We start from the raw sequence: 110,395 nt of genomic DNA on the forward strand, positions 1-110,395 counted from the left end.
TCTCCCATCCGGCTCATATAATTAGGAGAATTGGCTGAAATATAATCTCTTGGCTGAGGCCAGAAATTTCTCCCTTATAGGTTCTTGCTGATTGTTTCAGCTGAATTCCCATTAATAGTAGAAAAACTTCATTATCAACATCCTCAGTAATGTTACCACTTGACCTGGGAGCCTAGGATAGTGATTACTGCTTGATTTTGACCCCATCCTTAACTAGTTGTGAAGGATGAGTGAACCCTTTGTCACTAGCTCTGACTATACACTGATGGTGACAGGTGTACAGGATCTAGTGTAAGAGGTACCTCTTGGCTCTGGCCAAGGAGAAAGGGCTTTACAAAGAACCAGAGGGACAGATGCCCTTAACAGAGCTACCTGTTCCTAGAATGAACTTCCTAGACTGTGATGGGGCTTTGTGAGTATTATCTCACCACTACAGAAGGTGAACAGTGTCCTTAACGGTGTGATATAGGGGAAAGACTGTTGGATTGGGTGAGAGTTGATATGGTTTTAGCCCTGCCTCTGCCATAATTCGCTGTGTTGCTTCTGCAACTTGCCTTACCTCTCTGGGCCTCAAATTCCTCCTTTGTAGAATGGAGATGAAACTGTCTATTTCTCAGGGTTTTTGAAAGGCTTAATCAGAATAGTGCTGCGATAGTGTTTTGAAAAGCATAAAGAGTTATAAAATAGAATAGAATATTATTTTATCCATCTTTTCCCTTAATCATTCTTTTCTATTTTAAATGTATGAATAGGTCCCTCATCCCAGATACTTACTACTGGGAGAACAAAGTTGAACTGAGTGATTTCAGAAGTTACCAAGCATGGACCGAAATGGATTTGAAGATATGTGGATCATTGGACCATGATTTAGCAGGTTCCCTGAGGGTCTGTGTTCGCTCATTCACACAACAAGTGAGGCAGAAGTGAAGGTGTCCTTTTCTGCTGCCACAACAGCCTGTAAAAGCCTCTGGCCAACTATTTTATCTAACTGCCATGCTGAACAGTCAGCTGGTACTAGGGCAGGAGAAAAGCAGTTGCTGCTCTGCTCTTTGTGCAGATTTTAGGATGCTGGTTTGGAAGATTTTTTAAAATATCTCCAGCTGCCTGGAAAGCACCATTCACAAGGCTAAAATGTAGCAATTAGCTGCTTTTTTCAGACTAGCAAATATTTTAAAAATTGATAATACTGAGTGTTGGCTGGGATGTGGGAAAATAGACACTTTCATAAGGAAAGTGTAAATAGCAGAATCTTTGGAGGATGATGTGGCCTTTCTACTCTACCCCAAATTTCACAACACAATCAGGCTATGGAAAGGAAGAAGGATTCCCTAGATCCTGAAAGTCCGCTTTATAATAATTCTTAACATGTTTAAAGCATTTTATAATTTATATATGTGATTTTATGTGATCCACAGTATAAGTCAATACATGTATGTAATCATACATCAATTTGACAAATAAGGAAAAAAAGGTTCAGATGTATTCCCTTAATTTGTTCAGTCTTACTGTTAGGAAGTGGTGGAGGTATGATTAAGAACCCTAAATTCCAGTTGGTGCTCCTTTTCCTACACAGCAAAATGGACAGAACACAAAGGAGGGATCTTCTTACTAGGAGGGACCAACAATACTTTCTGGAATAGGAAGGAACATAAGTCAATTTTTTAAAAAGAAACATCTGGGTAGGCATAACATCTGCCAAAGTGTCACTTAGATGCTTTTGATATGCCCTGTGGATTGTCAAGACTTGTTTGGTCGCAAGTGACAGAAACTCTACTTAAACTGCAGCAGGTTCCCAGACAAAGTCATCAGGCTTAGCTTTTATCTCTTGGTTCTGTTTTCCTCAATGTTGACTTTATTTTTAGTTAGCCTTCCCCCATGGCAAACTGAACCCAGCAGCTCCAGCCTTATACTCTTCTAGTGTAGTAACCCTGACATTATGAAAGTCTTTTTCCCAATACCTCCAGCTTTGACCAGAACTGGATTACATATGCAATCCTAGGGTCAAATGACTGGGTCAGCCCCAGGCCAAACCCCATGACCTGAAACTGAAAGTAAAAACAGGATTCTGTTACCAAAAGCATGGATACTGAGAAGACCAAAACAATACTTACAATACTCTGTAAAGTAACATAGAGAAGTTAGACATTTTGATTGGAAAAGGGGAACATAAGGCTTTTGTGATTCCCACATTGAAGACTTCCTCAAAACACCCTTTTATGGAAAAAGAGAAAGCTTCCCAGGAAAAATACGGTTCCTCTATTCCCTACAAATCAATTTGTACAAAGAAAGCAATACCCTCTGCCCACTGTGATCAAGAAGACGTCCTGTCCACTGCTTGTCCAGATGCCTACTGCCTCACTGTGCTCTGTGGGGAGCCTCTGAGGAAGGAAATGGTTTCCGTACTTAGAGCTGTTTCACTGGTGGGTAGATTAAGCAGGAAGAACATAGAAGATGTGAATCTGTTGATATGTCTAGAGCTAAAAATCTGGAACCAAGGGGATATGGAAGAGCAAATGTGTGTGTATATGTGTGTTTGTGTGTGTATATACATTTATGCATAACTGTAGGAAACAAAGGATAGATTAGAAGAGGGGAAGGGAAGGAAAAAAAAGAAAGAAGAAAGGAAAAAGTAAGAGTTTGTCTTTCTAAGTATGTTCCATATCCTCATTGCCTTTCTTCTCTTCTTCCTGCTTTTATTAGTTAGGATATTGACTAGATGGAGACAAAAATATCCATGGCTTAATCAAGGTAGAAGTTCTGTTTCTCTCCCAGGTAAAACTCTGAACTAGTAGACTGTGCAGGGCTGATCACAAGCACTCTTCCCCAAGGTCATCCTGGGACTCAGTTCTAGCCATCTTGCTACTCCACCCATGGTAATACTCTCATCCACGGGGTCAATGTTGATTCACCATTATTATATCCCAAAGAGAGGATGAGAAAGGCATGCAGCTTCCTGTTAAAAGTGTGACCTGGGGGTTGCCAGCATCGCTTTGGCTGACTTCCCTTTTGGCCAGAATGTAGTCACATTGTCATAGCCAGCTGTAAGAGAGGTTAAAAATGTATTATAGCTGACTGCCAAGCACCCAGCTAAACTTAGGGAGAATTCATTACTAACTGAAAGATGGGGGTATTGGGGAACAATTAGCAGTCACTCTCCTTCACCCCTCCAAACAAAGCAAACTTCTACCCATCTGTCTCCCTTGAAACACTCTACAGCCTTCAAGAATTAGCTTATATGACCCGTTTTAAGAAACCATTCCTGTTCCTCTCCCTCCGTTGAGCTCCCATGGTCCCGTTTCACACATCATACGGCCCTTAGACTGTCTGGCATTTTAGGTAGATGGATTCCTCTACTAGTCTATGAGTTCTTGGAGGACAGGGATGAAGTCCAAGTCAGATCTCTGCTATCCACCACACCCATCACACAGAAGGGCCTAAGAAATGATTACTAAATTAGCAAACCTGCTTCTCTTTTCTGAACCTCTTGAGAGTAAGTTGGAAATATCATTAGAGTGTTGGAAAGTTAGAAACCCCTAAGTACTTGAGTGTTTATTTTCTAAAAGCGAGTAACTTCTCCTACGTAACCATATTTCTTTATTGTGGTTTACAGGGAGATATCCTTACATTCTTAGAGGAAAAGAAAGAAGGAAGAAAAAACACAGCAGAAAAGGAAAAAAAAATATCTCCAAGTCTTTGCAGTGATCTATGTTGGATCACTCCCATGCTTAGCCAGGTTGTTTGCAACCCCAGCTTAACCTCCACTTTCTGCTTGCCCTGAGCCTAAAGAACAGCCAGAGGTGAATGTGTACGGTCATCTCAGTTCTTCTCTAAGCATGTGTCCTTCCCTTTGCATGTATATGGCTTTCTAGATTCTCCAATATACACAGGAAACTTTCAAAGCCCTTATTCCCTCCCCTCCCCAAATATCACCTCCGGGATTTTCCTCCCAGGATTTTGGTGTGTCTGTTGTTTGCCCCAACTATTATTTTTTACCCAGGCAGGTGCTAGTTTGTTCATTTGCCTTTCAATGTTTTTAGGGAAAGTCCTCTCTGTGGCTTCTCTGCCCTGATAGAGTTCCAGGTTAAGTGAAACAAAAGAAAGCCCTTTGCATCAGTCCTTTGGGGAAAACCCAGTCAAGACAAAAAGACAAACTCTATTCCTTTGGAACAAGGTCCACTCTGCTTCTTCCAGAAGCAGGCACCCACACCAGGAACATTGCCTGCCATCTTTAAGACTGCCACTGTACCAGTGAGCAGGGAGGATGGTGGGGCTAGGGTAAGATAAAACATCACAAAGATCACCTGCTGTGTTTCAGTGGCCTTCCTCCTGGGTTAGCATTTATTTGCTAAACTTTTAGCATTTAGTTGCTTTAAACTTTTGAATATCTCCCATTTAGTTGCTTTAAACTTTTGACTATCTCCCAAAGTTCTGGTGAGATTGAGACAGTTTTTGCCAAGTCTTTTCAGAGTTTCTGGAGACAGAACCCATACTTTGCCATTTTTTCACTGATGCCCCTTCTATCCTCCATGTCTTTTTACTATACCTTATCTTTTTGTGCCATCCTCTAGGTGAATTCCTCAGAACAATATTCCAATTCACTAAGTCTCCTTTGACTGTGTCTATTTAAATTGTGTATCTTGTTTATTGAGGGTTCCCCCCACCTCCATAACTGTACTTTTCCATTTAAGGAAATCCTTTTAAGGATTTCTAATTGATTCATTTGTTTATATTTTTTAAACTTTCCATTTTGAAATAATTTTATATTTACAGAAGAATTATGAGATCATATAGAGATTTCCTGTGTATTCTTCACCGCGCTCCCCCTAATGGTAACACCTCACATAACCATGATACATTTATCATGTCAGAATATGAGAAAAAAATATTGATACAATGTTATTAACTTTATTCAGATTTCCTCAAGTTTTTCACTAATGTCCTTTATATGTTCAGAGTCCACTCCAAGATACCACATTACATCCAATATTCAGGTCCTCTTAGTCTCCTCCAGTCTGTGACAGTTTCTCAGTCTTTCCTTGTCTCTCATAACCTCGGCGCTTTTGAAGAGTACTGGACAGATGTGTAGTAGAATGTCCTTTAACTTAGTTTTTTCTGATGTTTTCTCATTATTAAACTAGGGTTATAGATTTTGGGGAAGAATACCATAGGCGTTGAAGTGCTCATCTCATCACATCACATCAGAGAGTTTATAATATCAGTCTGTCAATATTATTGAATTTAACCTTGATCGCTTGGCTAAGGTGGTATCTGCCAAGTCCTTCTACTGTAAAGTTACTATTTTTCCCTTTCCATACTATGTGCCTCAGAAGTGAGCCACTAAGCCCAGCCTACACTCAAGAAGAAGGAAATTAAGCTCTACCTCCTGGAGGGAGAAGTGTCAAATAAGTTGTGGACATTATTAAAACCACCACAGTACTTATTAATTAAATTGATTGATTTTATATATACCTGCTCATGTTTTATTTTGGCCTGTTTTAATTTAACAATACTTTTTTCTTCTTTATGCTTTATTCAATTTCTTATTCTTTCTTTATTCGTTTGAGGATCCAAGGCATACTTATGGATCTTAAAGCATAGTTAAAGTCTTTTCAAGATTGTTCTTGGGGCTTCCCTGGTGGCTTAGTGGTTAAGAATCCACCTGCCAAATCAGGGGACACGGGTTTGAGCCCTGGTCCGGGAAGACCCCACAAGCCACGGAGCAACTAAGCCTGTGCACTGCAACTACTGAGCCTACGCTCTAGAGCCCGTGCTCTAGAGCCCGCGAAGCCACAACTACTGAGCCAGCGTGCCACAACTACTGAAGCCTGCTTGCCTAGAGCCCATGCTCTGCAACAAGAGAAGCCACCGCAATGAGAAGCTCATGCACCGCAACGAAGATTAGCCCCCACTCACTGCAACTAGAGAAAGCTATGTGCAGCAACGAAGACCCAATGCAGCCAAAAAATAATAAATTAATTAATTTTTTAAAAATTGTTCTTTTTACTTTTTTGGGAGAAAAAAACAGATGAATTTACTTGTTCCAAATTACAGGTCCTCCACATTGGATCAAAAACTTATTAGGATATTTTCTTTTAAAGATAAGGTAACTCAAGATAATGGTGGTACAATTTCAACTAGTTACTGTCATGATTTAGGGCTCCTTGGAAGCCTCTAGGCTGGTAGAGAGGTGTTGTGATACAGCCAGAAAGCAACAGCTTCTTTGTTGTATGTGTGTGTTATATTTGTGTGTGTGTGTATTGTGTGTACATATGTAATGTGTGTCCTGTGTGTTGAGTGATGTGCTGTATGTCTTGTGTGTATTGTGTGTGGTGTGTATGTGTGTATGTGTTTCTTGTGTGTGTTGTGGGTATGTGGTGTGTGTCTTATGTGCTGTGTTTGTGTGTTGCTGTCTTGTGTGTTGGGTGTGTATGGTGAGTGTCTTGCGTCTTCTGTGTGTGTCTTTTTTAAGTACAATTGACTTACAATAATACATTAATTTCAGGTGTACAGCATGGTGATTCGATATTTTTATACATTATGAAATGATCACCATGAGAAATCATTACTATCTGTCACCATACAAAGTTATTACAATATTACTGACTATATTCTGTATGCTGTATGTTACATCCCCATGACTTATTTTATAACTGAAAGATTGTATCTCTTAATCTCCCTCACCTATTTCACTCATTCCCCAACCCTCCTCCCCTCTGTCAACCACCTGTTTGTTCTCTGTATCTATGAGTCTGTTCCTGTATTGTTATGTTTGTTCACTGTTTTGTTTTCTAGATTCCACATGTAAGTGAAATCATACAATATTTTTATTTGTCTGACTTATTTCACTTAGCGTAATACCCTCTATGTCCATCCATGTTGTCACAAATGGCAAGATTTTATTCTTTTTTATGGCTGAATACTATTCCAGTGTGTGTGTGTGTATGTGTGTGTGTCTGTGTGTACATACATCACATCTCTTTATCCGTTCATCCATTGATGGATACCTAGGTTACTTCCATATCTTGGCTATTGTAAATAATGCTGCAATGAACGTAAGATGCTAATATCTTTTAGAGTTAGTGTTTTTATATTCTTTGGGAAAATACCCAAGTGGAATTCCTGGAATATATGGTGTTTCTATTTTTAAGTTTTTGAGGTACCTCCATACTATTTTCCATAGTGGCTGTACCAATTTACATTCCCACTAACAGCACATGAGGGTTCTCTTTTCTCCACATCCTCACCAACACTTACAATTTATTATCTTTTTGACAATGTCCATCTGACACACGTGAGGTAGTATCTCATTGTGGTTTTGATTTTCATTTCCCTGATGATTAGTGATGTTGACAATATTTTTATGTATCTGTTGACCATCCATATGTCTTCTTTGGAAAAAAAATGCCTATTCAGGTCCTCTGCCCATTTTTTAATCAGATTGTTTTTGTGATGTTGAGTGGTATGAATTCTTTGTATATTTTGGATATTAAACTCTTATCAGATATATTGTTTACAAATATATTTTCCCATTTAGTTGGCTGCCTTTTTGCTTTGTTGATAGTTTCTTTCACTGGGCAAAAACTTTTTAGCTTGATGTAGTCCAGTTTGTTTATTTTTTATTTTATTTCCCTTGCCTGAGGAGACATATCCAAAACAACATTACTAAGACTGTTGTCAAAGAGCATACTGCCTATGTTTTCCTGTAGAAGTTTTATGGTTTCAGGTCTTACATTTGTCTTTAATCCACTTTGAATTTATTTTTGTTCACAGTGTGAGAGTAGTCCAGTTTGATTTTTTCCACATAACTGTACAGTTTTCCCAACAATATTTACTGAAGAGGCTCTCTTTTTCCCATTGTACATTCCTGTCTCCTTTGTCATAGATTAATTGCCCATATAAGTATGGGTTCATTTCTGGGCTCTCTATTCTGTTCCATTGATCTATCTGTCTTTGTGTCAGTATCATACTGTTTTGATTACTGTGTGTTTGTTGTATAGTCTGAAGTCAGGAAGCATGATTCCTCTAGCTCTGTTCTTTCTCAAGATTGTTTGGCTATCTGGAATCTTTTGTGTTTCCAAACAAATTTTAGAATTACTTGTTCTAGTTCTGTGAAAAATGCCATCAGTATTTCAATAAGGATTGCACTGAATCTGTAGATTGCCTTTGGTAATATGGTCATTATAACAATATTAATTCTTCCAATCCATGAGCACAGTGTATTTTTCCATTTGTTTGTGTCTTCTTTAATTTCCTTCATTAATGTCCTATCATTTTCTGAGTACAGGTCTTTTACTTCCTTAGTTAGATTTATTCCTAGGTGCTTTATTCTTTTTGATGTGATAGTAAATGGAATTATTTTCTTTATTTCTCTTTCTGATAGTTTGTTGTTAGTGTATAGAAATGCAACTGATTTCTGTATATTAATTTTGTATGCTGCAACTTTGAATTCATTTATTCGTTCTGATAGTTTTTTGGTGGTGTCTTTAGGATTTTCTATATAGAGTATCACATCATCTACAAGTAGTGACAATTTTACTTCTTCATTTCCATTTGGATTTATTTTATTTCTTTGTCTTGTCCAGTTTGGATTCTTTCTGTTTCTTTCTCTTCTCTGATTGCTGTGGCTAGGACATCCAATATTAAGTTAAATGAAAGAGGCAAAAGTAGGCACTCTTGTCTTGTTTGTGACCTTAGAGGAAATGTTTTCAGCTTTTCACAATTGAGTATGCTACAAGCTGTAGGTTTGTCATATATGACCTTTATTATGTTGTGGTATATTCCCTCTATACCCCCTCTGTTAAGAGTTATTATCATAAATGGATGTTGAATTTTGTCAAAATCTTTTTCTGCCTCTATTGAGATAATCATATGATTTTGATTCTTCAGTTAGTTAATGTGATATATCATATTGACTGATTTGCAGATATTGACTGATTTGCAGATATCACATCCCTGGGATAAATCTCACTTGATTATGGTGTATGATCCTTTCAGTGTATTGTTGAATTCAATTTGCCAATTTTTTTTTCAATTTGCCGATTTTTATTGAGGATTTTTGCGTCTATGTTCATGAGTGACATTAGCCTGAAATTATCTTTTTGTGTAGTGTCTTTAATTTTGACACCAGGTGATGCTGGCCTCATAGAATGAGTTCAGAAGCGTTCTTTCATCTTCAGTTTTTTAGAATAATTTGAGAAGAATAGGTGTTAACTCTTCTTTAAATGTTTGGTAGAATTCACTTGTGAAGCCATCTGGTCCTGTTCTTTTGTTTGTTGGGAGGGTTTTTTCTTTTTTTTCTGATTCAGTTTCATTACTGGTAATCGGTCTGTTCATATTTTGTATTTCTTCCTGATTAAATCTTTTTTTTTTATAAATTTATTTATTTATTTACTTTTGGCTGCCTTGGGTCTTTGTTGCTGCATGCAGCTCTTCTCTAGTTGCGGCAAGCGGGGGCTACTCTTTGTTGTGGTGCGTGGGCTTCTCATTGTGGTGGCTTCTCTTGTTGCAGAGCATGGGCTCTAGGCACACGGGCTTCAGTAGCTATGGCACGAGGACTCAGTAGTTGTGGCTCACAGGCTCTAGAGTGCAGGCTCAGTAGTTGTGGTGCACGGGCTTAGTTGCTCCGCAGCATGTGGGATCTTCCCGGATCAGAGCTCGAACCCGTGTCCCCTGCATTGGTAGGCGGATTCTTAACCACTGCGCCACCAGGGAAGCCCCGATTCAATCTGGGAAGATTGTTTCTAGGAATTTATCAATTTCTTCTAGGTTGTCCATTTTATTGGCTTATAATTGTAGTAATCTCTTATGATCCTTTGTATTTATATGGTGTCAGTTGTAACTTCTCTATCATTTCAGTTTTACTGATTTGGGTCCAGTCTGGCTAGAGGTTTATCAATTTTGTTTATCTCTTCAAAGAACCAGTTCCTAGCTTTTTAATCTTTTCTATTATTTTTTTGGTCTTTATTTCATTTATTTCTGCTCTGATATTTATGGTTTCTTTCATTCTACTTTGGGTTTTATTTGTTCTTCTCTTTCTAGTTCCTTTAGGTGTAAGGTTATATTATTTATTTGAGATTTTTCTTGTTTCCTGAGGTAGGCTTGTATCACTATAAACTTCCCTCTTAGAATTGCTTTTGCTGCCTCCCATAGATTTTGGGTCATCCATTTTCATTTGTTTCCAGGTATTTTTAAATTTCTTCTTTGATTTCTTCAGTGAACTATTGGTTGTTTAGTAGTATATTGTTTATCCTCCATGTTATTGTGTTTTTTGCAGTTTCTTAATTACAGTTGATTTCTATTTTCATACTATTGGGTCAGAAAAGATCCTTGATATGATTTCTATCTTTTTAAATTTATTGAGACTTGTTTTGTGGCTTGGCATGTGATCAATTCTGGAAAATGTTCCATGTTCACTTGAAAAGAGTGTGTTGTGCTTTCTGCTGCTTTTGGATGGAATGGTCTATATATAGGTCTATATAATATATTAAGTCCATCTGGTTTAATGTGTCATTTAAGGCCAAAAAATCTTATTGATTTTCTGTCTGGATAATTTGTCCATTGGTATAAGTGGAGTGTCAAAGTCCCCTACTTTTTGGATTTCCCTGGTGGCTCAGTGGATAAGAATCCATGCTCCCAATGCAGGGGATCCAGGTTTGATCCCTGGTCAGGGAACTAGCTCCCACATGCATGCCACAACTAAGGAGCCTGTGTGTCACAACTAGGGAGCCTGTGAGCCGCAAGTAAGGAGCCCTGGAGCCTCAACTAAGGAGGCTGCCTGCCATAACTAAGACCCAGTGCAACCAAATAAATAAATACTTTTTAAAAAATTATTTATTTTATTTATTTATTTTTGGTTGCATTGGGTCTTCATTGCTGCATGCATGCTTTCTCTAGTTGCAGAGAGCAGGGGCTACTCTTTGTTGTGGTGTGTGGGCTTCTCATTGCAGTAGCTTCTCTTGTTGCAGAACACGGGCTCTAGGCGTGTGGGCTTCAGTAGTCGTGGCACGCAAGCTCAATAGTTGTGTCTCGCGGGCTCTAGAGCACAGGCTCAGTAGTTGTGGCACACAGGCTTAGTTGCTCCGCAGCATGTGGCATCTTCCCAGACCAGGGCTCGAACCTGTGTCCTCTGCATTGGCAGGTGGATTCTTAACCACTGCGCCACAGCAAAGCCCAATAAATACTTTTTTTAAAAAGTCCCCTACTATTATTGTGTTACTGTCAATTTCTCCCTTTACTTTTGTTAATATTTGCTACTTTTGTTAATATTTGCTTTATGTATTTAGGTGAAACTATGTTAGGTGCAAAAGTTATGGCCATAGTATGTGATAAGTGCTTAGTTAAGATGGAAAAGGCATTAAATATGTACAATAAGATATTTTGAGAGAGACCACATTCACATAACTTTTATTATAGTATGTTGTTATAATTGTTCTATTTTATTATTATTCTTGTTTATCTCTTCCTGTGCCTAATTTATAAATTAAACTTTAGCATAAGTATGGATGTACAGGAAAAAAACATAGTGTATATAGGTTCAGTACTATCCACAGTTTCAGCCATCCTCTGGGGGTTTTGGAACATATACCCTGTGGATAAGGGAAGACTGCTCTATATCCATAAATGTTTTATTATCCATTTCTTTTTTTAAAAACCCAGAATACTATTATCAATAACACTTGAAAATAAAAATAAATTGTTAATATTATGAAAAATTCATACTATGTTAAAACTTTGAGTAGGGCACTTTTAATCCATGTTACCCTACATGAACAGATTTCCTAGCTGCATTTTCTGCTTCCAGACCCTTAAGTTTGGTGTTTTAAAACTCTATGATCAGAACTTTCCTGGCAATCCAGTTGTTAAACCTCTGTGCTCCCACTGCAGGGGGCAGAGATTTGATCCCTGGTCAGGGAACTAACATCCTGCATGCTGCTGTGTGATACAACAAAACAAACAAACATCAACGATCAATTAGGCAGATATATAGAAATGAGAATAGACAGAAGGATCCTTGTTCCAGTTCCAATTCCCTGTTCATTCAGTTCTGCAAGATACACTTGAACTGCCTACTTCATCGGAAACTAGTTTTTTTCACCTATAAATGGGTCTGTCCAATCACAAAGCTAGCTTTTGTATGATCATTTTTTTATTGGCCACCAGCAAACAGAATGAGTGTTGCCTACTCTAATGAGGTTGGATGTGATGATATTAAGTAGAGGGTAAGGTAGCTTCGGAAATTTCTTTATCATAATTGCATCAATTTTCCAACAAGTGCAGCAATTTTCCTGCCAGAAAGACCTTGCCGGTCTTTCTCTATCAATGTACTATACCTAAAAATATCTGGTCCATGTTGGCTATAAGATTTTTTATTTACTTCAACAGAAAGTTCTTCTGAGAACAGTTTATTCAAAGGAGTTGACAGTGATAATATGCAGTAGCAGTAATGATAACAATGCATTAAAATAGGTAATACTCATGCTGCTAAAGGGTGCAAACTCTGACATGAACTTTCTGAAGGACAATGGGACACAATCTATCAAGAGCCTTAAAAATGCTTATACCCATTGACTTAGTACTCTTACTTCTGGGAATTTATCCCATGAAATCAGAGATATGCACAAAGATTTCTCCAGGAGCCTACATATTCTCTAAATCAGCATGTAATATTTAGCGCTGTTTCTTCAATATCCAATATTCATAGGTCCAGGAATCAAGGGGTGAAAATAGGAGTGGCACCCTCACTGTTATGCCTAGTAATCTACTAGCAAAATGTTTGCTTTCTGTCCCCATGACCTAATGCTCTGCTTGTCTAGAAATCTTAGTTCCAAAGGGAAGAATGCATCTTCTGGGAGATAACAACGATTCCATTGAACCAAAGTTAAGACTGCCACCCAGCTAATTTGAGCTCCTTATGCCTCCAATCAACAGGCAAAGAAGGGAGTTACTATACTGGCTGGGGTGATTGATCCTGATTACCAAGGGAAAGTTGGACTGCTACTATACAGTGGAGTTATGGAAGATTACATCTGGAATACAGGTGATCTCTTAGGGAGTCTCTTAGTATTACCAGGCCCTGTAATTAAAGCCTATGGAAAACTACAACAACCCAATTCAGGCAGGACTACTTATGACCCAGACTCTTCAAGATCAAGGTTTAACTCCTCCTACCACAAAATACCACAACCAGCTGAGGCGCTTGCTGAGGGCAAAGGGAGTATGGAATGGGTATTGGTAGAAGCTATTAGCTATGACCACATGACCAGTTGCAGAAACAAGGAAAAGACTGTAAGTTTATGCATAATTCTTCCCTTTTTTGTTCTGAATATGTTTGTGATGTGTATCAAATATCTTTGTTTCTTCCCTCTCTTATCCTCCTACCATATAATATAAGATGCATTAATAAAGTTACCTTTACATCAAAGTATTTCAGTTACAGGATATCAAAGAGAAGAGTGAACATCACCCAGAGATTTTGTGTCCTCTTCTGGGGAAAGAGTTGGTGTATTTTTGGTTGTATGCAGGATAGTTGTATTATGTTAGGCAAAAGTATGATTTTGTTATTGTCCTCATCTGGAGGTTAAGTATAGCTTAAGGAGTTAAGTATAGGTGTCAAGTTGACAAGGGGTGGACTGGGATAATTAGTTTTATGTTTCAACTTGGCTAGGCTGTAGTACAGTTATTTAATCAAACATTAGTCTAGGTGTTGCTGTGGAGGTATTTTGTAGATATGGCCAATATTCTACTTAGTTAACAATACTGTGTTGTACAGTTGAAAGTTACTAAGATAGTAAATCTTAAAAGTTCTCATCACACATAAAGAAAGGTAACTATGTGAGGTGGTGGATGTGTTAGTTAACCTTAACTTAATTGTGGTAATCTATAAAGAAAATTGCCATCTTCCTCCTGTGTTTATTTTTCCTAACGAGCAATTAACTCAATTCTGACACTATAGTGTCAGATCCCACAGGTTAAGGGCTTAGTCCTTCAAACTGCCCCCTACTTCAGATGTGAATCACAAGTAGTAGGTCACCAGGTTACCCACAACTTCTGTTCGACTTGGATACAAACTGGAGATTCCCATGACCTCCACTGCCTTGGATTTGATTATTTGCTGGAACAGCTCACAGAACTCAGGGAAATGCTTACACTTAGAATTATTATATAACAAAGGATATGATAAAGAATACAGATAAACAGCCAGATGAAGAGATACATCAAGGTGGTATGGGAGAGGCCTGAGCACAAGAGCTTCTGTCCCTGTAGAGCTGGGAGCGTGTTGCCCTCCCAGTATATGGATGTGTTCACCAACCTGAAGTCCCCTGAACACTATATTATTGGGATTTTTATGGCAACCTCATCATGGTAAGTATGATCGATTATTAGCTTCATTCCCTCCTCTGGATAATTGGAGGTGGGAATGAGAATTCCATGCTTCTAATCATGGCTTGGTCTTTCTGGTGACTAGCCTCCCCCCAGGAGCCAACCAAGAGTCACCTTATTAAAACAAAAGACATTGCTATCACCCAGAAAGTTCCAAGGGATTTAGGAAACCTGTCAGGAAACAGGATCAAAGACTAACTATTAGAACAAAAGATGCTCCTAGTGCTCTTTATCACTTAGGAAATTACAGGGTTTTAGGAGCTCTGTGCCAGGAACTAGAGGCAGAGATCAATATATATTCTTCCTATTTTTCACATAATCATTTTGCAGTATCTATGTATATCAAGTCATCATGTTGTACACCTTAAACTCACCATAAGGTTATATGTCAATTATGTTTCAATGAAACCAGAAAAATTTTTTTTTTCAATTCTACAATCAGTTGATTTTAAGTAATGAAGCTGACCCTTGATAAAGTGGGTGGGCCTCATTCAGTCAGTTTGAAAGCCCTTAAGAGGAAAACAGATTTCCCTGAGGAAGACTGCCGTATCAACTCTTGCCTGAGCATTTCCAGCTTGCCCTGCAGATTTCAGACTTGCCAGCCTCCACAATCACGTAAGCCAATTCTCTGAAATAAATCTCTCTCTAATATCTCTCTCTCCCTCTTTCTCTCCTTCTGAGATATATATACATATATAATATTAATATCCTTATATTATATATAAATATATACATATATACTCTGGTTCTTTTTCTCTAGAGAACCCTGCCGGATACACAGCCTAAAACCTAACAGTAGGGAATTCCTTGGCCATCCAGTGGTTAGGACTCCACGCTTTCACTGCACAGGGCACAGATTTGATCCCTGGTCGAGGAACTAAGATCCTGCAAGCCACGTGGCCAAAAATAATAACAATAATAAATAAAATAAAATCCAACAATAATTAAAGAGTTAAAGTATGGTATATTCTTTCATCGAATTATTTTCCAGCATTAAAAACGATGTTGTTGGGCTTCCCTGGTGGTGCAGTTGTTGAGAATCCGCCTGCCGATGAAGGGGACGCGGGTTCGTGCCCTGGTCCAGGAGGATCCCACATGCTGCGGAGCGGCTGGGCCTGTGAGCCATGGCCGCTGAGCCTGCGTGTCCGGAGCCTGTGCTCTGCAACGGGAGAGGCCACAACAGTGAGAGGCCCGCGCACCGCAAAAAAAAAAAAAAAAAAAAAGCCCGATGTTGTCAGAAAATATATAAATAACATGGGGAAGTTCTCATAATATTATGTTAAATTTGAAGAATAGGAGATGGGACTTCCCTGGCGGTCCAGTGGTTAATACTCCTCACTTCCAGTGCAGGGGGCACAGGTTTGATCCCTGGTTGGGAACTAAGATCCCACATGCACCGTGTTGTAGCCAAAAAATTAAAAAAAAAAAAAAAAAAAAAGAAAAGAAAAAGAAGAAGAAAGAAAGAAAGAATAGGGGAAATTTATGTGTGCAATTTTATTTCAAAAAATAAACACACCCATAGATGGAAGGAAATAAAAAAATAATTCATTGCATTTATTTCTTGGTAATGATTTTTTTAAAGGTTTTTTTTAATCATTTTTATTTTTAGCTGCATTGGGTCTTCGTTTCTGTGTGCAGGCTTTCTCCAGTTGTGGCGAGTGGAGGCCTATTCTTCATTGGGGTGCGTGGGCTTCTCATTGCCGCGGCTTCTCTTGTTGCAGAGCACGGATTCTAGGCTCGTGGGCTCTAGAGTGCAGGCTCAGTAGTTGTGGCGCACGGACTTAGTTGCTCCGCGGCAGTGCGATCTTCCCAGATCAGGGTTCGAACCCGTGTCCTCTGCATTGGCAGGCGGACTCTTAACCACTGCACCACCAGGGAAGCCCTTGGTAATTATTTTTTAATTATTTTCTGGAAATTTGCTATTTTTGATATCAGAACAAAAATGTTATTATGTAATTGCCTAATGATAAGAGAATCCTTGCTCCACTTTGTAAGTCATTTTACTTTTCTTTTTTTTATTTTTATAAATTTACTTATTTTATTTATTTATTTTTGGCTGTGTTGGGTGTTCACTGCTGCATGTGGGCTTTCTCTAGTTGCAGCAAGCGGGGTCTATTCTTTGTTGCAGTGCATGGGTTTATTGTACTGGCTTCTCATTGCAGAGCACGGGCTCTAGGCACGCAGGCTTCAGTAGCTATGGCTCACAGGCTCTAGAGCACAGGCTCAGTAGTTGTGGTGCACGGGCTTAGTTGCTCCGCGGCATGTGGGATCTTCCCGGGCCAGGGCTCGAACCCACGTCCCCTGCATGGGCAAGTGGATTCTCAACCACTGTACCACCAAAGAAGCCCTACTTTTCTATCATTAACTGATGCTTATGTGTTTGTTTTTATGCCAAGATTTCCTTGCATTTGAGACAACAGATATAGCTGGTAAAAGATACTTCAATAAAATTGTACATAATATTCTTTTAAAATTCTTACATTTATATTTAATTCCCAATTAGGCATTTGGGAAAAGTATGAAGGAGGTAGAATGACACTGTGAAATGTATTTTTTAATGAGCCATTTTTTGCTTAGCATTTTCCAAATAAATTACTGAGTTTATAAGTGGAAAAGTTTCATCTCTTCTTTTGCTTTCTTATCTTATTGAGATTACACATAAAAGTGAGATTGTTTAAGGGTAAAGAGGAAGAGAAAACAAGGAACCTGGATAATTTAAACACTATTTCAATTCCTAAATGGTTAGAAATTATCTGTATTTACAAATTCTATTAGTGTGTGTCAAATTATACCTAAAATGCAGAAACAGAATTTCTGGTCTCAAAGTAGTTGATATTCTGGCTAAAATATTTCAGGTTCTGAATAAAGAGAAAACATAAGAATACTAGGAAAATGCTAAAATAAATACCAATTACAAGTTCAACTGGGCCCAGATGTTTAACATGGCAGAGTTGAAAAAATGGCAGAGATCCTGGGTTCCATTTCTCACTCATGGGCTATCTGCCTACGTGACTTGATTTTTTTGGCTTCAGTTTTCTATAAAACTATGAGTTTAATGAGATGAGCTATCTTTATAATATCTTCCACCTTTAATAATCTATGCCCTAGGATCTGAAAAAATTTCCACAGGGGTGAAATAATTACCATTCACATGCCTTGGAGACTTCTAACATTTTTACATCACAAGAGAGCAGTTATTAAGCACTTACCAACTGTGCCAGTTCATGTTCCTATGTCTTCCAGGTCTCTTTTTTTACTATGTTTTATTATGGTTTGTATGAATTAAAATTCCAAGTACTTTTCCTAACAGAAATGCTTTCCTCCTGAGCCATTTGCCAGCAAGGATAGTTAATTAGCTCGAATACATTAAGGGAAATGTGTCATAGCAACATCTGCTTTGTTTGTTCCAAGGAATCTATGCAAATAAACAAGAGGAATTAGTTACTAAGCATATATAATACAATTCAATTTGTCCAAAGTACTTTATAGTATTTCTTGCTATTTATTCTTCCTGGCAAGACCAAGACAAAGAGAAGGTAAGAGGTTAGCAGGTCCTGGGTCCCCCGCCCATTGATGGACTTCCTACAGCATATTGCATTGTGATGGAATGGTTACAAGGACTGATTTGGAGGGGTTGAAGTGAAGGAGATGGGAATTGTTTAGTTTTTAATTTAAGTATATAAAATAGTATAGTTTGAACTAATCTTTTAAAAGAACTATATATGGATATATAGACACAGATACAGTTACATACAAAAAAAGAATTGGAAGATCACACATCAAGATGTAAACAGTTGCTATCTGGAGGCTGGAATTATGGGCAATTTATTTTTTGTCTTTTTTTTTCCTTTCTTGCTTTCCAAGTTTATACTTTGAGAACATATTATTTTTTAATTAGAAAAAAAGCTACCTTAAATAAGTAAATAGATTTACCCAAGATTCTGGAAGTGAGTTATTGCAGCATTACTCTCATCACAGTTTCTTCCTTATGCCTACTATTAACACCACCATGAACATACCTAGAGCACTTTGTAAAACATACATTTGACTTACTCTTCATTCAATCATTCAACATCTAGGGAATACATCAAATATGCTAGGTGCCTTCCCACACACTAGGGATGTGGAGGTGAATAAGGGTGTCCTTTGCTTGAGTAGCTCTCAAGTTAGTGGGAGAGACAGACATAGTGGGAGAGAAAACAGACCATTACAATACAGTGTGACAAATTAACCATGAAAATTTTCTGTGAGGGCACAGCAGAAGAGTATCTTAGCCAGGTTGAAAGATGAGTGATGGTAGGAAGGGACCAGTCACGGAAAAGGTGATTCTCAAGTCCAAGAAATTATTTACTAAGAATGAATGATTCTTATTAGATGTGGGGATGAGTGGACAAACCAGAGACACTTTTCTTAATCTTGGGAGGAAGTTTCAAATTGCATTCATTCATTAATTTATCCATTTATTCAACAAATATTTGTTGAGTGCTAGCATGTGCTAGGCACTAGAGATACAATGGTAGCAAAAATAACCATAGTTCCTGTTCTTGAGGAGCTTATATTCTAGTGGAGGAGACAGACATTAATCAAATAATCATACAAATAAATGTAAAATTTTAATTGTGTTAAGTGCTACAAAGGAGAAGTGTATGGTGCTATGAAACTGATAATGGGGAAGGGAAGGATTACTAGTCAAGGAGGCCAGGGAACACTTTCCTGAGGAAGTAATGTTTAAACTGAGATCCAAGGAATGACTAAATATTACAACAGCAAAGAGGCAAAAGAGTGAACCAAATAGAGGTAAAGCTGTGCACAGGCCCTGTGGCGGGAGGGAGCATTTTGGTTAGGAAGGATTGAAAGAGGACCAGTATGGCTGGACCTGAGGAAGGGGGAAGACTATCGTATGAGATGTGGCTGGAGTCAAGTTAGGAACCAGGTCATGCAAGGTCTTATAGGCCAGATTAAGGATTTTATCTTTATCCACAGAGCAAGAGAAAGACATTGAAGAAAGTTAACCTGGAGGTGAGAATGGGGATGACTTGTTCAAATTTGCATTGAAAAAGATAAGTATCTGCAGAACAGAATAACAAAAGAGGTCAGAGTGGATGCTGGTAGTTATTCTAGGAGACCTTCACAAATGTTGGGACCAATAGGTGACAGACTTGGACTAGGGTAATGGAGAGATGTGAATTGACTCAAGATACTAATAAGGTAAAATAATTAGGACTTGGTGATGTAATAGATGTGTGAGTGTGTGAGAGAAGAGGGTACAAGAATTGGGGGAGGACTTCCCTGGTGGTGCAGTGGTTAGGAATCCACCTGCCAATGCAGAGGACACAGGTTTGAACCCTGGTCTGGGAAGATTCCACATGCCGTTGAGCAACTAAGCCCGTGCGCCACAACTACTGAGTCTGCACTCTAGAGACCGCGAGCCACAACTACTGAAGCCTTCGTGCCTAGAGCCTGTGCTCCTCAACAAGAGAAGCCACCGTAATGAGAAGACTGTGCACCACGATGAAAAGTAGCCCCCGCTCGCCTCAACTAGAGAAAGCCCGTGCACAGAAACGAAGACCCAAAAGAGCCAAAAATAAATAAATTTTAAAATAACAATAATAAAAATTTTTAAAAAAAGGAATTGGGAGAGATAAAGGTGATTCCCAGGTTTTCATATGTCTGGAGAGTATTTTTGTTTTGTTTGTAGAGCTGAGGGCAAAGTGATGAATTCAGTGTCCTCTCAGGTTCATTTCAGCCTACAGTATGGTTTTAAAATTTTTCCCCTTCCTAGCCTGATTGTCTCTTATAAAGTACAGAGGAAGGACCCAGGTGAAAGAATTTAGAATGTTTAATTTTTTTTATTAATTTATTTATTTTTAAAATTTATTTTATTTTTGGCTGCGTTGGGTCTTCATTGCTGTGAGCGGGCTTTCTCTAGTTGCGGTGAGCAGGCTTCTAATTGCGGGGGCGTCTATTGTTGTGGAGCACCGACTCTAGGTGTGCGGACTTCAGTAGTTGTGGCTCACAGGCTCTAGAGCGCAGGCTCAGTAGTTGTGGCGCACGGGCTTAGTTGCTCCATGGCATGTGGGGTCTTCCCAGACCAGGGATCGAACCTGTGTCCCTTGCATTGGCAGGCGGATTCTTAACCACTGTGCCACCAGGGAAGCCCCTAGAATGTTTGTTTGTTTGTTTCTTTTTTTTTTGGCCGTTCAGTGCGGCATGTAGGATCTTAGTTTCCCGACTAGGGATCGAACCTGTGCCCCCTACAGTGGAAGCACAGAGTCCTAACCACCGAACTACCAGGGAATTCCCATAGAATGTTTATTTCTTTATATTGAGGTATACTTACATAAACTGCACAAATCTTAAATGTACAGCTTGATGAAATTTTACATATGTATACACTAGTATAATCACCACCAAGGTCAAGATATAGAAATTTCCAGCACACCAGAAGCCTCCTTGGGTTCTCTTCCCAGCTAGTAACCACCAAGAATAATGACTATTCTGACTTCTATTACTGTGATATTGTGATATAAGAAATATATACATTTGATCATGACACAAGAGCTCCTAAAACTCTTTTCCCAAATGATAATGGTTAGAGGAGCAGCTCTTATTATTCATAATAAGTCCCTTTCAACCATACTTGAGTTTATGTTAATGGGGTGACTCAAGATGGGCCCCTAGGTAACTTTAGGATGGGGGCTATTTGCCAGGGGAAACAACCTTGTGATTAGAGCATTGGAACTTTCAGCCCCACCCTCTCAACCACCAGGAAGGGGAGAGGGACAGGGGATTGAGTTAATAAATGGCTAATGATCTAATCAATCATGCCTATATAATGGAACCTCCATATAAACCCTAAACTATAGGGTTTGGAGAGTTTCCAAGTTGGTGGACATATCCACGTGCCATGAGAGTAGCATACCCCAAACTCCATGGGGACAGAAGTTCCCATGCTCAGGACCCTTCCAGACCTCACCCTATGTACCTCTTCATCTGGCTGTTTATTTGCATCCTTTTTAAAATCCTTTATAATAAACCAGTAATAGTATTTATTTCCGAGTTCAATGACCAATTACGGCAAATTATCGCACCTGAAGAGGTCATGGGAACCCCAGTTTATCTTACCATTGATTGACATTTGAACTATTTCCAGTTTAGGGCTATTATGAATAAAGTTGCTATGAATGTTCTTGTAAATGCCTTTTGGTGGACATAAACACTCATTTCTGTTGGGTTTACAACCAGAAGTAGAACTGCTCCATCACAAGGTACATGTGTTTAGCTTTGGTAGGTACTGCCATAGATTTCTTCCAAATTGTTTGTACCAATTTACACACCCACTAGCAATATATAAGAGTTCTAGTCATTCTACCTCCTCACGAATAGTTCATGTTATCAGTCTTTTAAAAACAATTGTAAACTTTTAAACTTTCAAATAAATCTTCATTCTATTTTATTTCCACAGAAATGGTGAGCTCTGCTGGAAGGTGCATTCGGGGATAGTTCCTGGGATGTCAAAAGAAAGTGCACCAACCTCGAGGATGAACCTACAGCCTGTGACACTGGCAGAGGAGACTAAGATCCAAGCGCAGCCCAACAAAAACCTAGAGATTCTCAAAGGAATTCCAGATTCTTGTCCTAGGTCATCCAGGGCATTGTGAGGCAAGACAGAATTGGAACAACAGGCTCAAAAAAGGAAGCTGACCTACTGCTGACCCACTCACTGCGTGTATGTCTCTGAAGGGATAGGTCTGACCTAGTAAAACGGAGCTGCCTTTCCCAAGGTGGCATTAGGGGTTAGTGGCAGTGCTGACTTGGGATGGCGGAGGACACTGTCTCAATCTGGTCTTTGGCTCCACTTGGAAAACAAATCCAAATCTCCTCGTAGGCGGAACTTCAGATGGGCCAACAGAGCTCCCTGGAGGTATGAGGCTTGAAGCCTGAAGGGATCAGCGGGTAACTGGGCACTACAGCCTGAGGGCCGTCAGCCCCAAGGAAGAGCTTCCTGCTTCCTCAAAGGATTTCTTTGCCTGAGGAAAGGTGGGAGCTGGCACACAAATCCGTACAGAATCTTCTGAAAATGGAGGCAAGGGTGATCCTGAAGAAGCCCCCTTGTCTGGTGACCAATGACAGTCCTAACTGGACTGACAAGTTAAAGGCTCCTCTTTGTGGTTCAGAATTTCACCCTATCTGCCCTATGGAGACGTAACCTGGGCCCCAAGGAAGAGGCAGGCAGTAGCAGTCCCCTGTTCTAGTCCTCACCTTAGGACTGCATGGAAGACGTAGAAACATAAATTACGGAGGGAGGCCTATTTCATAGAGCACAAAAGACTGTGTGGCCGGCAGGTCACGGGACTCTAAAAGGGAGGCGAGGTACCACGCTGCAGCTAAGGAAGAGGTAACTAAGAGGCTGCTGCGATTAGGGCAGCACAGAGGGTCAGGCGGGGCAGGGAGGAGGCCAGCAGAGGGAGAAGACTGAGTGGAAAATGAAGCCTGAGAGCTCCCCAGGAGTGGGGAGAGGGTGGCCTGAGACCCTGGGTCTGGTGTTGGGGGGGACCTGGGCTGACTGTGCCCAGCGTGGATTTCGAGTCGGACACCACCTTACTGGCTGGGAAAAGGAAGTTAATGCCTCCTCTCACAGTGTCCAGCCCTTGGCGCCAGGGCTCGGTTTCATAGGTTTGGGGAAACGTGAAGCGCTTGTTTGAGATAACCAGCGGTGACTGTGGGGTAAAGGCGTGTTGGGAGGGATTCCTTCCCCGAGCGAGGGTAATCGCCCTCACTTCCGGGTGCCTGCGGATGGGAGGGTGGGGCTCCGAGGTCGGGGGCCAGAACCCAGATTCCTTTGCCCCCAGGTCGCCCACCTCCAGCAGCAGTCAAATGGCCCTTGAAAAAGGGCTGGAGGCCGCTGAGCAACTGCCGCGAACGCTACAGCGAGCCCTAAACCCAATCCTTCTGTCCGCACTGCATCTCCATGGCGACGCGCTACGAAGTGCGGCTGCGCGAGGATGACGGAGCGCGGGCGAAAGGGAGAGGGTATTTTGGTTCCAGCCGCTCGCCGTCCTTTCCAGACTTGGTCGTCGGAAAGCTTCGGGTTCCTGTCTCCCCTTCCCCTTCCCCTTCCCTTTCCCGGCCCCGGTCCTCCCTCCCTCCCTGCCTCCCTGTTTTTCTACTGCCGCCCGGGGTCCGGGCCATTTTCTGGACCGGGCGCACTAAGGTGCGCGGCCCCGGGGCCCAGTATATGACCCGCCGTCTTGCTCCCGCTCGTTTCCCCCGCCCCATGTGGCTGCGGGGCCGCGGCGGCGCTGCCCACTATGGCCCGGAAAGCAGTTAGCAGGAAGCGGAAAGCGCCCGCCTCGCCGGGAGCTGGGAGCGACGCTCAGGGCCCACAGGTGAGGGCTGAGAGGCCGGGCCCCGGGTGATAAGGCCGAGGCACCCAGAGGATAGGGTTCGCAAATCAGGGAACCGGAACGAGGTCCAAGGTCTTGGGGGGGACGAGGGGCGGGTGAAGAGCGGAGCCGTGGTCAATAGGATCCGGGCTGGGCCAGCAGGAGTTCACTGAAAAGCAGATAGGCAGCAGGGGTGAGGAACTAAAGGGGAACGTGAAAACGAGACATATTCCGGGGAGGCCTGCAGCCGGGAACGGGGCTTGAGGAGAAAACAAACTGGGTTTCTGAGGAAGGTAAACCGAGGTCGAGGAGAATCGGGAACAAAACCTCCCGTAAAATAACGGGAGAGACAGTGAAGTCCGCCTTCCTGTGGCCCGGGGAAGGGGAAATGATTGCGTCTCTCATATAGGAATGAGCCTCCCTTTGGATACCCAAGCTCTGAGCTGGGCCTTTTGGCACTTGGACCCCTAGATAAAACAGCAGGTTCCAGGTATCACTCCTGTCCTGCTCTCTGGGTCCCTTCAGACTCAGATTTCCCGTGCCTCCCACCCCGTTGGTGTTTGATTTTTGGAATTCTGTAACTGCTTGGAGCGCAGACCTGGTGACAGGAAGGCGGCCACTGATAGGGCAACCCTGAAAGACCTGGGACCCCAGTTGGGCTCCTTGGGTTGCACCGTCCATGCTTCGCGGGGAGTACAGGCTGAGAGGGAGAAGGGGGCCCATTAGAGATGCAGCCGAGGTCTGTATGTTAATCTCTCGGCCCTTCACTCCCTTCTCTATCAAGGATAACTTTAAGGTACCTGAATTCTTCACTTATAAAAGGCCTTAGTAAACCTTTCATACTCTTTTCTGCTTACATTCCTTTCCTTTTCAGCTCTTGTTTTCCATAGGTATCACTATGAGCAGCATCTTTTCAATGTTGGAAGAGTTAAACTGGACTTCTAGATTGACTTTCCTGTTCCATTGTATTTGTATTTCTGTTGTATGTAAATCCTGCAGGATGAGTTCTTAGTGATTTCTCTAATACAGTAGGATCCCTTATTCTGACAAAGGTAGCCAAAGCAGTGATTTCTAATTTTGCTTTCCACAGTTTGGCTGGGATCACTCACTTCACAAAAGGAAAAGACTCCCCCCAGTGAAGAGATCCTTAGTGTACTACCTGAAGAACCGAGAAGTCAGGCTACAGAATGAAACCAACTACTCTCGAGTGTTGCATGGTTATGCAGCACAGCAACTTCCCAGCCTCCTGAAGGAGAGAGAGTTTCACTTGGGGACACTTAATAAAGTGTTTGCATCTCAGTGGCTGAATCATAGGCAAGTGGTGTGTGGCACAAAATGCAACACGGTAAGTTTCTGGGTGGATGTGAACTATCTCCTAGTTCTGGATATATGGCTCCACATGTCCTAGAATCTCTCACTGCTGGTTTTCCCCATTAGTTCTTTGGGGGAGGAGATTGCCTTATTCTCCTTTCCATTCCCTCATATCTGTTCATGACTTCTTCCCTTTTCTATTCCTTTTCCCACTTCCACATTTCTTTTCTGGTAAATCTTCAGAGGAGTCTGTTTCTTTAGGCCTCTTGCCATATGGATATGCCACTGCTTCTTGATTTTTTTTTCCCCCCCTTTTTATGTTGTCTTTTAAGTCAGAGGCCTCAGAGGAAAGAATGATGGTCTGGGCATCATTCAGGATACAGGATAGTGAAAACCTAGGTGTTGTCTGCTAGGCTAAGGGCATATGTAGAAGTATTTAAACTCGTACTTGGCTAAAGATAGGAATAAGACAAACACTCTCTTTTTAGGGGATAGAATCTAAAGATGTATTTCCTATAAGAAAGGGCAGGGAAGTATGTTCGGTGGTATATTTCAGGATGTATTGGGTTGGCCAAAACGTTCATTTGGGTTTTTCCATAAGATTTTATGAAAGACCCGAACAAACGTTTTGGCCAACCCAATAAATGTTTGGTCTTTGCTAAGTAGCCTTCTGAAAAGAATTCAGTAGCAAGAAAAATTGAATATGACATGAGTAGGAGAGTATTTTTACGTAGAATGACTTAGAAGATAGTTATAAGTGAATGAAGGGGAAATTTTATCAGTAAATTTAACCAGAACAATTAAAGGCATGGATAAAATATCAATCCATGATTGGATATTGTGGATATGATTAGAACAGAAGAGCATAAATAGCATGATGTCAGAGGAATGGCAAGTGAGAAAAAACAGGGCCTACAGGTGGGAAGTGATTCTTTTTTTTTTTAAGTAAATTTATTTATTTATTTATTTATGGCTGTTTTGGGTCTTTGTTGCTGTGCGCAGGCTTTCTCTAGTTGCGGCGAGCAGGGGCTACTCTTTCATTGTGGTGCGCAGGCTTCTCATTGCGGTGGCTTCTCTAGTTGCGGAGCACGGGCTGTAGGCACGTGGGCTTCAGTAGTTGTGGCACATGGGCTCAGTAGTTGTGGCTCACGGAATTAGTTGCTCTGTGCCATGTGGGATCTTCCCGGACCAGGGCTTGAACCCGTGTCCCCTGTATTGGCAGGCGGATTCTTAACCACTGCACCACCAGGGAAGCCCTGGGAAGTGATTTTGATTAACACATGAGAAAAGATCAGATGTAGGTCCAGCTGCTCTCTGTTTTCACCTCACCCTGGGTGAACAGACAAGAAATGTCATAATGGCTGGGTGAATTTACCCTGGACAGAAACACATCTTGGATTAATTGAAAGAGAAGATGGCTCTAGATCAAGAAAGTCTTAAGTACTAGGAGAAGTATTTATTTATAAAGGACATAGGTAAAGGTTTAAACATGAGTTTTAAGGAACGATATAATACCACGGGGGTTGAGGCCAAGCTTTCATTTCCTCTTTTGTTGAAGGTTGCTTGTTATAAAGAAGGCTTTCAAAAGTAAATAGTGGTGGCAAGCTCCTACAAAACTTCCTTTTCCTAGTCTCTCAGGTCACTACTCTTCGTTTAAGAGAACTGTCATCGTTGTCACTTGGATTAGAAAGAGTCTTCCATTTAGAGGAATTCATTTCACACCCCATAACCATACAAACCATCATAGTGTTTTGCCCCAGCAAATGTTGCTGAATTTTAAACTGAATTAATCATCATAATCTCCTGCTTCTTGAATTTATTTACCCTCTTTTGAAGGTGAGAATAATGTTGAGTAGTAATTTAACCTACTCTTGATATGTGCCTCTTTCTGTCTTCCTGTTTCCTCATGACTTAAAGAGTTTAAGTGGAGTCTTGCTTTCTTTTCTTTTTATAATTAGTGTTTTTCTTTGCTTAGCTTTCAGAACCAAAATTGGGAACCAGGAACAGTGTTCTTCTCTGAACTTTGTAATATTTGGCAAATGATTCTCTTATCTGTGCCTTTGTTTTCCCATCTGTAAAATGCAAGTGCTGAGAAGGTAGCTGTATACATCTTGGGAAATATTTCAAGTTAGCAGTATCTTACTTGTTCAGAAATAGTAGTGGTGATAATGAATCAAAAGCCTTTTCCAATGCTCTTGGCACTCCCTGGGACTTCCCTCAGTTTAAAAGGAAAATTACTTAAATAGTTAGCACTATCTTTGGATAATATCTGAAGAGTTTGGGGAGGGAGGAGTTGATGTTGGATTCTCAATAGTAAATTAAGTTTTGATGTATTGAAATTTTACCATCAGTGAAATGATTTAAATGTATTCAGTAGGAAAGGTATACTACAACTGTTTATATTCTAAAATAATCTTTTAATATGTATCTGCGGGTTAGAAGTGCTTTTTCTCTTGGCTGCTGTGGGTATTCATGAGCGTTTAAGCGTTTAACTGTTAGCGTTAACTAACATGCTAAAAAAAGTTAGGCCATTTCCAAGTTAACTGACTTGGGGCTATAATATAGAAACATTTGCTGAGGCAGTGGGTCATCTGTGAAAAAAGCAGTAGAGGTTTTGTAAATTATTCTGTAGCTTGATTGGTGGGGTGGGAATTTCCCTGTGCTATGGGCTAACACTGAAACTAGGGGCAGTCCATTCAACCTCTCTGAATTCCCTGGGCCTAATAAGCACAGGAATAAGATTGCTAGCTTATGTTTTTTGCTTTTTTTTTTTTTTTTTTTTTTTTGCCGCACCACACAGCTTGCAGGATGTTAGTTCCCCGACCGGGGATCGAACCCACGCCCCCTGCATTGGAAGCTCGGAGTCCTAACCACTGAACTGCCAGGGAATTCCCCAGCCTATGTTTTAATCATTAACAACATTACAACACTCATATTTTTACTAAATTACTTAAAGAAGGAGAGGTAGTATAACCTTAATTGAAATGTGGGTTTGGGAACCAGGATGGGTAGGTATATTTTCCCGCTTTAGTGTTACAAACTCAGGTTATGTACAGAGCCATACAGAAAAGCTAAATAAGAGAAGCTTGCCAGAAAAACGTTTGAAACAAAAAAACATTTGAAGAGAAAATGTTTAGTTTTGTGCTTTCAATCAGTTGAAGTTTGAGAGGGGGTAAAGATTGAAGTTAGTGGTTTAGGATTCACATATGTATAAGGGATTATTAAAATTGTTCTATTACCATGGAGAGAGGGTAGAGAAGTCACTCTTGGGTTCCATAAACCTTCCCTAAAATTGCAAAAATATCATTAGATGTATATTTTCTGAGCATGATGTGGGAGGGTGGTGTAGGGGAGCAGTCCATAGATTTCATTACATTTTCGGAGGGAATATTGTGAGCCAAAAATGGGTAAGAACCATTGATATTGACAGGGGGGTTAAGAACAGAACCTTGGAGAACACCTACATTTATGGTGCAGGAAGATCTGCTACAGGGGGAGTAGGGAGGTCAGAGGAAAACCAGGAGAGTACCAAAAACAATTCAAGAAATTGGATATTTTGAGAGGGGTTGGTTTGGGAAGGATGGTGATAGGTAGAGTGATAATGTGTGCAGAGTTTGAGATTTTTAATTTTAGACATGAACTCTTATTTCCCATATTTTGACTTTCAGGGACTCACTCACCTATAATAGATAAAATTGCTCCTTGCAGCTAGGGTGAACCTCCACCGCAGGGAACCATGAAGCCACTCAGTAAGAGAGTGGTAGAAAGGATTTGCAAGGGTGATTTGGGGAAAGGCTTAAGTACATAGGATTTTCACAGGAAAATCTCCTGTGGAATTATTTTCAGCAAGACCCCAAAGCCTAAGTGATAGTACCAGGCTAACTCCTGTTGCCAGAGCTGCTTTTATCTTTCTCACCAACTCCCAAAGTAATGGTCAGAAGTATACTGCTGACTTCACAGGTAGGCTTGGTGGATCACAATGAAGCAGACAAGATGAGGCTTGGGCTGCAATTTGCTGCCAGATGAGAGGAAGAAGCACTTGGAGAAGCTTAATTTTGGGGGTGGGGTGGAATAGTAGTTACCAGGGTTGAGAAAATAGCTATAATATTATAAACTTGAGTTTACATATTCAAACTCCTGAAATCATAAAAGCAGAATATGAAACTCAATTTGAGACACATGGAAACAAACAAAGGAAAAATGTGGGAGTTTTTTTCTGACTGGATTTTGTATTCATTCCTCCTCGTGTTACTATTTTATGTTCCCAATGGGGTTACAGCCCTTTAGAAAATGCTTTAAAATGCTTGCAGAATTCCTTGGGTTTGGCCAAGTGTACATCTCAGGTTAACAGCATTCTTCTTTTTTTTTTTTTAATTTTATTTTATTTTTTATACAGCAGGTTCTTATTAGTTCTCTACTTTATACATATTGGTGTATACATGTCAATCCCAATCTCCCAACTCATCTCAGCACATCCCCCCCACCCCACCCCACCCCACTTTCCCCCCTTGCTGTCCATATGATTGTTCTCTACATCTGTGTCTCTATTTCTGCCTTGCAAACCAGTTCACCTGTACCATTTTTCTAGGTTCCACATATATGCGTTAATATACCATAATTGTTTTTCTCTTTCTGACTTACTTTACTCTGTATGACAGTCTCTAGGTCCATCCACGTCTCTACAAATGACCCAATTTCGTTCCTTTTTATGGCTGAGTAATATTCCATTGTATATATATACCACATCTTTTTTATCCATTCGTCCATCGATGGGCATTTAGGTTGCTTCCATGAGCTGGCTCTCGTAAATAGTGCTGCAATGAACTATTGCATGTGTGTGTGTGCATGCAATAGTGGGTGCATGTGTCTTTTTGAATTATTACGGTTTTCTCTGGGTATATGGCCAGTGGTGGGATTGCTGGGTCATATGGTAATTCTATTTTTAGTTCTTTAAGGAACCTCCATACAGTTCTCCATAGTGGCTGTATCAATTTACATTCCCACCAACAGTGCAAGAGGGTTCCCTTTTCTCCACACCCTCTCCAGCTTTTATTGTTTGTAGATTTTCTGATGATGCCCATTCTAACAGGTGTGAGGTGATACCTCATTGTAGTTTTGATTTGCATTTCTCTAATAATTAGTGATGTCTCGAGCAGCTTTTCATGTATTTGTTGGCCATCTGTATGTCTTCTTTGGAGAAATGTCTGTTTAAGTCTTCTGCCCTTTTTTTTTAATATAAATTTATTTTAATTTTTGGCTGTGTTGGGTCTCCGTTGCTGTGCTCCGGCTTTCTCTAGTTGCGGCGAGCAGGGGCTACTCTTCATTGTGGTGTGCGGGCTTCTCGTTGTGGTGCCTTCTCTTGTTGTGGAGCACAGGCTCAAGGCACTCGGGCTTCAGTAGTTGTGGCTTGAGGGCTCTATAGAGTGCAGGCTTAGTAGTTGTGGTGCATGGGCTTAGTTGCTCCACGGCATGTGAGATCTTCCTGGACCAGGCCTGAAACCCATGTCCCCTGTATTGGCAGGCAGATTCTTAACTCCTGTGCCACCAGGGAAGCCCTCTGCCCAGTTTTTGACAGGGTTGTTTGTTTTTTTAATATTGAGCTGCGTACGCTGTTTATATATTTTAGAGATTAATCCTTTGTAAACAGCATTCTTATCTGTATGATCCTTCTATATTTTGTAGTTAGGATATTAACCTGCTAATTAGGTTTTAGTTTTTTAAATGACATATGGTTATTCTTTGTCTAGTAAGAAATGTTCACAGTTATCCCAGAATTAGTTTTTATCTTATTTTGAGAATATTTGGCTCTTTTGAGAGGAAGATTTTAGATGTGGAAGTGATAGAATTGCTATCTTGGCAAGTTCATTCTGCTGGGCACATGTGCAGAAATGTGTGTAGATTGAAAATCATTGTGTAAATGCTTCAAAAAGTCTAAAGTACTATGTCAGGTTAATTGATGTTATAAGGCTTTTGGAAGAGGAGCAGTAGGAATAAGTTTATGCCCCTTATATGTGATGGTGCTAGAGTTGGCTGCCCTTTTCTGACTTGTCTTCATCTTGAGAAGGTCTTGCTTGGATTCACGCAGGTATGGGCTCCAGGAATCCTGTTTCATGTAGTGTGTTGCAGACTTTAGTCACCCTCTGTATGTGAGGGAATTAATGGTCAAGAATGTTAGGGTGTGACCCATGTACTTATGATCAGTTAATCTATAGCAAGAGAGACAAGAATATACAATGGACAAAAGACAGTCTCTTCAATGAAAATTGGTGCTGGGAAAACTGGACAGCTACTTGTAAAAGAGTGACATTAGAACATTTTCTCATACCGTATACAAAAATAAACTCAAAATGGATTAAAGTCCTAAGTTTAAGACTGGAAACCATAAAACACCTAGAAGAAAATATAGGCAGAAAACTCTGACATAAATCATAGCAGTATTTTTTGGGTATATCTCCTAAGGGAAAAGAAAAAAAGCATAATAAGCAAATGGGACCCAATTAAAAGCTTTTGCACAGCAAAGGAAAGCATCCACAAAATGAGAAGACAACATACTGAATTAGAAAATATTTGCAAGTGATATAAACAGTAAGGGGTTAATACCCCCCAATATGTAAACAGTTTATACAGCTCAATATCAGAAGAACAAACAACCTGATTAAAAATTGGGCAGGGGCTTCCCTGGTGGTGCAGTGGTTGAGAGTCTGCCTGCCAATGCAGGGGACACGGGTTCGTGCCGCGGTCCGGGAAGATCCCACATGCCGTGGAGCGGCTGGGCCCGTGAGCCATGGCCGCTGAGCCTGCACGTCCGGAGCCTGTGCTCCGCAACGGGAGAAGCCACGACAGTGAGAGGCCCGCGTACCGCAAAAAAAAAAAAAAATTGGGCAGGGGGCTTCTCTGGTGGCACAGTGGTTAAGAATCCGCCAGCCAATGCAGGGGACACGGGTTCAAGCCCTGGGTGGGGAAGATCCCACATGCCACAGAGTAGCTAAGCCCATACACCACAACTACTGAGCCTGCACTCTAGAGCCCACAAGCCACAACTAGTGAAGCCTGCACACCTGGAGCTCGTGCTCCACAAGAGAAGCCACCACAATGAGAAGCCCGTGCACTGCAATGAAGAGTAGCCCCCGGTCGCCACAACTAGAGAAAGCCTGCGCACAGCAATGAAGATCCAGCGCAGCCAAAAACAAAATAAATAAAATAAATAAATAAATTTACTTATTAAAAAAAAAAATTGGGCAGAAGGCCTGAATAGACATTTTTTCAAAGAAGACATACACATGACCAACAGGCACGTGAAAAAATGCTCAATATCCCTAGTCATCAGAGAAGTGCAAATCAAAACCACAGTGAGGTATCACGTCACACTTGTGAGAATGGCTTTTATCAAAAAGACCACAAACAACAAATGTTGGTGAGGGTGTGGAGAAAAGAGACCCCTTGTATGCTGTTGGTGGGAATGTAAATTGGTGCAGCCACTATGGAAAACAGCATGGAGGTTCCTCAAAAAACTAAAAGTAAAACTACTATATGATCCAGCAGTTCCACTCCTGGGTATATATCCAAAGAAAAAGAAAGCAAAAACTCTTAATTCAAAAAGATAACGTGCACCCTAATGTTCATAGCAGCATTATTTACAATTGCCAAGATATGGACGCAACCTAAATGTCTTAACAACAGATGAACAGATAAGATGTGAGATATACACACACATACATACATATATATACATACACTTGCGCACAACAATGGAATACTCCTCAACTATAAAAAATGAAATTTTGCCATTTGTGACAACATGGGTGGACCTGGAGGGTATTATGCTTAGTGTAATAAGTTAGAGAAAGACAAATACTGTATGTTATCACTTATATGTGGAATCTAAAAAATAAAATGAATGTATATACAAAACAGAAACTGACTCACAGATATAAAGAATAAACTAGTGGTTTCCAGTGGGGAGAGGGAATGGGGGAGGGGCAAGATAGAGGTTGGGGATTAAGAGATACCAACTACTATGTATAAAATAAATAAGCTACAAGGATATATTGTACGACACAGGGAATATAGCCAATATTTTATAACAACTTTAAATGGAGTATAAGCCATAAAAATTTTGAATCATTATGTTGTACACCTGAAATGAATATAATATTGTAAATTAGCTATATACTTCAATAAAAATTTAAAAATTAATAAAAAGGGTCAGGGCCTGAACAGCAGTCCTATGGAAGGATTCAAGAATTTTAGGGCAGCTTTTCTCAACAAGAATATTGATGGTGTTTTGGTGGTTTCTTCCTTCTCTGGGACTTTACCTCATATTGCTGAAGATTTCACATTCTTGGCTTCTGCTCCATAGATGCCAGCAGTCCCCCTCTGCCCTGCACCCTCAGTTATTGTGACAATCAGGCACATGCATGTGTACACGCAGGCACACATGCATGCATTTTCAAACATTGTGCCCTCAGTTGACAACCACCTCAGAGCTTGAGGCGGGCAGTTTTTCTCTTAAGTGATCTGAGCTCTTTATTTCAGGTATAGTCTGTTGGAAGCTTGGGACGTTGGAGAATGAACATAGGAGTAACATAGTGACTCTTGCACTCCAGGCTTTTTTTTTCTAGCTGGATCCTTGATAGACATTACAGTCAGAGAAAAAGGTCTTCTCAAGCTGACACATGGACGTTTTTTCTGTTGGAATGGGAGCAGTGCCCGGGTTTGGTTCAAGATGAATGAGAGTTTTTCCTGGTGATATCTAGGAGTATTGCTTTTTAGCTTGACCTTAAGCAGGATTCTTCATATATTTCCTGGTGTAGGAGATAAAAGGAAGAAACTGACCCAGAATTGGCAACTGGGTTCAATCCAGGATTATGGTTGGACTGCAACACTTGGCTGCTGCTGCTTCTTTTTTTTTTTTTTTTTTTTTATTTCTGGCTGCATTGGGTCTTCGTTGCTGCGCGGGCTTTCTCTAGTTGTAGCAAGTGGGAGCTACTCTTCATTGCGGTGCATAAGCTTCTCATTGGGGTGGCTTCTCTTGTTTCAGAGCACGGGCTCTAGGCACGCGGGCTCAGTAGCTGTGGCTCGCAGGCTCTAGAGCACAGGCTCAGTAGTTGTGGCGCACGGGGTTAGTTGCTCCACAGCATGTGGGATCTTCCTGGACCAGGGCTCGAACCCATGTCCCCTGCATTGGCAGGGAGATTCTTAACTGCTGCGCCACCAGGGAAGTCCCAACATTCAGCTTCTTAAACTGCTGATTCCACTTGAATGCCCTTATATGCCTTTGGATCCTTGGAGGCCATCAGTCCCTTTCACTTGTAGGTGGGGATGTTTTCATCAGGACAGTTTTTGAATGTGAGAAGAAATGGAGTAATATTTCTGCATTTCATTGGCTAGAATGTAGTGGGACAACTTTGTGTTTTGTGTCTGCTTTTACTAAATTTATAACCATTTATTGAGTTTTTCCCATGTATAGCAAGACACTGCTTCATGTGGGGTTGCAGTGATAAAGAAACAAATCTCAGACAGAGCTGGAAGGGACTGTAACCACTGGCCTCCACTTTTTTTTAGAGTTGAAGAAACAGACCCAAAGGGAGAAAAGTTATTTGAGATTCTATAATGAGTTAAGTTTGGGTCCTAATTTTGCTTATTCCTTGTCAGAATTCTTTATGTTATGCCAAGTACTCCTCAAACTTTCACTGCAATACCCGTAATGGCAGAGGACTGCCTGACCTCTGCTTAGCTTGGCTGGGATACGATACATAGCTGCGTGCAAAGTTAATAACAAAATAGATGCCTCATTAGACACGACAACCAGGAGTGCACCTGAGAGGAAGTCATTCCTAGCTAGGGTATTCAGAGAGGATTTCCTAGAGGAGGAAGAGTCTTCAACTATGGGAAGGAAGCAGGGATGTCCATTCCATAGCAGAGTCAGGAATATACAAGGAATGTTGAGCAACTCTGGATAGACCCATTTGGCTGATGCTGGGAAGAAACAAGGGAGAGTGACTCAAGTCGCCGGGGATTTGGTTGACAAGACTAACTGAATCTCCTGTAGGTAACTTTTTTTTTTCTTTTCCTTCTGACTCATGTCTAGCCTTTAATAATGAATAATCCTGTTCATCACCTTTCTCATCTGGAGAATTGAGTCACATGCTTCGCCGCATGGCCCCTGGTGAATTTATGGCCTGTTCCTGCAGCCCTGTAGACTTGGAGGATGGGGAAACGTGGGTAGCTGAGAGCAGAGGTTTGCTGGGAGGTGCCTGGCAGGCTAACTACCTGCTGAAAGTTAGTAATGAGGTAGTCTGGTTACTTGATTTGGTTCCTGTTTTCCTTGGGCTCTTCCTTTAGTCTTCTTTTGCCAGTCTGCCTTCTTCTAAATTGATGTATATTTGATTTCTGATTGCTTAGGCCTTTGTTTCCTAAGCATGACTCAGGAACTGTCTGCATCACAATCACTTGAGGTATGTGTTTAAAATGCAAGTTTCCTGGTCCCCACTCCAGTACTGATTCAGGATTTTTCCTTCCGTGAAACCTAGGAATTGGAATTTTAAACAAGCTCTCAGGCAATTTTTATATGAATCACTGGCTTAGACTTTATGCTGTATAGCAATAATTTTTTTGTCACCTTATTAAATCTAGACCATTCATTTGAATTCTCCTTGTATTTTCTAAACCACACTCGGGGCATAGGTGGGACATCATGTTTAATGGATCTGAAAGAATTTCCTTGTAGGCATCTTGGTTAATATCTGTTCAGCAACCAGTAGTATGTAATCAGATCTTATTTCTGCACTTTGAGGAAGCCCTTGACAAATAATTATTTTCCTTATATGCCAGTTCTGGTCTCAACAGACAAAGCAAGAAATTTGCCCATTCTTTTTTTTTGTGTGTGTGGCTGCGTTGTGTTTTCGTTGCTGCGCGTGGGCTTTCTCTAGTAGCAGCGAGCGGGGGCTACTCTTCATCGCGGTGCGTGGGCTTCTCATTGCGGTGGCTTCTCTTGTTGTGGAGCATGGGCTCTAGGCGCGCAGGTTTCAGTAGTTGTGGCACGCAGGCTTCAGTAGTTGTGGCACGCAGGCTTCAGTAGTGTGGCTTGCGGGTTCTAAAACGCAGACTCAGTAGTTGTGGCACATGGGCTTAGTTGCTCCACAGCATGTGGGATCTTCCTGGCCCAGGGCTCGAACCCCTGTCGCCCTGCATTGGCAGGCAGATTCTTAACCACTGTGCCACCAGGGAAGACCCTGCCCATTCTTTTTTTAAGTCAGATCTTAGCTTAAGTCATTACTTTCCAATTTTTTGGTCTCTTTACTAGAAGAGTTATAGTAAACAAGTCAGAAATATCAACAAGTTTAAGTCATTTTGTATTGTGTATTTGGATTCAGAGATTCATGGGTTGAATCTGGACTCCATTTCTTACTAGCTTTGTACCCTTGGACAAGCCAGGTAATTTCTCCTTAGCCTTTCTTTCACCTTTAAAATAAATGGAGTGGGGACTTCCCTGGTGGTCTAGTGGTTAAGACTCCACGCTCCCAGTGCAGGGGGCCCGGGTTTGATCCCTCGTCAGGGAGCTAGATCCCACATGCATGCCGCAACTAAGAGTCCACGTGCCACAACGAAGATCCTACATGCAGCAACGAAGATACCACATGCCTCAACTAAGACCCAGTGCAGCCAAATAAGTAAATAAATACATATTTTAAAAATAATAATAATAATGGAGTGAGTAGTATCTGCCTAGCTCAGTCATGAAGAAAATTAAATAAGATGTTGGTTAGCTCAGTGCCTAAAACATGTACTTAGTAAATTGTTGATGTAATTAATGGCAGTGGAGGAGGAAGTGGTAACAGTAGTTTGATGGTTCTAGCCTTTAGGTGTATTTCTGGCCAAATTCAGGTACATAAGATAAGAAGTGACCATTTTTCTACCCTGTAAATTGGTTATTTTCTGTATGTCAGTCACATCCCAAGGAGCTTCAACATTTAAAAATAATTCATTTAGATATAATTTATATAAGAAAAAATACAATTAGGAAATTATAGTTAATTTCATCATAAAAGGGATATAGATAAAAGCAAAATATTTTTCTGTATACAAATTAAAATGTTAACCAGTTCTGATAAGGATGTGGTGGAACAGGTCATATATTTATTGTCACTAAAACCCTTTTTTGAAAGTAATTTGGCATTGTGTTTCAAAGACCTGGGGTGTATTGTTTGTTGAATGAAGAGCCTAATAAGTATTATACCCTTTGACCTAATATTTTCATACTTTGGAAATTATCCAAAGGAAGAGAGAAGTCTTTTTTAACAAAATAATTATTGGAAGCTATTTTATCAAAATGTTAACAATAGAATACTTAAGTAATTTATGGTAAATCAAATCTGCATGATATTATGGAGGTATTGACGTAATTGTGAAGACTGTAATAACATGTAGAGCTTTTGATATGTTAAATGTAATGAGATACAGAATTCTCTCTGCTGATTATAGCTATGCACCGTTATACATGCATGTGATTAAGGACTGAACAGGAACTTGACAAATGAAAAACAGACTTGAAAAGAGGGATAGGATTTTTTTTTTTTTTTTTTTTTTGGCTGTGTCGTGTCTTGCGGCACACAAGACCTTTCGTTGTGGTGTGCGGGCTCTTTGTTGCAGCGCGTGGGCTTCTCTCTAGTTGTGGCGCAGGGGCTCCAGGGCGCGTGAGCTCTGTAGTTGTGGCACACGGGCTCAGTAGTTGCAGTGTGCGAGCTTAGTTGCCCCGTGGCATGTGGGATCTTAGTTCCCTGACCAGGGATGGAACCGGAGTCTCCTGCATTGGAAGGTGGATTCTTAATCACTGGACCACCAGGGAAGTCCCGAGAGATAGGATTCTGAGCAATCTTTCTTGCATTTTTTATTTCCAGTATTGTAGATAAAGTATTGTCAATAAACTCTATAATTTAAAAAAAAAAGTTACTTAAGCTAGATGTTTTCTCTTAGCCTAAAGCAATGGTGAAAGTGGCCTTGCCAGGTTGCCATTCAATGCTTATCTTGTTTGCTGACGAAGATTGAGCAGTCATGGAGTATACCTCCTCTCTACGGAAAGGGTGTAAAGAAAGAGCTTGGAAATACAGTGGTAGGATATACGGCAAAAGGAGTTCCCCTCTCAAGTCACAGAAGATTTTTGGAGCTCCAGATAACACCTGGAGAGAGTTCTTCCTTTTCAGTGGGCAGATACATAATCATATTATCATTAAGTCTTTGTGCTGTAAGGCTCAGGAAGTAAGAATGAAAGAATAGGGATTATGTTATTGTTTTAAACTGTTATTATTAAAAGTTTATAATCTCTTAATATACTAGATAATTAATTAGTGTGTAATGACAATCTGCTCTCCAGTAGTTTGCAGTTTAGAGATAAGGCTTCCTTTTAATTCTGAGTAGAAGATCTTATGCCTTGAAATGCTCTGGGGAACAAAAAGCTGAGAATATCTTGTTTTCTTCTGAATAATCTATACATTAACTATTAGTATCCTTCAGTACTATAGGAATTAATTTTCATCTTCCATAGGAAGAAATGAGGATCTGTGTAAAATCAGGCTAGTTGACCAATTCTTTTGTTTACCCTTCTATTCTCTGGTTGGATGGTATATCACTTGGAAGTAGGACATGGGCTTTGTATTTAGATACAGGCAACACTCAATTGAGTTCTGATTTTACAACCTAAGAGAAATTTTTTACCAAATGTTTGTCACGGTGCTTGAGGTAGCTAAACCTCTGTGGTGTACTGTCAGAGGCTCTTCACTAGGTGACTTTGGCGGATACCAGGCAAAATCTTAGGTGTCTTGCCAAAGCTGACTCTCAGGACTTACTCCATTTTCAACAGAGCCCTCCAAGATCAGGGGTTAAGAATCAGTTTACTGGACATGTTAAACGCTTGTAAAGAATTATGTTACTGGGAATTCCCTGGTGATCCAGTGGTTAGGACTCCATGCTTTCATTGCCGAGGGCCTGGGTTCAGTCGCTGGTTGGGGAACTAAGATCCTGCAAGCTGTGCGCCCCCCCACCAAAAAAAAAAAGAATTATTATGTTACTTAAATTTAGGATAATTGTAAATCCTAATTTGGTCCTCCTCCCACAAAATCATGATTCTAGTGGGAAAATATCAGAACTCAGGACCTAATACCAAGTACCATTGCTGATTTCAGCAAGCTAGCCCTATAGCCGTCTTTTGGAGGAGCAGCTTAGATTCACAATTCAAAGAGTAAGAGATCTTAGCATAGCACAGGCACCTGGATTTAGATACAAGAATGTTCACTGCAGTGTGTTTTGCATTACTGAAAATTTGGATACAGCATAAATGTTCAATTACAGGGAATGTGTTTGATAAATTCTAGCATACCCATGCAGCGAATCACCTTAAAGCCATTAAAAATTATTTAAAGGTATATAGATTAATTTGAAAAGGTGTTAAAAGATATAAAATAATATATATGAGGTCACATTTTTATAAATGGAGAAAAATATGTATGCATTTGACTGGGTATATAGTTAAGGACCTGAAAAAAATACACCAGGTGGTAGTAGTGGTGGTGTTCATTTTCTGATTTCCCCTTTTCTATGTTTTACAAGTTTATGACGTGTTACTTTTGTAATTTGGACCCCAAGCATGTTATTTTACTTTAAACAACCACATGGGTCTTTCCTTTAATAGACTTGCAATAGAAACAGTGACTCAACTTTCTAGGTGTGACAACTCTTCTAGCTCCTAAACAGTCTAAAATATTTATAGCTATAGAGTCTTGATATTGTTCAAGCAGCTTATTGATCTCGGCCATACCCCTGTCTCCTGCACAGCAGGATGCAGGTGAGTAGGCAGCAAGCTTTTAGAGATGGGCTGGACAGAATGCCCGATTCTCTTGGACATCATTGGAGTCCTGAGTAAGTGCAGCTCATTTCAGGGCCTGTGGTCCTTTTCTTTTATCTTTTAATTATGCACGTCATATGTGTTCCCTGAGGAAAAAAAAATCAACATTCCTGGATGCATTTTTATTTTTTATTTATTATTTTTTAATATTTATTTGGTTGCACTGGGTTTTAGTTGTGGCAGGTGGGCTCCTTAGTTGCGGCACATGGGCTGCTTCGTTGCAGCAAGCAGGCTCCTTAGTTGTGTCTCACGGGCTCCTTGTTGCAGCTCGCTGGCTCCGTGGCATGCAAACTCTTAGTTGAGGCATGCATTTGGGATCTAGTTCCCTGACCAGGGGTCAAACCTAGGCCCCCTGCATTGGGAATCTTCACCACTGAGCCACCAGGGAAGTCCCTGGACTCATGTTTTTAAAAGGGAGGGTATTCATTTAATAACATAGCATGACCAACTTTCCATGTTAATAAATATCCTCTACTCCATCATTCTTAAAGGCTGTATAATAATCCATTGTGTGGATATTCCCAATCCCCTGTGGTGTTTCACTGGTTTAAAATTCACTGTAATTTGGGACTTCTCTGGCAGTCCAGTAGTTAAGACTCTGTGCTTCCGTTATAGGGGGCACTGGTTCAGTCCCTGGTCAGGGAACTAAGATCCCGCATGCTGCACAGCAGGGCCAAATTAATAAATTAATTAATTAAATTGACTGTAATTAAAATTGTTCACCTGTCATTATTTCCTTATCATAAATTTCTAAAATTGAAATTGCAGAGTTTACACATTTTTCATTTTAGATACATATTGTCTAACCATTTCCTGTTGTGTTTCTGGATCTTGGCTCTCTCCTTTGCTCCTCCCCATCTCCGTTTGGGAGAGGAAATGTATTCCTCTGCTTGATTGCAGTTATCCTCCCTTTCCCATACTTAAGCTGCCCTCTTGCCTTTTACCATCTGACTTGGTATAGTCATCCTCTCTGTGCGACCTATGTGGATTTGCTTTCCTTTCTCCATTAACCTCCATCTAAAACACTGATACTTTGTGAATCTCCCCTCCCCCCATTTTATTAAGCCACCTTGACTTTCTATACACACAATTGCATATGTCTATATGCAGATACATGCATTTAGAGGTGTACTCACTAGTCATACAATCTTCCTGATTGTAAGGCCTTTGCTTTCTTTTTTCCCTCTGTCCTAACTTGTAAGTTGCAGGGAGCCATTAAGCCTCAAGCTTATCTTGCCCTGCTGCTGGTTTCTGGCAGGGATCCCAGTAGGTTAATGTGGAGCAGCCTCATTCTGGGAAATGTTACAGGAGCTGTTTGAAGCCTTGACCCTTTGTCAGACAGCTTGGGGAGATAGTCTCTGGCACTCCATCCACATCCCTGTTCCTTCCTTTGAAAAAGCAAAAAGGCTCTGTCCTTCACATGGTGCTTAGTCATTCCTCTGCAAGGATGAGGGTGAGGTTGGGGGTAAACTCTTGGTTTCCTGGGCCTCTACAGAGCCAGCTGTTTGCATTTCCCTTGTATGAAATCTTTTTCATCTAGTGTAGAAGCCATTATAACCTACTGAATGAAACAAACATTAGATTAGAATGTTACTATTAGCTAGTACTTGTTAAGTACCTATTCTGTGCTGAGCCCTGTGCTAGATACTTTACATTTTATTAGACCTCCTAGCAACCCTATTAGATAAATAATATTATTCAAGTTTTATAGATAAGAAACAAGATTCAGAAAGGTGAAAGTGACTTGATCAAGATCACATAGCTACTAAGTAACCAATGGAATTCAAACCTAGGTCTCTCCCAAGTCCAAAACTGGAGAGGTTGGGCTTAAGACTTTCTTAGACATGAATAGATGAAGCTTTTTCTCTTCACCTTTTCTGGGTGGCAGAAATGGAGCCCTGTTTTAAGACATAGGGTTGTGTCTTATCAAATGCATCGTCCTTAGTGTACAGAGTAGATTTCTCTCTACATCAGTGCTTCTCAAACTTCAGTGTACTTGGAGATCTTGAGAAACTCCAGATGCTGATTTAATAGGTCTAGGGTGAAGGCCTGAGATTCTTTGTTTCTAACAAGCTTCCAGATACTCCTTTGAATAGCAAAGCTCTAGATCAGTGATTGTTAAACATGGGCAGTCATTAGATTCACCTGGAGATCCTTGAAAAAAATTCACTTTTACTGGCCCCAAACGCAGAAATTCTAATTGGAGGAGTTTTAGGGTAGGGCCTGGGAATTGTTTTTAAATATTTATTTATTGATTGATTATTTATTTGGCTGTGCTGGCTCTTAGTTGCGGCATGCGGGCTCTTAGTTGTGACATGCAGGATCTAGTTCCCTGACCAGGGATCGAACCCAGGCCCCCTGCATTGGGAGCACGGAGTCTTAACCACTGGACCACCAGGGAAGTCCCTGGGAGTTGTGTTTGTTTTGTAGTATTTTTTAAAAAAAGAAAATTCCCCAGGTTATTGTATTATATTATATTGTATTATAATCAGTTTGAGAATCACTGATCTAGAAGCCAATATATTATGGTTGCACTGTCCCACACAACACAAAAGTGTAAGTGGGCAGTACATTTTGCTTTATTAAACATTTGAGGGGCTGTGTTGGTTAGAGATCGTTTGTTTAAAAGGGTAAGAAATCCACTCACATTTATTGGAAGGGCTAGCTTGCAAACCTGAAGAGCAGGAAGTATCCCTGGATCGCAGAAAAACAACTAGAAGTTGGAAAGCCCCTAGGAACCAGGGATGTCCATGCTTCCTGTCTTCTGTTTCCTTTTCTCTGGGGACTGGCTTTGGTAGAAAATGGCCACCGAGACAGTTTGGTTTAGTGCCACCAGCCAGTTCCATATTGCTGAGAGAATTTGAATGACCCAGTCCAGTCTAGCCTCTGCACTGGTTCTCCTTGAGCCAGGAGGCCACCCCAGGACAGTGCTGTGATCTGGAAATCTGGGCTGTATCAAACTCAGCTACAGGCCCCCACTCTGAGTGCAGGGATGTGGGGGCCCCCTAACATCATTGGGCAGGTCCCTTGAAAGGTGGTTACTGTAAGCACTTACTATGTAGCTCTGCATGGTTGGGGCAGGAGAATAGAACCAAATAGGGTAAACCCCCTGCTCTTGGAATTGGAAGGACATTATTAGCTTAATGGAGAAGAGAGACAAGTAAAGAATTTTTTTAAATTTTTTTTATTTTGGCTGTGTTGGGTCTTTGTTGCGGTGCACGGGCTTCTCATTGCGGTGGCTTTTCTTGTTGCAAAGCATGGGCTCTAGACACACAGGCTTCAGTAGTTGCAGCACTTGTGCTCAGTAGTTGTGGCTCGCAGGCTCTAGAGCACAGGCTCAGTAGTTGTAGTGCACAGGCTTAGTTGCTCCACGGCATGTGGGATCTTCCCAGATCTGGGCTCGAACCCGTGTCCCCTGCATTGGCAGACGGATTCTTAACCACTGCGCCACCGGGGAAGCCCGAAACAAGTAAAGATTTTGAAATTGTGATAATATCTAAGTACTGTGGGTAGAGGGCTGTCTTGGGAGCCTACAAGAGAGGAACTTAACCAGCCTGGACATTAAGGAATATTCATAGAGGACATGTCTGAACTGAATCATGAAAGGTAAGGACGTGATGGCCAGGTAAAGAAAAGAGTAGGAGGAAGCATTTCTGGCATTGTGAACAGCATGAGCATGAAACAAAATAATTATATTTCATTGGAGAGTCTTCATTGAAGACCCAATGCAGTCAAAAATAAAATAATTATTATTTGTGTGAATAATAATTAATAAGCAGTTCTTTCTAGAGTATAAGGTCCATGGCAGGATTTGAAGCTAGAGAGATAGGTAGGGGCCACATTGAGAAGAGTCTTGATGCCATGCTAAGGGGCTTGAATTTAGGTAAAGGGGAACCATTAGATATTTTTTAATTGACATGGGAGGATTTCCATTTTTATGAAGATGAATGATTATAGTATGGAGAATAGGTTTTGTTTGTTTGTTTGTTTTGCGGTATGCGGGCCTCTCACTGTTGTGGCCTCTCCCGTTGCGGAGCACAGGCTCCGGACGCGCAGGCTCAGCAGCCCTGGCTCACGGGCCTAGCCGCTCCGCGGCATGTGGGATCTTCCTGGACCGGGGCACGAACCCACGCATGTCCCCTGCATCAGCAGGTGGACTCTCAACCACTGCGCCACCAGGGAAGCCCCTGGAGGATAGTTTTTATGGTGACCTTGCCTGAAGGCACAAAGACCAGTTGCAGTTGTCTAGAGGAGAGAGGATGGAGAGGAAGGAGCCAATTGTAAGAATATTTAGGAGATAGTTTGGCAGGACTAGCTGGGATGGTGGGAATGAGGGAGGAGGAGTCTAGGATGAATCCCAGGCTTGTGTGACCAGGCAGATTTTGGTGGCATTAGATGAAATGAGCAATTTGGGGAGGAAGAGTATTTGTTTTAGACACATTGAGTTTAAAAATGCCTGTCAAAAAAAAAAAAAAGCCTGTCAGACACATCAGTGACTGTGACTGTTAGGCAGGAGGTCTGCCTTAAGTAGTTGTCAGGGCCTACAGACTCAGGAGTGGTTCCCCTCTCTCCACCTTCCCTTTTAAAGTTTTTCCTCAGTCTCTACCTGGCGGTCTTGTTCTAGCTACTCTTCCTTTCCTTTTTCTATTTTAAATTTAAGGCTTACCTGCTTTCTCCTTTCATAGATCTTCCTGTGCAAGCAGTAGGTTATTTTATACAACGATATAACATGATTTGGCTTCACTCTGAGAACTGCTGATAGGATTTTAAATGAACTACCTAGACTATAAGGTATATGAGGCCAGAGATCATTCCTAGTAGTTATATTTCTAGCATCTAGAACAATTATTGTCATTTAGTTGGTGCTGAATCAGTGAGTGAATAAATGAATCATTGAATCACATAAAGAGTTTAATAATAATAGACTCCAGGGACTTCCCTGGTGGCGCAGTGGTTAAGACTCTGCACTCCCAATGCAGGGGGCCCGGGTTCAATCCCTGGTAAGGGAACTAGATCCCACATGCATGCCGTAACTAAGAGTTCATGTGCCACAGCTAAGGAACCCGCCTGCCACAACTAAGGAGCCTGCGAGCCACAACTAAGACCCAGCACACCCTAAAAAGTAAATATTAAAAAAAAAAAAAGACTCCACTGGGAATGCCCTTTGTCTAAGACTGATCTTTTCCATAAAGTATTTCTCTGAATTGAATTTTGGAGAGTGAAAAGGGGTTAGTTTGGTACAGAAGTGGATAAGAGCATTTCAGGCAGAAGCAGCAGCATGAGCAAAGGCATGGTGGCACAAAACAGAATGTGTGTGTGATAGATAAGCAGTGAGATGAATATCTCTTACCTTGTCCTGTCTCAGGTCACTCTTGCAAATGTGGTAATGTTTATAGGTATGTCTAATAGTGGTTTTGACTTGTTTTGTTTATAAGCTTCTGTGCATGGTTAGATAAGAATTAGTTACATAGGGACTTCCCTGGTGGTCCAGTGGTAAAGAATCCACCTTCTCCACTGCAATGAGAAGCCCGCTCACTGCAACGAAGAGCCCCCGCTCACCGCAACTAGAGAAAGCCCGCACTCAGCAAGGAAGACCCAATGCAGTCAAAAATAAAATAAATAAAAATTTTTAAAAAATCTTTAAAAAACAAAACAGAAAAAGAATCCACCTTCTAATGCAGGGGACACAGGTTTGATCCCTGCTCGGGAAACTAAGATCCCACATGCCACAGGGCAACTAAGCCTGTATGCCACATCTAGCAAGCTCACGCGCCTCAACGAGAGAGCCCACGTGCCACAAACTACAGAGCCCATGTGCTCTGGAGCCCACTCGCCACAACTAGAGAGAAACCCAAGCAGACCATGCTCCATGACGAAAAGATCTGGCATGATTCAACAAGGATCCTGTGTCCCGCAACTAAGACCCAACACAGCCAAAAAAAAAAAAATTAAGGAAAATAAAGAAATAAAATAAATAGTAAAAAAAAAAAAAAAAAAAAAGAGTTATATAAAATATGCTTGAACTGGTAGAAAACCTTTCATCAGGTTCATTAGATCCATAATCCTCTTTGAATCCCAGGCAGAATTTACTTCTTCCTCTCTGTTTATGTAGCATATTATATCTATCTATGTTATGTTTTCTTATTTACATGTTTCATTTGACTAGTGTCGCCCTGACCATGCGTTTAATAATGCCCAGGGTCTAACGTAGTAGACATTAATTAAATGTTTGATGGGTAACTGAGTGAATGAATGGATGTTTGTACCCAGCGTTAGCCACACTGAAGAGAAACTGCGTTCAGCTTCTTTATCCCTTTTGTCTTGTAGCTGTTTGTAGTGGATGTCCAGACAAGCCAGATCACCAAGATCCCCATTCTGAAGGACCGGGAGCCCGGCGGTGTGACACAGCAGGGCTGTGGTATCCATGCTATCGAGCTGAATCCCTCTAGAACACTGTTAGCCACCGGAGGAGACAACCCCAACAGCCTTGCTGTCTACCGGCTGCCTACACTAGATCCTGTGTGTGTGGGAGATGTAAGTCTCCCCAATAATTGTAGATAGAGGTAGCCTTGTTTTTTAACAGAGCCCAGTCCTCATTCCCACAAACCCCCCAGGAAGGGACAGTTTCCTCTAGACTTCTGCGGACTTGGGTTGGGGGTGCGTAATGGTGAGGTATGGGGGTGGAGATTTCAGAGTTGGTATTCCACTCACCACAGGGAGTATCAGATATGTTGGCAGAGGGTATGTTTGATAAAGAGGCGAGCAGTACACCTCAGAGGCCATGAGCGGTGGGTTGGTGTTTGAGTCCACACCACAGTGGTTACACATCTCCTACTGCCCATAGTCAGAAGGGTTTATTAAGTTATTCATTCAGCAGCTATTTTTTGACCCTTCTATGGCCGGTCATTGTTTCAGACACTGGGGACATAGCAGTGAATAAAACAGACAAAGCCCCTACCCTCTTGAAGCCTGCACTCAAGTGAAGGGAGGCATATAAACCAACAAAAATGTACCAGCAGTATGTCAGAGTGTGATGAGTGCCGTGGAGAAGAGTAAAGGCAGGCTAAAGGGAGAGAGCATGGTGGAGAATGCTATTTCAGGGGATAGTTGGGAGGGCATCTTTGATAAGAATGACATTTGAGCAGGGAGACTTAAAGGAAATGAGGGTGCAAGACATGCTGATGTCTGGAGGAAGAGAGTACCGGACAGATGGAACAGCATAGAGGTCAGTTGTAGCTATATTCTCCCAGGAAGCAAGGGGGGAGTGCAAGGAGGTGTGTTGGAGGGATGAGAAGTGGGTAATTGTGCGTAGGAACCACAAGTAGAACATCCAGAGATAGAATGCTAGAGCTGTGTGTCCACCGGCCATGTTTATTGTCCACAAGAATGCCAGTTTTATTCCAGCTTTGAGCTTCTCAAGACAGAAGTTAAAAGTTGTGGGATCATTCCATTTGGGTTGAAATCACCAGAGATTAGAATTGAAATTTTTACAAAGATATTTTCAGTCAGACTCGTAAACTTTTCAGGGGTGTACATTGTAATCCTTATTTTACTGATTTCTTTTTTTCCTTTTTTTTTTTTCTCTCTCTGTACCTGTCACTCCCTCCTCTTGAAGGATGGACACAAGGACTGGATCTTTTCCATTGCATGGATCAGTGACACTATGGCGGTATCTGGTAAAATTGCCCTTTTGTAGGGAGTTCTGGTGTGGCAGGGAGGGAGGGAAGCTAGAAGTTGAAGAAGGAGAGTAGTGTGATTAGAAATAGCCCAGTAAACCGACCATCAGTGAGGGGCCAGGAAACCTTGTTTCTAATACTCTTTCTCCTGACTTACCATGTGACCTTGGATAAGTCATTCCCCTTGTATATTCCTGATCTGCAAAGTACTAGCACAATTGTTATTCATACTCTGCCTTGTTCCAAAGAGCCTGTGTATTAGCATGTTAGCCTCAACATTTTTGTGGGGCTTCACTGAGACAATAGTTGTGAAAGTGCTTTTGGAAAAGTTGGTGTGCTCTGCAAAGTATTAGGAGCAACTGTTACTTTCTGTACAACTATATAGTGTTGATAAAGCTATATAGGATTAGGGGAATTTCTCTCCCAGTGGTAGAACAGTCACTAAAAATACATGGAAATGAGTGTAGAGAAGATAACCTAGAGATACTCAAATGCTTTCTGAATACCCACAGCAGCCTAGAAAGTAGGCTCAGAGTGCCAACCAGTTTTGCTGGGTACGTATATGTAAAAATATTATCCCCCATTCCAGATTCCCAAATTTTAAAAAAAATTGTAAGAGTTGCTAAATTAAGTACTTCATGTGTGTTATCTCATAGAATCCTCAGAACAGTCCTAGAAGGTTTGCATTATGAGCCTTATTTCACAAATGAGAAAATGTAGATTCTGAGAAATTATAATTTGCCAAAGGCTACACAGATGGTGAGAGATAGACTCAGGATCTGAATCCAGCTCTGAGTTCCAAGCCCATGCTTAGAACTGCTACGCACAAAGCTAAGGGAACAAAAAAAAAAAAAAAAAAAAAAAAAAAGCTAAGGGAACGTAAATGTTTCTTCTTTGGATTCTTTGCAAGGCAATAGAAAGCAGCCAGGAGGGAAAATAAATCTAATGGACAAGCATACTCACAGTTCAGAATTATTCAGTATTGGTTCAGAAGCTTTTGGATTCCCTGTCATTTGTCTCCCCAAGAAATGAGAGCTCCTTGAAGGCAAAGGCTGAATCATGTCACCTCTATAGGGACTATCTGTATGACAGTAACTTGCACTAAGTGTGATTGTTAGGAGCCAGGATGTGGCTTTTTCTGGGAGCTTCCCTTCTCTTTTTTCATATAGGCTGTGAGTATTCTATGTTTTCAGGCTGATAGCTTCCAAGTCTACATTTTGTGAACAGTATAGCAGGTTTTAAGAATATTGGCTCTAAAACAGGAACAGACTCACAGACATAGAATACAAAGCTGTGGTTACCAAAGGGGAGAGGGAGGGGGGAGGGACAAATTAGGATTATGGGATTAACCAATATAAACTACTGTATGTAAAATAGATTAGCAACAAGGATATACCGTATAGCAGGGGTCCCCAACCCCCAGACTGCGGACTGCTACCGGTCCATGGCCTGTTAGGAACTGGGCCACACAGCAGGAGGTGAGCTGCGGATGAGCGAGCAAAGCTTCATCTGCCGTTCCCCATCGCTCCCCAATGCTTGCATTACTGCCTGAACCATCTCCACTCCCCCACCCCCCAACCCCCCGGTCCATGGAAAAATTGTCTTCCATGAAACCAGTCCCTAGTCCCAGCAGTTCGGGACTGCTGCACAGGGAATTATACCCAGTATCTTGTAATAACCTTGTATAACGGAATGTAATCTGCAAAAATACTGAGTCACTTTGCTGTACACCTGAAACTAATATAATATTGTAAATCAGCTATATTTCAATTTAAAAAGAAAAAAGAATATTGGCTCTGAGTGAAAGACCTATATTCTGAAAACTGTAAAACATTTATGAAGGAAATTGAAGATGATACAAAGGAATGGAAAGATATCCCATGTTCTTGGATTGGAGGAATTAATATTGTTAAAATGTCTCTATTTCCCTAAGCAATCTACAGATTTAATGCCATCCTTATCAAAATACCCATGATGTTTTTCATAGAAGTAGAACAAACAATCCTAAAATCTATATGGAATCACAAAAGACCCCAAATTGCCAGAGCAATCTTGAGGAAAAAAAGAACAAAGCTAGAGATAGCATGCTCCCTGACTTCAGACTAAACGACAAAGTTTTGGTCATCAAAACAGCATGGTAAGACTTCCCTGGTGGCATAGTGGTTAAGAATCCACCTGCCAATGCAAGGGACACGGGTTTGAGCCCTGGTCCGGGAAGATCTCACATGCTGCGGAGCAACTAGGCCCATGCACCACAACTGCCAAGCCTGCGGTCTAGAGCCCACGTGCCAAGAGCCCATGCTCAGCAACAAGAGAAGCCACCGCAGTGAGGTGCCCATGTACCACAGCGAAGAGCAGCCTCTGCTCGCCGCAACTAGAGAAAGCCTGCGTGCGGCAACGAAGACCCAACGCAGCCATAAAGTAGTTAATTAATTATTTTTTTTAAAAGCCCAGCATGGTACTGGAACAAAAAGAGACATATAGATCCATGGGACAGAACAGAGAGCCCAGAAGTAAACCCACACACTTCTGGTCAATAAATCTATGACAAAGAATATACTATGGAGAAAAAACAGTCTCCAGTGAAGAGCGGTGCTGGAAAAACTGGACAGCTACATGTAAAAGAGTGAAATTAGAACATTTTCTCACACCAATATGCAAAACTAACAAAATGATTTAAAGACCTAAATGGAAGACTGGAAACCATAAAACTCCTAGAAGAAAACATAGGCAGAACACTCTTTGACATAAATTGTAGCAATATTTTTCATCTCTCCTAAGGCAAAAGAAACGAGCAAAATTAAGCAAATGGGACCTAATTAAACTTAAAAGCTTTTGCATAGCAAAGGAAACCATCAACAGAACAGAAAGACAACCTATGGAATGGGAGAAAATGTTTGCAAATGATATGACCAATAAGGGTTATCCAAAATATATAAACAGCTCATACAACTCAATATAAAAAAATAAACAACCCAATTAAAAATTGGGCAGAAACCCTGGATAGACATTTTTCCAAAGAAGATATACACTGGCCAACAGGCACATGAGGAAATGCTCAAAATTGCTAATCATCAGAGAAATGCAAATCAAAACCACAGTGAGATAATAATCACTTCACACCTGTCAGAATGGCTGTCATCAAAAAGTCTTCAAATGTTGGTGAGGATGTGGAGGAAAGGGAACCCTAGTACACTGCTGGTAGGAATGTAAATTGGTGTGGCCATTATGAAAAAAAGTATAAATGTTCCTCAAAAAACTAAAAATAGGGACTTCCCTGGTGGTCCGGTGGTTAAGAATCTGCCTTCGTTAAGAATCTGCCTTCCAATGCAGGGGACGTGGGTTCGATCCCTGGTCAGGGAACTAAGATCCCACATGCTTCAGGGCAGCTAAGCCTGCATGCCACAACTACTGAGCCCTCACACTCTAGAGCCCATGCGCCACAACTAGAGAGCCTGTGCGCCACAACTACTGAGCCCATGTGCCACAACTAGAGAGAGGCCCGTGTGCCACAACGAAAGATCCCATATGCCGCACCAAAGATCCCATGTGCCGCAACTAAGACCCAACGCAGCCAAATAAATAACTGTTTTTTTCAATTTAAAAAAATTGAAAAAAAACCCTAAAAATAGGACTACTATATGATCCAGCAATTCTACAGCTAGATATATATTTAAAGAAAATGAAAACCCTAATTCGTAAAAATACACACACCCCAGTATTCTTAGTAGCATCATATGTAATAGTCAAGATATGGAAGCAACCTATGTGTCTTATCAACAGATGAATGGATAAAGAAGATGTGTTAAATATATACAATGGAATATTACTCAGCCATTAAAAAGAATGAAATAATGCCATTTGCAGCAACATGGATGGACCTGGAGATTATCATCCTAAGTGAAGTAAGTCAGACAGAGAAAGACAAATATCATATGATATTGCTTACATGTGGAATATAAAAAAAAACAACAAAAGTTCATACAAATGAACTTACTTACAAAACAGAAACAGACTCACAAACTTAGAGAATGAACTTATGGTTACCGGCAGGGAGGGATAGATTGGGAGTTTGGGATTGACGTGTACACACTGCTATGTTTAAAATAGATAACCAGGGAATTCCCTGGTGGTCCAGTTGTTAGGACTCTGTGGTTTCACTGCAGAGGGTGCAGGTTCAATCCCTGGTCAGGGAACTAAGATCCCACAAGCCACGTGGCATGGCCATAAAAAAATAAAATAGAAAAATAAAATAGATAACCAACAAGAACCTACTGTATAGCACAGGGAACTCTGCTCAACATTCTGTAATAACCTAAATGGGAAAAGAATTTGAAAGAGAATAGATACATGTATATGTATAACTGAATCACTTTGCTGTACACCTGAAACTAACATACTATTGTTAGTCAACTATACTCCAATATGAAATAAAAGTTTTTTTAAAAGATGTGGTATATATACACAATGGACTATTACTCAGCCATTAAAAAAGAATGAAAGTCTGCCATTTGCAACAACGTGGATGAACCTAGGGGGTATTATGCTTAGTGAAATAAGTCAGAGAAAGACAAACACTTTACTACTTATATGTGGAATCAAAAAAATAAATAAAATGAATGTATATAACAAAACAAACAAATTCACAGATAAAGAGAACAAGCTAGTGGTTACCAGGGGGGAGAGGGAGGGGGCAAGATAGAAGTATAGAATTAAGAGATACAAAGTACTATGTATAAAATAAGCAACAGGGCTTCCCTGGTGGCGCAGTGGTTAAGCATCCGCCTGCCAATGCAGAGGACACGGGTTTCAGCCCTGGTCCGGGAAGATCCCACATGCCGCGGAGCAACTAAGCCCGTGTGCCACAACTACTGAGCGTGTGCTCTAGAACCTGTGAGCCACAACTACTGAAGCCTGTGCACCTAGAGCCTATGCTCTGCAACAAGAGAAGCCACCGCAATGAGAAGCCTGCGCACTGCAACGAAGAGTAGTCCCTGCTCGCCGCAACTGGAGAAAGCCCACGTGCAGCAATGAAGACCCAACGCAGCCAAAAATAAAATAAATAAATTTATAAAAAATAAAATAAGCAACAAGGATATATTGTATGGCACAGGGAAATATGGTCATTATTTTATAATAACCTTAAATAGAGTATAAAAATAATGCATCACTGTGCTGTACACCTGAAACTAATATTATATTGTAAGTGAATTATACTTTAATGAAAAATTAAAATCTAAATGTTCGTGATAATTCTCATCTTCTACTGAGACTTTAATTATGATAATATAGAATACACCTTCCTTATAAACTGTAGAATCACTATAAATCAACATACACAACAAAAATCCTTCCATCGATGTTCCTAATATATAATTTTGCCATCTAAATTGAGGAAATATAGCTTTGTAAAAGTACTAATCTTCAAATGCTCTGTTCTCCAAATTGTTAAATGTTGAAAGAAGCTGTGTTTCAGTTTCCTAATCATCAAAGTAAGTTAGTACACTTCCCTACCTTAGTGATGGAGTTGCTGTGTGACATACTGTTGACAATTATGGAAGACGGTAAAAACACAGTATACATTTTATTTATTAATTTTTTAAAAATCCTCCCAGCTCAACCTTCCCATTTGTTCAAAGGCAGAACAACCACAGTGAAAGAAGCCCAGGAAGTGTTAGCTACTGATCTGTGCCGTCTTTTTTTTTTTTTTAATATTTATTTATTGGCTGTGTCGGATCTTAGTTGAGGCACACGGGATCTTTCGTTGGCGCGCGGGCCTCTCAGCAGTTACAGCACGTGGGCTCTCTAGTGGCGCAAGAGCTCTAGAGCGCCCGGGTTTAGTTGCCCTGCGGCATGTGGGATCTTAGTTCCCCGATCAGGGATCGAACCTGCGTCCCCTGCATTGGAAGGCAGATTCTTAACCACTGGCTCACCAGGGAAGTCCCCAGTATATATTTTAAAACTAATGTGTACAGAGACAATTAACGAGGAGCCCAATTTGGAGGAGTGTTATACTATACAAAGATTGAGAAACTGCCTCAAAGTTTTGCAGTAAGCAGCTCAGTTGGAAATAGTTCTAACGTTCAGCTGTGCAGGAGGGCAGGAGACAGTGTTTCTCTTGGGGAGTTCCCTGGCGCTCCAGTGGTTAGGACTCCATGCTTCCACTGTAGGGGGCCTGGGTTCAATCCCTGGTCAGGGAACTAAGATCCCGCAAGCTGCATGGTACGGCCAAAAAAAAAAAAGTTTCTTTTGAATTTTCAGTTCTGCTTTGTTCACATCCAAATCAGGAATTTCATACTCTGAGAGGTCACATCAGCAAGAAAGTCCAAATAGTTTTAAGTCAATGTAGATGTCTTGTTAAATTGGAAATAAACAAGGTTTTATTATTTATAAAAAAGTGTTTGATGTACCATTAACAGTAGTTTTTGCTGCATTTAAAAAAAAAAGAGTATTGGCTCTGATAATAAAGATCTGAATTTGAATCCTGGTCTTACCACTTATTAGCATAGAGGGCAAGTTATTTAAGGCTTTTGAGACTTGGATTTCCTCATTTGTAACATGGATAATGATTATATATACTTCACAGGGTCATTGGGAAGATCAGATGAGGTAGTGCTTAGTGGCTGCCATATTGAAAATGCTCAATACTTGTTAACCAGTGTTAATGTTCAGACTTGATGATGAGCATCAACCCCTGAACATTCCCCTCAAATTCAGTGTATTCAAACTCATCATCTCCCTTCCAGGACCTCACCTCCCCCTGCCATTGACATATATTCGTAAGTTCTCCTACCTTCCACCTAGGTGCACAGCCAGAGAACTAAGACTCTTCAATCTCCTTAGATTACCAAGCCATGTTGATTCTGTTTTCTAAAATATCTCTTCTATCCATCAATTTCTTTTCTATCTTGTCTACTTGAGTGCTCATCGTCTATCTTTTGAATTACCCCAATGTCCTTCCATATTTTCTCTCTGCCTCTAGTCTTGTCTCCTCCAATCTAATCTTCATGTTGCTGCCAGATTAGTTCTTAAAATCATTTTTTCTTTACTGTAAAAGTAATACATGTTTATTGTAAGAATGTTTTAAAATTCATATAAACAAAAAAGGAAAGAATTACCCACACATTTTGTGCCCAGAGATAGTCACTGTTAACAATTTGAAATCAATCCTGCTAGTCTTTTTTCAGTACATATTTGAGTTGTTAAAATGGGATTATCAGTAGGTTAAAATGGGATCATATAGAGGGATGGATATATGTATAGATATATGATATGCCGAATATAAGAAAATGTTGATAGTAGACTATAGGTGTAAGTATACAATTCATTGTAAAATTCTTTCAACATTTCAATATGCTTGAAATTTTTCATAATAAAACTTGTATAGTTTTATTTTTTTAATTTGTATTATAAACCGTACGTAGTTCTCTAGATGTGCCCTTCACTCTCTGGCCTTTTCTAGATTTCACACATGATGAGCCCTCTACTTTGAACCTTTGTCCACAAACCTTATGATACAAACAAGTTGGATGATATTTATCCCATGTTAGACAATTTTTACCGTGAACTATTCAGGAGATTTGCAGTGTGAGAAGGGCACCTTCTGGTCTCAAAGGAGTGTTGGCAGATAATGCTACTGGACAGGAATTTGAAAACATTTTTTTAATTGGTTATTTTATTTTATTTTTTATTTATTTTTGGCTGAGTTGGGTCTTTGTTGCTGGGTGTGGGCTTTCTCTAGTTGTGGGAGCGGGGGCTACTCTTCGTTGTGGTGCGCTGGCTTCTCATTGCAGTGGCTTCTCTTGTTGCGGAGCATGGGCTCTAGGCTTGCGGGCTTCAGTAGTTGAGGCTCACGGGCTCTAGAGCGCAGGCTCAGTAGTTGTGGCGCACGGGCTTAGTTGCTCCGCGGCATGTGGGATCTTCCCAGACCAGGGCTGAAACCCGTTTCCTCTGCATTGGCAGGCGGATTCTTAACTACTGCGCCATCAGGGAAGCTCTCTTTATTGGTTCTTGATATACTGTTTTATGACTATACCACAGACTTGTTTTTAAGTGCTTCATTATGTTCCCTAAGGATAACTTTATGTTTTTAAGCATTCATCTTAATGTAGAACAGTCATTCTTAAGGCATTTTGTTTTAATTTATTTTATTTTATTTATTTTTGGCTGTGTTGGGTCTTCGTTGCGGTGCGCGGGCTTCTCACTGCGGTGGCTTCTCTTGTTGAGGAGCACGGACTCTAGGCGCACGGGCTTCAGTAGTTGCAGCACGCGGGCTCCATTGTTGTGGCTCACGGGCTCTAGAGTGCAGGCTCAGTAGTTGTGGCGCACGGGCTTAGTTGCTCCGCGGCATGTGGGATCTTCCTGGACCAGGGCTCGAACCCATGTCCCCTGCATTGACAGGCAGATTCTTAACCACTGCACCACCAGGGAAGCCCAGAACAGTCATTCTTAATTCAGGGATTATGGTTTCTTCAAGAGGCCCATGAAGCTCCCTGAAACTGAGTGTGCAAGGTAGGTTTTTTGTGTATTTTTCTAGAGAAAGGGGTCTTTAACATTCCTAAGTCTGTCAGAGGGGTACATGACTCAGAAAATATTAAGCATCACTGATCTAGAGTGGAAGTTCCCAAACCCTATTGCCTAGTAGAAATCACCTATGAATGCATGCCCAAGTGACCTAAGCATTTGGCTTGGAAAATTACTGAGCTTTATCAAATGTATTCTCTCTTTTCAAAAGTCCCACCAACTATGTTACACTTAAAGGTTATATTTTAACTCCTACACCTCAGTTGAATCATCCTCTTGGTGTAGCTATTAAAATACATACTGCTTTCTGTTTTGGTGTGGGCCACCTGGCCAGGCTTCAGCACATACGAGCATGGTGCACAAAGAGCTAGACTAAGAAATCCCATTTGGCTTCTGTGGGACTGTCTCATGGAAAGTTGGATATGTCTGACATCTGTGGTTTCCTTGCCCTACAGGCTCACGCGATGGTTCTATGGGACTCTGGGAGGTGACAGATGATGTGTTAACCAAAAGTGACGCAAGGCACAATGTGTCACAGGTCCCTGTGTATGCTCACATCACTCACAAGGCCTTAAAGGACATCCCCAAGGAGGACACAAACCCTGACAACTGCAAGGTCCGAGCTCTGGCCTTCAACAACAAGAACAAGGTATGAGCTTGCCAAAGGTTCCCTGAAGCCTGTTCCTCTTGCTTCAGCTTCTTGGCTTATGTCTTGGGAGGTGCACTGTCCTCCTCCTTCTCCTTCCCCAAGTCAGAGCTTACTACATAACTCAGTTCTGAGCCCACAGAGCATCTCTTGAAGGCTGAGGGATGCTTAGTTATAATCTCTCTCTGAGAAAGATTATAACTGAAATTATGAAAGCCACCCCTTGCATTGAGTATTCTCTGGATGGTTCATATCTGTTAGCCTCTCAGAGTTTCCCCAGGGCCATTCTGATTTGACTGTCTCTCATTTGCACGTGATCCTGCCGGTCCTCTATTTTGGGTGTGATTTTCCTACATGCAGTCACTTTCTTCTCTCTTGTATTCAGTTTCTTTTCATTCTTTACTGCCTCTTCTCAACACTGCCATCAAGTCTTAACTTAATCATTTGAGTCAGATCTGAAACTGCTGGGCTATTAAGTAGAGTGTTAGTATGGAGACCCAGAGCCAGAAGAGAAGAAAGGCTCTTTTCCCAAAATTTGAATCGGGCCACAATTTGAGGGGTAGTTCCCTTAGCCGCCTTCTATCTCTCATCCATGTTTATGGGTTAGGGGCAGACTTATCTCTCCCAGCTTAGACCCTCTACTTATAGAAGCTCTCACACTGAGACTTACAAAACTGTCTTTCATGTGCATGCTCTGCTCTATCAAACAGGATGTCATGTGTATGATTGTATAGTATGGGCTTTTTTAACCATGGGTGTCTATGTTCAAACCAGGACTTGCTTCTTGGGTTCTGTCAAGAAGCAGCCTTAAAAAAAAAAAAAAAAAAAAAAAAAAAAAAAGAAGCAGCCTTGCTTTAATATGCTGTACAGTTGCATTTTATAGGGTAAGATGATGGGCTGATAATCCCTGGCACCATCATAGGATAGGAGTGAGTAATGGGAGGACCCCAACCTGCAGGGTCTTCCCCTGCTTACTGTTATATATTAGTTGCTGTGAGTATAACCTGTTTTTCATTGCTTTTGCAGGAATTGGGAGCAGTATCTCTGGATGGCTACTTTCATCTCTGGAAGGCTGAAAACACACTGTCTAAGGTATGATGAACATGACTTAGTAGTTTCACCTTATAGTTAAAATACTTTAATCCTCCCTAAACTTTTTCATTCTTGTCTAAAGCACGAATTCTTCAAGGATCTGGGCATGTGATTGCATAGTGCATGAAATTCTGAGTCTGGCCTGCCCCTCTTAAAAGTTTTTTAAAGAAGTCAGAGGGAGCCCAGCAGAAACTATGTTATCAGTTGATCGGAGTAACATGTACAGGATAATCTACGCATTTCCGTTACCCAACAATAAGAGATCTATTTCCTGTGAAATAATTAATATAGAACAACTTACAGCAATTTCATGACAGGGATACTGGCAAACTGAGTAAATTTTTATGCTCTTCAGAGAAGGTGAAAATGACTGATTAAACTAATGTCCAGAACTGGAAAAAAAAAAAAAAAAGAGGGGGTGATTCTTTCACATTGCAAAGACTTGCTGAGAGACTCCTTTAACTAGCAGTCTTCCAATCCACAGTGCATTTAAGTATTTGCTTATGGATTATTGACTATTTGCAATATTGTGAGGGCAGGAAAAACCTAAATGTTAGGAGCCATTGGCAACCGAAGATCAATTAAACTAAGATTAATCATCTCTAAAATAATCATGTACGGTATGGATTTAATTTACAGTATTTGCAAGCACCTTTTACCTAAAGTTAAACCTACCCGTGGATCGTTTGTCCTCTTCTTATTCCAGAGGCCTTTGCTGCTTATAACTTCTATGATAGACTCTTTTTCAAGAGGAAGCAGAGCTCCAGGAATTATTGATTTCCTTCGTGTCACAGCAGCCTTTGAGCTCCACTGGCCTTGCTTGGTCCCTTACGTGCAGTAGCCACTGAGGATTGGCTAAATGACAAGGATCCAGGGTTAAGGCTGATTGGGGTTACCTGGGGTTGAGCAGTCCCACGAGTGTGCTTTCTATAGTGTACAACTCCCATACAGTTGGGGAGTTAGGCTGAGGGTAGCCAGAAATCAGCCCCTTTACCTGAAGATCAGTGAGAAGGGTAGTGGCTCTTCCCAGCAGAGAGAACAGAGTGGGACCTTGGCTTTAGTGCCCTGGGGTTATCCCTGGAAACAGCCTGTGGCTTTTGGCCTTTCTCTCTGCTTCTGATTATTTAATTCGAGCTTGACCTTTTTCCCTAACTGGTCCTCTTCAGTACCTAGATCTTGTTTAGTATCATCATTCTTTCTTTCTCTTACATACGTAGGGGTGGAGCAGGATGTTATTTCCTTAATTGGTACATGTCTTTTTGTCTGTGACTTTGTTTGTCTGGTATATGAGGAAAGCCCACAGAGGTGGGCATCTAAGAACAATGCCCTGCCGTGTGCTTTCCGGTAATGCCATAGGTGCATCTCTTCTCTCTCTGTTTTCAGCTCCTCTCCACCAAACTGCCATATTGCCGTGAGAATGTGTGCCTGGCCTATGGTAGTGAGTGGTCAGTGTATGCAGTGGGCTCCCAAGCTCATGTCTCCTTCTTGGATCCACGGCAACCATCATACAACGTCAAGTCTGTCTGCTCCAGGGAGCGAGGCAGTGGTAAGAGGCCCCCATGTGCCCCTCAGGCTTACAGCTGCGTTGTGAATGGGTTTTGACCTTCAGTTTCAATATTGGTTTCCAAACAAATATAGTGATCTTTATGGAACCTGGTGGAGGTGTTTGGTGACACAGAGGGGAGATTGAATACCTGCATATGGCAGCAAAGCTTCGCACACCGCACACAAACGTGTGGCCACAGAAGCCTTTGATGGAAACCAATAGTCAGCGTATTGGTGGTTTCCTTGTTCCTCCACAGAGCCCTACTCCTTGTGGTAGTTTTTTGCTGGGCCCCTACCTGAACTATAAAATTCTTTTATGCTAAGTTATGATGTGGTGGGGTGAGGAGGATTTTACAGAGGGGCATGAGGAAACTTTTGGGGGTGATAAATTTGTTATTTTGATTGTGGTGGTGGTGTCATGGATATATACATATATTAAAACTTCAAATTGTATACCTTGAATATGTGCAGTGTATTCTATGTCAATTATACCTCAATAAAGCTGAAGAAAATTTTCAGTTTAGTTCTTACCCACTGGGTGAATTAGGCTTCAGGCCCCCCTGCCTCCCAATCTTTAATAGCATATTCTCTCTGAGGGCACCCTCATTCTTCATTGAGGAATAAAAAGAGACTTACATTTGTACTGTACTTTAAGATTTCAGAATACCTTTGTCTGACATCTCATTTCATCTTACCAAGGACCCTGTGGGAAGCAGTTTACACCCTATTTTGTAGATGAGGAGACTGAGACCCAGATTGGTTAAATAACTTGCCAAACACCACACAGGTTGGTGGGGGAACAGCCAGGGACCAGAATCCAGGTTGTCCAACTTAACAAAGTGTGTTTCCTTCTTCGTCTGACATTGTCCCCCTTCTCATGCAAAAATGTGGCTACGTTATCCTGGGAGTCCTAAAAGGCACAGTATCTTCTCTTTCAAGTAGTATTTATTTTCGTGTAGATGCTGCAGTTTTGGCCATTGTTTTAGATTTGTTTTCAGTTATTCTTGAAATACATTTCAGAACAGAGAGAATAATGTGTGTAAGGAAAGTAGTAAGGGAAAGAATAAATAGTCTTGGCCGGAATGATGTCTGCGATGAAGTTTTAAGAGATTTTGGTTACTGTTACAGGAGTAGCTTGCAAACCTAATAAGGAAATACTGATTTCACAAATATTAGTGAGCACCTCTTTTGTACTTAGAGACATCTTCACATCCCATGCACTTATCTGATCCACAGATGCAGCAGATGTATTTTCCCTGTGACCCAAAGTGATCAGGTGACTTGTCTTAAATTCACAGTGAGAGACAGTGCACCTTTGAGTGCTTCAGTTCTAGGCTGTTTGCCACTCTCATAACACACTTAATACCAGATAAAGACCTCTTGCAGTGCCATGGTAGTGGTTTTAGGTCAAATACAAGAAAGTCCTTGTTAATGTAATGATTTGTAAATATGCAGATTACCCTCAGTTTCAGTACGGGTTGGAAACATATAATGGAGAAGAACTTAGAGTTATGAAAGGTGACCTCAGAGTGAGTCGAGGGGAGGCAAGCAGGTTCAGGGCATACTTACAGTCTTGGGCCCAAAGCATCTTGGGCATCATCAGGCATTTGGTACTTCTGAGGCTTATGGGAAGGTTCCTGTTAGTGTGTGGATGAGCAGTGTGGCATCGGGGTTCTCTGGCTTGTGCGTGAGCTAGGTCTGCCTTGGGAAAGGCGCTGTGGTATTTAGGGGTGCCATGTGAACTCAGTGTCAGAGAAGTTCCGGCTAGCAGACCTGATTGCCCTTTACTTTTCTCTCTCTCAGGTATCCGGTCAGTGAGCTTCTATGAGCACATCATCACTGTGGGCACAGGGCAGGGCTCCCTGCTTTTCTATGACATCCGAGCTCAGAGGTTCCTGGAAGAGAGGCTCTCAGCTTGTTATGGGTCCAAGCCCAGACTAGCAGGGGAGAATCTGAAACTAACAACTGGCAGAGGCTGGCTGGTGAGTAAGCCCATGCCTCACATGGTTACTGGACAGTGACGGAGAAGTTGTATTCACTCTACCCACCCACTCCCACCCCCACTGACACACCACCTACCACATAGTTTTTCACTAGTAAGAGACACTCCTTGGAGCAGAGAAAGGCACTTTCCCTTGGTTTTGTTTTTGTGTCTGCATGTCTGTGGGAAAACAGGCCCAGTAAGACACACCGGTTGGCCCAGAATAACCCCCAGGTGATAATAGAGCTGGAAGGAGAGGAACCTCCCACTGAGGCTGCCAGTGAATTATGAAAGCATTTGGTTCCAGCAGTCCTGAGAAGACCTTCAGTTTGTGTAGCAATTCTTCAGCCTGCTTGGCTCCTCCCTAATGTTCATTTGGAAAAATGGGGCTCCAGCTCCCCTGAGCACCAGTCTCCTGTATAGATATAGGACCCTCTCCTCTTAAGGAGCCCAGAAAGCATTCTTGTCCCTTCTTTCCCTTTTCTGCCCCACGGCGAGTGCTCAGAGTCTCTTATTTCCCACAGAATCATGACGAAACCTGGAGGAGTTACTTTTCGGACACTGATTCCTTCCCCAACGCTGTCTACACACACTGCTACGACTCGTCTGGAACGAAGCTCTTCGTGGCAGGAGGACCCCTCCCTTCAGGACTCCATGGAAACTACGCTGGGCTCTGGAGTTAACGCCAACTAAGTCTCTCCCAGAATGCACAGAAATTCACTAATTTCCATCCTCAGTTTCCATTTCTTATTTTGATTTTTTTCCAGTGGTGTGAGTCCCTCATATTTTAGTGGGAACGCCAGAGTTTGCCTATGGTTTAGGCACTTGACAGGAAGAACCTCTGTACAGAAATATAAAGGGTTTTCTCTTTTTTTTTTTCCTTTTTTCCCTTTTGGTAAGCAGAATTTTACTTTACTATCTTTTTTCTTTCTGGCTTCTCAATCAGACATTGTTAATTCCTGTTTATATTTTTTCTTTAAGTGACACACAGTCTCCCCTCTGGCTTCTTTAGGTTGACATAGTCATTCTCACCCTTACTTCACTCTTGAGAGGTGGGGCTCCTTTATAATTATATGGTTGCTGTCAGACTTTCTGTGAAAGTTTGGGGGCTGTGTGTGTGTGTGTGTGTGTGTGAGTGAGAACTTGTGTGCCTGCGAGTACCGTTTGTCACTGAAATTATCTGGAGTGAGGATTACTGTAATTAAAATATTTATAAAAGAAACAACTATATTCACAGAGTCCAGCTTTGGGACTAGTTTTTATCTTGTTTTGTAAAGTCTAACAACACTGATTATAGGAAGTAAAAATAGAAAGGAAAACAAATCACCAGTAGGAAACCCTTTGAGTTAGATTGAAGCTTCCTGGGGACTCATGCCAGGACTCCAAAGTAATCCATCTCCCACCTGCCTTCCCATCTGTGTGTCCCCCAGGTGAGAACATTTCTGTGTATGTGTCACTTCCACTTCAGTTTCCCATCTGGTTAAATCAATGACCACTCCCCCCAAAACATCAGGGTCTCCATCCAAGATGCAGCTCTGGAGGCTACAGAAGCTTTGGTAGGACTTCGTAAAAAGAATCTACATCCAAACCTCCCTCTCCCTCCTCTCAAATAAGACCTGATCTGGTTTCTCAGGGGCCTGGAGCTGGGGGCCTCAAGTCTGCTAAAATTCACATACTCGGTCCCCTTGGCTTTGGGGAGAAACTTCTTTGCCCTTCTTCTAATCTCCCCAGTGGATTTTGCTTTTGTTTTCTAAATTGGGTTCAGTTCTGGAGGGTGGGGATGAACAGGGGATTTATCTGTGTGTAGTGAGTGCTTCCTGTGTGTAATGTTTGTTTTTCTTAGTACAGTGGAGCCACTCTGTTGGCTTAGCCCTGGGATGGCGATGAGGTGGCCTACAGCCAACAGTGGTGTGCATGTAAAGCATCTATGTGGTTAGTAATTTGTTCCTCCCTCGAGCTGTCTGTTTAGTCTGAGGTTTTTAAACTTGCAGGCAACTGACCGTGATGTCCAGTTACTCCTTGCTTTTTATGCATCATGTTCCAGATAATAGCTTTTCCCACCCACAGACTCCTCCACCATTCTAAACACATACTCTGCTTCTGTCAGCAGCCCATTCTGGGGAAAGGAAGTCATATTCCTGCACTCTGATTTCTAAGTTGCTTTCCCAGTTATCCCCCTCTGCTCTGGGAGTAAGTGGGGAGATTGAAAAAAAAGAGTGTCTTCTCCTTGGTGATGGGGGCTGGTGGGGAGGGGAGACAGCAGGTCCACCCTATCTTGCTGTGGTACAAGGCATACACCACAGGTTCTAGAATTCTCATCTTCTAACCTAGAGAAATAGGTGCTATAAAACAGGGAATTAAGCAAAATGCTGGATGCTACAGATCTTTTAATTGTCTTAATTTTTTTCTATTATTAAACTACAAGCTGTAGATTTCTTAGTTCTCACAGAACTCATTTTAAACCTACTTGTATAAAAAAAAAATCTTAAGTAGGATGTTTTGTACTGTTGCCAGACCCTCTTCTGTGATGGGTAATGCATTTGATTGTTTGAGATTTTGTTTTTAAAAATGTAGCACTTGACTTTTTGCCAAGTAAAAAAAATAAATAAATCTTATTCCAATGCAAAGTTTGAGTATGTATAGCCAAGAGACAGCAGGAAAAAGGCCCCAAATGACTGGTTGGAAGGTCAGCTTGGGGTGGTTGGATTGCTTGGAGCAGAAGAACACAGGAGTTCCCTCTAGGGTAAAGGCAGGTCAAGGGCAAACACACAAACACTAAGACCTGCTTTTGCTCCTTGTCCCCAGCCCTGGCCCAAGATCAGTTGCTCTGGAGTCCAGTTGAGAGTGGGTATGCCCGGGGGAAGTCGTGCGGTACTTGGAGAGAAAAACAGACTGAAGATGAGGGAGCGTGCTAGTCCTTGCTCTGAATCACTGTGGATGTGAGCAACGTGACCAGCTCCTCTAACATAAACTAGGGTTGGTGATAGGCCCTGTCTGCTTCAGTGGAGGGGCCCTGAGAATGACTATGATAGTGCCCTGGGAACAGTATCATTTTTTTGAAGTTGGAACCATAGATCCTAGCTCTAAGAGAGGATGCAGTGTCCATAGTGAGTGATGCTCCTCCCGGAAGCTGTTTGGGGCTGTAGCTGAGAGAAAGGCAGACTGCTGAACCCTACCACTCTCCTCAGTCATCTCTGGGAGACCCATCAGGGCTGGGCCACAGAGCCAGGCAAGCTGAATACAGCTGCCCTTAGAGACTGATTCAGAATACGACTCATACAGGCACCTCCCTATATGATCAAAGGCTGCAAAACAGGAAGGGGGAGGTGAATGAGTTGAAGCAAGTGAGAGGGCTTCAGAGGGCTGTAGAGAAGAAGAGTTACATTTGGAAAAGGACTGGAATTGGCCTTTCCCAAAATGAGATTTTCAGAATCCCCAATCCATGGAACAGTAATTGGTGTTTGCAAAATGCTCCATGGTCAAATTATTTTTGGGAAATGCAGATTAAAACAGACATGCTTCTCACAGCCTGAGGTTTGGGGTTACCATGGGACTCATGTGCATGGAACATGCTCAGAGAAAGGCGACACAGGATGTGGGAAGGGCCTGGCCTGGACCTCTGGCCTCTGTGGAATCTTGGCCCTGCTCTCACTTTCCAACCAAACTTTGCAGCGAAGTGTGTATCACAGAAGGGCTTTGTGGACTTTATGTGGTCCCTCCCTTTCCTGCCAGCAGTCCTTACTCCCAGGCCATGAAAGAACTTCCTTGTTCTCAGGTGCATGCCTCATTCCACATGGGCTGCTGGCTCCTCCCATCATCCTTTGGGTCCTTTTGCAGAAGTCTTTGGAACCTCATTTATGCCCCAGGTTCCCTCATGCCTGCCACTTCCGAAGTTGATTAGTATTAATCTGGTCCATTAAATTAATTAACTAGGGCTTCCCTGGTCCTGCAGTGGTTAGGAATCCGCCTGCCAATGCAGGGGACACAGGTTCGAGCCGTGGTCTGGGAAGATCCCACATGCCGTGGAGCAACTAAGCCCGTGTGCCATAGCTACTGAGCCTGCGCTCTAGAGCCCACGTGCCACAGCTACTGAAGCCCGCGTGCCTAGAGCCCGTGCTCCGCAGCAGGAGAAGCTACCGCAACGAGAAGCCCGCACACCACAAGGAAGAGTAGCCCCGGCTCACCATGACTAGAGAAAGCCCGCATGCAGCAACGAAGACCCAATGCAGTCAAAATAAAATTTTTTTTAATTAACTATTAATTTTCTATTAAATTTATTAGTGTTCCTAATAAAGCTAAAGTTTGCCAGTCCAGGGCCCTCTGATCCCATACATTTCCTAGAGCAGGTACCCAGGAAAAGTAAGCAGGGTGTCAAGACCCATGGCTTAGGATTGGGGGTGGTCAATCTTGTAAGATCCTATGACCCAAGTGTTTTTTTCCTTCCTTTTCAGTTGGCTGGTGTCTGGGAGACAACAATGTGGAGAGGAAAGGGGAGAAGAGGAACACTCAATGTTTCTTGCTTTTAGCCACATCTCATTTCATGCTATTGTGCTGAAATGGCTGGAAGCTTTGGGAAGGTAGAAATGTGGGCTTCTAATTCTGGAATTACTGATGAAGACAAAAGAAAGTTCAGGTTTGTTAGCTTGGTTCTCCTGCCCTCATTTCAGCTCCTCCAAAGAATAATCTAGAGAAACAAATGTGAGAAATTTGTTTCTAAACTACCACTAAAGACAGAGGTGTGAACTGAACTCAAGATGGGACTGTAAACTCATGACTCAGCTCTCCAAGACAGGTATGAGCTGTCCTCTTAAACTCCCCCTGGGTTGGGCCTCATATGTGAACACTCTTGATTAGTGTGTAATTGCCAACATCAGAATTTTTAAAAGATAATAATACTCATTAACTGAGCCCAGAGTCACATGTTTCCTGCATTTCTTGTTAAGCAGTATTCAGAGCTGTAATTAACATCCCTAGTGCTAAGAACAGGAAGAAAACAAATGATCAACTCCCATCTTAAATAAAATAAACTTCCCTTACCAGTAGCTACGTTTTACTTAGCTGGTGACAGCCTGGACAGAGGACTGGAAAAAATAATGCAGCTTCTTTTGTCTCCAGGGTCAAGGCCGTTTGTTGATGCATAGAACACTGTGCTGGGTACGTTGGCCTGAGGAGTGTGCGTTTGGGCCGTGTAATGTGTTGCTTGCCCAAGAAACATCCTTAACTACCACCACTGCAGCTCTCAGTCCCCAGGCCCTTCTGCTAGAAACACAGAATTATTGTGCCAATCACCATGCTTAAGTTCCCACCATTAGCCCTTTCTTTTTTCTTGAGGAAGGGGGATGTTATATTACCTAATTAAAGATACTAAAAAAAAAGAGAGAGAGACTTTCCTGGCAGTCCAGTGGTTAAGACTCTGCACTCCCAGTGCAGGGAGCCCAGGGGTTCAATCCCTGGATCCCTGGTTGGGGAACCAGCATGCCGCACGGCATGCCCCCCCCCAAAAAAAAAGATACTATTGCTCTTCCCTGGGGGAGGTAAATTCATGCCACCCCCAAATGCCAATTGCGCAAGGTAAGTGTGGACTGAAAGGGGAGGATATGGGCTCAGTTATAGATCTACTGCTGCTGCTCATGAGCATGACTTTAAACAAGTCTTTTCCCCTCTGGACATCATTTTTCTTTTTAATCTTATATGATGAGGACAGGAGTTCAAATTAGACGTTAGATTTCCTGGATCCACAACTATTCTAGTGGTGCAGGGAAGGCTAAGAAGATGAAGCAGTGATCCTCAAGCAGTTTGTCCTCAAAGCAGGTAAATATAGCAGGTTTGTTAAATGAATCTTATTTTCCTAACGGTTTCCAGTAAAACATTGGAAATCGTAGGTTGAGTAGTGTCGCCGCAAAATTCAAGTCTACCAGAAGAACCTCAGTGTGACTTTAATTGGAAATAAGGTCTTTGCAGATGTAATTAGGGGAAGGATTAAGATGGGCTCATATTGTGTTAGGCTAGGCCCTAACTCCAATGAGAGTGTCCTTATGAGACAGAAAAAGATATACAGGGACACACAGAGAAGATGACCTGAAGACAGGAGGAGATTGGAGTGATGCATTTATAAGCCAAAGAATGCCAGGAGCCACCAGAAGCTGGAAGAGTCAAGGAAAGAGTCTCCCTTAGAGCCTTGCGAAGGATTGTGGCCCTGTTGACACCTTGATTTTGGATTTCTGGCCTCCAAAACTGTGAGAGGATGAATTACTGTTGTTTTAAAACCACCAAGTTTGTGGTAATTTGTTTCAGCAGCCCTAGCAAATTAATATAGGAGTAGTCTAAGGAATTTTCAGATACCAATTTTTATGAAATCACATTTGAGATTTAAGAAAAACTTTTTTCTTTTATGATGATACAAAGAGGAAATATATAGTTGTGCTAAGACTTGTAAACGCAAAAATTAAAGCTCAGAACCATACTTTAATTGCTTCTGTCTGACAAACCTGTTCCTTCCAGGACCGAGGCAGTAATCCCCAAACTGCCTACCTCTGGTTGCTTTTTCCTAACTGTGTCAAACTGCCTCAACATTTTTAACTTTTACCCTAGGTCATCTTTTCACAGTGTAGACAGCAGAGTCTCAGGATGCTTTCCCATCCTGAATTTATTAGCCAATAACATGGACAGCTCTCTGCAGTCCCCCTTGATAACAGGAGAAAATAGAAGATCTAGCTAAGGCCTAACATACCTAAACTAGCTTTACAATAGAATCTGCCCTGTGCCTGCCTGTGCAGACCTGGACCTGCTAGCCAGAATGAGAAGGATGCACAAGTCAGCAGAAAAAGTCAGCATTGACTTTATTGTTCCTGGGCTACTGGTTTATTTTATTTCCTGTGGTATTTATTAGGAAGCCTTAGCCTATCAAAATGGTATTTATTGCACTGAAAAGTTATTGATTGGGCTTCCCTAGTGGCGCAATGGTTGAGAGTCCGCTTGCCGATGCAGGGGACACGGGTTCGTGCCCCCGTCTGGGAGGATCCCACATGCCGCGGAGCGGCTGGGCCCGTGAGCCATGGCTGCTGAGCCTGTGCGTCCGGAGCCTGTGCTCCGCAGCAGGAGAGGCCGCAGCAGTGAGAGGCCCGCGTACCTCAAAAAAAAAAAAAAAGTTATTGATTATATCCATTGACCCAGACTTCTGGGAATTTTAGGAAATATTCTAGGCAAGCATGCAAAGACAGACGTATAAGAATGGTTGTCGTAGCGTTAATTAGCAAAAAAACAAAAAAATGGAAGTATCCTAAGTCTATTAATAAGGAAATGGTTAAATAAAAATTTTAAATACTCTCTGGTCAATCTTATTACAGAGAGAGACCACTACATACTATGTTCCTCCTGATGGGTCACAATAGGAAGTTAACAGCATTGCCTAAGAAGTATTCTTGCCAGGAAATCAAACTTGATCTGAGTAAGCTTTTAGATCTATCAGTTCTCAGAAAATACAGTGGGTGGAAGAACATATTAATGGTAGATCAGGGATGCAAACAACCAAATGCTGAATGTAAGGAAAAGGATCTACTTTTTTCAATAAACAACTAGCACAAAAAAAGGGAACTATTGTGTATTAAGGGAGACTTGAGACAGGCGTAGAAAACAAATGTAATGTGTAGAGGGTGTTTACATTCTCATTCAAAACAATGTAACTGAAAAATATAATCAGTGAGGGAATTCCTGGCGGTCCAGTGGTTAGGACTCGGCGCTTTCACTGCCGGCCTGGGTTCAATCCCTGGTCAACCCCACAAGCCACACGATACAGCCAAGAAAAAATAAAATACTATTTAAAAAAAAAGGTAATCAGGGAAAACATAACACTGACTGGGTATTAGATAATAGCAAAGAATTACTGTTACTTTTTCTAGGTATAACAATGATACCTTGATTATGTTTGTTTGTTTGTTTTACTGATTATGTTTTTTTAAATCTTACCTCTTAGAGATATTTTATTTACAGATGAAATTACATGATGTCAAGGTTATGTTTTAAAATAATCCAGAGGGGGACTTCCCTGGCAGTCCAACGCTTAAGAATCTGCACTTCCACTGCAAAGAGCACGGGTTCAATCCCTGGCTGGGGAACTAAGATCCCACATGCCATGCAGTGGGGCCAAAAAAATACTAATAAATAAATAATCCAGAGAGTTAGATTATTTTTATTTTTTTGGCTGCATTGGGTCTTCATTGCTGTGCACGGGCTTTCTCTAGTTGCGGCGAGTGGGGCTACTCTTTGTTGCGGTGGGCAGGCTTCTCATTGCATTCTCTTGTGGAGCGCAGGCTCTAGGCCCACAAGCTCAGTATTGTGGCTCACAGGCTCTAGAGCGCGGGCTCAGTAGTTGTGGCGCACGGGCTTAGTTGCTCCGCGGCATGTGGGATCTTCACGGACCAGGGATCGAACCCATGTCCCCTGCCTTGGCAGGTGGATTCTTTTTTTTTTTTTTTTTTTTTTTGGCAGGTGGATTCTTAAGCACTGTGCCACCAGAGAAGTCCCTAGATTATTTTAAAGAGGTAATTTTATAATTGTTGAAGCTGCAAGATGGGTATATGGGGGCTTATGATGCTAGTATTTCTAATTATGTAATGTTAGAATTTTTTTATAATAAAAGTTTTAAAAGTGGTATATAACAAGTAAATATATATGTAGTGACATAGGATGATTATAACATAGAATATATTATTAATTAACAAAGTTATAAGCCAGCTTCTAATGCAGGATCTCTTGTAAAATTCATACGTATCTACATTTAGGTACAGGAAAAATCTAAAATGTTATCACTAGAATGTCAGTAGTGGGTCTCTTGGCAGCAGAGTTTCAATGATTTTTTTAAATTAATGAATTTATTTATTTTTGGCTGCGTTGGGTCTTCGTTGCTGCGTGTGGGCTTTCTCTAGTTGTGGCGAGCAGGGGTTACTCTTGGTTGTGGTGCGCGGGCTTCTCATTGGGGTGGCTTCTCTTGTTGAGGAGCATGAGCTCTAGGCACATGGGCTTCAGTAGTTGTGGCACACAGGCTCAGTAGTTGTGATTCACAGGCTCTAGAGTGCAGGCTCAGTAGTTGTGGCGCACAGGCTTAGTTGCACCGCGGCATGTGGGATCTTCCCGGACCAGGGCTCGAACCCATGTCCCCTGCATTGGCAGGTGGATTCCTAACCACACTGCACCGCCAGGGAAGTCCCTCAATGATATTTTTTTTATTCCTTTGCTTATCTGTATTTTCTAGTAGTGTCACTTAAAATACACCCTCCCAGTTTTTCTTCAACATGTGCTGGTTGTGAATAAGAAGTTAGTAGTAAAGGAGGAGAGAGAATATCGATTGCTCCTTTGCTCAAAAATCCTAGAACGAAAATTCCTCACTTCCCTTTCCTGGGGTACAAACATCCTGCTTAGGCCAGCCAGCTCATCCAATCCTCTCAATTCACACAGCACTTCCCTTTCTCAAGATTGCTCACCACCAACTCCTCCTGTCAAAATCTTTCAAGGTGTAGTTCAGGACCTAACTCTTTTAGAAAGTCTTCTATGATCACACCCTTCCTCAGGGAGCCCTGTTTTTCGGGGTCTTTCCAAGCACAAGCAGGAATATGATCGTCCCCAGAGCCCCAGAATCTTCTGGGGAGACTGAGAAAATTCCTTTGGGCCAATGAATTCATCATGAGCCCAGTAGGGGGAGCCAGAACTTACTTCCCAACCTCTGGAGGCACCACCCCTGTATAAACAAACTCCATATGGAGTGTGATCAAAGATATGCACAAAACACTTTTTTAAGAAGGGAGGGAGGAGAGGTAGGCAGGGCTGTAGTGTAATGTTAAGTCTTAAAGGAGGTCTTTTTGTTTTGTTTTCTATAATGAACTTTTCAGAGTGACAATCCTTGAACCAAGCTCCCCTATGCATTTATGTACAGATTTGACTTACAAAAATATATGCACACAATTTCTCAAAAGTGTGTGTGTGTGTGTGTGTGTGTGTGTTGTTTAAAGCCAGATAGACCTTGCTGTTCAAGGAACAACAGGATGTTGCCAGGGCATCTCCAAATTCAATAAACTGAGCATTGGTTGGAGGAATTAGGTAGGAGGCAGCTTGGAGAAAGAGCACTGGATCTGAGGTTGATGTTCCTAGTTGTATCCTGTCTCTAATCATTAACCAGCTGTTTGACTGTAGACTGAGTCTCTCTGGGCTGATTGTGAACTTCTGCGATAAGGGATGTGAAGGTGCTTTGAAATAGGGCGCAACTGTGAAGGATTCGTAGAGCTCCCAACAAGCTGAGCCATCTGCTGAGATTTCACAGTCCCTGGAAGATGGCCAACCTCCCTCACTTAAACTCAGTCCAAATAGTTGCGACTATGGGACAGCCAGGAGCATGGGAACTAGCTGGAGTTAACTTGGACAAAAGGATCCAAGCCTTCAAGCGTCCAGCCAGGCCTTTACCCAAGCTAGAACTAGGGGCCCCTTTACACTTCCTGGTTGCATCCTCCCCTTTTAACCACAGAGAGGTGAGAGGTTTAGCCAGGCTGCTCCTGCCGGAGGGAGCCATGTGTGGCTTTTCCCTAGGACACAGGGGACCTGAACAACCGTAGAGAGAGAAGCTGAAAGCTGGGCTCCTTGAGTCATTGTTGGGATGCAGCTTCTCTAAGAACTCTGCTAGAAGCTGAGCTGGTAGAATTGGAGCAAGGCCTCAAGGAAAGAGATGTTTTTAGAAGTGGCCACTGCTGACCAGGGTTAGGGCACGATGAGCATTAGCTCTGCCCTGCAGGCAAGGCCCCAGCATCTACAGGTCCAGTTTGGGTTCATCTATGTTTGGAGTCAGGTGCCGATTTGTGTTTTCTCTGAGCTCTTACCCCTCTTTCTGCACTATTTGTAGCTGACTGTGGCTACAGTTGGGGACAGTAGTTTTCTGCAGGGGCTACTCCTCAACAGAACATGTTCAGGCCTGCAGGAACTGGCTTAACTTGCTTTTGAGAATCTTATTAACTCCACCCCAGACTCCTTTGGCTTCAGGGAAGAGAGGTATAAGAGTGGGAGAGGAGGAGACAGGATACAGCCAAAAGGAACTGTGAAATCAGGAGATGCCTGCAGAAGTAACTTTATTCTGAGGAAGGAGAAGGTTCCCTAGGTCTCCCTGAGCTTCCACCAAACTATCTCCTCACACGTCCCAGGACAGAGATGCCAGCCCCTCTCTCCTATAGTTGGCATCACTTTTTTTTTTTTAACTTTTTTTTTTTTGTGTGTGGTACGCGGGCCTCTCACTGCTGTGGCCTCTCCCGTTGTGGAGCACAGGCTCCGGACGCGCAGGCTCAGCGGCCATGGCTCACAGGCCCAGCCGCTCCACGGCATGTGGGATCTTCCCGGACGGGGGCACGAACCCGTGTCCCCTGCATCGGCAGGCAGACTCTCAACCACTGTGCCACCAGGGAAGCCCTAGTTGGCATCACTTTTGATTCTCCAGGAAGTCGCCCTGGTGGAGAAGTCTTCCCTGCCCATCAGCATCATGCAGGTCTCCAGGAGGAGTCATCTACGGTCAGGCCTCACCCTTTGCAGACTAGACTTGGATTCCTTGAGGGCAGGGCCTGGGCTGTTGAAAGGCTCTCCGCCAAGTCTGTGTGGGTTAGGCACTGGGCTGAGGAGCAGAGCAGCCCCTGGAAACTTCCATCCACCCAGCTAGTCTTCTACTTCCAGCACTATATGACAGCTCAGTGTCCTAACTTGGAGCTTTCTTGACTCCTGTTGTATCTTATGTTCCTGACAACTTGCTGTGTTGCACACTTTAAGGCCAAATTATGGGGCATGAACAGCATTGTTTGAAATTTCAGTGAATAGAATGGTGATAGGTTGCTTCCTTGTAGCCTCCAGATCTGCTTTCCACCCTCCCTGTTCAGTGCCTCAGTTTGGTCTTTTATCAACAGACTTCCTTGCCCTCTGGCTTCTAGTTAGGTTCAGCCAATGGAGGCTAAAAGTGGGAAAAAGAGGGATGTGAGATTGTTTATTCCCCATCATACACCCCACCTTCCTAAAAGCAGGGTCTCTGCAGACACCTTTCATACGCTCTCTGCTTCCTCCCTTTGTCCCCTCAGGTCCCATAGTGATCAAGTTTCACACTGTCATTGGCCCTGGGGTACTGCATCATTTCTTGTTGCTTTTCCTTTATTAAACTCTGAATTATCCATCTGTTTATTTCTGGGACCCTCATAGATAGGACAAGTGCCACTGAGATATATGAATTACCACCTAACCTAGCTCTGTCACATGTCTGTGGGACCTTGACAAGTTACTCAACCTCTCTGAGCCTTGGTTTCTTCATATGTAAAATACTGCAGCGAGAGGAGGTATGCTCTGAGGTCACTTTTCAGTTTAGAATCTTTGGTTCTAAGGTGATAAGTGTAGGTCTTACAGAATTTAACCAGGAGAATATGGGTCTGAATGGAAAAATATGTAAAATTATTCCATTGGGCATTTGGGAGTAGGGGTTACAGGAGTTACCTCAGACTTAAGAGTTGGTAGAGGAAAAGGCAAGAAATACCTCCACCTGTGCTGTATGTGTATTTATTTTAAACATGATCCTTTCTGAGAAATTCTCCAGACTTGTGGTAGGAATCAGCTCTTATTTTGTCTTCAGCTCTGTTTGTATTTGTCTTCTTTTGTTAGAAAATGTAGGAAAAATCTCTTTCTCTTGGTGTTTTTTTCTCTACTTCTAATATTCTATTTCTATTAACCTAGTCTCTCTCTGTATTTGTTTTCTTCTTTTTATTACTGTTTCTCTCCATTAAAACAAAGAAAAGAGGGACTTCCCTGGTGGCACAGTGGTTAGGAATCCACCTGCCAATGCAGGGAACAGAGGTTCAAGCACTGGTCCAGGAAGATCCCACATGCTGTGAAGCAACTAAGCCTGTGCGCCACAACTAGTGAGCCTACACTCTAGAGCCTGTGAGCCACAACTACTGAGCCCACGTGCCGCAACTGCTGAAGCCCTCACGCCTAGACACCGTGCTCCACAACAAGAGAAGCCACCGCAATGAGAAGCCCGTGCACTGCAACGAAGAGTAGCCCCCGCTCACTGCAAGTAGAGAAAGCCTGCGTGCAGCAACAAAGACCCAACACAGCCAAAAGTAAATAAATAAATAAATAAAATTTTTTAAAAAAACCAAACAACAAAGAAAAGAAAAGAAAAAAAAGGTATTCCCTTCAGTACCTACTTAGCAGGGGAGAATCAGAAAGTTCCTAAACAAAGGCTCCTGGCAGGCATCCAAATGAAGCAGTTCAAACTGACCAGCACCTGGAGCTGCCAGTTAAAGAGTTGCAAATGCTGGAAATTTTTGGCTCAGGAAGAGTTTTCCCAGGCTGAGATCAAGCCTGACAATTTTAACTTTCCACTTTAGACTGAATCCACTTTGGAATCTACCTGGCTGTCTCTCACACCACTCAGGTGCCTTGTACCTGTGATTTCAGGAATAGAGCTTAAAACCCAGAGAGGGAGGCTGAGATTTCTCTGTAACTGGAGTCATAGAAGGCCCTAAGATTTCTAGAGCTGGAAGGACTTCAAAGATTATTTGTAACAAAACCTCTGTGTTTTACAAATACAGGAACTAAGATGCAGAGAGAGGAAGGGTCTTGCCCAAGGACACACAGTAAATTAACAGCAGAGCTATTAACAGTTAAAAGGTACAAGATGCCACATATTAACTCCTTTAATCCTCATAACAACCCTATGGAGACAGCATTAGTAGCACCTTCTCATTTTACAGATGAGGAAACAGTCCCAGAGAGGTAAAGAACTTGCCTGCACTGAAGTCTGTGTTCTCCACTACTTCAATCTACCGCCTCCAAGGATGATGATGTAGCTTGATGTAGCCTGTGGCTTGAAATATGGTGGGAATATTCATGTCACAGAAATCAGCAAATACTACAAATCAGCTTGTTTTGTTGATTGTCACAGTTTAAGAAAGTGATGAAGGACTTCCCTGGTGACGCAGTGGTTAAAAATCCACCTGCCAATGCAGGGGACATGGGTTTGATCCCTGGTCCAGGAAGATCCCACATGCCACAGAGCAACTAAGCCCATGAGCCACAACTCCTGAGCCCGCGTGCTGCGACTACTGAAGCTTGCATGCCTACAGCCCATGCTCCACAACAAGAGAAGCCACCGCAATGATAAGCCCACACAGCACAATGAAAGAGTAGTCACAAGAGTAGCCCCCACTCGCCACAACTAGAGAAAGCCCACACGCAGCAATGAAGACCCAAGGCAGACAAAAAAAGTAAAATAAAATATAAATAAATGAAATAAAATAAAATTATTAACAAAAGAAGAGAAAGTGATGAAGATGCCGAAGCACGGGGAGATGCAGGGACCCCCTTGAGAGAGATGGGAGGATCAATTTCAACGAGTTTCCAATATGGATCCCATTCTCTCTCATGTGTAACCTTTAAAATAAACTCCTTTTTTCTTAAGTCTTCCCCGTTATCAATAAAAGTGTGTGTGTATGTGTGTGTGTGTTTAGGTATAATTTATATAAAATGCAGAGATACTAAAAATTCAGTTCACTGAGTTTTTACAGTGTTTACCCCCAGGCAACCACCACTCTAAATGAGAGAACATCCCCATCATTCCAGAAAGTTCGTTCAAGCCTCTAACCAGTAAAATTTCCACCATGGCTTCCAACCTGCCCTCCCCCAGCCATTTTCTGATTTCTTTCATGTATATGGTATTTCAGTCTTCCAGTTGCTCAGGCCAAAAACCTTAGAGTCATCCTTGACTCATCTCTTTCTCTCACACCCAACATCCACAGTGTTTCCTGTCAGGTAGATTTTCAAAATATATCTAAAATCTAACTGCTTCTCATCAACTCCACTGCTGCCTCCTTGGTCCAAGCCACATCATCTCTCACCTTCTGACCGGTCTCCAGCTTCCTTACCTTCCCAAGCTCCTCCACTCCTCATACAGTCTGTTCACACAGCTGCCTGAGCAATCTTTTAAAAATGTAAATTCAGATCATGACACCACTCTGTAAAACGCTCCAATGCTTACCATCTCTCAGAGTAGAATCAACCTCAAGTTCTCTTCCGTTGTAAGGTCGTCTCCAATTTTTGGATCTCAATCTACTGCTCCCTGCTGGCTTACCAGGCTCTAGCCAGACCAGCCTCTTTGCTATTCCCAGAACACACAAGCACATTCCCCCCTCACAGACTTTGTCCTTTCTGGTTCTTTTTTTTAAATCAGCTCGTGTGTGTGTGTTTTATATTTATTTATTTGGTTGCATTGGGTCTTAGCTGCAGCTCACCAGCTCCTTAGTTGTGGCATGCTAACTCTTAGTTGCTGCATGCTTGTGGGATCTAGCTCCCAGACCAGGGGTCAAACCCGGGCCTCCTGCATTGGGAGCACAGAGTCTTAACCACTGCACCACCAGGGAAGTCCCTATCCTTGCTGGTTTTGAAACAGGAGAGAAGGGGCAGGGCACAACCTTTAAAAGAATGACATAGAGCCTCATCCACCAGAGGGCAGACAGCAGAAGCAAGAAGAACTTCTGCGACCTGTGGAAGGAAAACCACACTCACAGAAGAATAGACAAAATGAAAAGGCAGAGGACTTTGTACCAGATGAAGGAACAAGATAAAACCCCAGAAATACAACTAAATGAAGTGGAGATAGGAAACCTTCCAGAAAAAGAGTTCAGAATAATGATATGAAGATGATCCAGGACCTCGGAAAAAGAATGGAGGCAAAGATTGAGAAGATGAAAGAAATGTTTAACAAAGACCTAGAAGAATTAAAGAACAAACACCTAGAAGAATTAACAAACAGAGATGAACAATACGATCACTGAAATGAAAAATACACTAGAAGGAATCAATAGCAGAATAACTGAGGCAGAAGAACGGATAAGTGACCTGGAAGACTGAATGGTGGAATTCACTGCCTTGGAACAGAATAAAGAAAAAAGAATGGCTTTTCCGCCCACTCCCCCCTCCCTGCAAGTGCCTCTTCTGCTGCACTGTGCTCTCTCTGAGCTCTGGGCTCCTACTAAGCTAGTGCCACCGTTGTCTCCCTCCAGTCGCCATCATGATCATCTACCGGGGCCTCATCAACCATGATGAGATGTTCCCTGACATGTACAAGATCCGGGAGATTGCGGATAGGCTGTGTCTGGAGGTGGAGGGGAAGATGGTCAGTAGGAGAGAGGGTAACATTGATGACTCGCTCATTGGTGGAAATGCCTCCTCTGAAGGCCCTGAGGGCAAAGGTACTGAAAGCACAGTAATCACTGGTGTGGATACTGTCATGAACAATCACGTGCAAGAAACCAGCTTCACAAAAGAAGCCTACAAGAACTACATCAAGGATTACATGAAGTCAATCAAAGGGAAGCTTGAAGAACAGAGACCAGAAAGAGTAAAACCTTTTATGACAGGGACTGCAGAACAAATCAAGCACATCCTTGCTAATTTCAAAAACTATCACTTCTTTATTGGTGAAAACATGAATCCAGATGGCATGGTTGCTCTGCTGGACTACTGTGAGGATTGTGTGATACCAAATATGATTTTCTTTAAGGATGGTCTAGAAATTGAAAAATGTTAACAAATTTGGCTGTTTGGATCTATCACCTGCTCATCATAACTGGCTGGCTGCTGCTTTTCATCCACATAAAAGCAGGACTTAGACAAATGGGACTGATGTCAACTTGAGCTCTTCGTTTTGATGTTGATTTGTTTGGGGCGGAGGCACTGTTTTTGAGGAAAATAAAAAAACATGTAGGTTGTCTAAAATGAAAAGAAAAAGGAATATAAAGAAATGAAGACAGCCTAAGAGACTTTTGGGACAATATTAAACACAACAACATTCACATTATAAGGGTCCCAGAAGGAGAAGAGAGAAAGGACCTGAGAAAATATTTGAAGAGATTATAGTCGAAAACTTCCCTAACGTGGGAAAGGAAATAGCCACCCAAGTCCAGAAAGCACAGAGAGTCCAAGGCAGGATAAACCCAAGAAGAAACATGCCGAGACACATAGTAATCAAACTGAAAAAAAATAAAGACAAAGAAAAATTATTGAAAGCAACAAGGGAAAAATGACAAATAACATACAAGGGAACTCCCATAAGGTTAACAGCTGATTTCTCATCAGAAACTCTACAAGCCAGAAGGGACTGGCACAATATATTTAAAGTGATGAGAGGGAAGAACCTACCACCAAGATTACTCTACCTGGCAAGGATCTCATTCAGATTTGACGGAGAAATCAAAAGCTTTACAGACAACACAGGGAGGTGGGGTGGTGGTGTGATGAATTGGGCGATTGGGATTGACAGGTATACACTGATGTGTATAAAATTGATGATTAATAAGAACCTGCTGTATAAAAAAATAAAATAAAATTTTAAAAAAGAGAACAGATGAAAAGCCAAAACTGATTATTTTATTCCTAGTGACATTTTATATGTTAAATAATTATTTTATAAATTTTTCAGTTGATTATATTGGATTTGATAGGAAAAAAAAAAAAAGCTTTACAGACAAGCAAAAGCTAAGAGAATGCAGCATCACCAAACCAGCTCTACAACAAATGCTAAAAGGACTTCTCTAAGTGGGAAACACAAGAGAAGAAAAGGACCTACAAAAACAAATCCATAACAATAAAGAAAATGGTCATAGGAACATACATATCGATAATTACCTAAAACATGAATGGATTAAATGCTCCAACCAAAAGACACAGGCTTGCTGAATGGATACAAAAACAAGACCCATATATATGCTGTGTCCAAGAGACCCACTTCAGACCTAGGGACACATACAGACTGTGAAGGGATAGAAAAAGATATTCCATGCAAATGGAAATCAAAAGAAAGATAGAGTAGCAATACTCATATCGATAAAATAGACTTTAAAATAAAGAATGTTACAAGAGACAAGGAAGGATACTACATAATGATCAAGGGATCAATCCAAGAAGAACTAACAATTATAAATACATATGCACCCAACATAGGAGCACCTCAATACATAAGGGAAATGCTACCAGCTATAAAAGAGGAAATCAACAGTAACAGAATAATAGTGGGGGACTTTAACACCTCACTTACACCAACGGACAGATGATCGAGGCAGAAAATTAATAAGGAAACACAAGCTTTAAATGACACATAGACCAGATAGATTTAACTGATATTTATAGGACAGTCCACCTGAAAACAGCAGATTACACTTTCTTCTCAAGTGCACATGGAACATTCTCCAGGATAGATCATATCTTGGGTCACAAATCAAGCGTCTGTAAATTTAAGAAAATTGAAATCATATCAAGCATCTTTTCTGACCACAATGCTATGAGATTAGAAATGAATTATAGAGAAAAAACGTAAAAAACACAAACATATGTAGGCTAAACAATATGTTACTAAATAACCAAGAGATCACTGAAGAAATCAAAGAGGAAATCAAAAAATACCTCAAGGCAAATGACAGTGAAAACATGACGATCCAAAACCTATGGGATGCAGCACAAGCAGTTCTAAGAGGGAAGTTTATAACCATACAAGCTCACCTCAAGAAACAAGAAAAATCTCAAATAAAAAATCTAACCTTACACCTAAAGCAACTAGAGGAAGAAGGACAAACAAAACCCAAAGTTAGTAGAAGGAAATAAATCATAAAGATCAGAGCAGAAATAAATGAAATAGAAACAAAGAAAACAATAGCAAAGATCAATAAAACTAAAAGCTGGTTCTTCGAGAAGATAAACGAAATTGATAAACCTTTAGCCAGACTCATCAAGAAAAAGAGGGAGAGGACTCAAATCAATAAAATTAGAAATGAAAAAGGAGAAGTTACAACAGACACTGCAGAAAAACAAAGCATCCTAAGAGACTACTACAAGCAACTCTATGCCAAAAAAATGGACAACCTGAAAGAAATGGACAAATTCTTAGAAAGGTATAAGCTTCCAAGACCGAACCAGGAAGAAACAGAAAATATAAACAGACCAATGACAAGCAGTGAAATTGAAACTGTGATTTAAAATCTTCCAACAAAGAGAAGTCCAGGGCCAGATGGCTTCACAGGTGAATTCTATCAAACATTTAGAGAGGAGCTAACACCCATCCTTCTCAAACTCTTCCAAAAAATGGTGGAGGAAGGAACACTCCCAAACTCATTCTACGAGGCCACCATCACCCTGATACCAAAAACAGACAAAGATACTACAAAAAAAGAAAATTTCAGACCAATATTACTGATGAATATAGATACAAAAATCCTCAACAAAATACTAGCAGACAGAATCCAACAACACATTAAAAGGATTATACACCATGATCAAGTGGGATTTATCCCAGGGATGCAAGGATTCTTCAATACATGCAAATCAATCAATGTGATACACCATATTAACAAACTGAAGAATAAAAACCATATGATCGTCTCAATACATGCAGAAAAAACTTTTGACAAAATTCAACACCCATTTATAATAAAAACTCTCCAGAAAGTGGGCATAGAGGGAACCTACCTCAACATAATTAAGGCCATATATGACAAACCCACAGCAAACATTCTCAATTGTAAAAAACTGGAAGGATTTCCTCTAAGACCAGGAACAAGACAAGAATGTCCACTCTTGCCACTATTATTCAACATAGTTTTAGAAGTCTTAGCCACGGCAATCAGAGAAGAAAAAGAAATAAAAGGAACACAAATTGGAAAACAAGAAGTAAAATTATCACTATAGATGACATGATGTTATACGTGGAGAATCCTAAAGATGCCACCAGAAATCTACTAGAGCTAATCAATGAATTTGGCAAAGTTGCAAGATACAAAATTAATGTATAGAAATCTCTTGCATTCCTATACGCTAACAATGAAAGATTAGAAAGAGAAATTAAGTAAACAATCCCATTCACCATTGCAACAAAAAGAATAAAATACCTAGGAATAAACCTACCTAAGGAGGTAAAAGACCTGTACTCAGAAAACTATAAGACACTGATGAAAGAAATCAAAGATGACACAAACAGATGGAGAGATATACCATGTTCTTGGATTGGAAGAATCAATACTGAGAAAATGACTCTACTACCCAAAGCAATCTACAGATTCAATGGATTCCCTATCAAATTACAAGTGGCATTTTTTACAGAGCTAGAACAAAAAATCTTAAAATTTTTATGGAGACACAAAAGACCCCAAGTAGTCAAAGCAGTCTTGAGGGAAAAAACGGAGCTGGAGGAATCAGACTCCCTAACTTCAGACTAAACTACAAAGCTACAGTAATCAAGACAATATGGTACTGGCACAAAAACAGAAATATAGATCAATGGAACAGGATAGAAAGCCCAGAGATAAACCCACACACCTATGGTCAACTAATCTATGACAAAGGAGGCAAGGGTATACAATGGAGAAAAGAGAGTCTCTTCAATAAGTGGTGCTGGGAAATCTGGACAGCTACATGTAAAAGAATGAAATTAGAACACTCCCGTCATACACAAAAATAAACTCAAAATGGATTAGAGACCTAAATGTAAGACCAGACCCTATAAAACTCCTAGAGGAAAATATAGGAAGAGCACTCTTTGACATAAATCACAACAAGATCTTTTTTTTTTTTTTGCGGTACGCGGGTCTCTCACTGTTGTGGCCTCTCCCGTTGCAGAGCACAGGCTCCAGACACGCAGGCTCAGCGGCCATGGCTCACAGGCCCAGCCGCTCCGCGGCATATGGGATCTTCCCAGACCAGGGCACGAACCCGTGTCCCCTGCATTGGCAGGCGGACTCTCAACCACTGCGCCACCAGGGAAGCCCACAAGATCTCTTTTGATCCACCTCCTAGAGTAATGGAAATAAAAACAAAGATATACAAATGGGACCTAATGAAACTTAAAAGCTTTTGCAAAGCAAAGAAAACTACAAACAAGACTAAAACACAACTCTCAGAATGGGAGAAAATATTTGCAAATGAATCAACGGACAAAGGATTAATCTCCAAAATATATAAATAGCTCATGCAGCTCAATATTAAAAAACAAGCAACTCAATCCAAAAATGGGCAGAAGACCTAAATAGACATTTCTCCAAAGAAGACATACAGATGGCCAAGAAGCACATGAAAAGCTGCTCAATATCACTAATTATTAGAGAAATGCAAATCAAAACTACAATGAGGTATCACCTCACACCAGTTAGAATGGGCATCATCAGAAAATCTACAAACAACAAAAGCTGGAGAGTGTGGAGAAAAGGGAACCCTCTTGCACTGTTGGTGGGAATGTAAATTGATACGGCCACTATGGAGAACAGTATGGAGGTTCCTTAAGAAACTAAAACTAGAACTACCATATGACCCAGCAATCCCACTACTGGACATATACCCAGAGAAAACCATAATTCAAAAAGACACACGCACCCCAATATTCATTGCAGCACTATTTACAATAGCCAGGTCATGGAAGCAACCTAAATGCCCATTGACAGACTAATGGATAAAGATGTGGTACATATATACAATGGAATATTACTCAGCCATAAAAAGGAATGAAATTGGGTCATTTGTAGAGACGTGGATGAATCTAGAGACTGTCATACAGAGTGAAGTAAGTCAGAAAGAGAAAAACAAATATGGTATATTAACGCATATATGTGGAACCTAGAAAAATGGTACAGATGAACTGGTTTGCAGGGTGGTGGTGGTGGTGGGATGAATTGGGAGATTGGGATTGATATATATATACTAATATGTATAAAATAGATAACTGATAAGAACCTGCTATATAAAAAAATAAATAAAATAAAATTCAAAAAAAAGAATCACATAGTCCGAGGACATGACATAAACTGGTTAGAACCAATAGGTCCAAGTTGGCTGATGATTGACTTCCACCAGGCCCTGAGCACACTAAATGACACACCCACAGGCGCCATGACAGTTCCAAGGCCTACCATAAAGGTGAAAAAGTGGGCGGTGGCCCAATTTCTGGGAATCCCCACCCCTTTCCCAAAATAGCTGGCATACTCCTCCCACTCATTAGCCTATGAAATTACCCACCTCTATAAAAACTGACAAACCCATACCCTGGTGCTGCTCTCTCCTGAGATGGTCCACATTCTGTCTGTGGAGTGTGTTTCTCTCTAAATAAATACACTTCTTACCTATTACTTTGTCTTTGAATTATTTCTGTAATGAGACCTTAAGAAACTGAGACGAGGTGTGTGATCTCCGTTAAAAGACCATGAGTTCAAGTCCCAATCTGGGTTTTTGCTGGGTTCAAGTCCCAACGCATGAGTTCAAGTCCCAATCTGAGTTACACAGTTTCAGTTTCTCTACTTGAGACACTCTTCACGTGGCTCACTCCCTCAGTTCATTCAGGTCTCTGTTCAGCTGTTATCTTATTATAGAGACCTTTCCTGACTGACCATCCAAAATAGCACATTCCCTGACACTCTGACCCCAGTCTCTGTTTATTATTTCTTCCTAGTCCTTAAGACCTCACGTTTTGTTTTTCAATTAATTAATTAATTTATTTATTTATTTATTTTGGGCTGTGTTGGTTCTTTTTTTTTTTTTTTTTTTGCGGTACGCGGGCCTCTCACTGTTGTGGCCTCTCCCGTTGCGGAGCACAGGCTCCGGACACACAGGCCCAGCGGCCATGGCTCACGGGCCCAGCCGCTCTGCAGCATGTGGGATCTTCCCGGACCGGGGCCCGAACCCATGTCCCCTGCATCGGCAGGCGGACTCTCAACCACTGTGCCACCAGGGAAGCCCCTGTGTTGGTTCTTCATTGCTGCGTGCGGGCTTTCTCTAGTTGTGGCAAATGGGGGCTACTCTTTGTTGTGGTGCGCGGGCTATTCATTGTGGTGGCTTTTCTTTGTTGCAGAACATGGGCTCTAGGTGCGTGGGCTTCAGTGGTTGTGATACATGGGCTCAGTAGTTGCGGCTCATGGGCTCTAGAGCACAGGCTCAGTAGTGTGGCACACAATGTGGGATCTTCAAGGACCAGGGCTCGAACCCGTGTCCCCTGCATTGGCAGGCAGATTCTTAACCACTGCACCACCAGGGAAGTCCCAAAACCTCACGTTATATTATGTCTATTTACTGTCTTTTTCTCCGAATGGGTATGCTGGTAAAGTGTTTGGTAACAACTAGCTCTCTGAAAACTATTGAAACCGAGCGGGGCCCGGTGGGGCTCCCAGGCGTGGAGGCCTTTTTGTCCCCCACTTCTTGTGGCCAAGACACGAGCCTCCATGACATTCCCCGAGTTCCAAAGGGCAGATTCAAATGGTTGCTCATCAAGGGAGGAGTAGCCAAAAAACCACGCAAGCAAGATTAAAGGGATCAGAGAAGCTCATCAAGATTAGGAGACCAAGACGAGATTAAGGCGGGCAGGCCCTGCTCGCACTCTAATCTTGTCAGAGACCCCACCTTTGAACTATTGTTATAAACCCTCATCAAATCCTCCCGGGTTGAGACACATAGTTTTTCCGAGGCAGGAGCCCACTATGCCCCCTTTTGCCTGGCAAAGCAATGAAGCTATCCTTCTCTACTTCACCCAAAACTCTGTCTCTGAGATTTGATTTGTCACCAGTGTACAGAAAGGCCAAACTTTTGGTAACGGTATGAATGTGTTACAGAACACAGTTCATGTGCCTGACGGACAGTGAGGGCAAACATACCGAAACATCGGAGTTTGGAGCAGAGAAAGGTTTATTGCAGGGCCACACTCAAACTCCCCCAATGGTTTTTGTTTTTAATTTTTTTAAACACCTTTATTAGAGTATAATTGCTTTACAATGGTGTGTTAGTTTCTGCTTTATAACAAAGTGAATCCGCTATACTCCCTAATGGTTTTTGGGGAAAAGTTTTCATAGGCAAAATTTGGGGTGAGGGCTGCAGGGTGTGTGACTTTCTTCCAATTGGTTGGTGGTGAGGTAACAGGGCAGAGCTCCAGGAATCTTGTGCTCAGGGACCTTAGTTCTCACAGAATAACTCAAAGATATTGTTTTGTATATTCCCCCCCCCCCTTTTATTTTTGGCCACACTGCGAGGCATGTGGGATCCTAGTTCCCCAACCAGGGATTGAACCCATGCCCCTTGCAGTGGAGGTCCCTATTTTGTATATTCCTTGAGGAAGAAACAGGACCCTACCCCAAGGCTGCACTAATGTTTCTTGCCTGTTCCTCCCTTGTTTCTGCAACCCCTCCCTTCCCTGATTAGCAACTTTCTGAATCTGCCCTTTTAAACTTAGGGAAGGTCAAGGAAGCTTAATGAAGCCTTTTTCCTACAAACAAGAAATAGGGGACACAGAAAGGCTTTTATATCCTGGAGGGCCCCACAGAGCCCTTCTCAGTTTCAAACGTATATATATACATACCTAATTTTTTAAAAATTTATTTCAGGGCTTCCCTGGTGGCGCAGTGGTTGAGAGTCTGCCTGCCGATGCAGGGGACACGGGTTCGTGTCCCGGTCCGGGAAGATCCCACATGCCGCGGAGCAGCTGGGCCCGTGAGCCATGGCCGCTGAGCCTGCGCGTCCGGAGCCTGTGCTCCACAACGGGAGAGGCCACAGCAGTGAGAGGCCCGTGCACAGAAAAAAAAAAAAAAAAATCAAAAATTTATTTCATTTTTGGCTGCATTGGGTCTTAGTTGCTGCACGTGGGCTTTTCTCTGGTTGCGGCGAGGAGGGGGGAGCAGGGTGCCACTCTTGGTTGCGGTGCGTGGGCTTCTCATTGCAGTGGCTTCCCTTGTTGCGGAGCATGGGCTCTAGGTGTGTGGGCTTCAGTAGTTGTGGCTCACAGGCTCTAGAGTGCAGGCTCAGTAGTTGTGGTGCACGGGCTTAGCTGCTCCGCGGCATGTGGGATCTTCCCGGACCAGGGCTTGAACCCATGTCCCCTGCCTTGGCAGGCAGATTCTTAACCACTGTGCCCCAGGGAAGCCCTACATACCTAATTTTATTTATAAGTTTAGTGATACAAAGGATGTGTAAAACACAATTTACATATAACAAAATATAAATGCTCTTACTGTAAATTCCATATTCTCACAGAATGCTTTTGTTGCTATTTGACAAACTCTTGTATCCATAGCCAGTCTATCTTTGCAGCTAACAAGTGTAGTTCCAGCATAAAAATTGGCTGATATTTTTGTTTATAGAGTGTTGTCCAACACCACCAAGTAATTCTCCAGTTCTCAGGTGGACACAGACTGGGTACCCTCCATTGTAACTCAGTTCTGACACTATGTGTCAGATCTCACAGGTTAGGGGCTCAGTCCTACAGGACTGCCCTCAATTTAGATGCCAACTGCAAGCACACGTTGCACCTGGACTTCTGACCAACCGGCTGTGAACTAGAGGTTCCCATGACCCACTCCTTGGGTTTTTCATTTGTTAAAATAGGTCACAAATCTCAGGGAAATATTTACTTATGTTTACCAGTTTATTGTAAAGGATATTATAAAGGATACAGATGAGCAGCCAGATAAAGAGGTACACAGGTCAAGGTCCAGAAGGATCTTGAGAGCAGGAGTGGAATTGGGGTGTACCACCATCCAGTCCAGAAGCTCATCAAATCTTTCCTGAGGTCCGTGGGCGGGACTGAAAGTTCCAGCTCTCTAATCACTGGGTCTTCCTGATGACCAGCTCCATCCTGAGGCTGTGTAGGGAACTCCTCCAGGTCATCCATTAGTATAACTCAGGTGGGAGAGAAAGGGCTTATTATGAATAACAAAAAAGCAGACAATCCTGCCACTGAGATAATTACAAAGATTTTAGGAGCTTTGTGCCAGGAACCAGGGGCCAAATACAGTTTGTCTTCCAGCCCTCAGCCCTCTGTATCTGTGGGTTCACATCCACAGAGTCAACCAAGGGAGGTTGGAAAATATTTTTTTAAAAGTTCCACAAAGTTCCAAAAAAGCAAAACTTGAGTTTCTTGTGCACCAGAAACTCTTTACATAGCATTTACATTGTATTAGGTATTATAAGTAATCTAGATAATTTAAAGTATACGGGAGGGGGAATTCCCTGGCAGTCCAGTGGTTAGGACTCCGAGCTTTCATTGTCTAGGGTGTGGGTTCAACCCCTGGTCGGGGAACTAAGATCTTGCAAGCCCCTGGCACTGCCAAAAAAAAAAAAAAAAACAACAGTATACGGGAGGGCACGTGTATAGCTAGGTTAAATGCAAATACTATGCCATTTTATATAATATACTTGAACATCTGTGGATACATCCTCTCGGGGGTGGGGTGGGATCCTGGAACCAATCCCTCTGGATGCTAATGAAATAAAATTCATAATTAATGGTGAGACAAAAATATTGAAACATAAAATTTTTCTTTGCCCCTTTGGGCCTCCTCCCTCTCCTTTACTGGGTGTTGTGCATCTGCGTTAACCAGACCTCCTTAGGCGATAACAGTCCTTTTTAATCTCATCAAGAGTCACAACTCATTAGGAGATAACCTTCCTTCTTAATCTTGCAAGGGGCCACCGTGACCCAGGAGCCACTGCTTTGTACCTGTAGATCTGGATTGTGTAAACTATCAATAATATGTCATTTGATGTAAACCCTTTGTCTCAAGAACTTCTGTAATTGTGCTTTGACCTCCAAGGGGCAGAACAGCCCTCAAAGCTTTCTGAAAAACTGTCTCCCAGGTTATGATCCTCAGCTTGGCTCTAGTAAAATTTTCCACTTTTTTTAGATTGACTATTGATTAATTTTTTCATCAACAATACCAAGGGACAACTGTATATTTCCTTAAAATTTTTGTTTCTAAATTTTATTGAAGTATAGTTGATGTACAATATTATGTGAGTCACAGTTGTACAATATAGTGATTCATAATTTTTAAAGATTATACTCCATTCATAGTTATTATAAAATATTGGCTATATTCCCTGTGTTGTACAATCCATCCTTGTAGCTTTTTTTTTTGGCCATGCCACTTTTGGCTTGCAGGATCTTAGTTTCCTGTAAAGGGATTGAACCCGGGCAGTGAAAACCCCAGGTCTTAACCATTGGACTACCAGGGAATTCCCCTGTAGCTTATTTTATTTATTTATTCATAATTTTTATTTATTTATTTATGGGGCTGCTTTGGGTCTTCATTGCTACGTGTGGGCTGTCTCTAGTTGCAGCGAGTAGGGGCTACTCTTTGTTGCAGTGCGTGGGCTTCTCATTGTGGTGGCTTCTCTTGTTGAGGAGCATGGGCCCTAGAGTGCACGGGCTTCAGTACTTGTGGCATGAGGGCTCGGTAGTTGTGGCTTGTGGACTCTAGAGTACAGGCTCAGTAGTCATGGTGCACAAGCTTAGTTGCTCCTCGGCATGTGGAATCTTCCCAGACCAGGGCTCGAACCTGTGTCCCCTGCACTGGCAGGCGGATTTTTAACCACTGCGCCACCAGGGAAGCCCCTGTAGCTTATTTTATACATAATAGTTTGTTTTGTTTTGTTTTGTTTGTGGTACGCGGGCCTCTCACTTTTGTGGCCTCTCCCTTTGCGGAGCACAGGCTCCAGACGCGCAGGCTCAGCGGCCATGGCTCACGGGCCTAGCCGCTCCGCGGCATGTGGGATCTTCCCGGACTGGGGCACGACCCCGTGTCCGCTGCATCGGCAGGCGGACTCTCAACCACTGCTCCACCAGGGAAGCTCCCAAATTTCATTCTTTTATATGGCTGAGTAGTATTCCATTGTATATATGCACCACATCTTCTTTATCCTTTCATCTGTTAATGTACACTTAGATTGCTTCCGTATCTTGGCAATTTTAAACAGTGTTACTATGAACATTGGGGTGCATGTATATTTTTGAATTAGTGTTTTTGTTTTTTTCTAACATATACCCAGGAGCAGAATTGCTGGGTTACATGTGTATACTTTTTTTTTTGGCCACGACACCTGGCATGTGAGATCTTAGTTCCCTGACTAGGAATCGAACCCGTGCCCCATGCAGTGGAAGCACAGAGTCCTAACCACTGGACCACCCAGGAATTCCCAACATGTGTATACTTCTTATCACACAGTAAGAGGAAAGTGTAGGAACGTCTCTCATTCATCAGAGACGTGAGCAACTTACTTGCTGAATTGAACAATAGCTTTTTATTTATTTGACAAATTTATTTATTTGTTTTAGTTGCCGGCATGTGGGATCTTCGTTGTGGTGCAAGGGCTTCTCTCTACTTGTGGCGTGTGGGCTCCAGAGTGCGTGGGCTCAGTAGTTGCAGAGTGTGGGCTCTCTAGTTGTGGCATGCAGTTTTAGTTGCCCTGCGGCATGTGGGATCTTAGTTCCCCGGCCAGGGATCGAACCCGCTTCCTCTGCACTGGAAGGCGGATTTTTAACCACTGGACCACTGGGGAAGTCCCTGAATAATAGCTTTTGAATGGTGGAAAAATATTTAATTTTTGTGGTATCCACAATGTAACAGCTACAGACACACTTTTAATATGCATTATTCATTTTTTCTCCATCACTTTCTTAAGTCTAGACAATGACCGAAACTAGCCCTGATTTGTAGCATTTGCTGATTTCTGTGGGTAAATACTCCCACCATAGCCTATCTCAAGCTGCCAACAATGATGTCACTGAACATGAGTTGGGAAGAAATGCATAGTAGCACACCATTATGTAGTTTTTCCACCACACAGATACATTAGCATAGATAATAGTAAAATTATTAGAAGGCAATGAATTGGAATATTTATTATCTTTATTTTTATATAACTTATTTAACTTTAAGTTTATGTAATTTCATTTTTGAGGACTTGCAAAATTTCTGAAAATTTATCAATTGGCTCTCATGAGCCCGCAGGAACCAGCTCCAGCACACCCTGGTTTCCTTACTAGATTGTAAGCTCCATGAAAATAATACCTGGCACATAATATGTACTCAATAAATTCTTCTGGCATAAATGAATGAAAGTAATTTTAGTGTTATTTAGTTCCTTGCCACCTAAAGAACCTGATTAAATTAATTTGGGAGGGAAGTAAGAGGTGGGCACTATTTGAGCTGTTGTCAGACTCTCATGCCTTTTCTGAAGAAATCTGGGAGCAGGTTAGATAAAGGGGTAAATTGGTTAGGGAGGCCTGAAATCTCCAGACTGAGGATGAAGAGTGGGAATGTCCATAACATTATCAGTTCAGTCATCCTCCACAATGCCGCCATAACTTATTATTTTTTTTTTTTTTTTTTTTTTTGCAGTACGCGGGCTTCTCACTGTTGTGGCCTCTCCCATTGCGGAGCACAGGCTCCGGACGCGCAGGCTCAGCAGCCATGGCTCACGGGCCCAGCCGCTCCGCGGCATGTGGGATCTTCCCGGACCGGGGCACGAACCCGCGTCCCCTGCATCGGCAGGCGGACTCTCAACCACTGCGCCACCAGGGAAGCCCTGTTATTTTTAAGAAACACATTTCTGGGCTTCCCTGTTGGCGCAGTGGTTGAGAGTCTGCCTGCCGATGCAGGGGACATGGGTTCGTGCCCCGATCCGGGAAGATCCCACATGCCGCGGAGCAGCTGGGCCCGTGAGCCATGGCCGCTGAGCGATGACTGCTGAGCCTGCGCGTCAGGAGCCTGTGCGTCCAGAGCCTGTGCTCCTCAACGGGAGAGGCCACAATGGTGAGAGGCCCACGTACCGCAAAACAAACAAACAAAAGAAACAACACATTTCTGCTGAAATCCCTGCCATATCTTCCAGCCTTCAAGATAAAATTCTAAATTTTATCTAGGTCCTTCATGTTTCCAGCTTAATCACTATTACTGCATTCTATACCCCTATATCCAGCCTCATGGGGCCATTTACCTTCCCCTGAACTTGCTCTGCACTGTCTTGTCTTCAGACGTTTGCCCATGCTGGAGTCCCTTCCCTACCAGGAATGCCCCCCTACTCCTTTCTAACCCAGAGGCATCTCCATTTTTTCACATCCTGCTTGCATAGTTTCTCCTCTCTGAGGTCTTAGCTGGTACCCCATCCCCATCTCCTCTGGCATAATTAATTCTCTAGTATTTTCCTACACTTGAAGGATTTACATGGAGAAGATGTTGGTCAAGGATACAAACTTTCAGTTATAAGAGAATAAGTTCTGAAGATCTAATGTACAGTATGGTGATTACAGTTAACAATACTGTCTTGTATGCCTAAAGCTGCTATGAGAGTAGAGCTTTCATGTTCTCACCATAACAACGCCACAAAAGAGGGAATTCCCCAGCAGGCCAGTGGTTAGGACTCTGCGCTTCCACTGCAGGGCACAGGTTTGATCCCTGGTCAGGGAACAAAGATACATCCTGCAGGCCATACAGTGCCACCAAAACAAACAAACAAACAAAACCCCCACAAAATGGTAATAATGTAAGGTGAAGGACTTGTTAACTAACCCTATTGTGTAAACATTCAGCAACATATATGTGTATCAAATCATCACATTGTATATATTAAATTTATACAATGTTATATGTCAGTTATATCTGAACAAAGCTGGGGAAAAAAAGAATTGACATGTCTGTTTCCCTAATAGATTATGAAAGCCTTGAGGACAGAATCTGATTCATTGTCTCCCATTGTCCAATTTAGTCTCAGGCATTTATTTAGTAGGCAACAATAATTGTTCATCAAAGGGGCAGCCTAGGGAGAGGAAAGCGTAACAGCTAATCTCTCTGGGCCTCAGATCCTCCTTTTTACAATAAGGATAATGTTTCCTTGCCTGCCAGGAAGCTGAAGGAGATGAGCTCACAAGTCATTTCCCAGATCCATGACCTAACTTCACAATTTCCCCTAGAGCAGAGCCCGGTATCAGAAATGTTGAGAAGCACTGTGGTTTTGTCCTTCACCCCAAAGACATTTGATCTTACTTTAAGAAGCCAACAGGTGTAGCCATTCTGTCCCTGCAAAAGGCCATACTGAGCTATCTTTGGCCCGGAACAAGGCCCAAGCTGCTGGGAGATTAGTGTTTGGCTGGTGGAATGTCAGGGAAGGTCTGGGCTGAACAGGTTATTAAGCCCCCGCCTTCCCCTGCCAGTGTGCTATGGGAGGTGCACTTTCTTCCACAGCCAGGCTGGGAATTTTCCTCATCCTTGTCAGAGCAGATTTCTCCTGGCGACTACCATGTGCATGTTCTTGGAAGCCCAATAGGAAAGTTTTACTTAAGTTTACTCAGGAACTGAAAATTGACAGGCAAGTGAGTGCTGAGTGAAAATATTCTTTCTTTAGCGAGCACAGCTGCCCACCCTCAAGTTGGCAGAACTGGCGCCATATCAGCAGAGGATCTGAGGGGGTGGCCTCCTCATCTAAAATATCCACCCCTCCACCTGTCATTCCACCATTAGATCTTAATTCCTCAGCATCTCTAAGGAGGCTTTTCTGCTTCTAGAAACCCAATTGACATTCCAATTCCTCTGGAAAGTGCATGTTAGCTGGGATTAGTAATAGGAAGAAATAAATTCCTTAGCTTAGCATCAAGATACTATACAATCAGATGCTACTGACCTCTATAATTTTATCATCCACTATACTGATCCCCAAAGAACTCTCCCGTTAGCCAAACTATTCTTTGAGCCTACCTTGCGTTTATTTCCCCCTCTGCCTGCTGTTCACACAATTTCCCCTGCCTGGAATATTCGGCAACCCACCTTCCCCTAGTCTGTCTCTCTTCCTATTCTTTTTCTTCTTTTTTTTAATGGCTGCGTCAGGTCTTAGTTGAGGCATGCGGGATCTTTTGTTGCGGCTCACAGGCTTCTCTCTAGTTGTGGCATGCTGGTTTTCTCTCTCTAGTTGTGGCGAGTGGGCTCCAGAGTGCATGGGCTCTGTAGTTTGCAGCACGTGGGCTCTCTCATTGAAGTGTGCAAGCTCAGTAGTTGTGGCGCACGGGCTCCATTGCCCCACTGCATATGGGATCTTAGTTCCCGCACCAGGGATTGAACCCGTGTCCCCTGTATTGGAAGGCGGATTCTTTACCACTGGACCACCAAGGAAGTCCCTCTCTTCCTTTTCTCAGTAGACATTTATTTATCACCTACTACAGTGAAGCACTGTGTCAGGTTTTTTGTTTTTAATTGTTCACAGAGCCCAGAGCAAAGCTAGGCACATAGCAGGCAAACAGTAAACCCAAGGTCAAACTTGCCTTGTATTCTTTCCATCTCCAGAATTTGCTGAGTTATAATTTGGACATGCAGGTGGGTATGTATTGGTTTCTGCATCTCCCTTGTAAGCAAAACATAGAAGTGAAGGGCTCCCTTTGTGGCACAGTGGTTAGGATTCCGCCTGCCAATGCAGGGGACACGGGTTTGAGCCCTGGTCTGGGAAGATCCCACATGCCATGGAGCAATTAAGCCTGTGCGCCACAACTACTGAGCCTGTGCTCTAGAGCCTGCAAGCCACAACTACTGAAGCCCGTGTGCCACAACTACTGAAGCCTGCGTGCCTAGAGCCCGTGCTTTGCAACAAGAGAAGCCACCACAATGAGAAGCCCTCGCACCGCAACGAAGAGTAGCCCCCGCTTGGTGCAACTAGAGAAAGCCTGCACACAGCAATGAAGACCCAACACAGCCAATAAATAAATAAATAAAATCTATATAAAAAAAAGTGAAAAACAGAATTTTAAAAGATAACCATTGAAAATATCACTCTTCATTTTAAAAATATTGAGTATGCTTGCTATGAGCTAGAAATTCAGACATGAAAAGACATGCTCCCCTTGTCTCTAGAAGCTTACAGTCCCATGGGGGGGGGCAGGCAAAAACACTAATGATTTTGGAGAAAATAAAGCACTATGTTTGGAGTTAGGGAGACCTGGGTTTTAATCCTGACTCCGCAACTTGTTAGCAGTATGTTTTGAATTAACTCTTTCTGAGGGGGGATGATGATGATGATGATGGTACTTCAGAGTTGCTGTGGAAAAGTAAAGTAATTTCTATAAAACATCTTGCACTGGGCACTTCACATGGGCTCAATAAATATTTGTTTTCCTTCTTTTCTCTTTAAACCACAAGTATTTACGGAGTCACTCCTCTGAGTCTCATGAGGGCTAGACCATGAGGGAATTTAGAACAAGTACCAGCTGTGATTTTCTGCTAATTTATAGTCGGTTAGAGTAGCAAGATCCACACATATGAAGAGTTAATAATACTGTGAGACTGGATTAAGGAGGGCTGGGATTCCCTGGAGAGGTGGGCCTGGAGAGGAGGTGAGATCTACGTTGTGGAAGTGTAGGTATTGGGCGGATAATGAAGGTAGGGAGTCATGAAGGTCTTGCGATGCAGGAGTGGAGGGGCTCCAATGGGTAGGAGAGATAAATAAAGTGGAGCAGGTAGTACAAACTGGACTGTGGAGGGCTTTGAGAAAAAGTCAGAGTTATTTTATGCTTATTTTCAAAGTACCGTGTTGATTTTTGAACAGAGGAGTGGTGTGTTTTAAATATATAATTTCTCTATACATGTAAAACGTACTTAATCTATAAAGGATGGATATACAATTGTCTTTGAAGGAGACATTTATGCATTAAGTGAGGTCTCTGACCTTGAGGACCAATGAAGTTTGGGTACAAGGTGTGTGTGGGGTGTCCTATTCTTTTTTTTCTATTTTTTATTCAAACAGGGTGTCCTGTTCTTCATCAGACAGTAATGGTCCTAGGTCTTTCTACTTCCCCAACTATGCAATTACCAGAATGAAAACAAATCTCTTCCAAGGGGAAGGAAGGCAATTCTTTGCCAGTCCATATTCTTCCTGCTTAGTAGTGCTCTAACATCCCATGTGTACTAGTTTGTTAGGACTGCTCTAGGACAGTACCATAGACTGGGTGATTTAAACAACAGAACTCTATTTTCTCACAGTTCAGGAGAAGTCCAAGATCAAGGTGTTGGCAGCATTGTTTTTTGTTTTTGTTTTTTTTCCTGAGACTTCTCTCCTTGGCTTACAGATGGCTATCTTCTCCCTTTATCTTCACGTGGTCTTTCCTCTCTCACTAATGTTCTTATAAGGACCTAAGTCATATTGGATTACTGCTCACCGCAGTGACCTCATTTAACCTTAATTACCTCTTTAAAGAACTTGTCTCCAAATACAGTCACAATTCTGTAATAGTACTAGTGGTTAGGACTTCAGCATATGAATTTGAAGGAGACATAATTCAGCCTGTAACACCACCCTAGAAATTCAGTCTTCTCTTGTAAGTTATTATATTCATATTTATATATCTTGGATTCCTCTCTTAAAGCATACAGCTTTCAATATCCCAGCTCTAAATGCTTTGTTCAAACTTTTTTTTTTTTTTTTTGGCTGTGCTGCAGGGCATGAGGGATCTTAGCTCTTAGTTTTCTTAGTTCCCTGACCAGGGATCGAACCTGCACCCCTTGCAGTGGAAGCTTGTAGTCTTAAACACTGGATTGCCAGGGAAGTCCCTGTTTAAACATTTTTTAAATCATAAAAGACTTGAGTATTAAAGGCAATTTAAAATACAGAAGTGAAAATGAGAAAATATTACCTACAATCCCATTATCTAAACATGGTCCATATTAATATTCTTTTGATGTATTTTTATAGCTTTTCCTATGCACAGTGTTCTTACATAGTTACATTCACTCAGCAGATTTGGTTCTGGCTTTTTATACCTAGCAGTATATAGCCAGCATTTCCCCATGTCCTGGCATGTTCTTTGTAAATGTTATTTATAAAGGCTGCATAGTGTGGGATCTAGTAAGAATGCCATAATTTACTTAACCATTCCTCTAGAGTCAGACGTGGAAGATGCTTCCAATTTTTTGCTGTTATAAATAAAGCTGTGAGAAACGTTTTTTTCGGCATAACAATTTTTCCATATTTAAAATTATTTCCTTAGGGCAGAGTACCAGAATTGCTTTGGATGAAGGAGTTTTAATATATTATAACTTTTTGCTTTCCAAAGGGTTTATGCCAACATATATTTCTATTAGGCAAATAAGAGAGTGCCTCTTTTATGAAACACTGATTAGCATTAAGTAACACCATTATTTTCACTCTTTATTAATTTGGTAGGCAAAATGCATATTATTGTTATAACTTTCAACTTAAAGAATTGTGAGTCAAACATCTTCCCATATGTTTGTTGATGGGCTCTATTCCCTCTTTTAGGAATTGTTGGTATGCTTTGTCCTATTATCTACAGAAATTTCAGGTTCTCAATTTGTATGAGCTTTTTTTAAAAAAATATATTTACCTATTAATTTATTTGGTTGCACTGGGTCTTAGTTGCGGCAGGCAGGTGCCTTAGTCACGGCTCCAGGGCTCCTTAGTTGCGGCAGGTGGGCTCCTTAGTTGTGGCATGTGAACTCTTAGTTGCAGCATGCATGTGGGATCTAGTTCCCTGACCAGGGATTGAACCCAGGCCCCCTCCTGCATTGGGAGTGCAGAGTCTTATCCACTGCGCCACCAGGGAAGTCCCTATACGAGTTTTGTTTGTTTGTTTGTTTGCGGTACGCGGGCCTCTCACTGTTGTGGGCTTTCCCGTTGCAGAGCACAGGCTCCGGACGCGCAGGCTCAGCGGCCATGGCTCACGGGCCTAGCTGCTCCGCGGCATGTGGGATCTTCCTGGAACGGGGCACACACCTGTGTCCCCTGCATCGGCAGGCGGACTCTCAACTACTGTGCCACCAGGGAAGCCCGTGTACGAGGTTTTTTAATGGTAAAAATATTAGACATTCAAAAATTTGTTTCCTCCATCTCTTATCTTTTTTTTAAATGTTACATAAAGAAGTTTTCTATTTAAGAGTTGTTCTTTCTGTTGATTGCTTCCTTTCTGCTTCTCCATGGCTTGAATATTTATTTCTGTTTCCTTCAAGCGTTTCTATTTTATTTATTTATTTAAATTAAAATTTTAAAATTTATTTATTTTGTTTTGGCTACACTGGGTCTTCGTTGCGGTGTGCGGGCTTCTCTAGTTGCAGTGTGCAGGCTCTCTAGTTGTGACGTGTGGGCTTAGTTGCCCCACGGCATGTGGGATTTTAGTTCCCTAACCAGGGATCAAACCCATGTACCCTGCATTGGAAGGTGGATGCTCAACCACTGGACCACCAGGGAAGTCCCAAGGTTTGCTATTTTAAAAATATGACAATTCTTGTTCACTAAATCAGGCTGTTTTTTTTTTTGACTAAACCAAGCTGAGTGGCGGCCTGGTTTAGTGGAAAGAAGTCATAGTTTAGAATACTGGGTCTGCTATTTAAGGTGTCCTCTCTGTTCTGTAAAATCTGAATATCTACCTTGAATATTTGTAATTGGGATAAAAATAAGATGGACATATGTAGCACTGTGCCTGAAGACAATAAATATTTACCCCCTTATCTTTAAACCATTTTGGTACAGAGTGCAGTGTAGCTCTAAATCTTTCCCCCAGATTGGTAATAAATTGTCTCACTACTTACTTTTTTTTTTTTTTTTTAATTTTTTTAATTTTTTTTTTTTTTTTTAGTTTTTTGCCATACGCGGGCCTCTCACTGTTGTGGCCTCTCCCCTTGCGGAGCACAGGCTCCGGACGCGCAGGCTCAGCGGCCATGGCTCACGGGCCCAGCCGCTCTGCGGCATGTGGGATCTTCCCGGACCGGGGCACAAACCCGCGTCCCCTGCATCGGCAGGCGGACTCTCAACCACTGCGCCACCAGGGAAGCCCACTACTTACTTTTTTTAAAAAATATTTATTTATTTATTTGACTGCGCCGGGTCTCAGTTGCCCCAGGCAGGATCTTCGTTGCCGCATGGGGGATCCTTTTTTTGTGTGTGTCATGCAGACTTCTTAGTTGTGGCATGAATGCAGGATCTAGTTCCCAAACCAGGGATCGAACCCAGGCCCCCTGCACTGGAGCTTGGAGTCTTACCCACTGGACCACAAGGGAAGTCCCATCTCACTACTTACTTTTTTTCTTTTTATTTATTTATTTAGTTTTGGCCGCATTGGGTCTTCATTGCTGCGCGTGGGCTTTCTCTAGTTGCGGTGAACGGGGGCTACTCTTAATTGTGGTGCACGGGTTTCTCATTACAGTGGCTTCTCTTGTTGCGGAGCACGGGCTCTAGGCGTGCAGGTTTCAGTAGTTGTGGCATGCAGGCTTCCGTAGTTGTGGCACGCAGGCTCAGTAGTCGTGGTTTACGGGCTCTAGAGCACAGGCTCAGTAGTTGTGGCACACGGGCTTAGTTGCTCTGCGGCATGTGGGATCTTCCCGGACCAGGGCTCGAACCTGTGTTCCCTGCATTGGCAGGCGGATTCTTAACCACTGTGCCACCAGGGAAGTCCGTTCCTTAAAATTCTTATGGTCCAATTATTTTCTGAGGACTTTCATAGGCAGTATCTTGTATGAACCTGACAATGCCTTATAAAGTAAGCAGAATTTAGCTCCTTTATATAGATGAAGAAACAAGTTTAGAAAGGACAAGTTATTAATTAGTAGAGTTAGGAAGGAACTGGACTTTTAATTTTATTTATTTATTTATTTTTGGCTGTGTTGGGTCTTCGTTTCTGTGCAAGGGCTTTCTCTAGCCGCGGAGAGCCGGGGCCGCTCTTCATCGCGGTGCGCGGGCCTCTCACCGTCGCGGCCTCTCTTGTTGCAGAGCACAAACTCCAGACGCACAGGCTCAGTAGTGTGGCTCACGGGCCTAGTTGCTCCGCGGCATGTGGGACTTTCCCAGACCAGGGCTGGAACCCGTGTCCTCTTAATTGGCAGGCAGATTCTCAACCACTGCGCCACCAGGGAAGCCCAGGAACTGGATTTAAAGAAACGAGGCACAACAGTGTTACCAGGGAGTCTTTTTGGCTATTCCACACAGGTCTCACACAGACTCATTCACACATTAACTGTTTGTTTACTACTTTCAAAGGTCAGCATGCCCACACAGCTTAGCTGGCTCTGGGCATAAACATACCTCAGAAACTGACGGTATATTGTAAATTGTCATTGTCACTGTACTAATTTTCAGCCAAACAAACAGCATATGGTCCTCTGGTTAATAGCACATTCACATCTCTGGTGGAAAAATCTTCATGAGAGGCCAAATTTTAATCAGAAGGTTGTTGGTGACATGGAAATTTCAGGGTATCTTTATGACTAATAGGCATGGAGCCCCCATTTCTATCTGCCAAATGCAAAGATCTGCCAAAGGGACCAAAATATTCCATGTGCTGGTCAGGTCACCCTTTTCCCTGCATGGTGTACATTTTTGCTTAAGGTTTTTTTTTTTTTTTAAAGATTCTATATAGACCGTTCTTTCCGAGTTATCACATTCTTCATGCAGGGTATACTGCATTTGCTTACGACCATTTATTTTACTGTAAGTGAGTAGATTAGGTTTGAATTGTGATTAGCTTTATCTAGGTTGTGAAAATTCTTCGGAATTTATACACTTTGATTCTACCTTCCTGAATGTCAGCCACCTATTACTGATTTTTTTCTGAAATGGGCCTCATTTAAAAATGACTGATTTCACTCACCTACCTTAGGTACAGACTTGAAAATAAAAAACCCAGGCTTCTGAGAATTTCTCCAGTGTATTTTCCATCACGTTAAAATGCTCTCACTTCAGTCCAGCCAAGAGCAGTTAAACAAAAACTAGTGAAAGCGCTGGTGATGTTCTTTGCAGTTACAGGGTGTGAAATTAGTTTCAGAGTCGATGTCTCAGTCAGGCTGGGTAGAAAGGGTGGTAGTAAAATCCCTCAGGAGAGATTATTTTGAGAGGATAGTTCTGTTGCATCCAGGTGGTAATAACTTTATTCAGAGAGGTTTTAGGACTTTGATGCCCTTATTTTTCCCACTGATCCTAGGCCTTAGGTAGGACTTCCTCCTTGATGAATGATAATTTAGTGAAAGCACCCAGTGCAGTAAGCCTGGAATAGAAAGACAGATTAAAAAAATATTTATTTATTTATTTAGGTCTGTGTTGGGTTTTCATTGCTGTGCGTGGGCTTTCTCTAGATGCGGTGAGCAGAGGCTACTCTTTGTTGGGGTGCACAGGCTTCTCATTTGCGGTGGCTTCTCTTGTTGCAGAGCATGGGCTCTAGGCGCGTGGGCTTCAGTAGTTGTGGGACACAGGCTTAGTTTCTCTGCGGCATGTGGGATCTTCTCGGACCAGGGATTGAACCCGTGTCCCCTGCATTGGCAGGCAGATTCTTAACCACTGCGCCACCAGGGAAGCCAGACAGATGTTTTAAAATATATTAAGGAGAGGAAATTGAGGTCTGGAGAGGTAACATAGCATGTACAAGCTAACACATAGTCTCTGGTCTCTCTCTCTTTTTTTAAAATACATTTATTTATTTTTGGCTGCGTTGGGTCTTCGTTGTTTCATGCAGGCTTTCTCTAGCTGTGGTGAGAGGGGCCTACTCTTCCTTGCGGTGAACGTGCTTCTCATTGCGTGGCTTCTTTTGTTGCGGAGCACGGGCTCTAGGCATGCGGGTTTCAGTAGTTGTGGCACTTGTGCTCGGTAGTTGTGGCTCGTGGGCTCTAGAGTGCAGGCTCAGTAGTTGTGGTGCACGGGTTTAGTTGCTCCGCGGCACGTGGGATCTTCCTGAACCAGGGATTGAACCTTTGTCCCCTGCATTGGCAGGTGGATTCTTAACCACTGTGCCACCAGGGAAGTCCCTGGTCTCTCTTTTCTTAAAAGTTAATCTTTAATTAAAACACCAGTACTACTCCGTGTAGAAAATTAAAACATTATAGATTTGACTAGCACCCTCAATCACAAACCCTCTTTCCCACTTCTCAGATACAGCTGTTATCAGGTTTGTATACATCCTTTCGGAAGTGTTTTCTTATGCTCTTTTCATCAAGTCTTTGCTTCTCAAGGGTAATTTTCATCTTAGATCCTCCCACACCTTTCGGTAGGGCAGGAATACAAAAAGGAGAAAGACTGAATTGACCAGACAAAATCCTAGCTTACTGTCAAAAGAGAGATAAGATACATCTACACATGAATGGTCATGATAATAAGTTGTTTGTTAAAGGCACAGCCTGAGCATTCTTTGATCAATGCAGATGAATAACAAAGGCTTCCCCTGAACTGAGCAGGACATTAAGGTTTCAAGTGTTTTTCATCAAGTAATTTAATCTGTAACTAGTCTATTATTGAAACTAGCAAGTTAGTAATTAGCATAGTGCCCTACACAAAGATCACTATATGCTAACTCCCTTCTCACCTTTACTTAGACCTGTTGTGCCCAAAGGATGCATACAGGGTGTGAAAATAATTACTAATACTTACTGAAGGTTTATTCTGTGCCAAAGTGGTAGTTCACGTAATCTCATTTAATTTCACAAGCAGGTGAAGTGGTGTTATCACAAAGAAAAGCTCGAATTGAGGTAAGGCCTGGTGGACTCCAAAGTCCGTGTGTCTAACCAGTCTCGGATACTGCCTTTGAGGATCAAATAGGCCAGTAAATGAGAAAATACTTTAAACTCTAAAATACTATGCTACAATTATAAACCGTTATCTTCTTTTTATGCCTAATTCCTGGAGTTAAAACAGGTGAGGTCATTTTGCAAGGCGGGTTATTCATTGTTTGGAGATAGAAAACCTGGTTTGGGTCTCTTCAGCCAGGAAATCGAATGCTTTCCCTACGCTTAAAACCGGGACAATCCCTTCCTCAAAGAGTTGATTCTATGATTTAATAACAGTGGTTGTATAAACGACCGACAACGAGTGGGCTTTCAATAAATGTGTTTTCAGGCATAAGGGGCTTGGGGGTGCAGAATTCGAGCCCACATTCAACAGGGCCGACGCTGCGAGCCTCCTCCCGCCCCGTGGAGGTGCTGCTTGAAGCCAGGTGGGTGCCGCGGCAACCTTCGCGGGCCGTTGGCATTTTCCCGCGCAGGAGGGCGGGGCGGAGCGTGGGCCCGGCAACGTGGTAGCGGAACCCCACGCCCCCGCCGGGACTACATCTCCCAGTAGGAACCACGCTCAGCCACCTGGCGGTGTCCACGGTTATTAGTCTCAGATGCTAACCCTGTCCACTTTCCGTCTCGGCCTTCCGTCGGTCCGAAGTCACAGGCGCACCATCTACGAACCCGGGAGGGAAAGGATGTGGTGGTGGGTGCCTTTGCTGTGCAGCCGGTTGGGAGTCGTGGCCCCCTCACACAACGTTTGGGAGGCTAGGGTCGTCTTGAGTGGTTGAACCATATCACGTGACGGGGGGAAAGCGGCCGCAGGGGAGTGACCTGCGGTGCCTTGAGAGGTCATCACAGAGCGACAACGCTGCTCTTGTGGGCATCCTGGATGCGGTGGGTAGTACGTCCCTGATAACTCCGAGTATGAGAAATTCCGTTACACCTCCCTTGTTGGCTCCATCCGCGTACCTCCCCGCCCCCCCTCGAAGCTGTTGGCCTCGCCTGGTGGGCGTCGGGGGCGGCTAAAGGAAGCGACGCGCTCTGTGGGCGGGCTGATGAGCCGCCGCAGCGAGCTAAGTGCAGCGGCCCCTCCTTCGCGCGTGACGTGGAGGTCACGTGAGGGGCCGGACCGCCTCTGCCGCCGCCGCCGCTTTGTAAGAGGCACATTGGCAGGTAACGAACGGCGGCGGCGGTGGGTTCCGAGTCCAGCGAGAGCAGCTGCGGTAATTGCCACCCTCTCTCTCTCCTTTCCCGTTCCAGGTCGCTGAGCGCTGCAGCATGCGCTTCGTAGTCCTGGGTTCAGCTCTTCTTTCCTCCAGACTCCTTCATACTGCCCCAGCGCCCACCGTGAGGTCTGGCCGAGCTTCCCTCGCCGGCTTCGTGCGTCCTCAGTTTGCCCAGGCCTGGGTGCTGTCCTTCCTCTCCCCCGCGGGTTGTCCTGTGCTCCTTCCTGCCTACCCGGATCCCTGACGGCCCGGCTCCACCCAGCCCCAGGGGGCGCCTACCCCTCCCCCCGTCGGGTTTCTGCCCTGGAGGGTGTGGTTTTCTCTCCCACCGTTGTCCCTCCCTGCCTGTCCGCTCGCGCTCCCGCGCCACGCTGTCGCTGACCACCTTTCCGCTTTCACGCCTGTCTCTAGTCCTGGGACTGGACATCTCAGAGCCCAACTTCTACACTCTCTAGCCTTTCCCGGCTACCCGGAGGCAAAGTTCAGTTCTGTTTCTCCTCATTCTGGAAGGCTTTGGTGTCAGACACTTGGGACTCAGTTTTCCTCCTCAGTCCTAGTTTCTGTAGTCTGGCTGTGTCACAGTTGTTCTTTAGTGTAGGTTTGAGAGGGGCTTTGTAATTAAAGCGCTCTCTTTTATAACATTATTCCAAATGTTATTTTTTAATTGGTGCATTGCATCTCAGTTTTCTTTGCCGTGGAATCGCTTTCCCACTCTGCTTTCCCACCTTTTCACCTGGATTTTCAATCTAATTAGTTGTCCACGCATTTCAGGTGCCATCACTAGACTCACCACTCTGGTCTTCGTTTATCCTTGTTCTCTCTAGGAGTTGATTCCATCATTATTCCTGTTATTTCCTGTTTGACATAGCCCTGTAGTTTACTTCCACCTCTGTTGGATATTGTTTCTACGTGTATCCGAGGGTGTCTCCACCAGTATTTAGGCTTACTTTCTTCTGCTCTTCTGTGCCCTAACAATTGATAGCTGAGGTCTCCGTAAGATATCCAAAGATCATCTTTTATTTGAAGGGCATATAATTCACTTTTTGGGTGAACCCAGTTATTTTATATTTTCTCTTCGATTATGATAGTAATTTTTTAAACCAAGGGGTATGTCAGTAGTTAGTGTGTTCCTCACTTTTCACCATGAATTGTACATTCGTAAGTTTTAGTGTCAGTTTGTCTAACAAAAGTGGCAGGAAGGTGAACATAATACCTAAGCTCTCCTATATCCTGGGGATTGGGTGACTCGGGTGGTGTCTGTCTCAGGAAAGGGAATAAATTCCACTCTCCGGAGATGGTAGGGTCTTCCAGTGCACCAGCGTCTCTTACCTACCTGCAGAGCCCCTTGGTTAGGGCTGTCCTCCCATTGCTGTGGAGACTTCACTTATCGTTAGGCAGAAGTGATTAGTTTTCCCCACACTACGTTTCAGCTCGCAATGTGTTCCTCCCGGTTTTTCCTCCTTAAGGCTAGTTCACACGTGTGGTGAGATTTTTCCCCCCGCCCCTGTCCTCTTGCTTCCCACAGCTCTGATTTTCTCCACCTGCTTCCTTATTGTTTCTGACCTTAGATAATTAAAACGATTGAGAGAAGGGAGGTTTTTGTTGTGATTGAAATATGACTGGAGGGAATGAGGCCATGGGAAAGGGTTGTGGTAGTTGCCCCTCCTGCCTATTTCCTGCTGCTCTGGTTTCCTCTGGCCTCTCTCTTTAAATGTGGGAGGGACCAGCAGTAGTCACATGGAGCTGCCTTTAGAGCCAGGCTGAAACAACAGTTAACACCTCTGCTTCCCTTTCCTCGTTAACTGGTGCAGCCTGTGCAGTGCTCACCAGGAGTGTCTCTTGGTATTAGCCTGAGTGACTTTTATTGTTTGGTGAGAAATGGTAGGAGAACATGGAGGAGAATGGGTTTATTTCATGTATCTGTGTTTTGATGGGAACTGGTTGCTCTCTCTACTCCCTTGAGTATAAACTACACATAGAGAGTATAAATCAGTCTTGAAGGTTTGAACTGGTCTGAAGTGAAGCCTTTACTTTTGAAGCCTTTTTTTTTTTTTTAATGACAACTTAACTGTTAAGATTTTGTTGTTGTTATAAGACACTTTTTTTGGGGGGGTAAGTGTATTATAAAGGATTAATGCCTGCTCAAAAGAAATGGTCTGCATGAATTCACAGACTGTGAAGTTCCTTTGCTTTTAAACAAATCTATCTTGTGAGGCAACCGGTAAGTCAGCAATTATCAGTTAGCTCTTAGTTGTTAATTTGAGTATATGGAGTGTCCTTTAAAAGCTAAATAATGTGGCACTGGTGGTGTTGACTGGTGAGATGGTGGATCTCTGATAGAGATTAGAAGCAGCTGTTTTCTCTTTTTTTCCCCCAAAAGGAGAGTGGAGATATAACTTGAAGTAAGGCAAAGACAGGAAATATCACTTGGAAGCCTGTGGTAGGTTTTGAAATATTTTTGATCCAACTATCAGATAAGTGTTTAGGGATGGAGTCCTTTTTCTTTTTTAAGTCCAAAGATCAAATTAGTTGGGTTTGTTTTGACAATTATAATGCAAACTTTGTATGCTGAAATTTCCTATTCTTTTTAAATTTATTTTTTGGCCATGTCACGCAGCATGTGGGATCTTAGTTCCCACACCAGGGATCAAACCTGCGCCCCCTGCAGTGGAAGCGCAGAGTCTTAACCACTGGACGGCCAGGGAAGTCCCCCTCCTACCTTTGTTTTGTTCGTTTGTTTTCTTGACAGTGTTTCTTTCAAAGATGTGCCTCCTGTGCTTTTTAAAGAAAGTTATTTTAGTTTTTTTAAAAAAAATATTTATTTATTTTTGTCTGTGTTGGGTCTTCGTTGCTGCAGCGGGCTTTCTCTAGTTGTGGTGAGCAGGGGCTACTCTTCGTTGCGGTGAGCAGGCTTCTTATTGTGGTGGCTTCTCTTGTTGCGGAGCACGGGCTCTAGGCGAGTGGGCTCAGTAGTTGTGGCTCATGGGCTCTAGAGTGCAGGCTCAGTAGTTGTGGCACACAGGCTTAGTTGCTTCGCGGCATGTGGGATCTTCCCGGACCAGGGCTCGAACCTGTGTCCCCTGCATTGGCAGGCGGATTCTTAACCACTGCACCACCAGGGAAGTCCCATTATTTTAGTTGTGAAAATTCTTGGCCTAGGTATTGAAGAACAGGTTCGTGAATTTCTGGCTGACATAGCATGTGTACTACAGTGAGTTTCAATTTTCAGAAAACTCATTTTGATACTGGAGTTATGAGCTCAATTAAATTGGAACCCAGTTAACTATTTGGAATTAATTTATGAAACAGGGCTTGGACTAAGGAATAGGTGTTTCATTTTAGACTAGGCAATGCTCTACTTTTAAAGATTGTTAGGAATGTATTGCTTGTTTTTCTTCATTTGGAACTCTAAAAATAAAAGAACGTATATTTGATTAGGTCAGAAATTTCATTATGAGAATATTTTCAAGGATTTGTAGACTAGAGAATTTCATTTGGATTTAGACCTGTTGCTGTAACTTTGTTTCTTGTGTTATAATTAACTTTTTAAGTAAGATGTCACATAGGAACTTACTTATTTAAAGTTATGTTGTATATACACAAGCCAGTAATACTTTATTTGGCCGTGTCACAGCCTGTGGGATCTTAGTTCCCTGATTGGGGATCGAACACGTGCCTTCTGCAGTGGAAGTGTGAAATCCTAACGACTGGACTGCCAGGGAACTCCCCCCAAAATACTTCAGTGCTTTAATATTTACTCAAAAATTTTTACCTGTCTTAATCTTCTCATCAAATCAGTCCTAGATATACCTATGAAGACTTTTGGAAGCTCAGAGTTGCTTCTCTTTATTAATGTCTTTCTCTCTGTGCCTTCTTTAATTCTTTCCATTCCCATCCTCCTTTCTGTTTTCCTCTTATTCCTCTCTTTCCCTTGTTTTCTCTTTCTCTCTCTCTCTCTTTTTTTTGTTGCCTTCTTCTGTTCCTTCACCCCCCTACAAAAACACTCAAGTCTCAACTGAGGAGGTTGTATTCCTTCTGACTTTCTTTGCCACCATAACATGCTGCTTCCCAAGCAAGCGATGAAAACCTGAAATATCTTTGCAGTCTCATGGGCTTGGGGAAGGTGTATAGTGCTACCTGTATTGTGCATGTCTACACAGCTGGAATGTGTGCTCTTTGAAGGGTGGGATTTTTCATTTGATAATAATATAATGTTTGTCATTGTCAGATCATAAGCAAGGGAATAAGTGGGCTTAAAAAATACAAGTTTAACTGAAATAGGGTCTGGGAAAAAAGTGACTGGCTTTAGGATTGATTTACAAGCCTCACTTTAAGTTGTTTTTTATACCAAACCAGCTCCTCTCCCTCTCTTTTTTCAAGTTAATTTACAAATTTCCATTTTAAAGTTGGTTTTTGAGTCAGGCTGGCTGGCACTATTTTACATAAGAAAATACATTTTAGAAAATTTGAAAAAAAAAGGAGACTTAAAATGGTTTTAACATTTTAGTATAAATCCTTTTTTTCCCTACGTGAAGTATATACCTTTTAAAAAATGAGATTGTACTTTGCATACTTACTCATTTTCTATTGAAAAATATAGAATACACACCAAAGGAGGTATATGAGGTAGAAAAACACGTGTAGAGTTTTCAAAAACTAGTTAAATGACCAACCAAGAAATGGAACATTAATGCTACCTAAAATCCCCATCTCCTAGATGTTACTTTTTCTCTTTCCCAGGGGTTATCATTACCCTATATTTTGGCCTTATTATTTTTAAAAATAATGTTTACTTGGTATGTATCCATAAACAATATATAGTTTAGTATTTCCCATTTTCAATCTTGATCTAAATGGGATTGTATGATTTTCTGATACTTCTTTTATATGTTTTAGATTCATCCACATTGATTCTTACAACTCTCCATCATTTTCAGTAGTGTGGTATTCCATTGTAAGGATATGCCACATCTTATTCTATTGTGATGGATGTTCGTTTCATTTCTAGGTTTTTGCAATTACAAATTATACTCGTTCCCCTTGTGAACATTTGCACCCCACCTCAAAACAAGTACAGTAAACTAATTTGCCGAGACTATGTATAACCGAGAGTGGAATTTTTGGGTTGTGTGTGGGGTGTGTGTAACTTCACTAGGTAATCCCAAACTATTTTCCATAGTATTGTACAGTCATTCTTAATGAGGCACCACATTTGAACCACAGAACACAGAAAGTTGAGTGACTGTTTTCTCAGTTCTCTTGAGGATGTTCCATAGCTAGTATCATTCTAGACACCTACAGAAGAATTTAATTCGTACGTACAATGGATACTATAGACATTGGAACTTAATTCTCAAGACCGAATGGGTAAGAGCTCCACATCCTTGCTAACATTTGGTAGTGATTTAATTTTTAGTTTTAGCTAATTCTAGTGGGATGTTTTAGGTAGATCTTTTATGAACACCACACGGCTGGATTTTGCTTTTTAATACAGGCTGCCAACTGCTCTTTTAACTGGAGCATGGAGACCATTCATGTTTATGGTAATTATGGATGTTTTGGATATATTTCTGCCATACCTTTTTTAAAAAAAATTATTTATTTTTGGCTGCATTGGGTCTTTGTTCATGCGTGCGGGCTTTCTCTAGTTGCGGTGCTAGGGGTTACTCCTCATTGCAGTGTGCGGGCTTCTCATTGCGGTGGTTTCTCTTGTTGCAGAGTACAGGCTCTAGGTGTGTGGGCTTCAGTAATTGTGGCACGTGGGCTCCGTAGTTGTGGTTCACGGTCTCTAGAGCACAGGCTCAGTAGTTGTGGCACAGGGGCTTAGTTGCTGCCCAGCATGTGGGATCTTCCTGGAACAGGGATTGAACCTGTGTCCCCTGCACTGGCAGGTGGATTCTTAACCACTGCACCACCAGGGAAGTCCTGCCATACGGTCTTATGCTTGCCTGGTGTTTATTGTTTCTCTGTCCTTTTGCAGTTTTAATTCTTTTTTCTGTTTGCTTTCCTCCAATTAAAAAAATTTTTTTTCAAATCTATAAAATCTGAAAGAGTATGATGTGTACCTTTTAAGTGGAGTTACTACTTAATATTTTAACACATTGACTTTTTTTTTTTTTTTTTTTTTTGCTGTACGCGGGCCTCTCACTGTTGTGGTCTCTCTCGTTGCGGAGCACAGGCTCCGGACACGCGGGCTCAGCGGCCGTGGCTCACGGGCCCAGCCGCTCCGCGGCATGTGGGATCTTCCCGGACCGGGGCATGAACCTGTGTCCCCTGCATCGGCAGGCAGACTCTCAACCACTGCGCCACCAGGGAAGCCCTACATTGACTTTTTTCTGTATATACTCCACACATTATCTTCTGTGGCTAAATGATTTGAAAGTAAAATGCAAACATCTTGACGTTTATGCCTAAATATTTCCTTAGCAAGTGTCTCTTTACAACAAAAAGCTTCTCTTACAAACAGCCACAATAACATTATTACACCTAGGAAAGTGAATAATTATTTAAAATATAATGTATAATGTCAATAAAAATCTGATATAAATCCACATTCAGATTTTCCCAGTTGTTCAGAAAATGTCTTTTATAACTCCCTATTCAATCAGGGTTTCTGATTTACCCTATTTAGGTATTGTCACTGAAGTACACTACTGAATGATAATCTATTTCTTTTTTTTTTTTTTTTTTAAAGCTTAGGCTAAGTATTTTTAATATTTATTTTGGCTGCACCAGGTCTTAGCTGCGGGATCTTCATTGCAGCATGCATGCGGGATCTAGTTCCCTGACCAGGGATTGAACCCAGGCCCCCTGTATTGGGAGCACAGAGTCTTACCCACTGGACCACCAGGGAAGTCCTGATAATCCATTTCTTAAGTGATTATTTTCTCAATTATTTATCAGATATAACTGCCAGTCAGATGATCTGATAAGCAAGAGGTAACTACTGTTGTTACTTAGTTAAGATAATTCTTGCAAATGTTAAGTAAATTGCAGTTTATTGTAGGATAAGTGTAATTTTCTTGGGCCACTGGAAGAGTGAAAGTGTTCTATTAGTCCTTTGCCCACCCCAAGTTTTGAAACACTGATGAAAGTTCCTTTTTGATGTGGGAATGAAGCTAAGCTATTACATTTATAAAAACTTTTTTAGATAGTATATTCTCATGACATTTTATTTCTCTGAAATGCTAAGAATGTAGGTTAATCCAAATTAGGCCTGAATGACAGTTTTTTGTTGTTGTTAATGATATATGCTACTATACAGGTGTTTACTTGAACAAAGATTTATTGTTGCTACTTGTTAGCAACTGTTAGGTGCTAGGGATACAGATGAATAATGCACCCTGTTCTCTAGGTGCTTAATTCTAGTGGGAAGACAGTGCAGTTAGGAATGAGGATGCTGTTGG

At 42.1% G+C, this 110,395-nt stretch overlaps 2 protein-coding genes across 2 annotated transcripts; both read left to right on the top strand.

The window, feature by feature from the left end:
* Window positions 1-23,402: 23,402 nt before the first annotated feature.
* DCAF12 (DDB1 and CUL4 associated factor 12) lies at window positions 23,403-64,065 on the top strand. The gene is made up of 9 exons (XM_065878891.1): window positions 23,403-23,768; window positions 24,856-25,110; window positions 46,303-46,509; window positions 47,591-47,651; window positions 56,630-56,823; window positions 57,847-57,912; window positions 59,296-59,458; window positions 61,261-61,439; window positions 61,963-64,065. Exons 1-9 carry the CDS (start codon window positions 23,691-23,693, stop codon window positions 62,119-62,121), a joined length of 1,362 nt encoding a protein of 453 aa, XP_065734963.1. The 5' UTR covers window positions 23,403-23,690; the 3' UTR covers window positions 62,122-64,065.
* Window positions 64,066-77,516: 13,451 nt separating this feature from the next.
* On the top strand, window positions 77,517-78,035 carry LOC136124581 (translationally-controlled tumor protein-like). The gene has a single exon (XM_065879340.1). It carries the CDS (start codon window positions 77,517-77,519, stop codon window positions 78,033-78,035), a length of 519 nt encoding a protein of 172 aa, XP_065735412.1.
* The last annotated feature ends 32,360 nt before the right edge of the window (window positions 78,036-110,395 follow it).

The sequence above is a fragment of the Phocoena phocoena genome, chromosome 6 (genome assembly GCF_963924675.1).
Source record: "Phocoena phocoena chromosome 6, mPhoPho1.1, whole genome shotgun sequence".
Classification (NCBI taxonomy): domain Eukaryota; kingdom Metazoa; phylum Chordata; class Mammalia; order Artiodactyla; family Phocoenidae; genus Phocoena; species Phocoena phocoena.

Coding starts and splice junctions, on each gene's coding strand:
- LOC136124581 (XM_065879340.1), top strand. CDS start 77,517: ATGATCATCTACCGGGGCCTCATCAACCATGATGAGATGTTCCCTGAC.
- DCAF12 (XM_065878891.1), top strand. CDS start 23,691: ATGGCCCGGAAAGCAGTTAGCAGGAAGCGGAAAGCGCCCGCCTCGCCG. Junction 46,510..47,590: donor ATCCTGTGTGTGTGGGAGAT/GTAAGTCTCCCC, acceptor CTCCTCTTGAAG/GATGGACACAAGGACTGGAT. Junction 59,459..61,260: donor CTCCAGGGAGCGAGGCAGTG/GTAAGAGGCCCC, acceptor TCTCTCTCTCAG/GTATCCGGTCAGTGAGCTTC.